Source organism: Neoarius graeffei, chromosome 1, assembly GCF_027579695.1.
Source record: "Neoarius graeffei isolate fNeoGra1 chromosome 1, fNeoGra1.pri, whole genome shotgun sequence".
Taxonomy (NCBI): domain Eukaryota; kingdom Metazoa; phylum Chordata; class Actinopteri; order Siluriformes; family Ariidae; genus Neoarius; species Neoarius graeffei.
The window spans coordinates 4,340,973-4,485,151 of NC_083569.1; the positions used below are offsets into that span (position 1 = coordinate 4,340,973).

Here is a 144,179-nt window from a genome sequence, read left to right on the forward strand (position 1 = left end):
TCTTCCCAGTAACTGCGCCCTATTTAAGGAGGCAGAGGGAGAGCAGAGGAGAGCTCTTCCCGGGACGAGAACACAGCGTGTGTGTGTGTGTGTGTGTGTGTGTCGCTGAAATATTGTTAAACTGAAAAGTCTGGCAATAAAGCCTGTTATGTACCTTAAGCTTTGTCCTGCCATCCTCTGTGCTCCACCTACACATAAGGGACATTCTACAATCCCATCTCAGATTTAGTACCTCTTTGCTGTTAAAAGCTCCACTCTTCTGGGAAGGTGGAGATTTATGTTCATTCACCCACATTAGTGAGGTCAGACCTGGGGTGGTGCAGTCGGCGTTCCAGTTCATCCCAAAGGTGTTCAGTGGGGTTGATTTCAGTTAGGGCTCTTTGCAGGACACTCAAGTTCTTCCATTCCAACCTTAACAAACCACTGAGCTTGCTTTGTGCACAGGAGCACTGTCGGCTGGAACAATTTTGGGCCTCTTAGTTTCAGTGAAGGGAAATGATAACACTACAGCAAACAGAGACATGCGATACAATTGTGTGCTTCTGGCTTTGTGATAACTGTTTGGGGAAGAATTACATAGGAGTGTGATGGTCAGGTGTCCACATATTGTACGGTGGTGGGTGGCACAGCAGTGTAGTGTTTAGCACTGTCATCTCACAGCAAGAATGTTCTGGGTTCAAGCCCAGCGGCCGACGGGGGCCTTTCTGCTTGGAGTTTGCATGTTGTCTATGTGGGTTCCCTCCGGGTGTTCCAGGTTCCCCCACAGGCCAAAGACATGCAGGTTAGATTAACATGGGGCAGCCATGGCCTGAAGTGCCCTTGAGCGCTGTAGCATAGCTGCCCACTGCTCTGGGTATGTGTGTGTGTTCACTGCTTCAGATGGGTTAAATACAGAGGACGAATTTCACTGTGCTTAAGTCTTTCCTTGAGTGTATGTGTGATAAATAAAGTAAGGTGACCAGATTTCTAAGAAGAAAACGGGGGACGTTTTCAGTTCAGCGGTGAAAATATCATTAAAACATCTAATGTTTTCATCTTTGTAATGAAAAGGGGGGACATTTCTGGTTTTCATGTATTTTGATCATGCATTGCATAAAAAGTGGGATTTTCCCTACTGCGTGCACTGTAGGCCGATTCTGCATCTGCTTTAGGTTCACAATAATTAAAGACAATGTGAAAATCTCTGGCATGGGTCCATAGTTTAGATTTATAGACTCTTAAATTGTAGGCTAGCTGAAAGAGCTGTTTTAGACCCATGAAAGTAAATATATTAAAATAATTACCATCTATGCCACTAGTAATGGACAATGTATTTAAAAATATACAAAACACACAACAAAATTTAAATAGTTTACAACCCCGATTCCAAAAAAGTTGGGACAAAGTACAAATTGTAAATAAAAATGGAATGCAATGATGTGGAAGTTTCAAAATTCCATATTTTATTCAGAATAGAACATAGATGACATATCAAATGTTTAAACTGAGAAAATGTATCATTTAAAGAGAACAATTAGGTGATTTTAAATTTCATGACAACAACACATCTCAAAAAAGTTGGGACAAGGCCATGTTTACCACTGTGAGACATCCCCTTTTCTCTTTACAACAGTCTGTAAACGTCTGGGGACTGAGGAGACAAGTTGCTCAAGTTTAGGGATAGGAATGTTAACCCATTCTTGTCTAATGTAGGATTCTAGTTGCTCAACTGTCTTAGGTCTTTTTTGTCGTATCTTCCATTTTATGATACACCAAATGTTTTCTGTGGGTGAAAGATCTGGACTGCAGGCTGGCCAGTTCAGTACCCGGACCCTTCTTCTACACAGCCATGATGCTGTAATTGATGCAGTATGTGGTTTGGCATTGTCATGTTGGAAAATGCAAGGTCTTCCCTGAAAGAGACGTTGTCTGGATGGGAGCATATGTTGCTCTAGAACCTGGATATACCTTTCAGCATTGACGGTGTCTTTCCAGATGTGTAAGCTGCCCATGCCACACGCACTAATGCAACCCCATACCATCAGAGATGCAGGCTTCTGAACTGAGCACTGATAACAACTTGGGTCGTCCTTCTCCTCTTTAGTCCCAATGACACGGCGTCCCTGATTTCCATAAAGAACTTCAAATTTTGATTCGTCGGACCACAGAACAGTTTTCCACTTTGCCACAGTCCATTTTAAATGAGCCTTGGCCCAGAGATGATGTCTGTGCTTCTGGATCATGTTTAGATACAGCTTCTTCTTTGAACTACAGTGGGGCAAAAAAGTATTTAGTCAGTCACCAATTGTGCAAGTTCTCCCACTTAAAAAGATGAGAGAGGCCTGTAATTTTCATCATAGGTACACTTCAACTATGAGAGACAGAATGGGGGGAAAGAATCCAGGAAATCACATTGTAGGATTTTTAATGAATTAATTGGTAAATTCCTCGGTAAAATAAGTATTTGGTCACCTACAAACAAGCAAGATTTCTGGCTCTCACAGACCTGTAACTTCTTCTTTAAGAGGCTCCTCTGTCCTCCACTCGTTACCTGTATTAATGGCACCTGTTTGAACTCATTATCAGTATAAAACACACCTGTCCACAACCTCAAACAGTCACACTCCAAACTCCACTATGGCCAAGACCAAAGAGCTGTCAAAGGACACCAGAAACAAAATTGTAGACCTGCACCAGGCTGGGAAGACTGAATCTGCAATAGGTAAGCAGCTTGGTGTGAAGAAATCAACTGTGGGAGCAATTATTAGAAAATGGAAGACATACAAGACCACTGATAATCTCCCTCGATCTGGGGCTCCACGCATGATCTCACCCCATGGGGTCAAAATGAGCACAAGAATGGTGAGCAAAAATCCCAGAACCACGGGGGGGGGGGGACCTAGTGAATGACCTGCAGAGAGCTGGGACCAAAGTAACAAAGGCTACCATCAGTAACACACTACGCCGCCAGGGACTCAAATCCTGCAGTGCCAGACGTGTCCCCCTGCTTAAGCCAGTACATGTCCAGGCCCGTCTGAAGTTTGCTAGAGAGCATTTGGATGATCCAGAAGAGGATTGGGAGAATGTCATATGGTCAGATGAAACCAAAATAGAACTTTTTGGTAAAAACTCAACTTGTCGTGTTTGGAGGAGAAAGAATGCTGAGTTGCATCCAAAGAACACCATACCTACTGTGAAGCATGGGGGCGGAACCATCATGCTTTGGGGCTGTTTTTCTGCAAAGGGACCAGGACAACTGATCCGTGTAAAGGAAAGAATGAATGGGGCCATGTATCGTGAGATTTTGAGTGAAAACCTCCTTCCATCAGCAAGGGCATTGAAGATGAAACGTGGCTGGGTCTTTCAGCATGACAATGATCCCAAACACACCACCCGGGCAACGAAGAAGTGGCTTCGTAAGAAGCATTTCAAGGTCCTGGAGTGGCCTAGCCAGTCTCCAGATCTCAACCCCATAGAAAATCTTTGGAGGGAGTTGAAAGTCCGTGTTGCCTAGTGACAGCCCCAAAACATCACTGCTCTAGAGGAGATCTGCATGGAGGAATGGGCCAAAATACCAGCAACAGTGTGTGAAAACCTTGTGAAGACTTACAGAAAGCGTTTGACCTCTGTCATTACCAACAAAGGGTATATAACAAAGTATTGAGATGAACTTTTGTTATTGACCAAATACTTATTTTCCACCATAATTTGCAAATAAATTATTTAAAAATCAGACAATGTGATTTTCTGGATTTTTTTTCTCATTTTGTCTCTCATAGTTGAGGTATATTTTTATGATGAAAATTACAGGCCTCTCTCATCTTTTTAAGTGGGAGAACTTGCACAATTGGTGACTGACTAAATACTTTTTTGCCCCACTGTATAGAGTTTTAGCTGGCAACGGCGGATGGCACGGTGAATTGTGTTCACAGATAATGTTCTCTGGAAATATTCCTGAGCCCATTTTGTGATTTCCAATACAGAAGCATGCCTATATGTGATGCAGTGCCGTCTAAGGGCCTGAAGATCACGGGCACCCAGTATGGTTTTCCGGCCTTGACCCTTACGCACAGAGATTCTTCCAGATTCTCTGAATCTTTTGATGATATTATGCACTGTAGATGATGATATGTTCAAACTCTTTGCAATTTTACACTGTCAAACTCCTTTCTGATATTGCTCCACTATTTGTCGGCACAGAATTAGGGGGATTGGTGATCCTCTTCCCATCTTTACTTCTGAGAGCCGCTGCCACTCCAAGATGCTCTTTTTATACCCAGTCATGTTAATGATCTATTGCCAATTGACCTAATGAGTTGCAATTTGGTCCTCCAGCTGTTCCTTTTTTGTACCTTTAACTTTTCCAGCCTCTTATTGCGCCTGTCCCAACTTTTTTGAGATGTGTTGCTGTCATGAAATTTCAAATGAGCCAATATTTGGCATGAAATTTCAAAATGTCTCACTTTCGACATTTGATATGTTGTCTATGTTCTATTGTGAATACAATATCAGTTTTTGAGATTTGTAAATTATTGCATTCCATTTTTATTTACAATTTGTACTTTGTCCCAACTTTTTTGGAATTGGGGTTGTACTTCAATCTAAGCAATTTTAAGGTATGGTAACTTTCTTCTTATTATTATTATTATTGAGCATACAAATGATTCCCAACCTCCCATAGCCTAAATTGTAGCCATAACTGAATTGATGATCGCGCCTAAATGAGTAGCCTTAATCAAAATGTGTAGTCTGCTACACATCACAACATATTATACAAATTACTGACACTTTGGTAATATTACCATAAGCCTACAGCTTTACATAGCCAGGTACTCTGTGGAATAATACACCAATTTGTGTGTAAGTTAGCTTATGCATTTGAACTGTTACAATTTTACCTCAGCTGGATTTCTGTTACAGCAACACTACATCTAGCAACAACTTCAGCTGACTGATTGGTGCTGCACTGAGCCTTTTCTCCTGCTAGCATCGGCTGCAGTAGGCTACGGTTTGTACGGTCAACTGCTACATCTCAATACAGTGTGACAAGCAACGTTATGTCATATACAGCATCGCAAAATGTAGTTGACACACTTAAAGGCTAAATAACATAGATGACAAGCAATGTCACTTACAGTGGTGCTTGAAAGTTTGTGAACCCGTTAGAATTTTCTATATTTCTGCATAAATATGACCTAAAACATCATCAGATTTTCACACAAGTCCTCAAAGTAGATAAAGAGAACCCGGTTAAACAAATGAGACAAAAATATTATACTTGGTCATTTATTTATTGAGGAAAATGATCCAATATTACATATCTGTGAGTGGCAAAAGTATGTGACCCTTTGCTTTCAGTATCTGGTGTGACCCCCTTGTGCAGCAATAACGGCAACTAAATGTTTCCGGTAACTGTTGATCAGTCCTGCACACCAGCTTGGAGGAATTTTAACCCATTCCTCCATACAGAACAGCTTTAACTCTGGGATGTTGGTGGGTTTCCTCACATGAACTTCTCGCTTCAGGTCCTTCCACAACATTTCGATTGGATTAAGGTCAGGACTTTGACTTGGTCATTCCAAAAGATTAACTTTATTCTTCTTTAACCATTCTTTGGTAGAATGACTTGTGTGCTTAGGGTCGTTGTCTTGCTGCATGACCCACCTTCTCTTGAGATTCAGTTCATGGACAGATGTCCTGACATTTTCCTTTAGAATTCGCTGGTATAATTCAGAATTCATTGTTCCATCAATGATGGCAAGCCGTCCTGGCCCAGATGCAGCAAAACAGGCCCAAACCATGATACTACCACCACCATGTTTCACAGATGGGATAAGGTTCTTTTGTTGGAATACAGTGTTTTCCTTTCTCCAAACATAATGCTTCTCATTTAAACCAAAAAGTTTGATTTTGGTCTCATCCGTCCACAAAACATTTTTCAATATCCTTCTGGCTTGTCCATGTGATCTTTAGCAAACTGCAGATGAGCAGCAATGTTCTTTTTGGAGAGCAGTAACTTTCTCCTTGCAACCCTGCCATGCACACTATTGTTGTTCAGTGTTCTCCTGATGGTGGACTCATGAACATTAGCCAATGTGAGAGAGGCCTTCAGTTGCTTAGAAGTTACCCTGGGGTCCTTTGTGACCTTGCCGACTATTACATGCCTTGCTCTTGGAGTGATCTTTGTTGGTTGACCACTCCTGGGGAGGGTAACAATGGTCTTGAATTTCCTCCATTTGTACACAATCTGTCTGACTGTGGATTGGTGGAGTCCAAACTCTTTAGAGATGGTTTTGTAACCTTTTTCAGCCTGATGAGCATCAACAACGCTTTTTCTGAGGTCCTCAGAAATCTCCTTTGTTCATGCCATGATTCACTTCCACAAACGTGTGTTGTGAAGATCAGACTTTGATAGATCCCTGTTCTTTAAATAAAACAGGGTGCCCACTCACACCTGATTGTCATCCCATTGATTGAAAGCACCTGACTCTAATTTCACCTTCAAATTAACTGCTAATCCTCGAGGTTCACATACTTTTGCCACTCACAGATATGTAATATTGGATCATTTTCCTCAATAAATAAATGACCCAGTATAATATTTTGTCTTATTTGTTTAACTGGGTTCTCTTTACCTATTTTTAGGACTTGTGTGAAAATCTGATGATGTTTTAGGTCCTATTTATGCAGAAATATAGAAAATTCTAAAGGGTTCACAAACTTTCAAGCACCACTGTAGGCCGACAAGAAAAGACAATGGTTCACCTGTCCAGGAGCGGATGAAGCGATCTGGCAAAGCTGAACGCATGACTTTAGTTTAGGCAAAGTTGTTCCTCAGCTCCACCAATCAAAAATACTGGAAAGGCTTTTGGCCTAGCAGAGATTCACAAAACAATATGTAACGCGAGGTGTCTGCTGAAATCTGGTAGATGTTTCAATCAATTTTTTCCCCCCTTGGGTCATGGCTAGAAACAGGGATATTTCCAGGGACAGCTCCAGGCCACCAAACACAGGGGCTGTCCCCGGAAAACGGGGATGTCTGGTCACCCTAAAATAAAGGCTTCTTGTTGTTATCTTGTCTTATAATCTATAGGGCCAAATTACTCAATTCTGATTGGTCAATCAAGGAGGGCTTTTTTCCTTAACACGGGGCCGTATTTCTGAAATGCTATTGGCTAGTTCGTTGGAATGGGTAAAAAGCCAAACAAGTCCAAAAGCCTGACGAAACAAGAAGATATTCTGTGGAAATGCGGTCCTCGTGTCGTGTCATGATGAAAGACGCTTTAGAAACTGATTCAAACGTGCAAGATAGTCTTGCGCCCTGATTGGTTCAGAAAACGTGACTGACAAATGTGAACTTGAATGGCTTCTGAAGTATGAATTTGGCCCTATATATTATAAACAAGTAATCGTATGGTTCCTCGTAAAATTAAGGATCGATTTCACTCGTGAAATCGATCCTTAATTTTACTCGGCCCCATACCAGTACGATTACCTACACAAATAGTCACTGGCCTCCTTTAAAATTGGTGTTCAAAATGTACACCATAACCAAAGGAAGGAATTCATGACATTTAAGGAATTAAGTGTAGAATTTTGTTCAGCAATGTATATGAGGTTATGCTCACAGGAAGTATACCAAAACGGTTTCTTTTTTTTTTTTGTAAAGATTTGTTTTTATTAAAAGAAGCTCTTACAGGATGTTTATGGTGCAGAGCAACCTTCTCCAGTTTGTTACAGTGAAAGTCGTATTTTACAAAAAGAACATACATAAATGTATAACATTACAGACACACCATACAAGTATGATTTTTGAACATCAGAGGAGAAAACAAGAAAAAACAAAATAAAAATATTAGACGAACTTTTCCCATCCCATCCTCCTATGGCTCTCCATTTCCTTTCATTTATATACAGTACCTACACAGTCTGGATACCCAGTCTATACATACATCTGTACACATTCATATGTATATAAATCAACACACTACTCACAACAGATACATTAATGAGGAAGTTATACAAGAAGAACCTACAGAGGGCTAGTTTGAAGCTGGTCCATAAAGGTTAACACCACCAAGGTCAACCAAGTCCAGAGAAGGCAGAATGTCTATGAAGGGGCCCCAGATTTTTCCAAAGGCTGCATGCTTCCCTCTCACATTATATAATATCTTTTCGGGTGTGCAGTAAGACACAAGCTCATTAATCCAGTGTCTTACTGATGGTGAATTTTCAGATTTCCAGTTAATCAGAATAAATTTTTTCACTGCAGTGCTCGCAAGTAAAATAAAGTATTTCTGATAGTAGCTCACATTAATAGAGCTTGTGTCCACCAGAATCCATAGTTTTGGATTCTTGCACTCAGTGCAATATGTATACTGTTCCTACTTATTCAGGTGACATTGGGCATACCTAACAACCTGTGTTTTCTCTCCCCCCCCCCAAATCTGTCCCTCTGAGTTACATGTTGGTCCTGGGATCGAGATGCTGACCTCTTCTGCTCCTCGGACCTGCCTGATCCATCCTGGTGCCCTGTGTCTGGTTGGAGTCTCATCGCATCGCTCCTGTGGAGGGCAGCCCCATGTGGACAGTTGGGGGTTGCACCTGGAGGACGCTCTGGACTCTTGCAGTGGTGCTTTTGTGGCTGGGGACTGCAGTTGACTTGCTGACTTTGGGACTATGGTTGTCGTGAACGGTTTTGCGCTCGGGTTTCCGTCGCTGGGGGGGGTTTATAGCATCAATGAAGCTGACTTTATGTTAGGACTGTTAATGTTATAGTCATGTTGTCTGTTGTTGCCCGGATGAGGATGGGTTCCCTTTTGAGTCTGGTTCCTCTCGAGGTTTCTTCATGTCGTCTGAGGGAGTTTTTCCTTGCCACCGTCGCCACAGGTATGCTCATTGGGGATAGATGAGGGATAAAATTAGCTCATATTTTAAGTCGTTCAAATTCTGTAAAGCTGCTTTGCGACAATGTTTATCAGACCCTCCAGGATTTTGCGATGTTGTGATTTGCAACTTCAACGCAAATTCAATCAATCCCTGCGAATTCAGGGCGGTGTTGCAATTATATCCAATCACCGCAACTTTCCCGCAAATTTGACCAATTGTTGGCGTCGTCTTGAGGTGACGTCAACAAACTACCTTCTGCCTTACTTCCATGTATACGTTCAAGAGAAGCAGCATGTGCAAGTCAGTGTTTATATAGGCTTAAATTCTGTTACTGAAAGTGTGTTATGTTTACAGTGAAGCACTGTGTGCACTTTACATTATTTTTTACTTAATACAAGAAATTAATGGATGCCAACATTTTTGCCAAAATGGTATTTTATTTTCCATTGTTTAGGCAGCTTCAGCATCATACTGTGAGATTCTGTTCAAATTGTTTTTTTTCTTCTATGAAGCCTGAGCCATTTATTTTATTAGTTTATAATTATTGTTTAATTTAGTCTTCAGGAGAGACTGCCTGCACACAGTACTAGTATTAATAGTTTTTTTCTTACATGAAAGCTGAGGCATTTATATTATATTTTAAGGTAACTTCATGTTGTGCTGTGAGGTTCTCTGCACTTTAACTTTTGAACCAACAGGTGCATTTGGATAAGTAAAGCCTATTTTTCTGCATTTTTGTAGTCCTGGTAATCTTTTATATTGGTACAGTTGTTTATAGGACCATTTCTCAATGTCTTTGTTTTTTTAATCAATAGTTTTTCAGTAATAACTTAATATTTAACATATCGCTCAATTTTAATCACAAAAAGAGAAAATCGCAACAATTTCTCGCAACTTTCACTTCCTCCCGCAATGTAATCGCAACAAAAACCTAAAAAACACCGCAACTTTCATCACAATTTTTTGGAAAAAACCCCGCAACATCAGATATTTTAGCCCGCAACAATCACAAAAAAGGCCTGCGAAATCCTGGGGGGACTGGTTTATTGTTAAAAGCGCTATACAAATAAACTTGACTTGACTTCTGTTCAATTTGAATTCCTATTACCCTTGAGGTTAATTCAATGGCACGTTTCCAAAATTCTTCCATCATTGGAAACATGCCATTGGTCACTACATCTTTGATGTCTGGGGGAAATGTTGCTGTCAATTTTATGTAACCTGTAAGGGGTGTAGTATGTCTTATGGAATATCTCATCTCTTTATCTCTAGCCGCTTTATCCTGTTCTACAGGGTCGCAGGCAAGCTGGAGCCTATCCCAACTGACTACGGGCGAAAGGCGGGGTACACCCTGGACAAGTCGCCAGGTCATCACAGGGCTGACACATAGACAACCAAACCCACGCGGACACCATGCAAACTCCGCACAGAAAGGCCCTCGCCGGCCACGGGGCTCGAACCCGGACCTTCTTGCTGTGAGGCGACAGCACTAACCACTACACCACTGTTTTGTGGAGGTTAACACAGTAGGTTACACCAATCCGCCTCCTCATAAACACAGCCTAGGTCTGTTTCCCATTTTCCTTTTGTAGATGTTTTATCATAAACAGGTATAGAGGTTTTCGACCCACGTGACCGTTGCCATGTCGACAAGTAGATGGCGCCATTTTGGCGGTCACAACAATGGCAACTCCCGCTAGCCCAACATGTGGGTTATCGAGCGACATTACACTGTCAATATGCTACTAAACCTAAATTGAATAACTTTAAGAAGTAGGCTACTACTTTTAATATTTAAATAGAAAAACCTACTTTAAAGATTTGTCAAAAAATATGTATTTTCCCTTTTCACAGCATGCATTGTTTGAATGGTTGCCATGACAACATATGCAAAGATTTCCAACAACATTTTGTGGCAAAAAAATTCCATAACAGTCTACTTCAACGTGATACCAAATAAAAGTAAATTCATTGCAGTTAGAAAAATAGTGTCCAGGTTGAGAGAGTTACATTAATCATATAGAAAAACGCATAATAATTAATATGTCTAGTATCGAATTCTAGTTTTGTCCATTGCATATTCACATCTAAAAAGTACATCCCACCCAACAACATGGCTCTGCCTCGCCTGAGGGCACCGTGTATGTTAAACCTAGACTACACGTAAGCCACCCAAACACTAGTAATTAGCCCGGTGCCAGGTAGCCTGAACACCACCTAACAGGGTTTACGTGTAGGCTAGGTGCTAGGCTACATGTATAATTTGTCATTTATCTCGCATACGATATCTTTAAACTTTTGGAAAAGTTACCTGAGACAAAATGTTCGCCACACAAACGCGTGTGTTCGGTGGGCTGCCAATTCTCTTGCCTGATTGCCGCGATCCACTTTTCGCGACGCTGTTGATCAGCCGGGAACCTATGGAACGTTAATCCAGGTTTATCCCCTCTTCTGTTGTGGCAGCTAACTGCACAACACATATCAGGCATTCTACGATAAAAGTAAGCGATGAAGATGGATATTACAAGTGTTGTTTGCTGATAAGCGTGGCTTTGTTTGACCTCCAAAATGGCGGCGTAAACAGTATCACGTGACCCTATGACGTCAGGTCGAAAACCTCTATAGATGTTATTCCTTTTGTTGATCTGCATAGCTTGTTACAAGAGGAGTTTCTTTAGATTTCTCCTTAACCCAGTCTGTAATTTGTAGGAATTTGAAGAGACTATAATTAGTTATTGGAAGTTAGCAAAAGTATCATTAATGTGTAAATCAGCAACTGTTTGGCTCTTTCTATCTTTCCACCCCTGCAATACTGAGTCAGCAAAACGGTTTCTTTGACCAGAATCCATTTGGTATGTTTCGTAACATTTTCACTGAGTGTTGTTTTATACTCGGTATCGATATCGAAATCACAATTATAGTATCGTGGCATATCGTGCACTAAATAGTGCACAGACGCCATTATTATATCGTCTTATTTAACATTTGGCAAGTGGAAACAACCAATGAGCACTCAACTTATTGCGACGTCAGGACTATTGAACAGGAGGAGGCGCAGCGCCTGTCTGTTTTGTTGTTCGCTCACTGTTTACTGATGGAAAACACATTCCAGTTTGTTTTTCTAGCGGCATAAATATCACAGGAAGCTGTTTAATAAAGGTAGGAACCACAGAGAGCTACATTAAGCTTTACTACAGCCTTCCGAGGGACACTGTAGTGTCGTTAGTCGGCGTTCTCCCTCTAAAGGGGGACCTTTATCTGTTCCGGTGTGGGGCCGTTTCCTACATTTGCAGGACCCCTTTTTTGGTTGCGTTGCTGTGTGCCTGATTTAAAATAATACAATATCGATTCGCATAATAATCACCGGTACATTGAATAAGCTATACAACAGCCGAAAATATAGACTTAATAATAAATACATACGTAACAAAATGCAGTATTTTAGTCTTTTGCATCTTGAGGACCCTTTGGTACCTGCCGTATCCGCCTGATTTAAAATCACACCACTCGCTAGCATAGCTCAAGCTATGCTAATGTTTAGCTTTCTGTACGATATGGAGAGAAAACAAAACCCATTTTATTTCACCTTTGGATTGAATCATGATAAATAACACTTGGAACGTTACTACTCTTATTATAGAATAGTAAATATTATTATTATTATAATAAAAACAATAAATAATAATAATAATAGTTTTACATCTGACTGTGACAAAGCACTGACACTGGAGACTCCTTCCATAAACGTCTCCTTACATTAAACATTGTTGAAATAAAATTTCTGGGTGTGATTGTTGATCATAAAGTCTGCTGGAAACCGCATATTAATCATGTTAAAGCAAAAATAGCAAAGATTACTGCAATTTTGGGGAAAGCAAGACACATTGTGGACTATAAATCACTACATACTCTGTATAATGCACTCATACTTCCATATCTGAGCTAATGTGTGGAGATATGGGGTAATACCTACAAATCTAACCTGCAGCCGTTATGCACATTACAAAAAAGAGCAATAAGAATTGTCAATAATACGGGATATCTTGAGCATACAAACGCATTATTCGTAAAAGCGCACAGTCTGAAATTCACGGATCTGGTTAAACACAAGACTGCACAAATTATGTATAAAGCAAGACATAACCTTCTTCCGGGTGAGGTACAAAATACGTTTATGGAAAGGCAGGGTGGGTATAACCTGAGAGGGGAAATGAATTTTAAGAGAGTAAATGTTAGAACAACTATGAAAAGTATGTGCATAACAGTCTGTGGGGTGAAATTGTGGAATGGTCTGGAAAATGAACTCAAAAATAGCACCAATATAAAACTGTTTAAAAAATTATATAAAAACATGTTAATAAAAATATATGAGAATGAGGACAGGCAGACTATATAGGTGATGATGAAATTGAGAGTAAGTCTGTGACTGGTCTTCTTGTATTTAGTGTATAGTTATAGGTATGTGTATATGTATGTACTGTATATATGTATTGTATGTGTGTCTATATGCATAACATAAGTATCTGTATATATGATTTGATTTGGTCGATATTATACCATGTCGGTATGTTTTGGTATGTTGGTATATTTTCTTTTTTGTTTATTGCTTTTGTTTTCTTTTGTATATATAGTTTATTATGGTGGAAAGTGACATTTGATTAGCGGTGGTATAGAGGGTTAGGATTGGATAAGTTATTACTTCTTCCTAATCCTTTCTGAACATTGTTATGTTATTGCCTTGTGGCTACGCTATTCTGTTTGTTTATGACGATGTTTTGATTATTGCATTTTTTATTTAAATTTTTATTTTTATATCTTTCTTCTTTATTGTTCAAAATAAAGTAATCAATCAATCAAAAAAAAAAACACTGATAAACCTGTAAGGGTAGTATCTGACTGGGCTGCGACAGCCCACAACTAGTTGGAGACGCAACAAGTGCGATAAAACATGCGAATTTTCACTTGGAATCAGACTGAATTGATATTCGCATATTTTACCGCAATCGTCGTGTCTCCAACTAGTCACAGGCTGTCGCAGCCTGGCTTTCCGTCGGCAGGCAGGGAAGTAGAGGAAGCCTCACGGAAACTGACTTGAGAAGGGTTCGCGACGGCTTTGCGGCTATTTTGAGAGAAATTTTGTCGCACGAATTTTTTGAACATGTTCAAAATTTCAGCGACGAAGGAGCGACACTTTGCGAGGAAATTGAGAAGCCCCGCGAATGTTTCAAGACACTTTTGAAACTCTCGCAAATGACGTTCGCAAGCTGTCGCAGCCCAGTGAGATACTGGCTTCAGCTGTGATTTGTCAGAGCTGCTGTTGTAGAAAATTAATCAACCCCTTCTGACCAATCAGATTTGAGAATTCAGATACACTGTACAGTATTTGTTGTTCTTTTTTACACTGAAATGATTTCCTCCTCTTGTAGTATTCACATCTCCAATGTTGAACTCTTCTGTGAAATCCTAAAGATGAAGAAGAAAGTGAAGCACAACATGGCGAAGAAAAAGGTGGGCATAGAGGCAGAAGCTTCAGCACCTACAGTGGATAAGTGTGAGGTCTCAACCGGTGATGAGTCTGCACAGGGAAAACGGCGTCTACGAATTTCGCAAAGTGACAGCTGCTTCCTTGAGTTCTTAAACAAGGACCGGCGTGCACTGCCTTCGTTTTGCGACATAGCCATCACTGTTCATGGGGAAATGTACCCGGCACACAAGGTGGTGTTAGCGTTCGGGAGCAGCTACTTCCATGCAAAACTGAGTAAAAACCCTCAGCTGGACCATATGACTTTTGACAATGTAGATAGCTCCACATTTGAACACTTACTCAACTTTCTATACACGTCTGAAATGGAGGTACAGCAGAGTGAAATCCCGTCTTTATCCGAGGCTGCGTGCTTCTTTGACATGATGGAGGCAGTGAATCTTCTAGCAGGTGAAGCAACACCAAACACAACACCGGAAGAAACCGAGAAAGAGGAGGCACTGCCAGTGGAAGAACCTCAGAGTTCTTCTTCAGGAGAGCTTAAGAAGCCTCAAACTCCTGAAGAGACCCAGTGTTTGCTGTGCAGCCGGACATTTTGCTATAAAAAGTCATTGGAGAACCACATGGCCAAGATGCACAGCCAAGTTGAGGTCATTGAAACGGCGGCTTCTTCGAGCAGCAAACGCACATCAACCCGTCAGAGGACAACAATGAGAAAATTCGAAAGCCAGGAGAGCAAGAACTGCCTTGGAATGGAGAACCACAGGAAAAAGGATGCACATGTGGACGAAGGAACTAGCTCTGTCGAAGAGGAAGAAGAAGAGGAAGAAGAAGAAGAAGATGATGATGATGATGAAAAAAACCAGCATGAACAAAGCAAAGAAAGAGAACAAAAAGAAGCAGAAACAAGTGTGAGAACTGAGGAAGATCCAGATTGCAGAAAGGAGGTAGAGTCAAGCTCTAGTCATGTGACCAAGGACCATGATGCAGCCGTGGCTCAGAGCAGTGGCGGCCATGTTTACCCAGAGGGCCTTGCTCCAGTGATCATCCAAAGTGGCAACAAAAAGAATCTCAAATGCCCAAAGTGTGACAAGACATTTGACCGTATAGGTGAGAGTCTTAATAATGGAGTTTATCAGTCACTGAACAAGAAAGTATTTAAAAAAAAATAGAATTTTACTCAGCAGTGCTGTTCATAAAGATTGTTTGTAAAGTGTCTTATATCTGAAATAATTCTTTCAGTAAGAATAGACTTGGGGCGGCACAGTGGTGTAGTGGTTAGCACTGTCGCCTCACAGCAAGAAGGTCCGGGTTCGAGCCCCGTGGCCGGCGAGGGCCTTTCTGTGCGGAGTTTGCATGTTCTCCCCGTGTCCGTGTGGGTTTCCTCCGGGTGCTCCGGTTTCCCCCACAGTCCAAAGACATGCAGGTTAGGTTAACTGGTGACTCTAAATTGACCGTAGGTGTGAATGTGAGTGTGAATGGTTGTCTGTGTCTATGTGTCAGCCCTGTGATGACCTGGCGACTTGTCCAGGGTGTACCCCGCCTTTCGCCCGTAGTCAGCTGGGATAGGCTCCAGCTTGCCTGCGACCCTGTAGAACAGGATAAAGCGGCTACAGATAATGAGATGAGCTTTTCACAGTCATGATTACTGTAAAGAGCAGCCGTGGGATTGGTTGTGGGGTAAGGGTGCTGTGACAGACAGCAGAGGGCGGTGAACATTACAAATAGCTCCTCAGTGGACAAATCTATCTTGTTCACAGACGGTGTTTCTACAATCGTTTAGATATTAACATATGAGTGCTTCCACGCTTATGGGTACTGAAATGGGGACATGAACTTATTCACCTAAAACCATTTCTTTTTTTACCATCAGGTTACAAAACATGTAATCTTTAATGAATGATATGTTAAAAGATAACTTTAATTTTCTGAGATGTAATAAAAACATATTTATATGCCAAAGTCAAGCCTATGAGTTCCAAAATGATGTCTGTTACATTACTTCTGTTACGATTGTCCATCTCGCGTCTGTTACAAATTAATTACAATCTAGCTATATACCATGTTAATCTTATTGAAAGAATGTGTATGTTTATTCTACTACACATGTTTATTAATTATATTTGCTAAAACATCACCTTCCTATGTTTCAAAAAGTAATTCTACATTGTTAAAATTGAGAATATATATGTCCACAACACTTCTGTTACGTTCTGACTTTGGCATATAAATATGTTTTTATTACATCTCAGAAAATTAAAGTTATCTTTTAACATATCATTCATTAAAGATTACATGTTTTGTGACCTGATGGTAAAAAAAGAAATGGTTTTAGGTGAATTTTTAAAAATAAGTTCATGTCCCCATTTCAGTACCCATAAGCGTGGAATCACTCATATACATTACTTCCACTGTGTCAGTTCATATCGACTCCATTAGCTTATTTATCAAACACACAGTTTTAGACATTTTATGCTATTTGAGGAATAATTTGACTAAGTTTTCATAAATGAAGTGTGAAAGAGCAGCTGGTGAAGGGTATTATCTCTATTCGGATGGTATTAATTTCTGTTGGTGACACTTGCATTGCAGAATTTAAGTATTTGCGTGCCTCTGCCTCCTCTGTTATAAAACTTTCATGTGCTTGTCTTAAACTCCTTTATGAGAAAGCTTTACATATGTATGTCTCCACCTCTTCCGTGAGAAATCCTTTACATATTTGCATGTCTTTGCGTCCTCTGTGATAAAACTAGCATATTAAAATTATGCAAGTCTCTGCCTGCTCAGTGATCAAACTTTTCATGTTTGCATATCCCTGCCTCCTTTTTTTTTTACAGAACTTTTCCCACATTTGCATGTCTCCACCTCCTTTGTTCCATAACTTTGCATATATGTGCATGTCTCCGCCTCCCATGAAATATGAAATGTTCAGATATTGGCCTATTTCTGAATCCTATACTGTAAAGCTATTTGAATTTTTTTGCATGTTTTGGCCTCCTCTCCTTTCACATATTCGCATGTTCCCACCTCCTCTATTACAAAACATACATCTGGATGTGGGCAGCACGGTGGTGTAGTGGTTAGCGCTGTCGCCTCACAGCAAGAAGGTCCGGGTTCGAGCCCCGTGGCCAGCGAGGGCCTTTCTGTGCGGAGTTTGCATGTTCTCCCCGTGTCCGTGTGGGTTTCCTCCGGGTGCTCCGGTTTCCCCCACAGTCCAAAGACATGCAGGTTAGGTTAACTGGTGACTCTAAATTGACCGTAGGTGTGAGTGTGAATGGTTGTCTGTGTCTATGTGTCGGCCCTGTGATGACCTGGCGACTTGTCCAGGGTGAACCCCGCCTTTCACCCGTAGTCAGCTGGGATAGGCTCCAGCTTGCCTGCGACCCTGTAGAACAGGATAAAGCGGCTAGAGATAATGAGATGAGATGAGACATCTGGATGTATTCCTTACTTGTTAGCTGCACTAGCCTTGTAAGTCCAGTGAATCAAACTTCAGCCTCTGTAGATGTACAACCCCAATTCCAAAAAAATTTGGACACTGTGTAAAACATAAATAAAAGCAGAATGCAATGATTTGCAAATCATGGAAAGCCTATATTTCATTGAAAATAGTACAACGACAGCATATCAAATGTTGAAACTGAGACATTTGATTGTTTTTAAAAACAGGGGCAACAAAAGACTGAAAAAGTTGTGTCATGCGAAAAAAATTAAGTTAATTGGCAACAGGTCAGTAAGATGATTGGGTATAAAAAGAGCATCCCAGAGAGGCGGAGTCTCTCAGAAGTAAAGATGGGGCGTGGTTCACCGCTCTTTGAAAGACTGCGTGGGCAAACAGTGCAACAATTTAAGAATAACGTTCCTCGATGTAAAACTGCACAGAATTTGTGGATCGCATCATCTGCGGTCCATAATATCATTAAAAGATTCAGAGAATCTGGAGAAATCTCTGTATGCAAGAGACAAGGCTGAAAACTGACATTGGATGCCTGTGATCTTCAGGCCCTCAGGAAACACTGCATTAAAAGCAGACACGTGTCTGTAGTGGAAATATCCAGAAACACGGCCACCTTCTTTGGGCCCGAGCTCTTTTATGATGGACTGAGGCAAAGTGGAAAATTGTCCCGAGGTCTGACGAATCAAAAGTAGAAATTCTTTTTAGAAATCATGGACACCACGTCCTCCAGGCTAAAAAGGAGAGGGACCATCCGGCTTGTTATCAGCGCACAGTTCAAAAGCATTCAGTGTCTGTGATGGTATGAGGGTGCGTTAGTGCACATGACATGGGTAGCTTGTACATCTGGGAAGGCATCATTAATGCTGAATGATATATACACGTTTCAGAGCAATATGCTGCCATCCAGACTAAATCTTTTTCAGGGAAGACCTTCCTTCTTTCAGCAAGACAACGCCAAACCGCTTTCTGCACGTATTAAAACTGCATAGCTCCATAGTAAAAGAGTCTGGATACAAAACTGGCCTGCTGAAGTCTAGACCTGTCTCCCATTTAAAACATTTGGCATATTATGAAACGCAACATATGACAAATGAGACCCTGAACTGTTGCGCAACTGAAATTGTATATCAGGCAAGAATGGAACAACATTTCTCTTTCAAAACTACAGCAATTGGTCGTCTCAGTTCCCAAACGTTTACAGAGTGGTGTTAAAAGTAGAAGTGATGGAACAAAGTGGTAAACACGCCCCGTCCCAACTTTTCTGAAACATGTTGCTGACATCAAATTCAAAATGAGCATATATTTTTCCAAAAAAAAAAAATTCTCAGTTTCAACATTTGATATGTTGTCTTTGTACCATTTTTATCGAAATACACCAGGGGCGATTTCTCAGAGACAACAAGGGAAGCCGAGCTTCCCCTAAAATTCTCTCCCCAAACTGCGGCATCTACGACATTGAATTCTCATTAAAACAATAACTTGCATAACATAATATATGCCCAAGATTGTATTTATGTTCATAACTATCCTGTAACTTATTTGAGTGATGTCTGACGAACTTGCAGTTCGCTACGAGAATCACCTTTGCTGCCAGGCTGTAACCTTTCTTATTTCAATGGGCTCTATGGACTGGCAGCAGCGTTGCCAGATTGGGCGGTTTTAAGTGCATTTTGGCGGGTTTTGAATATATTTTGGGATGGAAAACGTCAGCAGTATCTGGCAACACTGACTGGCAGCCGGGTATCCGTTGCAGTCTATGAGACGGCTCTGAACAGCCAATTTCGGCTAGTTGTTATTGGTTAAAATCAACAAAATCGTCACTTCCAGGGAAGCCGGGCTTCTCTGGGACTAAACAAGACAGTGGGAGGGACAAGAAGCCGGGCTGATGAAGGATTATTGGAGGTAGTGTTTGAAAGACATGAGGAGGGCGGTACTTCAGCGAGGAACACGGAAGTATGATCAGTCAGTCCCTAGCGGATGTCGAGAAAGTGTAGTCGTGTGCCAAAGTGCTGTCCGAATTTCTTTTCATATAAACGTTTCTTCTCATTGATGTCTCTGTACATTACTCTGTAAATAAATGTAAATATTACTCGTTGTGCTCTGTTAACTTTCATCCATTCTATCAGTTTGATCATTCGTGAATTCACTCGTTTATTTCATTTGTAGTTCAATCTGGTTGTAGGCTAGCTTGAGCCTTATTGGGATCTGCAGTGCTAGCTGCTAACAGAAATTGGTGAAGTCTCTGGAAAGCACAACCAGCTGGTATGACAGGGTCACAGACCATTTTCTGGAAAAGGAGCGGAGGGCAGAATTTGTGTATAAATAGTGTTCATGTTCATGAATCTGAAGTGTGTATATTGTTCAGTAATGTTAAGAGAATGGTGGGCTCTGTGTTATAGGTTATACCTGGGTATAATATTCAAGGTTCTGTGTGTTGCATAGCCTACCTGGTTATGAATTTCCAGACTGTGTTGCAGAAGATGTTCAAGGATGTGTTGCACAGCTGGGTGTTGTGTTAAAGACTCTGTGTTGCATATCAGGGTATGATGTTCAAGGCTCTTCGTCGAATAGCCAGTGATTTTTGGATGTTTGATATTTTTGATTAAGGATATGAGGCACTAGCCTGGCAAGCCAGACTATAACATGAAATGTACAACTAAAAATACTTTCTGCCACTAGGTAGGGTTGTCTAGTTCACTGTGCTAATGGGGCACACTTTTCTATGCTTTGATATCCGGCCTACAGGTTTTACGATGAATGCGTAAAATGGGCTTCCCCTGTTTTAAAAACCAGCAGCCGCCACTGAAATACACTATCGGGTTTCCATGATTTGCAAATGATCGCATTCTGTTTTTTATTTATAGTTTACACAGCGTCCCAACTTTTTTGGAATTGGGGTTGTAAATGTGTTCAGGTCTGATCAGTTGCTCTGTTATCTTCATATCACAGGAAAATATGAGAGTCACACACGAGTGCACACGAGAGAAAAGCCGTTTCAGTGTGATGTGTGTCTGCAGCGCTACTCCACCAAATCCAACCTCACCGTGCACAAGAAGAAACACACCGCTGATGCTCCGGTGCAGAGAAAAGATCACAAGTGTCCATTCTGCAACAAACTCCACGCCAGCAGAAAGACACTGGGCAAGCATGTTAAAAGGTGAGTGTGAGGTGTATTATATCACTTCGTGCTTTATGCTTCCATTAAAAAAAAAAAATCACGCATACTTTTTATTTCTCAAGACATAAAACTGAAAAGAGTTAAAGGAGGTATAAGAAAGGTTAGACTCTTCTCTCAAGAAGAAGAAGTTCTCCGTGAAAAATTAATCAACTCTGGAGGGAAATAAACATTGTAGAAACAATGCCACTGCGAATGCGAGCTGTAATCAAAGCTAAATATTCTTGTGTGGGACTTTATTTTTGTACACGTGACAAATAAATCCTTCTTCTTCAACATTATGTTCCCTTTGTGACCTTTCACACAAATTGAGCCAAACAAACAAGTACAGATTTACAAGTGCTTTGCAGAAGATGTGGAGCTTTTTAACTTTGATTCAGGTATAAATTGTGTGTGTGTGTGTGTGGGTGGGTGTGTGTGTGTGTCTGTGGGTGTCTGTGGGTGGGTGTAGGTTCCATCCTGACCACATGCAGGAGTTTGTGAGTATGAGGAAAAGGAAGAGCGAAGGCTGGAAATGTGACGTGAGTTTTTTCAGACTAAGAAACATTCATCCATCACCTCATTCCTGGTCGTTATATAATAATAATAATAATAATAAATGTCATTATTCGTGTTGTAGATCTGCCACAAGTCATTCACGCGGCGCCCCCACCTGGAGGAGCACATGATCTTACACTCTCAGCACCGGCCATTTAAATGCGCCTACTGCGACGACTACTTTAAGTCCCGCTTTGCTCGACTCAAACACCAAGAAAAGTACCACTTAGGTGCCAACACTTCCTGTTTTGGTTTCTCCTGTGGTTAAAAAAAAAGTTTCATGGTTTGGTTTGGTGTTTCACGTTACGTGTTTTTGCAGGACCTTTCCCGTGTGACATCTGTGGACGGCAGTTTAACGACACCGGCAACAGGAAGCGGCACATCGAGTGCACACACGGAGGGAAGAGGAAGTGGACGTGCTTCCTGTGCGGCAAGTCGGTCCGAGAGAGGTGAGCAAGAGTTACGGAGCCCATCACAGATAGTGTCACATCTTTGCACGTATCTTGAAAACTGGGTAAGGTTTCATCACATGTCACGACGTTGTTGTGTTATTGTGATCCACATCACAGTATCACATATTGATGCACTCGTTACGGTTTCTATCGCAACGTTTCTGGAAGGAGTCTCCAGTTTCAGAGGTGAAACTGCAACGTGGAGTTTTGTGATATTTTCAGGACAGAGGAGTTTGCAGTTTCTCACGAACACCATTTTTATCTTAATAATATTGAGAGGATAAAGAGAAGCTGGTGAGGGAACGACTGTTTATAGCTGCTGTAATGTACGTGAGAACGGGAACTAACTTTCAATGTTGGCTGTTAGCATGCTAGCTGTTAGCATGTTAGCATTAGCATGTTAACAGTTAACATGCTAACCATAGTATGTTAGCGTGCTAACCATAGCATGTTAACTGTTAGCATGTTAGCCATAGTAAGTTAGCCTGTTAGCCTTAGCTTTAATATGCTAGCATGCGAACGCTTAGCATGTTAGCCATAGCATGTTAATGTGTTTGCCTTAGCATGTTAACATGCTTACGACTAACGTTATCATTAGCATGTTAGCATGCTAACAGTTAGTATGTTAGCCATAGTATGTATGCTAACTGTTAGCATATTAGCCTTAGCATGTTAACGCTTAGCCATAATGTGTTAATGTTTGCCTTAGCATGTTAGCTGTTAGCATGTTAGCATTACCATGTTAGCATGTTAACCACTGTATGTTAGCATGTTAGCCTTAGCATGTTAGCATGCTAACAGTTAACCTTAGTCATTAGCATGCTAGCTGTTAGTATGTTAGCATTAGCATGTTAGAATGCTAACAGTTAGCATCTTAGCCATAGTATGTTAGCGTATTAGCCATAAGCATTTTAGCATGCTAGCTGTTAGCATGTTAGCATTAATATGTTAGCATGTTAGCCATCATATGTTAGCATGTTAGCATTAGCGTGTTAGTATGCTCACAGTTAACATGTTAGTCATTAGCATGCTAGCTGTTAGCATGCTAGCTGTTAGCATGCTAGCTGTTAGCATGTTAGCATTAGCATGTTAGAATGCTAACAGTTAGCATCTTAGCCATAGTATGTTAGCGTATTATCCGTAAGCATTTTCGCATACTAGTTCTTAGCATGTTAGCATTTAGATTAGATTAGATAGAACTTTACTGATCCCTTTGGGAGGATTCCCTCAGGGAAATTAAAAAATTTGCATGTTAGCATGGTAGCTGTGAGCATGCTCTCTGTTCACCTGTTAGCAGTTAGGATGTTAGCATGCTTGATGTTAGTGGTTTGCTGTGTCGCCCCAATCCCGCTGTGAGCTCAGCCATTTAAAACAGGTTTTAGAGCGGGACGTCTCATGTCTGATTCAGTTACTGTTGGTGACCCTCTGCTGCAGCTCAGCAAGCACGCTGTGCATTTTCTCTGCGGAAATGCAGTTTAGTTTATAAATAAAAACGGTAAGCATTGGCAAATCGCTGTGGTATAAGAGGAATAAAACACGTCAGGAAGGGAACAGTAACTCTGCTTTTATGATTGTTTTTCTGTACCAGTACGTAAAAATGTAATTGATGGACCTGTGTCTCGAGTATATATATCTTTTTCAAAAAAGTAATTCACACCTGATGACCTATCCAACCTGAGGGGGGTTAAAGGGCTTAGATTTGAGCATCACAGTCTTGTGATCACCCGCCACTTTTCCTTTCGTAGGACGACATTACGGGAGCACCTAAGGATCCACAGTGGGGAGAAACCACACCTGTGCAGCATCTGCGGACAAAGTTTCCGCCATGGCAGCTCCTACAGGTGCGGAGAAGGTTCCGGAGATGTGTGCTGTACATTACTGCCCTCCTGAGGGCGAATGTTGTAACTGCACTGACTTTAAAGCTGCCATTTCTATGAAATCATGACCAATAAATACAGTGCCTTGAAAAAGTATTCATACCCCTTGAACTTTTTCACATTTTTCCACCTTACAACCACGAACTTAAAAGTTTTTTACTGAGATTTTATGTGATAGACCAACACAGAGTAGCCCATAATTGTGAAGTGAAACGAAAATGATAAATGGTCTTCAAATTTTTAAACAAATAAAAATCTGAAAAATGTGATGTGTATTAGTATTCAGCCCCCCTGCATCAATACTTTGTAGAGCCACCTTTTGCTGCAATTACAGCTGCAAGTCTTTTGTGGTATGTCTCTACCAGCTTTGCACATCTAGACACTGAAATTTTTGCCCATTTTTCTTTGCAAAATAGCTCAAGCTCAGCCAGGTTGGATGGAGAGCGTCTGTGAACAGCAATTTTCAAGTCTTGCCACAGATGCTCAATGGGATTTAGGTCTGGACTTTGACTGGGCCATTCTAACACATGAATATTCTTTGATCTAAACCATTCCATTGTAGCTCTGGCTGTATGTTTAGGGTCATTGTCTTGCTGGAAGGTGAATCTCCTTCCCAGTCTCAAGTCTTTTGCAGCCTCCAACAGGTTTTCTTCCAGGATTGCCCTGTATTTAGCTCCATCCATCTTCCCATCAACTCTGACCAGCTTCCCTGTCCCTGCTGAAGAAAAGCATCCCCATCGCATGATGCTGCCACCACCATGTTTCACAGTGGGGATGGTGTGTGCAGGGTGATGAGCAGTGTTAGTTTTCCGCCACACATAGCGCTTTGCATTTAGGCCAAAAAGTTCAACTTTGGTCTCATCTGACCAAAGCACCTTCTTCCACATGTTTGCTGTGTCCCCTACATGGCTTCTGGCAAACTGCAAATGGGACTTCTTATGCCTGTCTTTCAACAATGGCTTTCTTCTTGCCACTCTTCCAAAAAGGCCAGATTTGTGGAGTGTACGACTTATAGTTGTCCTGTGCACAGATTCTCCCACCTGAGCTGTGGATTTCTGCAGCTCCTCCAGAGTGATCATGGGCCTCTTGGCTGCTTCTCTGACCAGTGCTCTCCTCGCTCGCTCTGTCAGTTTAGGTGGACGGCCATGTCTTGGTAGGTTTGCAGTTGTGCCATACTTTTTCCATTTTTGAATGATGGATTGAACAGTGCTTCTTGAGATGTTCAGAGCTTGGGATATTTTTTTATAACCTAACCCTGCTTTAAACTTCTCCAGAACTTTATCCCTGACCTGTCTGGTGAGTTCTTTGGTCTTCATGATGCTGTTTGTTCTTCAGTGTTCTCTAACAAACCACTGAGGCCTTCACAGAACAAGTGTATTTATGCTGAGAGTAAATTACACACATTAGGACTCTATTAACTAATTAGATGACTTCTGACGGCAATTGATTGCACTGGATTGGATTTAGAGGAATCAGAGTACAGGGGGCTGAATACTAACGCACACCACGTTTTTCAGCTTTTTATTTGTTTAAAATTTTGAAGACCATTTATCATTTTCGTTTCACTTCACAATTATGTGCTACTCTGTGTTGGTCTATCACATAAAATCTCAATAAAAAACTTTTAAGTTCGTGGTTGTAAGGTGGAAAAATGTGAAAAAGTTCAAGGGGTATGAATACTTTTTCAAGGCACTGTAATACAGCACAGTTAATAGTTCGAATTAGACATCTGTCGTTTGCAAGAATCTATTTAATTAGATTTTATAAAATGTCTGGCAGAGTAATGTTATTTTGTTAATTAAGAGGAAAAATAATAAAACCATGAAACAGTTTCACTCTTACTTATGCAAATAAGAACAGTCAGTGGTCAAAATGTCGCAAACTGTCGAGAGAAATTCAATGAACCATTTGGGAGTTAGAAAAAGTTGACTCTGCATCAAACAGTCTAGTTATCAAAGGAGCTCGTTAAGCATTTTTAATGACTTTTTAATGTAATAAAGATAAACAGACACAGAGAGCAGATCTGAATTTGCATGTGACAGCACGGAGTCATTCTTTGTACATCACCTGCAACACACACTATCCCACAATCACATGCTAGTTGCATTGCGTTATCTGGGAGATGAGTAAATCAGAGCCTTTTGTTTGTGAGATTTAAGTCATCTTCTGTCCCTTCAGGCTTCATCTTCGCGTCCACCATGACGATAAACGCTACGAGTGCGAAGAATGTGGAAAAGCTTTCATTCGGCACGATCATCTCAAGAAGCACAAGAAAATACACACCGGTAACGTAAAGCTTTTTAACATTTTCGTTTTAAGGTTGTGTGGGTGTGGGCGTGATTCTTTTTTTTCTAGGAATTAAAACACTTTATAGTTTATATTAAAATGTATGACAATGTGTCGATTTTTCATGTTACATGAAAATAAACCTGGACTTTATTGCCTGTTCTTAACAATGATCGCGAGGTGGTAGCTTTATAAAGTAGCTGTAGAAAAAAGGTAGTGTTTTTATGGTCAGGACGATTTTGGAATTTCGCCCTCTCTGGTGGAAAATGGAACTGCAAGCTACTTGGGAAAGAAAGGAGTTTGAGTAATAAGGGTTGTGCTACTGCGTCCTTCTGCGAGTCGGAGCGTTGAAACCTACACCAGAGGAAAAAAGACTGATCAGGCGAGCAGAGGGGCGGAGTCTCTCTCTATCTCTCTGAATTTAAAATAGAAACATTTTGAGAAACTTACTAACACCCCCACCAACTCGCTCAGCAAGTACACAACTGACTGAAGATACAAAACCCGCACAGGATGCATCCTCTGACTGTTATCTATCATCCGCAAACATCCCACAAAACTAAAAAACAAACCTGGGGTTTCTTTCGTCCATCCGTCCTGAATCAGTTTTCTTCTCACCCTCTTGCACTCTCCTTACAATCTCCTGATTGGCTACAGGTCCTGCCAGTCACTCTATAACAACTCTTCTTTCATACCTCTAGTTGTCACCTGATGATTTTTAACAGATATGAGCTGGCGTATAATGGATGATGGATGATGGAGGAGTACACATTTTCCTGCCAGTTTTTATTTATGTATTTAAACAAATAAATCCTACGATCCTGACATGGGCGCGCTATAAACTGCAGTGTAACACACAGTTTGTCCCCCCACAGGCGAAAGAGCGCATCAGTGTGAAGAGTGCGGGAAGTGTTTCAGACGCGCCGATCACCTGAACGTCCACTACAAAAGTATTCACCTGGGAGAGAAAGTGTGGAGAAAGTAAAAACAAACAACAACAACAAAAAAAACCTCACACCTCTACACTTAAATGAAATCAGTATATCGTTTTTGACCGATTATTGGTCTTTGTGCAGAATACAGTTTAAGCACTGCTTAGTTTATCTTACAATGTCTTCTCTGAACGTGCAGGTACAAGGCCGTAGTGCACCAGTGTGAAGTGTGCAAGAAAGAGTTCAGAGGAAAAACCAATCTGATGACACACTTCAGGACACATTCTGGTAACGTTCTCGTTTACACATGTGTGTATCTCACCTCCTGGGGCCAGGAGCTGATGTATAAAAGATAAATCCAGAGCAGCTCATGGTTCACTTCAGTGTTTTTTGTACTGGGTGGAAGAAATAAAGTTTAGGAACTTCTCTCAACCTGTGTTTTCACATTCTGGTCCGTAGTGTAATTTTCTGCCGCAGAGGCAGAGAGGCCACACCTCCTTTTCTAAAACTGACAGTCACAGAAGCCATACCTCCACCCCTAGAATTGTCAAGCACAGAGGCCACGCCTCCATTTTTAAAGACTGAAAGGCAGAGAGACCACATCTTTTTAAGAAAGAAAGCAAAGAGGCCACACCTCCTTTTCTAAAACTGACAGTCACAGAAGCCACACCTCCACCCCTAGAATTGTCAAGCACAGAGGCCACGCCTCCATTTTTAAAGACTGAAAGGCAGAGAGACCACATCTTTTTAAGAAAGAAAGCAAAGAGGCCACACCTCCTTTTCTAAAACTGACAGTCACAGAAGCCACACCTCCACCCCTAGAATAGTCAAGCACAGAGGCCACGCCTCCGTTTTTAAAGACTGAAAGGCAGAGAGACCACATCTTTTTAAGAAAGAAAGCAAAGAGGCCACACCTCCTTTTCTAAAACTGACAGTCACAGAAGCCACGCCTTCTTTTTTGAAGACTGAAAGGCAGACACCCCACCTTTATTAAGATAGAAAGCAAAGAGGCCACACCTCCTTTTCTAAAACTGACAGTCACAGAAGCCACGCCTTCTTTTTTGAAGACTGAAAGGCAGACACCCCACCTTTATTAAGATAGAAAGCAAAGAGGCCACACCTCCTTTTCTAAAACTGACAGTCACAGAAGCCACACCTCCACCCCGGAATTGTCAAGCACAGAGGCCACGCCTCCTTTTTTTAAAGACTGAAAGGCAGAGACCACACCTTTTTTAAGATAGAAAGCAAAGAGGCCACACCTCCTACATTAAGACTGCGCAGCATAAAAGCTCGTATTTACTAAAACTGAGAAGCGCAGAAGCCGTGCCTCATTTTCTAAGATTGACAGACATAGAAGCCACTCCTCCTTCACTGGAACTGACAGGCACAGATGACACGCCTCTTTTAGAGGCCACTCCTCCTTTAAGACTGACAGACATACAGCCACACCCTTTATCCTGCATGTGGTGTAATTTCATGATGAATTTCATTTCATTCCTATCAAACATATGTTTCTTTGTCACCAGGAGAGAAGCCTCACCGCTGTGTGATCTGCAACCAGACTTTCCGCATCAAGAAAACTCTGACTAAGCACATGGTCATCCACTCTGAGGTGCGCCCTTTCAGCTGCCCTCACTGCAGCACCGCCTTCAAACGCAAGGATAAGCTCAAATACCACGTGGACCACGTCCACAGCGCTCGCCCTCTCAACCCGGCCTCGTCCCAAACACCCGAAACGTCCCAAACTTCCAAACCTGCTGACGTGTGTGTCCCTGTCACTTTGGTGCCTGTCCAAATTCCAGAGGAAGCTGGAGCTGAACTGCAGCAGCAGCAGCAGCCAGGTGGATATCAGCCGTCCACTGATCTGGTCTTCCTGGAAAAATACACGCTCACTCCTCAGCCGGCCAACATCGTGCACCCGGTGCGATCGGATCAGATCCTGGACCCGAGGGAGCCCTCGTACCTCAGCACGCTGCTCGGCCTCGACTCCGCCTCCTCCGAGCATACTCAGTAGCGTTTTAAAAGCTCAACTAATAATATCACGGACTTTATTATCATGGACGTTTCCGCTTTTGTCCACATTAAATTCTCTAGGAAGAGTACTCTTAAGTGCAAAAGTTTGCATCCCTTTAAGGTGTAACTAGTAACTAATCAAGCATTTAATATATTTTACAGATAAGTGTGTAGCAGTCAAGAGTGTAATTACAGTTACATCAGATCAGGTATACCACCATGTTGATTAATTTTCAGCTCTAACACATTCGAATAAGTTATCGCTTCTATAGTAGCAGCTCATTCACAGGAAATTGCACCGCAGATGTTCTACATAATCTGTAATAGGCTAATAGTTATAATAATTATAATAAACATGTTTAAAATGTTATTTAGAGAAAACGACAAAACATTTTCATTTTATTTATGTAAATTGTACGCCTGCTTTTTTATTTATTTATTATGTTTTTTTTTTTTTTTGCCATTCCTCCACACATTTCCATAATAATATGCCCTTTGCTACAGAATGCATTTTCCTCAGATCAGGTCTGGAGAGTGAAAGTTTTTCTTTTTTTCCCTTTTGTCACACAATACACACATTGTATTTTTTTGGAATGAAATCTTATTTTTTTGAAGTACATTTTCACTTTTTTTTTTTGCATTCCGAAAGCATTTGGGATGGGGCGGGGCAGGGCAGGGGGAGGGGGTGCATGCAAACTTTTGCTTTCCCATTGTTGTGGTTACCGAGCATGCTCACTTACAGTGGGGCAAAAAAGTATTTAGTCAGCCACCAGTTGTGCAAGTTCTCCCACTTAAAAAGATGAGAGAGGCCTGTAATTTTCATCATAGGTACACTTCAACTATGAGAGACAGAATGGGGGGAAAGAATCCAGGAAATCACATTGTAGGATTTTTAATGAATTAATTGGTAAATTCCTCGGTAAAATAAGTATTTGGTCACCTACAAAGAAGCAAGATTTCTGGCTCTCACAGACCTGTAACTTCTTCTTTAAGAGGCTCCTCTGTCCTCCACTCGTTACCTGTATTAATGGCACCTGTTTGAACTCGTTATCAGTATAAAAGACACCTGTCCACAACCTCAAACAGTCACACTCCAAACTCCACTATGGCCAAGACCAAAGAGCTGTCAAAGGACACCAGAAACAAAATTGTAGACCTGCACCAGGCTGGGAAGACTGAATCTGCAATAGGTAAGCAGCTTGGTGTGAAGAAATCAACTGTGGGAGCAATTATTAGAAAATGGAAGACATACAAGACCACTGATAATCTCCCTCGATCTGGGGCTCCACGCAAGATCTCACCCCGTGGAGTCAAAATGATCACAAGAACGGTGAGCAAAAATCCCAGAACCACACGGGGGGACCTAGTGAATGACCTGCAGAGAGCTGGGACCAAAGTAACAAAGGCTACCATCAGTAACACACTACACCGCCAGGGACTCAAATCCTGCAGTGCCAGACGTGTCCCCCTGCTTAAGCCAGTACATGTCCAGGCCCGTCTGAAGTTTGCTAGAGAGCATTTGGATGATCCAGAAGAGGATTGGGAGAATGTCATATGGTCAGATGAAACCAAAATAGAACTTTTTGGTAAAAACTCAACTTGTCGTGTTTGGAGGAGAAAGAATGCTGAGTTGCATCCAAAGAACACCATACCTACTGTGAAGCATGGGGGTGGAAACATCATGCTTTGGGGCTAGCCAGTCTCCAGATCTCAACCCCATAGAAAATCTTTGGAGGGAGTTGAAAGTCCGTGTTGCCCAGCGACAGCCCCAAAACATCACTGCTCTAGAGGAGATCTGCATGGAGGAATGGGCCAAAATACCAGCAACAGTGTGTGAAAACCTTGTGAAGACTTACAGAAAACGTTTGACCTCTGTCATTGCCAACAAAGGGTATATAACAAAGTATTGAGATGAACTTTTGTTATTGACCAAATACTTATTTTCCACCATAATTTGCAAATAAATTCTTTAAAAATCAGACAATGTGATTTTCTGGATTTTTTTTTCTCATTTTGTCTCTCATAGTTGAGGTATATTTATGATGAAAATTACAGGCCTCTCTCATCTTTTTAAGTGGGAGAACTTGCACAATTGGTGACTGACTAAATACTTTTTTGCCCCACTCTATATATCCGTCAAACGTGGAGGTTATTCCAGCGAATAGACACAAGAACATTCCGCACGCAATACATATGCAACAAACATAGTGTGACTGTGTGCGAGCGGTGAATAATCAGGATCGGGCCGGGTCTGTTCTGTAATAAGCAAATTGCACATACATCCTGTAATGGATACTATAGATGTTTAGTGTGTCGTTACTGCTGATATAGTGAGAAAACATTCTAACGAAATGTCATTATATCAATGTTTTATCTTTTGCTCTTTATATCCTGTCATCCTCAACAGTACAATTTGAGTTTTATGCTATGGCACTTAGTATTTTGTTGGCTCCAATGAAATGGTGGAAAGGCTGATGTATAAAATTGTGCTGATGAAGGAATAATATGGAATATAGTATTAAAATGTGACAGCATTTGAAGTCAAACCAGTTTTTTCTAAAAACTCAATGCTGAGATGGTCACCTTGAGCTCAGGATCAAACCGGGCACCCTGGAACTACAAAATGACCAGGGCAATTGAAAATGATTCTATCCACATTCACTGGATATGAGCAGTCACGCACTCTGATTGGCTACTCTACTATGAGGATATCAGCTCATATACTGTGAGTCGAGAAAAACAAAATGGCGGAGCGTGTTGCTGAACCAACCGAGGATGAAATAAAAACTACTCGTAAACAAAACCCCCAAAAATATACTACCGTTCAAAAGTTTGGGGTCACTTTGAAATGTCCTTATTTATTTTTGAAAGAAAAGCACTGTTCTTTTCAATGAAGATCACTTTAAACTAATCAGAAATCCACTCTATACATTGCTAATGTGGTAAATGACTATTCTAGCTGCAAATGTCTGGTTTTTGGTGCAATATCTCCATAGGTGTATAGAGGCCCATTTCCAGCAACTATCACTCCAGTGTTCTAATGGTACAATGTGTTTGCTCATTGCCTCAGAAGGCTAATGGATGATTAGAAAACCCTTGTACAATCATGTTAGCACAGCTGAAAACAGTTTAGCTCTTTAGAGAAGCTATAAAACTGACCTTCCTTTGAGCAGATTGAGTTTCTGGAGCATCACATTTGTGGGGTCGATTAAATGCTCAAAATGGCCAGAAAAATGTCTTGACTATATTTTCTATTCATTTTACAACTTATAGTGGTAAATAAAAGTGTGACTTTTCATGGAAAACACAAAATTGTCTGGGTGACCCCAAACTTTTGAACAGTAGTGTATAAAAAAAAAAGCAACAAAATATGGAATGAAAGTATTTGATGGTAAGAACATCTTTTTTTATTTTCAAGAATTATTATAGCATTTTTCACAAATTGCTCCTGTCATTTCAATGGTTTGTTTACAGTCTTCATCTTTAAGCATTCAAATTTGTTGAATTTTTTAAAACCGGTTCAAAAGCTCAAAGAAGTTTGAAAATTACACAACTGAAATGTCCAAGGAAGAATTAAATAAATGTCTAAAGCTATTCTATACCTTGGCATGACAGCAAGACGGCACTTTCTACAACTCCCCCCCCCCCCCCCCCCCAAAAAAAAAAAAAAAAAAGTCAATTCGTGCAGCCATCGATAGGTTTTTTAAGAAGTTCGCATAATAACAAAGTCTTTACAATAGTTGCTGACCCAGCATCCGTTTCTCAAAATCCAGTGAATGTGGATAGAATAAAACAGTTATTCCACTCAATCTCATTGTACATGGCTTATAGCCAACTCGGTGCTATGCGTCTCGTCAGCTATCATCTCATGTACGACTCGATTTCGTGAAATAACTGTTAAATATTCACAAATGTAAAAGTTGTGATGGCATAAGCATTTCTCCACATTGCTGTGAATCTTCTATGTTAGTTCTGGTTGCTATCAGAAGTGACATAATTAGTATCAAACTCCGTTGTGTCAATCTAAATACTGTAGTACATCTGTTCTTGGAACAATCCAGAGGTTTTTTTTTTTTAAAGAAGACAAAGGAGTTCCCAAAACAGCAGCGTTCTGGATGGGTTTGATCGTGCCATGGAGTGAAATTTAAAAAAATAAAATAAAATTCTGTTGCTAAAACGTGGAAAGAAGAGGCCAGTGGAGCAACCAAGAGGCCAACATGATGAACTGTTAACATGATGCTACCACCACCATGCTTCACCATGGGCATGAGTTTCTCACAGTGATGCTCAGAGAAAAGCGCTGTTAAGTTCTCGAATCTGGTGAGAAGGTGTTTGTTCACTTTTCTATAATAGCTGCTCTGACCAATCAGATCTGAGAATTGAACAGCACTGTGGTATTATGTTAATTCAGGGAAAGCTCCTTTCATCATTAAGTGGCAATATTAGCAGCCACAGTCTGGGATTGTTCATTGTCTACAGTGTCATGAATACGTCATTAATAGTACATCCATCACTCACAGTACATCCTTTATCACTCGTTTGTCACCCCTGAAATAAAACAGTGACTGGAACTATACTTAAACAGTTTCAAAAATCCTGCAGCATGATCCAGAGACTGCTTTCTGTTAAAGTCGCAGGCCCTAAAGGATGAGATCTGGTCACTCATCACTCCTCTTACATTAGATGTTATCGAAGTTGGCTTTATATCAGAGAAACAAAGAGGAGACCGGCTGATGGGTTTGTCAAGCTTCTTTATAAGATCAAAGTTCTCTTTCCACTGGCGGGACACTTCAACATGAATGGCATCTCTTTGTTATGGGAGAAAAGAGTCTGTCTATCCATCTATCGAGTGATAAAGAAACACAAAACCACAAGTGATATGCTTTATTTTGGTTGAAAAGCAAACTTTGATTCTGACAAGGAAGATTTCTGATCAATAGCAGGAGCTCTGCAGACGTCAGGTTTTCAGATTGAGGCTTTGATACAGATCGCTGTCAAAACAAACGCACATAGATGAATTAATCCATCTGAATTAAGGTTCATCAGTATTAGCACTGGAACACAGATAATGTTACTCTCCTGATAGTTATTATTATATTATACAGTATAGGAATTGGATTCATTTTTTTGGTCATGTTATATGTGTTATATGTATAGGTGTTTATGTCCTTACCTTATAATCTACCTGTAAACATAAATAAACAGCCTCAATTAGAACCCACAAAATGCTGAGTGCACATCATCATTCTACATTTTCTTAAAAACTTATCAATAAACCCTGTGAGCCTTGTTATCTTGTTACTGACCATAATGATGACCACAGGGCCTAATATTACAGCACCTTCACACTACAGTGCTGTTGAATTCTGGATCCTGATCCATCAGAAGGCATTGAATAATGATAATTATAATATCTGCAGTCAGTACACTTACATGCACACTAATAGCACTAAAGACAGCTGTTTAACTGACCAAATGTGAGATTATGAACAAGCCCAGAAAAAAGATAAGACTTCAAACCAAAAAGAAGGCGTTTAATGTTGCCTCCCTACAAAACCCTGCTGTTCAACAAAAGCTTCTGGACTATGTTGGCTGACGGCTTCTCTCAATTCACAGAAGAGAAACCTGTGGTGGAGTCATGGGATGATATGAAGAATGTGATTCTCAACTCATGTATGAAGGCACTTAGCTCACAAAGGAAGACTAATCGTGATTGGTTTGATGAGAACGCTGCTGAAATCAAAACACTTGTTGAACATAGAAGAAATGCATTCATTAAATGGCAGAGAAACCCAAGAACGAGATCATCTATAAATGAGTTACTGAAAGCAAGAAATGAACTGCAATGACGTACTCGTGAATTAAAAAATCAGTGGTGGAAGAATAAAGCTTCAGAACTCCAGGTGCTAGCCGATGTACAGAACTCAAAGGCCTTCTTCTCTGCAATGAAGTCTGTCTATGGCCCTAGCACACATGGACCTACCCCACTGAGAACGGAAGATGGAACCCTTGTCAAGGATCGTGCTTCTGTACAGGCACGCTGGAGGGAGCATTTTTATAACTTGCTAAATTGTGAAGCTGAATTTGACCCAACCGTATTAGATGATCTGAAACGGTTCCCAATCAAACACGAACTTGTTGATCCTCATGCACCCTGTGAAGTTCAACGAGCATTAAAAGACACTAAAAAGCGGCAAAGCAACTGGTCCGGATGGAATTCCATCTGAAGTTCTCAATTATAGTGGGCCAGAATTGACTCGATGCTTGTGGGTACTCGTACAAGGCATTTGGACCGAGGAGCAAGCACCATATGATCTCAAAGATGCACTGATAGTTACCATCCACAAGAAAGGTGATAAGGCTGTCTGCGGCAACTACCGAGGTATCTCGATACTGTCAACCGTTGGTAAGCTGTTTGCAAAGATTCTGCTAAACAGATTAACAAAAATTGCAGAGGGTGTCCTGTCTGATACACAGTGTGGCTTTCGCCCTGGGAGAGGCACCATCAACATGATTTTTGCCTTCTGGAAAATTCAAGAAAAGTGCAGGGAACAACAGACTTCTCTATACAGCCTGTTTTGATCTATCGAAGGCTTTCAACTCAGTAAACAGAGATGCTCTATGGAAAATTTTGGGTAAATATGGGTGCCCAGACAAACTGATCACCATGATATGCCTACTCCATGATAAAATGACTGCTTCAGTTCTCTGTGAACGCGAACAAGTGGAACCATTTCCTGTGAAAATTGGTGTCAAACAAGGCTGTGTAATAGCTCCAATGCTGTTTGGTCTCTTCATGGATGCTGTTCTGCAAGTGGCCAGGCCAAATCTGGAAAATCACAGAATACAGATAGTTTACCGATTCAAGGGTAGCCTATTCAACCCTCGTCGACTACAAGCTAAATCTAAGGTGTCTGTGGCTTCAGTTGTAGAACTTCAGTATGCAGATGATGCTGTGATCCGCTCATACACAGAAGATGGGATAATCACAGATGCTTTTGCAGTAGCCTACAAACAACTTGGGCTATCATTAAAATCCACAAAAACAGAAGTCACGTGTCGACCCACCATTTCAACCACCACCCAACATGAAATCTCTGTGGATGGTAGTGTACTTGGTTGGTTCTGCACTTTAAGTACCTTGGCAGCTATGTCTCTAGTGATGTTTCCCTTGATCATGAAATAACAGGATCAGTGCTGCAGCAACAGCTTTTGGCAAACTACGCAAATGTGTCTTTAACAATCATGACCTTGAGCTAGAAACCAAAATATGAGTCTACCAAGCCATCATCATACCAACCGTCTTGGATGGAGCAGAAACATGGACTGTGTACCGTTATCAAATAAAGCAACTCGAGAAATTCCACCAGAGATATTTGCGCTTGATCATGAATGTTAAATGGTATGATCGTGTTACGAACACTGCAATTCTTGCATAGAGACTATGCTGCACCAAAATAGGTTGAGACCGTATGGACACTTGGTTAGAATGGACAATAAATGCCTCCTTAAACAGCTTCTCTTCAGTCAGCTCTCCACAGGAACAAGTAGTACTGGTGCCCCTAAGAAAAGGTACAAGGATGCCCTTAAAAAACCTTTCAAAATGTGCGAGATTGATGATTGGGGCATAGCTCCAAATGACAGACTTCTGTGGAGGAATATGGTTCGTAATGGAATCAAGACCTTTGAAGCCAATAGACGGAAAGCCGAGGATGAGAGATGCAAAAAGCAAAAAGCAACTCTAGCCCTAAATTCGGGTCAACCTCCTGGCCAGATTGTCTGAAAAATGTTCATAGACCGCCATGCTCATGCTGAGCGGCACTGATGATGAATACTCCACCCAGAACACCCAAAACACACTGGAGAGATTACATCTCTCGTCTGGCCTGGGAGTACCTTGGGGTCCCCTAGGAGGAACTGGAAAGCATTGCTGGGGAGAGGGACGCCTGGAATACCCTGCTTAGCCTGCAGCCACCATGACCCGACTTTGGATAAACAGAAGAAGATGAATGGATAGATGGATAATACGCCACTATTATTTTGAATATGACTATTCGGAATTTGATACATCATATTCAGAGCTGATAAACATCAGCATCTACACCAAGTCTGTCCTGGACCACATTAACAAGTGTGTGGACAGAGTGACAATCTATGAGGAAATAAAAACTTTCCCCAATCAGAAGCCCTGGATGAACAGAGAGGTTCGACTCCTGCACAAAGCAAGAGACGCAGCCATCAGGTCTGGAGACCAGGAAGCTTACAGCTCAACTTGGGCCAACCTGAGACATGGAATCTCCCAGGCTAAATACAACTACAAACAGGGTGTTGAAGAACACTTCAATTCCTCTGATCCCCGATGCATGTGGCAAAGGATACAGGCCATCACTGGCATCAAACCATCCAGCACTGTACCACCAACCAGCTTGGCATCCCTCCCTGATGAGCTCAATTACTTTTACACTCGCTTTGATAGGGGAAACAAGGAGGTCATCGTCAAGGCAGAACTTCTATCCAATGATCAGCCTCTCACAATCTAGGGTCAGGGTAAACAGCTTAGTAGGAATATTGTCTTTCGGAATAAGGTCAAAAACCCAAGGAATATTTTGTGCATGTAAATATAGTGAGTAGATCAGCGACAAATTCTAATATGTTATTGTATAGTAAAAATGTACTGTAACATATGTAGTCATTGATATGGTGAAGTTTTCTGGAAGAAGATTTATGGAAGAAGTCTCCAGTGTCACTGTAACGCTGTAACTTTAAGGTTTCCAGAAGCGTTGGAGCTTTGAGGTGTTGGGTCACATGACTATGGAGGACCAGAGATGTCATGGAAAAGTAATAAAGCATTTCATTCATTTTAAAGGACCTTGTCAGGGTGGGTGCTGAAGTTAAAAATGAGATGATACGGCTCTCTAACCAACCAGATATATGTACATCCATACATGGATATACGTATGGTACATGACTAATTATCTCTGCCAACTTTGTTGAAGGAGGTTATGTTTTCACCTCCATTTGTTTTTTGTTTGTTTTTTCCAACATAACTCACAAAGTAGTGAACGGATTTTGATAAAGTTTGGAGGAAAGGTGGGCCATGGGCCAAGGAACTATTGGTTAGATCTTGATGCAAATCTGAATATGTGGCTTGGTGGAGGTCTGCACTCGAACGCGTGCCCTTCTAGTTTGTATTGTTTTACCTCGTTTTACTAGCTCAAGGACCAAAGTGTCATGTAAAGGCTAAATGTAGAGGCTACAAGGAGAAGCTAAATGATTAAGCAAATTGAGTAGCCAATAGGAAAAGGAAAAGCAGATGGAAAATGGAATTGCCCTTTTAATAAATGGGGAAGCCATGGCTTGAAGGTTAGAGAAGCTGTTTTGGGGACAAAAGGTTGCTGGTTTGATTCTCTGGACCAGCAGGAATGGCTGAAGTGCTGTTGAGCAAGGCACCTAACCCCAAACTGCTCCTTAGACTGCTCTAGGTATGTTGTCTATCACTCTGGATAAGAGCTTCTGCTAAATGCCTGTAATGTATCTTTCCATCATCGGCTTATCCTGTACAGGGTTGCAGGCAAGCTGGAGCCTATCCCAGCTGACTATGGGCGAAAGGCGGGGTACACCCTGGACAAGTCCCTAGGTCATCACAGGGCTGACACATATAGACAAACAACCATTCACACTCACATTCACACCTACGGTCAATTTAGAGCCCTCAATTAGCCTAACCTGCATGTCTTTGGACTGTGGGGGAAACCGGAGCACCCGGAGGAAACCCACGCAGACACAGGGAGAACATGCAAACTCCACACAGAAAGGCCCTCGCCGGCTGCTGGGCTCAAACCCAGGACTTTCTTGCTGTGAGGTGACAGTGCTAACCACTACACCACCGTGCTGCCTCCTGTAATGTAACATAGTGTAAACGCCAGATTGAAATCTGTATTTCTCATTCAATTTGTGAAGCCAGTTATTTATTTCTCTTTTTAAACTGCATTTCACATTTCCATTATTAATTTATGAATTCATGAATGTATTTTTAAATGAAATGCTTTTTGAGACCTGGCGACTTGTCCAGGGTGTACCCCGCCTTTCGCCCGTAGTCAGCTGGGATAGGCTCCAGCTTGCCTGCGACCTTGTAGAAGGATAAAGCGGCTAGAGATAATGAGATGAGATGAGATGCTTTTTGAGTGTTTTAGATTGTTTTTGTAAATCCCTGTTTAAGTTGAACAATTCATTGATGGATTATTAATTCACTTATAAATTCATTTTTAAAATAATTCCTCATTTTATTGCAATTAGTTATTAATTAATGAAATGCTTTATTACTATTTTTATGACACCTACATACATGATCTTTTTTTGGTCTTTAATTTATTTAGCATTTAAAAGAGAGAGAGAGAGAGAGAGAGAGAGAAAGGTCATTTATTGCTGCTATAATGTAGGTGAGAACAGGAACTAATTTGTTTCATGAAAGGTATAAACAGATAAAAATATAAATAAATCTCTGTGGTATAAGAGGTGGTATAATTAGCTTTGGGGTGGTCATCATTGTTGATTATTTTCCCATAATCACATGACCCTGAGTGTTTTAATTCTTTAGTTTATAACTATGCTGGACAAATGAAAGGACAAATGAATCTGTTACTAGAGAAACTTACAGATTCACAGTACTGTGCAAAAGCCTTAAGCACCTTAATTATAGTCTTATTCTGCATTATTGAATCTCCAATTTTTTTGTTTTACAGCAAAAATTTTAAATGTTACAGGAAAATGTTTGTATGGCAGTAAAGAAAGCAACATATTACATAATACTCTGCTTTTCACACTAAAAAGTAAAGAAATCTGTCCAGTTTTACTGCAGAAAAAGAAACAGGTATCGCATTCAGACTGTCCAGAAGAACCGTGGCGGATTCTCCAAGATTCTTCAGAAAAACCTAACAGCTAATTTCCTTTTAAAGCTGCACAAAACGTACCTGAGATAGATGGCAGATGCATTTCTAAACAGTAAAGGGTTCTTACACCAAATATTGACTTTGGTGAGTTTATCACCGTTCACTATTTTTTATAATGGATATGTTTCAAACTAGAAATTTTTATTTTCATTATTTTTGAAGGCACCTTTGCTTTATAGCATTTCTTTGTATGTGCCTTATACTTTTGCACAGTACTGTACTTACAATTCAGTTCCACTTACATTGACCGTAGCTTGCTTTTCCTTCAGAGCAACTGATATATCTGTATCTGACCCATGCGTTAGGACAGTAAAAGTACTTCCGTTCACCCTCCTTCAGATATTCATCAGTATAATAAGAATGAATAAGTGTCCGATCCAGTTTACACGGAGCTGAGAAGACAGAAAACATTATTAACCCACTTATAAATGTTAAAAAGATCATTTTTTAAAATTAATTTGTTCTCTAAGCATTGTGAATTTGTTTTGTCATTAAGACTCACGTTTACACACTGGGAGCTTCGTCCATTTTCCATCCACACATTTCACTTTTTCATATCCTTGTAGTTTATAATATCTCTTACACAGAACTTTTAATTCCTTTCCATTTGATTGTTCTATAACATCTCCATTTTCAATAAGGGGGTGAAGTCCACACTGACTGACTAAAATCAGAGGCAGTTTATGTGACAAGAGGAAGATGAAAGAAATAAAATATTAATTATAAATTTTCAGGCTAAAGCACCTGAGTGGGAGTGAAATTAAGCTTGATATGAAAGACTTCATTTTTAATTGCAGTGGAATCTGCGAGTGAATTTGTGGTGATGATTACCAGGCAATGTTACACGTGTATTCCGATCTGGAGATGGATCACGCCCTGTGGTTTGTGCACCTGAAAGAGTTATTCAGTCTTTTATAAGAGTCATACAACAAAGTTGACTTTCAGTTCAGCCTCTGAATGTGGATGAGCATTGTTCTCCTGGAAGCACTTTTTATTTTTCCTTGAATGTCTTTTATAAATTCCTGCATAGTTTTGTATCAACCTCTGACTGCATCCACTAGCATAATACATGACATATATTATACACTTTGGAAGAGTTCTTCGGTTGGGGGAATCCGCAGAGCCACCACTGTAAATGGCTTAATAATCCAATGAACCTGCAGAACGCTATCACAGCCTGTAGTCCTTTTGTTGAGTCCGAATCAGAGCAAAATTTGATACTTTTACTTTGTTTGCTATTTGATTTGCTCTTACATTCTCAAATGAGCTGTAGATTATTTATATTTGTCTCACATGAAATTATATTTAAAGCAAGACAGCCTTTCGATTTCATAAAATCTGTGAAATTTAGTTCCCTCTGAGCTTTGGTCATTGTGATATCCAGTATGTTTATTTCTGTAATATCTCATAAAATATCAGGCCATTCTGTGGCTGGGAAGTTATTTAATTTGAGGGGATTCCCGAGCAAATAGTAGGCATCCTTCAGTCTCGGGAGACTATGGGTCTGCACTCTGGTTGTCAATCGGGATCGGGAACAGCGTCGAGTGTGACTAATGAGTCCAATGTGGGAATCATGGCCGTAGTCAGCTATGAGGCCATCGAGGTCCGGACCTCGGTCATTTTTAAGAGCTGAAAATACATTTGTACGCTAAATATTCAACTGGATAAAAAAAAAATAAAGAATAACATTAAAATGTCTCTGTAAAAAGTGCATTGTTAATTATGTTAAATGTTGATTCTGTCTTCTGTGTCTGTTTCGTGCGTGCGGCTCTGAGACTATGAGTGCGCGACTCGGGGGAGGAACGCAATGCAGTAGACACGTTTTTTTCATGGTAACCATCAGTGCACTTTCATCTCATCTCATTATCTCTAGCCGCTTTATCCTGTTCTACAGGGTTGCAGGCAAGCTGGAGCCTATCCCAGCTGACTACGGGCGAAAGGCAGGGTACACCCTGGACAAGTCGCCAGGTCATCACAGGGCTGACACATAGACACAGACAACCATTCACACTCACATTCACACCTACGGTCAATTTAGAGTCACCACTTAACCTAACCTGCATGTCTTTGGACTGTGGGGAAAACCGGAGCACCCGGAGGAAACCCACGCGGACACGGGGAGAACATGCAAACTTTGCACAGAAAGGCCCTCGCCGGCCACAGGGCTCAAACCCGGACCTTCTTGCTGTGAGGTGACAGCGCCAACCACTACACCACCGTGCCGCCCCACACTTTCATGAAGCTGTTAAATTTACATTTTCGAAGCAGCGCAGTTGTAGCCTACCTTGTTTGTCTCATTCATTCTCATCTCATTATCTCTAGCCACTTTATCCTTCTACAGGGTCGCAGGCAAGCTGGAGCCTATCCCAGCTGACTATGGGCAAAATGTGGGGTACACCCTGGACAAGTCCCTAGGTCATCACAGGGCTGACACAAAGAGACAAACAACCATTCACACTCAATTTAGAGTCACCAGTTAACCTAACCTGCATGTCTTTGGACTGTGGGGGAAACCGGAGCACCCCCATGCGGACAACATGCAAACTCCACACAGAAAGGCCCTCGCCAGCCATGGGGCTCGAACCCGGACCTTCTTGCTGTGAGGCGACAGCGCTAACCACTACACCACCATGCCACCCCTACCTTGTTTGTGATTTTAAAAATAAATAATTCAATAAGCCAAAGCAATAGAGTCTAAAGTTTCAACTTATGTTTGCCTTGGATAACTTTGCCTTGTGATATTAGAGAGGGTAAGAGGATCTTGGTGGGATTGGGTCCTCTGCGTCTGTATCTTGCATGCATGGGACAGCAAGAACAGAAAAAAACCAAGAAGATAGGGCAGGCTATGAGAGTGTACGACCCCCAAAAGAACGCAGTTCTAGACATTGCGAGTGCTCATTCTAGAGCGTGTGCATGGTAACCATCAGCGCACTTCCATAAAGCTGCTAAAATTTAGCCTACAGGTTTTCAAAGCAGTACAGCTTTGTTTGTGAAATTTAATAAATCATTCGGTGAGTCAAAGCAATATTTGTAAGAAGGGTTCTGACTTGATTTTGCTGTGGTGTAAAGATAAAAGGCTGACAGTGACACATGTAGAAATGATCTGGACAGGGCTCTCGCCTTGTAGTAAAGGTTGAGGTTTTTATTTAAATAGGCTATAGGCTTCAATTTGGATAACTAGTGTTTTACAAAGCTAGCCTACACAATGTCAGACAGCACTGACTGAATTAAAGATTATTATATGGTCATTAAAAATAGTGTCCAAACATTTCAAAAGAGAATTTAGATTGGTTATTAATAAAGATATAGCCAAGTGTCTTTGCTTGTTATATCAAACATATCTCGTATGTTTGTATTTGTTTATTTGCATTGGGTTAAAAACCTAAAATACATGCTTCATACTCATTTTTATGCTCTGTTTATTTGGCAACATTTCAGCTCATTAATAATAATTCTAATGTAATATTACCTATTCCCCAGAAAACAAGCTGCAGAGGTTGTTGTTGAGATTTGTAAACCAATTTTCTGTGGTGCCATTTGGACTAATAATCACTTATTTCTGCCTAAATATTCTTTTTATTTTGTCATTTCAGTATGCTGAGCTGAAGAAACCAGGAATCTGGGAATCTCACACACACGTACACAGTTGATAAGGCAAACTGTTCAACAAGTTTAAAGTTACCCCTACTCTTTATTCAAACATGGTGGTGTATACTGAATTTTTTCCCAATTTTTTTTTTGTGTAGGTATAACGAATGCCATATTATTAATGTATCTTAGTTACATAGGCTACATGGTCGGGTATCTTTTGTCCTCATTGCTTGGGCCAGGTCAAACCATTAAACAAGCTTAAATTATTCTTACTCTTGCCACGTACATGTAGCCTAGTAAACTAAACCCACCCGCCTAGCGGCCAAAAATATTTTTGCCTACGAGTGGGTCTAGCCTCGCACCATATCAACAACACACCCCGGGCATCAAATCGTGCCCGCCAATCACAACGCAAGGTTTTTGTTTGGATTCTTTGGGCGGGCTTTTGCAGGAGTGACGACAAAGCTGCGTGACGCTGGAGAAAGCACAACAGGAAAGATGGCTACGGCTAGAGAACAGCGCACATTTGACTCCGCTTTGGAATCAGTTTTAGAAGAATTAGACTTGGAGTTTTCGTTGAAACATGAGCAGGAAGAGGCTCTCCGCTCATTCCTTTTCAAGAAGGACGTTTTCGCTGTTTTGCCAACCGGCTATGGCAAAAGTCTGATCTACCAGCTGGCTCCGCTCGTAGCCAAAAGGATGGGGCTAGTTTGTGCAGTATGAAGAATTAATAAACAACTTTGAAACATTACTTTTTGATTGTTTCTTATTTTCCCGTTATTTTAAATTTAAGGGAAATTATTTCACCAAACACTACTAAATAAAAATAAAAACTCTCAAAAACAGTTTAAGCAAACCCTTGAAAACACTTGGAAAAAAAATGAGTGTATGTTAAGTATGTGGTACAGACTCCAAACTTGTGGTCATTATCTCCAAACTTCTTAATATCTAGAACCTGTTTATTAATTAATACGCATTTTGAAAAATTATTTATTTCAAGGCCTCCCCCATTGCTTTCTGTCGCTCTGACTACTTCACAGTCACTGTTGCGCTGATTGGTCAGAGCATTGGCCTATATGCACAGAGACAGTTTGAAAGACAGCGGGTTGTTCCTCCCACCCCCTTCAGAAATGTCTACGAGCAAGGCCAGACTAAATATTCACATTTAGTCTGGCTTGCCAGGCTAACGTACATGATTTTTTTTTTTTCAAAACTGATGAGATTCAGTTCAAACACCATTAAAAGTAATTTCAGGAATATATCTCTTGTGTAACGTGTAATTCACCCCTCTCATTTAAATATGTCAAAATTTTTTCTGCGCGTGCTTTGCGCATCCTGGACCTCAGTGATTTTAAAATGTTGGCTATGGCCCTGGCAGGAATGGCAGTCCTTCTGGCACAGTTGACAGATGAAGACTGAGAATGGTTTGTCAGTCTGGTTGGAGGCTTTCTGTCTCTGTCTCCTGGCTTCGGACTGCTGGGCAAGTGTCTTTTCAAAGCTGGAGAGTCCTTTGTGTACTTCTTGTCTCCAGGTTGTTTGCTCTGAAGCCAAGGTTTCCCAGATGTTTGTGTCGATGTTCAAGACCTTCAAGTCTCTTTTGCAAATGTCTTTGTATTGCAGCTGGGGTCTGCCTATGGGCCATTTTCCCTGTGACAGTTCGCCATACAGGAAGTCTTTTGGGATCTGGCCATCGCCCATACGCACAACATGTCCGAGCCAGTGCATGCGTCTCTGTTTCAGCAGGCTATAGATGCTAGGAATTCTGGCTCTTTCCAGGATGGTGGTGTTGGGAACTTTGTCCTGCCACTTGATGTCAAGGATGTGTCAAAGACAGTGCATGTGGCAGGCATTGAGCTTGTGTTCCTGTCGGGCTTGTATGGTCCAAGACTCACTGCCATACAGGAGGGTGCTCACAACACAAGCACTGTAGATGTGAACCTTGGCGTGCTCTATCAGCTTGCTGTTCGTCCACACTCTCTTTGTCAGTCTGGCCATGGTGGTGGAGGCTTTGCCAATCCGCTTATTGAATTCAGTGTCAAGAGAGGGAGTCAGAGATGGTAGATGGTACATGAAGTCGTTGACAATGTCGAGTTCATTGTTTGAGATGCAGATGTGCAGTAATAATTCTGCGTCTTGTGCCATGACCTGCATCTCCTTCAGGCTGATTGTAAACCTGAAGTCTTGGCAGGCCTGGCTGACCCAGGTCATGAGTTGCTGAAGGTCGTTGGCTGAGTGGACAGTGACGGCAGCATCGTCAGCAAAGAGGAAGTCTCGAAGGCATTTCAGCTGGACTTTGGACTTGGCTCTTAGTCTGGAGAGGTTAAAGAGTTTCCTGTCCGATCTGGTGCAAAGATAGATACCTTCTGTGGTGTTTCTGAAGGCGTGCTTCAGCATGACTGCAAAGAATATCCCAAACAATGTCGGCGCGAGGACACAGCCCTGTTTTACCCCTCTCTGGATACTGAAGGAGTCGGATGTTGAGCTGTGGAAGACAATGGTGCCCTTCATGTTGTCATGGAAGGATTTGATGATGCTGAGCAATCTGAGTGGGCATCCTATCTTGGGGAGGATTTTGAAGAGGCCATCCCTGCTGACCAGATCGAAGGCCTTTGTCAGGTCAATGAAGGTGATGAAGAGTGGTTGCCTCTGCTTTCTACATTTCTCTTGCAGCTGTTTTAGGGAGAAGACCATATCGATGGTGGACCTGTTTACGTGGAAGCCACACTGAGATTCGGGGTAGACTATCTCTGCCAGGGCTTGGAGTCTTTTCAGTGCGACTCGGGTGAACAGCTTCCCCACGATGCTTAGGAGAGAGATGCCTCAGTATTTATTGCAGTCACTTCTGTCACCTTTGTTTTCATAGAGGGTGACAATGTTAGCGTCTCTCATGTCTTGGGGTACTTCACCTTCTCCCCAGCAGAGGCACAGGATCTCATGCAGTTCGGTAATGAGAGTCTCTCTACAGCACTTGAGGACTTGGGCAGGGATGCTGTCTTTTCCAGGTGCTTTGCTGGGGTGAGAGAGTCCAAGGCTTTGTTCAGCTCTTTGACTGTTTGTTTGCTGTCCAGCTCATCCTGGACAGGCAGGCACTTGATGGCATTCAGAGTGTCTTCAGAGACCACGTTCTCCCTGGCATAGAGCTAGGAGTAGTGCACTACCCAGTGATCCATCTGTTTGGTCTGGTCCTGGATGATCTTGCCTCTGGTGGACTTGAAGGGGGTGGTCTTCTTTTGAGTTGGGCCCAGGGCCAGCTTGATGCTGTCGTACATCCCTGATGTTACCGGTGTATGCTGCGACCTGGATATTGGAGCAGAGCTGTAGCCAATAGTCATTGGCACAATGCTTGGCAGTCTGCTGGACTTTGCTGTGGGCAACCTGAAGGACTTGCAGATTCCTCTCACTAGGGCTGGCTTTGTACATGGCCAGGGTGTTCCTCTTCTCCTCAATGACAGGTCTCAGGTCTTCAGCGTGGGCTTCAAACCAGTCAGCTGATTTGCCGGTCTTTCTGCCAAAGGTGTCCATAGCGGCGTTATACACTGCGTCTCTGAGATATTCCCATCTGTCACATGCATTTGCTGATGGTGGGCCTGGCAAGGATTTCTCCAGAGCAGCGGCAAATTCCTCGACCTTTCCTTGGTTGACAGTCTTGCTGGTGTCGATGCGAGGCCTGCCCTCCTTTTTAGTCCAGCACAGTCTCTTCGTGGGCAGCTTGATCTTGCTACAGACCAAGGAGTGGTCAGAATCACAATCAATGCTCTGTTAGGTGAGGGTGAGCCTGATGTTTGGTAGGCTGGGGAGTCTGGTGAGGATCAGGTCAAGTTGGTGCCAGTGCTTGGACCGGGGGTGTCTCCAGGAGACTCTGTGCTGAGGTTTGGTGTTGAAGAAGGTTGTGGCAGTGGGGGCGTGGCAGAGCATCAGTTTGTGAATGGAGGGTGGGGTCAGGTCATTACACCTGGTGTCAATTGATGTGTGTGTGTGTGTGTGTGTGTGTGTGTGTGTGTGTGTGTGTGTGTGTGTGTGTGTTTCTTGCAGTGCTGGAGCATAAGAGGAGTGGGAGAGCAGAGGAGGGCTGGTTGGGACGAGAACATGACGCCACCACAGCAGACCCTCCCCACCTCACCCTAATGAAGATGGGTCCACACGACGATCTGGAAGCCTTCCTTGTGCTCTTCGAGCAAGCAGCCAAAGCATGGATGTGGCTGGATCGAGCAGCATGCAGCTTGCCTACTTCTGCTGCTGACTGGCAAGGTGCAGCTCGCTGTGCTGCAGCTCCCCGCCAACAGCCGACTCATCTATGCTGACTTGAAGTGAGCCATTCTACAGTGTGTCGGACGCTCCCCAGAACAACAGTGTCAATGCTTCTGGGTGCTGAAGTTGGAGGAGGTCAGCTGGCTGTTCGTTTTTGGCCAACAGCTCTAGGACGCCTGCCAGCAGTGGCTGGGGGCAGATGACTGTGACACCGAGGGAATTATTGACCTGGTGACACTAGAGCAATTAATCGCATGACTTCTGGAAGGAACGGTGGAGTGGGTCCAGTGTCATCGCCTGGCATCGCTGGAACAAGCCATCAAGCTGGCAGAGAACCACATGGTGGTGGTTCCGATGGCAGGAAAATGTGTTTCCTCTTCTCCTCTTTTCTCTCTCTCCCCCTCTCCCTCTGCTTTCCATCCTTGCCCTGTTGCCCTACCGCAGAGGCGGGGGCCAGCTCCACCCCAGCTGGCACAACACACCTGTGGTGTCCTCCCATTTTCCCCTTCCATGTCTGTGTCTCCCCCTTAGGTGAATGACTTCCATACCACCGGTGCAGAGGGAGAGCCTGGGCCAGTTTGCTGGCACTGCAGGGAACCGGGACATCTTCAAAGTCAGTGCTCCGCGATGGAGGTGGGAGCAGTGGTCCAGATCCCTGACATGCCAGAAACCACCCTTGATAGGGCCAGAGCATATCGCATACATATAAGTGTACAAGGGGATACGTATCACGCCTTGGTGGATTCCGGCTGTAATCCACCAAAGCCTGGTGCAAGGTGAGGCACTGGGGAGAGCACAAGTGGTGAAGGTATTGTGCATGCATGGGGATGTTCACAACTACCCTTTAGTGCCTGTCCACATTCTATTTCGGGGAGAAAAGCATAGAGTAAAGGCGGCGGTTAATCCTCGTCTCACCCACTCGCTGATTTTGGAGACTGATTGGCCTGAGTTTAAAGAACTAATGGAACACATAATAAGTGGTGGGTCCTGCATTAATATGCCATGGGAAGATCCTGGTCTGGCATTGGCTGGAGAAGCTGTCACAGAGCCGTCTACGTCGGCTCTGCATCAAGGCGACATGAGGCATGAGGAGCAGGCTGCCCCCTATCTCTTGGGGATTCCCTTGAGGATTTCCTGTTAGAGCAGTTGTGAGATGAGACTCTGTGTCATGCATTTGATCAAGTGAGAGTAATCGATGTCCAAATTCTCCAGCCGAGCACGACACTGGCCTTCCTCTATTTTGCTATTTTTAAAGCAGATATGCAAAACCATGGGTTCATTTCGTTTATAGATGCCTTGAGACCTCAAGAATAGCACAGGAATAGTTTTTAGCATGAACAATAACTCTAATATTGTAATTTTTATGATTAAAGTGATTCATATAGATAGCGGTCTGAGTGAATGATATTGACGTCCGTAATGTCACAGCAGGAAGGTATCCATCTCATCACCATTTCTGCTATACTAAAACACAGAGCTGATTGCAACTCCAATCCTCCATTTTGAGCTAATTTATCACCATGCCACGTAGATGTGTTGCTGGCTGGTGCAGCAACACGACAGAAGGTGGATTTACATTGCATTCATGGCCCAAGAATGTTCAAACTGCAAAGATTTGGATGCATTTTGTGAGAAGTTCATGGGCACATTGGGCAGCTACAAAGTGGTCTCTCCTCTGCTCTGCACATTTTACTGAACACTCATATGAGATCTCTGATCTGTTGAGGAGCGTTGGCTATAAGCCCGTATTGAAAGAGGGTGCAGTACCAACAATTAAATAAAACTACAAGAAAAGGAAAGTATTTATTTTATTAATTTATTTTTTTTAAAAAAGGAAAGTAAGTTCAGTTGCACCAGTTCTCCTGGAGTGTGAGACGAGGGTTGTTGGTAAAACCCGGGACGGAACGGGACGTGACATATTATCGCTCGGGCAGTGACCTCCCCGTGGTTGTTGCTAAAACCAGTGACATTCCGTCCCGTCCCGGGTTTTAGTAATTGTCTGAGCCGAGCAGTAATGGCGGAGTACTCAGAATGGAGAAAATGGAGAATGAGTGGAGCAGCCATCTGATTTCTCTGCTAGATATTGCTGCTATCTCGCCCTTATGTGGAAGAAGTGAATGAATGGGGAACTGACCGAACAACTGAAAGTCAGATTGTTTCAAAACAATCGGACACAAGATTGGCCTTCAAGAAGTGAGAACACAGATACGTAAGCTGCGACTCTCATTTGGATACAAAACAACAAAAACAACAACACTCGTTGTTTACCTGCATTTAGATTCACACATGTAACTTGTATTGTGTGTTTAAGTTACTGGTATAAGATTATTTAATTTGCTTCAGAATGTGATTGTCTCAGTTCATCTGATTATTTAATTAGCCTTTTATGTTTTATCAGTGAAAATGCATGCATGTACATGTATGTTGCATAAGTTATAATACCTATCCTGTTTTAATGAGAGTCAACCTACAATCAGTGAAGTCAAATCAGTCTTAGTTGAGCAAGTCGGTAACAGTATTTCTTATGTTCACCATAAATTTTTATTTATATGACTTTGGTCTATAGCTGTCAAAGACCTCGGCCTTAAAACTGGTTCCCGCTGTGACATCACGCACTCAGGGCTGGCTGGCTCAGCGGGGCAGCTCGAATGCCAACTTTGCGGTCGATTTTAACTCTCAAGAAAATACATTTTTATTCCCGTTTATGCAGCATACAAGAGTCAAGGATGGAGATACTATCCACTCAGAAATTTATTTAAAAATAAAGCTTCTGCGTACAGTGGTGCTTGAAAGTTTGTGAACCCTTTAGAATTTTCTATATTTCTGCATAAATATGACCTAAAACATCATCAGATTTTCACACAAGTCCTAAAAGTAGATAAAGAGAACCCAGTTAAACAAATGAGACAAAAATATTATACTTGGTCATTTATTTATTGAGGAAAATTATCCAATATTACATATCTGTGAGTGGCAAAAGTATGTGAACCTTTGCTTTCAGTATCTGGTGTGACCCCCTTGTGCACCAATAACTGCAACTAAACGTTTCCGGTAACTGTTGATCAGTCCTGCACACCGGCTTGGAGGAATTTTAGCCCGTTCCTCCATACAGAACAGCTTCAACTCTGGGATGTTGGTGGGTTTCCTCACATGAACTGCTCGCTTCAGGTCCTTCCACAACATTTCCATTGGATTAAGGTCAGGACTTTGACTTGGCCATTCCAAAACATTAACTTTATTCTTCTTTAACCATTCTTTGGTAGAACGACTTGTGTGCTTAGGGTCGTTGTCTTGCTGCATGACCCACCTTCTCTTGAGATTCAGCTCATGGACAGATGTCCTGACATTTTCCTTTAGAATTCACTGGTATAATTCAGAATTCATTGTTCCATCGATGATGGCAAGCCATCCTGGCCCAGATGCAGCAAAACAGGCCCAAACCATGATACTATCACCACCATGTTTCACAGATGGGATAAGGTTCTTATACTGGAATGCAGTCTTTTCTATTCTCCAAACATAACACTTCTCATTTAAACCAGAAAGTTCTATTTTGGTCTCATCCGTCCACAAAACATTTTTCCAATAGCCTTCTGGCTTGTCCACATGATCTTTAGCAAACTGCAGACGAGCAGCAATGTTCTTTTTGGAGAGCAGTGGCTTTCTCCTTGCAGCCCTGCCATGCACACCATTGTTGTTCAGTGTTCTCCTGATGGTGGACTCATGAACATTAACATTAGCTAATGTGAGAGAGGCCTTCAGTTGCTTAGAAGTTACCCTGGGGTCCTTTGTGACCTCGCTGACTATTATACGCCTTGCTCTTGGAGTGATCTTTGTTGGTCGATCACTCCTGGGGAGGGTAACAATGGTCTTGAATTTCATCCATTTGTACACAATCTGTCTGACTGTGGATTGGTGGAGTCCAAACTCTTTAGAGATGGTTTTGTAACCTTTTCCAGCCTGATGAGTATCCACAATGCTTTTTCTGAGGTCCTCAGAAATCTCCTTTGTTTGTGCCATGATACACTTCTACAAACATGTGTTGTGAAGATCAGACTTTGATAGATCCCTGTTCTTTAAATAAAACAGGGTGCCCACTCACACCTGATTGTCATCCCATTGATTGAAAACACCTGACTCTAATTTCACCTTCAAATGAACTGCTAATCCTAGAGGTTCACATACTTTTGCCACTCACAGATATGTAATATTGGATAATTTTCCTCAATAAATAAATGACCAAGTATAATATTTTTGTCTCATTTGTTTAAATGGGTTCTTTTTATCTACTTTTAGGACTTGTGTGAAAATCTGATGATGTTTTAGGTCATATTTATGCAGAAATATAGAAAATTCTAAAGGGTTCACAAACTTTCAAGCACCACTGTATCTGCTTTAAGGATAGGTTTTACCAAGTGACACAGGACACTCAAATTGGCGAACAAATAACTTTGTTATTAATCCCAAAGAGCCTTAGGGAACTCGTATTCCATGTGACTCACTTTAATCCCATGGCCAGACAGGGTAGGATAAAACACAAGCCTGAATAATGGCTCAGGTGTATTGGCCGGGGATTTGCGGGGATGTCCGTCAGTAGTGTGTGCCATGCTGTGAATGCCAATTACTAAATCCCGTGGCCACTCCAAAAGCACCTTTGCTCCTTATCCTTCTAATCGAGACCCCTTTTAAAAGAATTGGGATGGATCTTGTCGGGCCATTAGATTGGTCAGCACAGGGATATCGCTTTATTTTAGTCCTGGTGGACTATGCAATGTGATATCTGGACATGGTGCCTCTCCACAGTATCTCAGCATGCAGTATTGCAGAAGCACTCTTCCGTATTATCTCCCAGGTTGGGATTCTGAAAGAAATTCTGACAGACCAAGGCACTGCGTTTATGTCACACACACTGTGCGAACTTTATGGGTTATTGGGAATTCAGCCTATCCGCACCAGTGTCTATCACCCACAAATGGATGGCTTAGTAGAACAGCTCAATCAGATGCTCAAGAACTTAATTCGGAAATTTGTAAGTGAGGATGCGCGTAGTTGGGATAAATGGTTCGAGCCCCTGTTATTTGCAGTTCAAGAGATGCCGCAAGCCTCCATGGGGTTTTCACCGTTCGAATTATTATATGGGCATAAGCCACATGGCATTTTGGACATGCTGCATGAAAATTGGGAGGAAGGACCTTTGCCTAGCAAGAATGAAATTCAATATGTTGAATGTTTTGCGATCTGCGCGCAAAACTCCACACACTCACTTAACCCAGGAGAATTTGTTTCAGGCACAAGAATGTCAAGTCCAACTGTATGACAGGGGCACGCACCTTAGAGAATTCACACCGGGAGACAAAGTGCTCATATTATTGCCCATGCATACTGTATGGACAGGGGTGGGGCATTGCAAATTTACCACCTCAACCTGTTAAAACATTGGAATGAGGAGGTCCCCATGGCGTTGGTGTTGATAGTCCCAGAGAAGGCAGAGCTTGGGCCGGAGGTACAAAAAAAAAAATTATTAACGTCTCAAGCCACTCTGGTCCCTTGTGAAGACCAGCTCTCACTGGCCCAACTCACGGAGGTGGCCAAGTTGCAGACGGAGTTCTCTGATGTGTTCTCGCCCCTGCCCAGTCACACCCACCTCATAGAACGCCACATTGAGATGCCCCTGGTGGTGGTGCGGAACTGCCCTTACCACTTGCCTGAGCATAAAAAACAGGTGGTCCGGGATGAACTCAAGGCCATGCTCGAAATGGGTGTAATCAATGAGTCCCACAGTGAAAATGGCCTTTTCCACACTGTTTGGGTTACACCAATTCATCACGCTTCCTTTTGGGTTATTTGGGGCTCCTGCAATAGATCAGTCCAGCTCTGTGTGGACTACAGAAAAGTCAATGTGGTGTCTAAATTTGATGCATACCCAATGCCTCACATTGATGAGTTGCTCAATTGGTTAGGCACTGCTCGCTTTTATTCGACACTGGATCTAACAAAGGGATATTGGCAGATCCCCTTGACTCCTCTATCCTGAGAGAAAATGGCCTTTTCCACACCGTTTGGGTTACACCAATTTGTCACGCTTCCTTTTGGGTTATTTGGGGCTCCCGCGACATTCCAGCGGCTCATGGACAGGATTCTCCACCCTCAAGCCACCTACATGGCAGTGTACCTTGATGACATCATTATCTATAGCCATGATTGGCCATGGCACCTCGAACACCTTAGGGTCATCTTAAAGTCTCTGAGATGTGCGGGTCTCACTGCTAACCCAAAAAAGTGTGCAATTGGGCAGGTGGAAGTATGGTATCTGGGTTTCCACTTGGGTCATGGACAGGTGTGTCCCCAAATTAGCAAGACTGCAGCAATTGCAGCCTGCCTGAGGTCCAAGATCAAAAAGGGGGTGAGACAGTTCCTGCGGCTGGCTGGCTACTATCGTAGGTTCATACCTAATTATTTGGGCATCACCAACCCACTGACTGATCTCATTAAAAAGGGAGCACCAGCTCCGGTCCAGTGGACAGAGCAATGCCAACAGACTTTCTCTAAAGTAAAAGCTGCACTGTGTGGGGGTCCACTTTTACACTCCCCTGACTTTTCTCTCCCCTTTATTTTACAGATGGACACATCAGACAGGGGGCTGTTCTGTCCCAGAAGGTGGAGGGTGAGGAACGACCCATGCTGTATATCAGCTGCAGGCTTTCGATGCATGAAATCAAATACAGCACCATTGAGAAGGAGTGTCTGGCCATCAAGTGGGTGGTCCTTGCCCTCCAATACTACCTGCTGGGATGCCCTTTCACCCTCTGTTTGGACCACGCACCCGTCCAGTGGCTCCACTGCATAAAGGATGCCAACGCGTGGATCACCCTTTGGTATCTCGCCCTCCAGCCATTCAAATTCGAGGTGGTCCACAGGCTGGGGATGCAGATGGTGGTGGCAGACTTCCTATCCTGTTGGGGGGAGTCTGCTGCTGGCTGGACAGCTCCCTGGCCTGAGTAGGGCAGTGGGGGTATGTGGCAGCGGGGGCGTGGCTGAGCGTCAGTTTGTGAAAGGAGGGTAGGGTCAGGGAAGGTAAGTGGCCAAGTCATTACACCTGGTGTCAATTAATGTGTGTGTTTGTGTGTGTTTCTTGCAGTAATGGAGCATAAGAGGAGTGGGAGCGCAGAGGAGGGCTGGTTGGGACCAGAACACGATGGTGTATACTTGTGTGTGTGTGTGTGTGTGTGTGTGTGTGTGTGTTCATGTCCTAGTTGAGCAAGTAAGCTGAAAAGGTATAACAATCAATGATTGTTGAACACTAGCCCCCACCTTCTGTACTTCTGTACTCCACCCACATCAGGGAATTATCACAAAGGTGTTGGTGACACACAAGTTGTGCTTGTAGCAGAGTTCCAGTAGGCATTGTCTAGTCTCGTTCATCCTCCCGGTGCTGAACATACTGAGACACATAGGCCAGGAGTTGTAGTTGGTGCCCACTCTGGCATTGAATTTGCCAAGGATGAACAGGAACTCTTTCTCAGGGATCTGGTTTATTACTGTGTTGAGTTTTTCATAGAATTTGTCTTTGGCATCAGCAGGTGAAATCAGCATTGGGGCTTAAGTGCTAATGAGGTTGGTGGGTCCAGCTGGGGTATTGAGCTGGAGAAACAAGAGTCGCTTGGTTCCTTCTAAGGGTGGGATGATAGAACCCAATAGGCCATTTTTGACAGCGAACCCCACTCCATGCTCTCTGGTCTCGTCAGTTGGTTTCCCTTGTCAGAAGAAGGTGAAGTCTTTCTCTCTCACAGATCCAGAGTCCGGGAGTCTGGTTTCTTGGAGGGCAACAATGTCCATCTGCAGTCTGCTCAGCTCTTGGTCAATGACTGTGGTCTTGCAAGCATCGCTGATATCTTGAAGGTTGTCGGAGAAACCTGGCGTCATGGTTCTCATGTTCCAGGTGCCCAGCTTGAGGGCCGAGATTTTCTTCTTTGTAGACTTGTTGCACAGTTGTAGATCTGCTTGTCAGTTTTCACCCTAAGCCTCATGCACCCAGTGAGGCTAACAGAACGTGGCGAGGCAGCACCTTACTGGCTGGGGGCTGCCCAGCTTGAGGTGGGCAGTAGCTGCCCAATGAGGCTTGATGACCCCTCCCACCATCGGAAGCAGCCCCTGGCATCTAGCTCTAGGCCAATCAAGCAGAAGACTTATAACCGGTTTCTGCTGCTTCCTGTGTTTTGTCGATGCTGTGTAGCGAAGCTGAAGTGACCTCTCCAGTATGCTGGGCCTGGGTAGATGAGTATGGACACAGACTGTTACCCATGCAGCGGGTCTCTCCTCTCCACGTCACTGAAAGGGTCCATAGGAAAGGCAGAAGCCAGTACGCATGGTTTCAGTGACATCGCAGGAGTTGCCAGGACGAAGCTGCGTACAACGACGGGCTGCCTTAGGGACTCCGGCTCCGGATTTTCTTCCAGGGTTTACGCCCTTGGTCTTTCCCTCTCTTGAGGGGTCCACAAGACAGTGGAACTATTTTACCCATAGCTGGAGGTATAGTTTCTAGGCACCAGGGCATATCCACACACCAGTGGGCCTGCGTGCCACGGATCTGGGAGCCAAACCGCCTCTGAGTCCCTTGTAGTTCAGCCTGAGCCCACAAGGCAATCAGTTTCCGTGTGTCCTGAGCCAATATTGTGCATGAAATCAGGGGCGATTCTAGCATCTGATCTTTGGGGGTGCTTAGCCCCCAGAGCTGACAGAGGCACCTGGCTTGAACGACAGTGTTTCCACGTTTATTCCGCATTTAGACCAGACTTAACTAGACAAGAAGACTAGACAAGACTAGACTTATGCAATGTTTTAACAGAAGCTGACCCAATAAACTATGATATCTACACATTTACAACCACTGACACAAATATTTACGTTATATTTTAAATTAAACAAGACCTACTACTGTATTTGTAATGTTGGAGCTATTCCGTACCTTCACATCTCGCTATGCCAGTAATACTCAGGTGCTACTTCGAGTTCCTCATCGGCGTGGAATCCAGTTAAAAAAAACCCACCATGTCGTAGCAAGCACTCACGCGGACAGGCAACCCAATCAGAGGGGACGCAAGGAGGAGAGGGATTTTACTGCTCATAGAACTATCACGTAACAGGTGAATTCAAGAACACACACACGCCCGCGCACACATTCATTGCGCAGTGTGCAAGGGCACTTATTTCTGAAAATTACGTCCAAAAGCAGTGTTTTTGAGGGTGCTGAGCTAGGGGGTGCTGAGCTCGTTTTTGGGGGTGCTTGAGCACCCCCAAAAATAGGCTAAACACGCCCCTGCATGAAATCATGTAGTCAAGCAGACAGAGGAAGTCCGTGTGCGCATGCGCAGGTTTACCTTTGACTGTGCACTGACAGTTTCATTATTCTGTCACTAAACAAAGAGCTGATCACACCAAGGTGCTCGCTGACCACGGATATTTATTAGTTTGGTCCTGCGTTTCCTTTCCATAGTATATAACATAACGTCTTTTCTTCTCACTTTACGTTACTGTAGTCGGTCTTTCATGTTTCATTCGCACACTCGAGTCTTCCATTTTTCTCTCCTGTTTCAAATTTGTATCCCACAATGCCTTGCACAAACGGGGAAAGCCCACCACATGATGCATGACGTAGTATCTTGAATTGGGTCATGGTGAAGCAGAAAAAAAATAGCGGAGAATTTGGGGCCACATGATTTTAAATTAATTAATTGTTCTATTAAAAAAATGAATTTGGAAGTCTGTGATTTGAATTCAATAGCTTTCAGTCCACTAAACAAAAATAATTGGGTGTCAGGGAAAATTTTTTTTATGACTTGCACTTGAAAAATCTGAAAGGCAGTCTACCTTTAACTGATGTGCTTTTAATTTTCACTGCTTGATTTTCACTGCTTGTAGTAAGCAGGAGAGAGATACATGATGACTTTGCAGTGTACTTTATTTTGTTTGTTTTGTTTTATTTTTCTTAGGTTCATCAAGGGCGGCACGGTGGTGTAGTGGTTAGCGCTGTCGCCTCACAGCAAGAAGGTCCTGGGTTCGAGCCCTGGGGCCGGCGAGGGCCTTTCTGTGTGGAGTTTGCATGTTCTCCCCGTGTCCGCGTGGGTTTCCTCCGGGTGCTCCGGTTTCCCCCACAGTCCAAAGACATGCAGGTTAGGTTAACAGGTGACTCTAAATTGACCGTAGGTGTGAATGTGAGTGTGAATGTGAGTGTGAATGGTTGTCTGTGTCTATGTGTCAGCCCTGTGATGACCTGGCGACTTGTCCAGGGTGTACCCCGCCTTTCACCCATAGTCAGCTGGGATAGGCTCCAGCTTGCCTGCGACCCTGTAGAACAGGATAAAGCGGCTAGAGATAATGAGATGAGGTTCATCAAGCCATTCTATCGCCAACCAGCTACCGATGTGTGTAGTGCAGCAGGTGGTTGGATTCAGAAATATTACCATGTGCTACTTGTCTCCCAGGCAACTAAAAGAATAGGCTGGACATGAAATCTCCTTGTCTCACATGTTCAGGCTACCAATTTGTTCAGTGCTGCATTAAGCAGTCAGTATAACTGTCATGTAGCCGGGAGGCTGATGGATGTAAGTGCAGGAAGATTTATTTGAAAACACACTGGCAAACAGTTCCAAAACAACATGCAAAATCATGGTCAAATAAGAAGCAAATGTCAGGCAAGGCACAAAGATAGTATAAGTGGCATTTTTCTGTCCCCATTCACTGGATATGAGCAATCATATGCTCTGATTGGTGACTCTACTTCTAGGCTATCAGCTCATATCCTGTGAGTAGAGAAAAACAAAATGGCGGCGTATGTTGTTGAACCAACGGTGGACAAAATAAAAACTCTACTCGAATACAAATCCCCAAAAATTGTAAAAGTATTTAAAAGAAACAGAAATAGCTAAAAGGGTATAGTTCCCTCCAATATCTCCTGTTCCACACTCCAGGCCAGTTAGTGGCAGTAATGCACCTTTAAATTGATTTGCCAACTGCCAAAAATCTCTGAAGAAGAAGAAAGCCCCAAAAAATACAAAAAAAGCAAACAAATATGGAACTGAAAGTATTTTTTTTTTTTTTCAAGAATTATTATTATCATATTTTTTCACAAATTGCTACTGTCATTTCACTGGTTTGTTTAGATTCTAAGTGGACATGATTTTGTCAGACATTTTGTATAACGTTATTTATCAAATTTACAAAAAATAAAAATGCTGTGTTTCTCAAAATCCAGTGAACGTTGATAGAATAAAACAGTTATTCCACTCAATCTCATCGTTCATCGCTTATAGCCAACTCAGCTATCAGCTCATGTATGACTCAATTTCATGGAATAACTTAAATATGAAAGGCAAAATCCAAAACACAAACATGGGTCAAAGCCAAGAGGGCAATGCACTAAACAAAAACACTGTAACATGAGACACAAGGTACAGCGCATATACTTCGCAAAGTCTATGTTGAGAGAGTCCTTATCAGCATGCGCTGTGATTGCACTCTAATGAGGAACAGGTGCATGGCAATTAGCACAAACAGCTTGAGCAGTTTGTGGTGTGCACTGCACGTGCTGAGCACCTATGTACATAAATGTGACAATTACCATGAGAGAATTCTGGTCTTGCTTTTTTTTTTTTGCCTTTTCTGCTATTACAGGCGAGCAGAATCACATGTGTAAGGTTTTCCTGTGAAATAAAATTCTCATCCTTATTTTATAATCACAGTGTTGTTCAGGAATATTAGTCATGTCTGCAGTGAGGACACTTACGTATACACACTGGAAGCTTCCAAATTCCATCTTCACACCGTGCATAATCTACTCCTTCAAACTCATAGCCACGGTCACATTCAAATTGAACAGTTTCTTCAAGACTATAGGATGTTTTTAAGTCATCTACAAGTTCGGCGTTTGGCACATATGGGACAGGGCACACTATTTTCACTAGAACCAAAAACAGAACATTTATACATGGCTTTAATTTTGAATTTATTTATTTATGTGCATACAAATATGGTTTAATTCACTTCTGATCATCTCCATCTGTCTGATTGGTGGAGTCCAAACTCTTTAGAGATGGTTTTGTGAGCTTTTCCACCCTGATGAGCATCAACAACTCTTTTTCTGAGGTATTTTGTTCGTGCAATGATATACTTCCACAAACATGTGCTGGGAAGATCAGACTTTGATAGAACCCTGATCTTTAAATAGAAACAAAATGGCAGGAACACTCACCTGATTGTCACCTGATTGAGTGAAAACATCTGACTCTAATTTCACCTTCAAATTAACTGCTAAGCCTAGAGGTGCACATACTTTTGCCACTCACTAATATTTAATACTGAATAATTTTCCTCAACACATAAAGAAATAAATAAATGACCAAGTATAATATTTTTTGTCTCATTTGTTTCAGGAGGTTCTCTTTATCTACTTTTTGGACTTGCGGAGAAACCTGATGGTGTTTTGAGTCATATTTACGCAGAAATATAGAAAATTCTAAAGGATTCACAAACTTTCAAGCACCACTTAAAAATATGGCCTATTTATCAAGCAATTATGGTTGATACAAATTGCATAAATGATTGCATGCTACCTTTTTTTTTAAAGGTCACAGAATTCTTGTTAAACCATGGTAACTGTATCAACACCAATCCTGATTTTTTTTTACATTTTCAAAAACGTATCACGTCAACTTGCGAATGAACAATTGTTTCATTTTAAGATTGATTTTTCACGAGTAAATCCACAAGGTGATTGTGGAGTAGTGTTACAGTGTGAGCCACACTCATGTGCTCCAGATGTGATGCTTTCCCAGCACAGCTATAACATGGGACAACTTTTGGTTTTAGTGAAATTGTACAGTACTCGTTGACAATATGGGAAAAAATTTGTACGTGATAGAAAGGACAAAGTGTGCTTTTTAAATCGTTTTTATACAATTTCTCTTTTTGTCTTTCCTTTTATCCATAAAATTTCCGTTTAACGTTTGGACTTCTGAGCAAATCAAAACAATCAAATAGATTAATCATGTGTAAAACATGATAATCCCAAAACAAAAAAGTACAGTAGCAGTATGTGAGAATCTTACCACACTTAATTTCTCTGGACCACCTGCCATCGTTACACGTGTTATATCTGTCTCCAACTAGCTTATAACCTTCTGCACAAACATACTCAAGCCACTCGCCATGATAGAAAGCACTCCGGTAAGCTTTTTTGATGATTCCGTTGTAAACCCGAGGAGGAGGACCACAAGTGTTGGGACTTCCTGCAGAATAAAAACCTTTGTTTTATAATAACACAATATTGTTCAGAAATATGAGGCACGTTTGCTATGAGGACACTTACGTTTACACACTGGCAGCCTCCAAGTTCCAGATACACACTGGGCTTCTGAGCTTCTTCCTTCAAACTCATAGCCGTCTTCACATTCAAATCTAATAGTGTCATCATGATTATAGAATGGTTTTAAGTTGTGTGAAGGCTTGGCGTTTGGCACATGCAACAGTGAGGAAATACATGATGTATTATCTAGAACAACAAAACACAAGCACCTTTCTATATTATTTTATAACTTTACATACATTATACCAGTGTTGTAGTCGAGTCACTAAACCTCGAGTCTGAGTCCAGTTTCGAGTCCCCAGTGTTCAAGTCCAAGTCATTAAAAAAATTTCAAGTCAAGTCCACTATTGATCCAAGTCGAGTCCGAGAACAAGACTCCAACCGCACCATTTGATGGTGTCTGTTTCAGCACCATTAACATTAGTTTTTTCCTGAACATGACGTATGAACAGGTGAATGTGCTTCTCTTTGTCAGCGGGTGCGAAGTATTAGTTAGTTTAGTTTATTAGTTTATTTAACAGGGGCCATGTACAGAACAAGTCCCATACCAGAGTTAGCTATACAGCTAATTTTCATCTGCGGTCCCTGGGCAGGGGGCTTAAAACAAATAAACAAACAATAAAACAATATAGACAATACATACACTACTATTGCCATTATGACTATATACACTAAAAACAGCAACATCATACTAGGACAACACAACATCACAACATGTAACGATGGCACAAGGACAACACACCTACACAGGACACTACCATCAATACAGGCAGTATAATACAGGCAATATAGGCAGCACACATCACAAAATAATAAATTAATAATCACATCTTTGATAAGCCTTCAGCCATATCTTCAAGGATTTTTTAAATTGGCTGAAACTTGTACAGTCTCTAATATGAGCTGGAATTGAGTTCCATTTTTCTACTGCACTGATAGAGAAAGCTGATCAGCCAAATGAAGTCTTCCTGAAACTCCCATAACAATCACCTCTCACTGAAGACCTAGAGACCCTTAGGCCCTGTCCACACGGCAACGGATTCAGGTGAATCTGATAAAATTGTTTATCGTGTTGGCCTGGCGTCCACACGGCACCGACGTTTTGGGTGCCCCAAAACGAAATCTTTTGAGAACGGGTTCCAGAGTGGAAAAATCTGGCAATGGCACCGTTGCGAAGTCGTCTGGATGAGTAGAACGGATTTGTTGACGATGACATCACAACCACATGTGCTTCACGCCAGGTAGAAGTGTAACGAACTCGATGCGAGTTGTCAACAAATTCTATAACTTGGTTCATGAAACGCGCTTACAAAATATTTTCACTGTGAATATTTATTGTGTAATGGTGCAAAGTGAGAGAGAGAGAGAGAGAGAGAGAGAGAATAGCCCTTAGGGCAGAGTCTTTAGTCCAAACACTGCGGAAGCAGTATAACCAAAACCGTGCACTGCTTGTGCGCGTTCCAAAAATAAAAGCAATCCCGCCAGCAAAAATAGGAAAAAAAAGGAGCGATCTCACCTCTTCAGATGTTGGTTAAAGTCCGACAGTACATTCCTCAAAAAGGGCGTAGAAGAACAAAGTAATCCATCAACGTGTAGCATTCAATTTATTCCGGACCATTAAAGAATTCTGGAGGATCTCAGAATGTTGGCATACCGGCTTCCATCTACCCCCGTTCATTCCTCTTTCCGCGTCTCCATTCAAAAAACGAGCATGTGATTTAAAGGGACTATATCCATAGGATAGGGAGTGAGAAGGTGTGTGCATGTGACAGTGACAGGGAAGAACCTAGGCTCATGCTCGCCCTGAATTTCTCTTAAAGTGAAGGCAGAAGAACGTTCAGCGCCTGGCCAGGCTTTCTATGTATTAATTTACATAGACGTTTTAATATGAAATATAAATAAGTGTCTTAGACAATAGATACTATTTTACGATACTGATTAATAAGCAAAATTTTATGTGGCTGATGCTACAGAAGAAGGGGTTTATGCGCATGCATCTACTTCTTCTATTGTTCTGGTGTCTCCAATGGGACCGTCTTACAGCACACATAGAGGTGTGGCATGTGTATTGCATCGTTTTCAGCAAGCGTTGTGTTGCCATATGTACCTGATATTTTACTGATCCGTTGCCCATGTGGACGCGATATTAAAAAAAAAATCTCGTTGCCATTGTCGTGTGGATGTAGCCTTAATCAGGGGCAGTCTTAACATAGAGGCATAGGTAGGCGGCTGCTTGGGGCCCCCCACCAGCGGTCGTAGTAGGGGGGCCCCAACCAACCTCAAAAAAAGAAAAAGCCCCTTATCATGATTCATGAAGACTTCAAAAGTACTTTTGAAAAAAGTACATTTTACTAATATTCCTAAGAAATACGTTGAAGTAGTAGTTAAAATGTCCAGTTCATGGTTATCTGTCCCTACACATACACCCCATACTTTCACAATGTAATGGACTAGTCCATAACGCTGCACAGCGCAGTGCGAAAGGTAAACACATAGTGACCGGAGTCTGAACAACGCGAAAATGAAAAGGAGTTACCCAAGCGGATCAAAAAAAAAAAGAAAAAAGTGAAAAGACACTGAGAAATATGTGACAATGCTGCCTAAGTTGGGAAACTTTTTTTACAACTACTGTTAGCAATAGAGACCGCGACAACAACGTCAACGTCATTCAAAATGTTGAACATGATGCCGGTACAGCAGCTAGCTGCTGTGAAGTGGCACTAGCTGAGGAGGATAACGTCAAGCAAGACACGTTGTTGCCACCTTCCATCACCGACAGTGTCAACGTTGACACAAATGAGGTGGAAGAGTTATCCAGTGATGGTCATTTTGACACCGATGATGATGACCATATTGTTAGTTGGTGACAATTTTTTTATTATTATTTTACATTTTCCTACATCTGGCTGTGCACCATGTACGTGTGAAGACCTGTGAGAAGACATCAACAAGTAGGACTCTGTGATGTGGAGAACAATCTCTCTTTTCTCTCTCATAGACTCTCTCATTCATTCACTCACCCTCTCTGTCTCACACACACAGAACACTCTCTCTCTCACACTGTCTCATTCTCTCTCACTCACTCACTGACACATACATTCACATGGATATGGAGTTGCTTAGAGCCAAATGCCACCTCATCTCTCCTCAGTCCACACTTCTTACCTCCCCTCACTCACTCACTCACTCACTCACTCTCTCTCTCTCTCTCTCTCTCTCTCTCTCTCTCTCACACACACACACACACACACACACACACACACACACACACACACACACACACACTCATTCACTCACTCACTCACTCACACACACACACACACACACACACACACACACACACACACACACACACACTCATTCACTCACTCACTCACTCACACACACACACACACACACACACACACACACACACACACACACACACACACACTAACTCACTCACACACACACACACACACACAAACACTCACTCACTCACACACACACACACACACACACACACACACACACACACACACACACACAAAATCATGTACATAGTTTTATTTATAGAATGTTTGAAATGTTCTGATCTTTAAAAAAATAAACAGTGCTGGTTTTCCTGGCATTTTGGCAAAGACAGATGTTCTCTGAAATCTTATTCTCTGTTGGGTTCCATCATGACTATTAGTTTGTGCAGTGCTACACTTTGTGTGTTCTCTGCTTTCCATCTTCATTTTGGAGTAAAGAAGTGTATGCAGGGTTTAAAGGGGAATGTTTTTTTTTCTCCTCTCCAACCTTTACTTCCCTATAGATTAGCTTTACCTGCCTATCCACCATGCAGTCAGTACAGTTTTTTTTTGTTGTTTCAGATTGGATGAGGGGGGCCCCATACATACCTTCGCCTGGGGCCCCCAATTTGCTAAATCCGCCACTGGCCTTAATTTATCTCTGCAAAGTGATGTGTATTGCTTGAGAGGTGGTGGTGCAAGATCATGGATAAGTTTATACATCAAGCACATATCAGCAAAACAGATAAAACTCTCAAAGGTTAGTAAGTTGTGTTTTGTTATGATGGCACAATGATGGTAATTTCTTGGTTTTTTATCAATAACTTTTAAAGCCTGTTTGTAGAGGGTGGCTAAAGGTTGTAAGATGGTCACCCCTACCTGGGACCAACTTGTAGAGCAATAAGGTAGATGAGAAAAAATCATAGAATGTAAAAACAGTTTAGCAGCAGGTAAGGGCAATTGGTGCCTGATATGCCTAAAATTAGCTAGACTAGCTCTGACACTTTTGGATGTCTTTTTTATGTGCTTTTTAAAAGTTAAGTTAGAATCAACGATAACACCCAGATACTTAAAATTATCAACAGTATTTATCACCTCTCCCTTAAGGATATTGGGTTGTTGTTTTGGGTCATGCCTCTTGATGGAAAAATACATGGCTACTGTTTTGCTCACATTAAGAGTAAGACAGTTAACTGTCAGCCAATCAGACACTTTATTTAACGCTGCTGTGAGTTGTGTTGCAGCTTGTTCACTCGTTTTGGCATGTGTGTAAATAACTGTGTCATCTGCATACATCTGAATGTAAACTTCTGGGCATATCAAAGGTAAGTCATTAATATATAGACTAAATAAAATCGGCCCTAAAATCGACCCCTGGGGGACTCCAATGGTGCTATTAGATAGGGGAGAGCATGTGTCCATAATTCTTGTACACTGCTTTCTTGAATCAAAGTAAGAGTCCATCCATGTCAGAGCGTTAGAAGAAAGATTGAACTTTGAGAGTTGTTTAATAGAACATTGTGATTAACTGTGTCAAACACCTTTTTAAAATCAAGGAAGACAGCACCAACAACACCTCCCCTGTCAAGTCTGGATTTAATTTGCTCAAAAAAATAACAAAGTGCTGTTTCTGTTGAATGATTCTTCCTAAATCCAAACTGCATGGGGTGTAGTGGAAAATTACCATCTAAATAGGCTATCAACTGGTCACAGACCACTCTTTCAGATACCTTAGAGATGGCTGGAAGAATGCTAATGGGTCTATAATTTGTAACATCAGTTACATCACCTGATTTAAAGATAGGGGTTATTACTGCTGTCTTCCAGGCATTAGGAAAATAACTTTGTTTAATGGACAGATTGACCAAGTGAGTAACTGGAGAAGAGAAAATGTTTGCGTACTTCCTAACAAATGCACAATCACAGTCAAAAATATCTTTTGCCTAGAGTTCTTAAACTGGTTTAAGATTTTAGTTACAGATGATTCTGGTACTTCTAAGATGTTAAACAATGATAGATCATTATTTGGTAATATAATGACCTTCTCTCTTGGACCAAAGCCTAGTGCTAGATTTTGAACTGAATCAATAAAGTAACTATTAAACACAGAAGAAATTTGGACTTTACCTTGAATTATAGTACCCTGCACTTGTAATTCATACCCTTTATCTCTTTTATTATTGTCTTTCTTTAAAACTCTATTAATATTTTGCCAAATTTTCTTGTAATTACCCTTTGATTCATTTATAATGTTAATAAAAAAAAGTGCTTTAGCCTTTCTCAAGTCATGTACCACTTCATTGTGCAACTGCTGAAAAATTCTCCTATCGTTGGGTAATCCAGACTTAAGTGCAGTTTTCAATGCATGATCCCTTTGCCTCATTAAGTTCCAAACTTGTTCACTAAGCCAAAGTAAGTTTTGTTTTTTTCTGGAGTATGTAATATTTTTAATAAATTCACTTTTAATTTTATCAATAATGGTCATTAATCTCTCAGAAGCATCATCTAGGTCCCTAATGGAACCAATCTCGTTCCAATTCAGTTGCTTAAGCTGGCGTTCAAATTCACCAATGAGCCTCTTTGGTACAATTTTTAAGATCCTTCTACTTTCCTGCCGGTACATAAACCTTTGTTTTGTTAATTTCCTTGATATCAATGTCAAATTATGATCTGATAATCCGGTCAAGAAATTGAATGTTTTTATTATTCTTTCTGGTTTGTTACTAAATATTAAATCAATCTGTGTTTGTGTTGATGGTGTAATTCTGGTAGGACCTTGAATTAATTGTGTGAGGTTAAATTGATTTGTTAAGTCTTTAAGTTTCTTTCTTTTCGACTTATCAGTCCAATTTATGTTAAAGTCTTCAAGTAAAATTAATTCTTTATTTGTGTTCACTTCTTTCAAAATATGTCTTCGGTGTTCATAGAACATAGTATTTGATGCAGGTGGTCTATAGTATATGCAAATGACAGTGAATGACATATTTGAAGATAAGATCATTCTTACTGCCATGCATTCCATGTCCATACAGTTCGATTCAATTTCACTGCAGTTTATGGAGTCTTTGACATACATCAATAGTCCACCTCCTCTGCCAGACTTTCGATCTTTTCTGAAAAGATTAAAACCAGGCACTAAATATGCCGTGTCAGATGATGAGTCTGTCAGCCATGATTCTGTCAGGCAGAGGAAATCAAGATTCGAATCCATTAGTAATTTTTCAAGTTGATCGATTTTTGGAGCGACACTTCTAATGTTTAAATGTCCTCCCAATAACCCTTTGGGCTTTATGTGCAGGTCCCACAAGACTTTCTGATGATTGGTTGTTTGAAGAAGCAGAAAATTGCATTGTTTATGAATGGACGATTTACTAACATTACGTACTTTGCTAGTCACTGGAATCATTCCACTCACACTTGGCAATGTAACACTCAAGGGAGGAGATGGTAGATTATTGCCATTGATTGATGGTAGATTATTCTGTCAGAGATGGTTGGGAGATGGATGTAAGTGCACAAGGTGTGTTTATTAATCCAAGTGAAGACGGGAAAACAATCCAGAAAAGCAGGCAAAATCGTAAAACGGTGAAACAGGCAATAGGTCGAGCGAGGTACAAACAGGCTATCGTAGACTTGGCAGAATCAAAGACGAGAAACGTGAAATCAGGGATCAGGAACCCAAACAAGGAAATAAGGCTCGGTAACGTGTCAGCAACACAACTCAATACTTCACAAAGTAAGTGCGTTTTCACAGTTTTTATATAGGTGCGCTGATTGTGCCTTAATCCTGTACAGGTGTGAGTCGTTTATGGCGCGCATACAAGAGTCTGCTTGGCACACGTGCTGTCCGGAGCACGCCTGAGTGTCTATCTGATGCACGCGCCAAGGTGCGCAGGTGTGACACTCTTACACAAAATTAGTACAAAAAATTAATGTAGATATAAATATCTTATGCCAAATTATTATGGCATGTTACAAAAAATAAAGAAAAAATCCGAGTCCTCGTCTCCAATTTATGAGTCCTGATGCAGTTAATGCACGAGTCTGAGTCCAAGTCATCAGTGCTCAAGTCCAAGTCAAGTCACGAGTCCTTGAAATTAGGGCATGAGTCAGACTCGAGTCAGAGTCCTGGACTCAAGTACTACAAGCCTGCATTATACATGAATCAGCTATAACATTAAACCCACTGATGGGTGAAGTGAACAACGTTGATTATCTCATTACAGTGGCACCTATCAGGGGGTGGGATATACCTGTATTAGGCAGCAAGAGAAGAGAACAGTCAGTTCTTGACGAAGTTGATGTGTTGGAAGCAGGAAAAACGGGCAAGTGGAAGGATCTGAGCGAATTTGACAAATTGTGATGGCTAGATGACTGGGTCTGACTGAGCATCTCCAAAATGGCACATCTTGTGGGGTGTTCCTGGCATGCAGTGGTTAGTACAAAACAAAAGTGGTCCAAGGATCCAAAGGATGACCAGTGAACCAGCGACAGGGTCATGGTTGTCGAAGGCTCATTGATTCGCATGGGGCACAAAGGAGAGCCCATATAGTCCAATCCCATAAAAGAGCTTCTGGAGCACAAAGTACTGAAAAAGTTAAAGCTGGCTAAAACAGAAAGGTGTCAGCATTAACTTTTTCAACAGATTGTGCTACAGTAGCTCTTCTATGGGATTGGATCATATGGACGAGCCTTCAGTGAGCCTTTGACACCCATGACCCTGTCGCCGGTTCTCCTTCCTTGGTCCACTTTTGTTTGATACTAACCACTGCATACCAGGAACACCCCACAAGATGTGCCATTTTGAAGATGCTTCGTCAGACCCAGTCATCTCGCCATCACAATTTGTCAAAGTCGCTCAGATCCTTACACTTGCCCATTTTTCCTGCTTCCAACACATCAACTTCTTCAAGAACTGTCTTTTCTGTTCTCTTGCTGCCAAATACAGGTATATCCCACCCTTTGACAGGAATGTAATGAGATAATTAAATAATATTGGCTGGCTTTTTTCTGTGGTATGTCAGATATATTCCATTCAAATAGCATGATACTGAACGAGTCGAAGATGAGCAGCTGAATGGAATATATCTGATAGCCCACAAAGAAAAGCCAGACAATATTATGATTATTGTCCATACACATTACTTTTGGGTGTTCAACGTGTCTTTCTCTTTCAAAATTCTCTCAAATCTTCTGCATTTAACTAAGTAAACCTGGTGGCCATGCTTGTTTACAAATCGTCACAGTCACTCGCTCACTAGTGCAGAAGTTTTACGTCTCCGACGTGTGATGTCATGTTGTCTCAACAACCATGCAATATTGTAAACCATATTCAATGCTCATTCTCCATTGGGTAGAGTGATGTAATACACGTAGGATAAGCAATATGCTAATAATATTTCTTGAAATGAAAAGAAACAACGTTTCTTGAAATGACTGGTCCTCTAAAACTGAAAATGTACTTTTCCTGTCCTGGTCAGACTATATTCTTAAAATCCAGTGTTCTAATGGCAACCTAACTTGTGTCTGCACATGCCCTGAATAACAGTATAAATATTACATGATTAGTAAAACAAACTAACCAGCAGAATATCAAAAACACCTTAATCATTTTGAAGCATTGTACTGGTGTTGTTATTCATTGGTAAATTACTCACCGATACACTCAGGTTGGTGTGACCATACGCCATTGTTGCATGTTATCTCTCCCCACCAGGTTTCCAGAGCAGGTTTCAGGCCCTTGTTGCAGCCATAGGGAACCGTAACACCGTGTTCATAACTTTCCAAGTGTGGGACTAAAAAGCCTTGTTCGAGTAGTGGACATGGACAGTTTTCTGGAAATTCTTCTGCACAGTTAGTTATCAATTATTAAAATGGATGAAATGCATGGTGTAGAAAAACTTTTGGCACCCTTCCCCTCACCAATCCACTATACAGTACGGTGCAAAAAGTCTTAGGCACATGCAAAGTAATGCTGTGAAGTGAAGATGCCTTTAGAAATAATGGAATCAGATCAAAAAGTCAATATCTGGTGGATTTAAAAACACATCAGAACACTTCAGACAGTAACATGAGACTAGTCATCGGGATGTTGTTCGAAGCATCTTGGAGAACCTGAAACAATTCCTCTAGAGAATTTGTCTTGCATCTGGAGCTAATCTCTGACAGCCAGCATTCTTTCTTTTTTTTGTCTGTTATAGAATGCATTACATACAAATGTTTGCTTATTTTCCAAATATGAGGGTACTTCAAAAAGTCCTCAGCCTCACCCAGAAAATGTCACAGGAGAAAGATTGTTCTTGTGTTATTTTTCAACATAATCTCCTTTAACTTCAATGCACTTGGTCCACCGATGTTCAAGCTTCTCTCTCCCTTCATGGAAGAGGGACACACACATCCTGAGCCTCTAGATCCTCCTCAACAGCATGAACGACTTCATCATCACTCTGAAAATGGCGACCACGCAATTGAGTGGGATTTCAGTTTGGGAAATGTTGCCAGGTTGGGTGAGTAAGGTGCATGGGGAACCAGTTCAAAGTCCAGTGTTGGGCACGTTACTTTCAAAAAGTAATTAGTTATAGTTACTAGTTACTTTTCCCAAAAAGTAACTGAGTTAGTAACGGAGTTACTTTGTCATTAAAGTAACTAATTACCAGGGAAAGTAATTATTCCGTTACATTTTGTTACCCCCCCCAAAAAAATCAAATTAAATTCAATTGGTGTAATCATAATAAAAGTGAATGTTAAATGTGTTTAATGACTGAAATGGACACTTAACAGAACCAATCAGTAACATTATCTACACTATATTAATATTTTTGTGGGACAATGTGAGAAGACATCTATCAAATTTAATATATTTTTGTAGTTCTTAAAATTGTTACTAATTACTGGCCACTGACGAGGACAAACGCTTTGTTCCTCGACATAATGTGCATTGCACGTACACATTTTTGTGTTTTATTTCAAGTAATGAAAAGCAATGGCTGTATTTCGAATTTGAAAGCGCAGTGCTGGGCTGACCGCTCGCCATCGCTGTGTCTTCTGATTGAAAGAGTGCACAGTAGTGCAGTAGGCATGGCCTACCTATGTATGTTGTCCAAATCTACTCTGATTGGCTTACTGTGCCGTTGTCTCGCGTCTCCCCGCCCCACACTAAAGCAGAGTAAAGAAAGGCTGAACGAGCAGCGTGCCAGATGAAAACAGCTTTAATAAAGTAATGCATAGTATTTTATTGTAAGTAACGGGAATGGCGTTATAACGATGTAAAAAGTAATTAGTTAGATTACTCGTTACTAAAAAAAGTAACGCCGTTAGTAACGCCGTTTATTTCTAACGCTGTTATTCCCATCGCTGTCAAAGTCACATTGGGCTGCTTCTGCCCCTGCCACCTGCATTGTGAGGACAGGAGTATTGTCTTGGAGCAATAGCGCGCCAGCTCGAAGCTTTCTTTCCTCTCCTTTTTTCTGTGATAGCCTCTTTCATTTGAATTTTTGTGGACAGTGATATAAGGCTTTATAGTATACAGTTACACTCCAAAATGGGAGTGATGACCCGTGTTTCCAGGTGAGACTGAGAAGTTTTTGAAGTACCCTCATAAACTTGTGAATAAAGTTGATAAAGTCTGCTATCACATGCTAGTCACATTATTATAATCACATTATTACTGTAGAACTATTAACAATAGGCAGCACGGTGGTGTAGTGGTTAGCGCTGTCGCCTCACAGCAAGAAGGGCCAGGTTCGAGCCCCGTGGCTGGCAAGGGCCTTTCTGTGCGGAGTTTGCATGTTGTCCGCTTGAGTTTCCTCCGGGTGCTCCGGTTTCCCCCACAGTCCAAAGACATGCAGGTTAGGTTAACTGGTGACTCTAAATTGACCGTAAGTGTGAATGGTTGTCTGTGTCTATGTGTCAGCCCTGTGATGACCTGACGACTTGTCCAGGGTGTACCTCGCCTTTCGCCCATAGTCAGCTGGGATAGGCTGCAGCTCGCCTGCGACCCTGTAGAACAGGATAAAGCGGCTAGAGATAATGAGAAGTATTAACAATGTTAAATATTGTGCACTGTATTTCTCTCTCTCTCTGCTTCTTTAGGGGTGTTCACACGGCACATATTTGCATCGATGCTGCACCGATGTATTTTGTTGTGATATATCTTACACTGGTGTAAATTTTGTGGAGCGTTCACACGTCACAAACCTCCTTACTAGAGAGAGCACCGGTACAGCCCCACATGAGGTCACATGGCAGTTTTTGCGACCGTGCTATACGATAGTAATAATGTGGAAATGAAATATGCACATGCATAAAAATGTACTTCCTTTTCCCGGTTGTCATGGCATCACCAAGCGCCGGGAAAACAACGTGGATGAAGACACCAGTGTTGCCAGATACTGCTGACGTTTAACAGCCCAAAATATGTTCAAATCCGCCAAAATGCACTTAAAACCGTCCAATCTGGCAACACTGGAAGACACGCAGTTCTGTTGTTGTTGATATTCGCCATTTTGGAAGCGCAAAATACCAGGATGCAAATTATGCAATGCCCGTATGTAATCAACTCTCCTCATGCGTAGCGAGTCTACCCCTGTAGCGTTCAGACGTCCCATTTTATATCGGTGCTGCCCCGCAAACTAGCATTTACTCCGGAGTAAATTTCTTAAACCACCTCCCGAGCAGGGTTAGATTTGCACCAGTTTAAGCAGCTTTCAGGGGCTACACCGGTATAACTTTGTACCGTGTGAACGCTGTACCGGGGCAGCCCCGGTGCTACACCGGAGTAAAAGTTGCCGTGTGAACACCCCTTTTGTCTCTGTCAGTCTCAGTGAAAGAGGTGTGGCCTCGATCTGTCAGTCTCAGTGGAGGAGGTGTGGCCACCCAGTCGTCATATCTAGATTATACAGTGTTTTATTTTTCATCCACACTGTTTTCTACTAAGTTTGTATTTTTTTTTTGAAGCACAATTGCAAAGCTGTAAATTGAGGGCAAAACCTAAATCACTGACATATGGCTTAGTTGGAAAAGATAAATTAATAAAAAAGAGATTTATAAATTAGCACTGGAAATAAACTTTTTGCGAATTAATGATGTAAAGCTTTACATCGCGTCTCTGCTGCTTCTAAATATTTCTGATCTCTCTTCTTTAAATACAGCTGTGAATCAGGTTTTTTTCTTTGTCATATGTATTTTTTTTTGGGGGGTGGGGTGGGGGGGGGTGCAATATTGCCTTTCCCAACATCATGTGCAATATTTACTTTCACCATCAGGTTAGTGTCTCACACAACTTACCTTATTTTCTATTGTTAGAAAGTTAAATATGTAGGCACCCCCCATCTTATATTGTATTGTATTGCTGTTTAATTAGGCACTGGTTTTTTTAGGCATTTATTTCTTGTACAGTTTTATTTTGCAAACAGTTTATTGTCAGCTTGTATTGTATTTTAACATATGGTATAGTTATGGAATGATTTCTGGCACAAGAATTTCTTTCAGGATTAATATTTTTTTAAAATTCCTTATCATGTTACATGATCTCTGTTCTTGTGTAACAGTCACTGATGGACAGATGTTTGGCATGTTTTTGTAAATGCACTTAATATTTAGTTTGAATCTTAGTTATTAAAATGTTGTGAATGAGGCTGGGACAGTGCATATGTGAGGTCCACTCTGAGACTCTTACTCTCTTACTTCCAGCTATTTTCAGATGACAAAAATCACTTTGCGACATATCTACTGTAGAAAGTTCTAAATTGTGCAATCTTAAATTATCTTTCATACGTCAGAGCTTCAGTAAATTGTTTTTTGTTTCAGAAAGATATTCTGACTATGAACATTCTAACCTCTCATAGTGGCATGCCAAAACTTTTGCATACAAAAGAATTTTACACACACCAGTCAAAAGTTTGGACACACCTTCTAATTCAGTGTTATTTCTTGTTTTTATTAATTAAAAAAGTCACTTCATGTCTTAACGTAATGATGGATGTTGTTTACTTACTCAAGTAGTTCTTGATATGATACTCTATGGATTACTACAATTGTGGTGTTGAAGAGGGCTATTTGCTGTATTTTTACTGTTTGATCTCAAACTCATTAAGAGGGCAAGAAACTTGTCCACTAATTAACTTTTGATGAGGCACACCTGCTAACTGAAGTCAGCATTTCAGGAGACTACCTCATGAAGCTGGTTAAGATAATGGCAATATTGTGTAAAGTGTCATCAAGGAAAATGCTGGAGACTCTGAAGAATCTAAAATAAAGATTTTGTTTCATACTTTATTGTTTACCACATAATTCCAAATATGATTTAATAGTGTTGATGTCTTCAGTGTTGTTCTACAATGTAGAAAATACAAAATACAGAAACACCTATGAATGAGTAGAGTAGGGGTGTACAAACTTTTGACTGGTACTGTGTGTGTACACACACACACACACAAAATCGAAAACATCTCTATGTATATGAACATGATAAACAAGAGACATCTTACCCCTCACAGCCTGGCATAACCAAACAGAAAAAGCCAGGATAATAATTCTCATCTTCTCTGTTGCTCTTCTTCCTCAGGTCACAGCACAAAACCTTCAGATTAAAGAAAGATGTAAATGACTGAAAAACAAGTTGCTGTGTTTATAAGCAGTGTTAATGATTGATCTTTCTGCCTCCCTTTTACCAGAAACCATGAATCTAGTGCAAGATTTCGACATTGCAGGTTTCGTAACTCCAAATGTTAATGTGCCAAATGAAAGAAAACTAGAACATATTAAAATGTACTAAAATTCTGAGCTTTATGTTTTATTTTCCTGCAGGGTTTTAAAGTTGTATGTTTTAAAGACAAAAATCCATTGTCGTATTTAAATTCATACTTACTTGCAAATTGTCTCACTGCTTGCATAAGAGAGAGAGAGAGAGAGAGAGAGAGAGTGCATGTGTATATGGTCAAGTGAGCTTTCAGAGACAACGTATATGAGTTTATTAGCATTATGGATGTAACATGGACAGAGAGGTCACACAATTATATATAGTTCTTCACATGCTATAGAGAAAGACCATGGTTTGAGAATTAAAAATAAACTCTGAAATAAATTTAAAAATACCCCCCGAGTGGGTTTAAGATGTCTCAGAGGAATTCCTGGGTAAGTAGTGGGTCTAAGATGTCTCGGGAATTTACCCAGCTGCGTTCCTTCAGGCCATACCCTTCCCAGTCCACTAAGTATTCTAGTTGCCCCTGTCTGTGCTGAGAATTGAGGATTTTGTGTACCTGGTATATCGGGTCTCCTTCTTGTTCAAGGGAGGGGGGAGGTTCTCGGATGAGTGTGTTAGTGGCTAAGGGGCCTTGGATGGCAGGTTTCAGGCATGACCAGTGTTGGGAGTAACGTGTTACAAAAGTAACGAATTACTGTAATGCATTGCTTTTTGCAGTAACGCGGTAATGAAAGGCATTACAGAAAAAAATTTGGTAATATTTTACTCGGTACAAATGTCAGTAACGCGCGTTACAATGCATTTTTAACCTGGAATGAAGTGGTGTTTTTTTTTCCCTTCATGCAAATTCGCTAAAATCACCGCGAGATCAGCAGAGGTGAAATGTCCGCACAAAATGTTTCACTTCCTTTTCCTTTAGGCTAATCAGACAGAAGAGAGCGATGAGTGAACCTGCAGCTGATCTAACGGCGGATAGCACATTCTCCAGATGGGCACACGCCCATTACTTTAAGTTAGTGAAAAATAAGGATGTGAAGAACATCATAGTCAAATGCACTTTGTGTGCTAAACCTAAAGAACGGTCCACTTCCCGAAATAGCACCAGTAATTTAACTAAGCATTTACAGAGGTGCCATAGTAACATGAAGTTAGCAAGGAAGCAAGCAGAGGATGAGAATGGGGTTAAAATCACGAAGCAGCCAAAATTAACGTTCTGCCGCTCTGAGATGCTCCTTCAGCCTCAGGAGGTTAGGAGACTTGTGGTGGAGTATGTTGTTGAAGATATGCTGACAGTTTGTTTACATTTTTGTCCTGTATAACTGAGTTTTTTTTCTGGTCGGAAGTCAGACTAAAGTGATTGAGCTGCCTTCCCTTCGAGGGCTAATATGCCTAAGTACTGCAATATCATTAAAAGCACTTTGATTTTGTTATTTCTAATTCTGTTTTTCAAAATGTGACTGGGTAGCCTCATATAGCTAATAGTCATTGTCTAGCTGTGATTTAAAAGGCTTGTGGGGTTTTTTCAGGCCAGTTTTATTGTGGGCTACGATTTGCCATAATATGTTCATTTTTGTTAAATTTCTGAAATGGAGTCATATCCCTTAGGGCTAATCTTTTTTTAATGAAGCATAAACTATGCTTAATGCTGTAAACTTGAAAACAATAAAGGCATAGAAATGCTAATTTTGTATCCTGTCATATCTTTAGACATTACAATACAATACAGTTCAATTAATGTTAATATGAATAGGCCTAAAGTTACAGGATTTCTATCACAATTTGCCAGACTTTCACCTTTTGTCTGTTCTTGTGATGATTGTTCCTTGTATTGTGCCATGAGCCATCACTGTGGCTATTATATTCTAGTGTTTTTAACCATAAGCCTAGCTCAGTCAGATATCACATCACCTTCCACTGGATGTGTGAAGAGCTAATTGAGCGTCTTGAGCTACATTTAGATTGCCAAATCCATACTTCCAGTTATTTTGGTGAGAGTAACTTAAAAGTAATGCAATAGTAGTGTAATGCCTTACATTTTAAATACAGTAATATTGTAATGTACCTAATTACTTTAAAATGACAGTAACAAGTAATAAATAATGCAAAACAGTTTTGAAGTATCTTGCCCAACACTGGGCATGACACATGGAATGTGGGAGCCATTCTGCAGTGAGGTGTGAGTTCCAACATATAGGAGACTTCATTAACTTTGCAGATTGCTTTATATGGACCAGTTTATCAAGGTTGGAGCTTCCAGCATGTGTTTAGCTCTCAGAGATCCTTAGTGAACACCCATACTCGGTTGCTTGGGGCATACTCAGGAGTCTCCCCTCAATGTTTGTCTGCATATTGTTTGTTCTTACCATTGACCTGTTCCAGCCTTTGGTGAACCTCCTCTAACACCTGCTCGCTCCTCTTGAACCAGGAGTCCACTGCCAGGATTTGTGTTGGGGAATTGTCCCCAGGGGAAGAGTGATGGTTGATACCCAAGGATGCACTGAAACCATGTCAGCTGTGTGGCAGAGTGTTTCAAAGAGTTCTGGGTGTACTCGGCCTAAGCAAGGAACTGCACCCAATCCTTCTGGTTCCTCATGCAGAATATCCTGAGGAAGCAACCTACCTCCTGGTTGGCATGCTCCACCTGGCTGTTGGATTGTGGGTTGTACCCTGAAGTTAAGCTCAGGATACTCCTAATCTGTCCATGAACTTGGTCCATAACCTGGAGATGAAGTAGGGACCCCAGTCGCTGACGATATTTTTCGGGGATACCATAAAATTGGAAAATGTGATTGAACAGGAGTTCTGCAGTTTTGAATGCCATGGGTAGGACGGACAGAGGAATGAGTTTGAGGGCTTTGGAAAAGCAATCTATGACCACTAGGATGACTGTGTTACCTTGGGATCAATGTAGGTCGATGATAAAGTCAATGGCTGTATGTAACCAGGGTTGTTGAGGCACCAGGAGTGGACAGTCAAGTCAAGTCAAGTCAAGTCAAGTTTATTTGTATAGCACTTTTAACAATAAACATTGTTTATTGAGCTTTACAGAATTTGAACGACTTAAAACATGAGCTAATTTTATCCCTAATCTATCCCCAGTGAGCAAGCCTGTGGCAATGGTGGCAAGGAAAAACTCCCTCAGATGACATGAGGAAGAAACCTCAAGAGGAACCAGACTCAAAAGGGAACCCATCCTCATTTGGGCAACAACAGACAACATGACTATAACATTAACAGTTTTAACATGAAGTCAGTTTCGTTGATGTTATAAACTCTTCATTGATGGAAACTTGAGTGCAAAACTGTTCATGACACCTGCAGTCCTAAAGTTAGCAAGTCAACTGTAGTCCTCAGCCATAAAAGCATTACTGTAAGTGTCCAGAGCGTCCTCCAGGTGTGACTTTCAACTGTCCACATGGGGCCATCCTCCACAGGAGCAATGCAATGAGACTCCAACCAGACACAGGGCACCAGGATGGATCAGGCAGGTCCGAGGAGCAGAAGAGGTCAGCATCTTGATCCCAGGACCAACATGTAACTCAGAGGGACAGATTTTGGGGTGAGAGAGAGAGAGAGAGAGAGAGAGAGAGAGAGAGAGAGAGAGAAAACACAGGTTGTTAGGTATGCCCAATGTCACCTGAATAAGTAGGAACAGTATACATATTGCACTGAGTACAAGCAGGGACTCCAGCAACTAACTATGACAGCATAACTAAAAGGGGAGAGTCAGAAGGTAACACAGGCATGAGGGAGCCCCAGGACATAAAGCAGCCAGCCACTACACCATCAACAAACTCAAGTGAGCAAGCAAGTGGGGGACTGACAGCATCCATACATCCCAGTTTACCAAAACACTATGTCTGAGGACAGAGCTTCCTGGCAGGCGGGGCCCATGGCACCTTCACTTGGGCACAGATGGAGCAGGATTAAAAAAGTGTTTAATCTTGGAAGCCATGTTCTCCCACCAATACTTATTTCTGAGGAGTTGATAGGTTCTGTGACTGCTGGGGTGGTGCCCCGAAGGCCGGAGAAGAGTGGGCCCAGGTGATAAGTTGACCTTGAAATCGGGGTAGCACATACACGAGTCCAGGAGGACAGTTCTCGGGCAGATTTGGAGGTTGCAAATGTTCCATTTCTTTATCTACATCCCATGAAATGGCATGCAAGAAATATTCAGGGGATAGGATAGGTGTGGGTTCTGAAACATGGTTGGATGTGGTGTGGATTCTGGAGAGGGTGTCTGCTTTAGTGTTTCTGGGACCTGGGTGGTAGGAGATCATGAATCAAAACCGGGTGAAGAAAAGTGCCCATCTGGCTTGGCATGGGTTTTGGCATTTAGCTATCTTCAGATATTTGATATTCTTATGATCGGTGAGGATGGTGAACGGATGTGTGGCGCTCTCTATCCAGTGTCTCCATTCTTCTAGAGCTAGTTTAATTGCTAGGAGTTCTCGATTGCCAATGTCATAATTCTGCTTGGCTGGGGTGAGTGTCTAAGAATAAAAGCTGAAGAGATGTAGCTTAATTTATTCCTTAAATGCTGACATAGTACCCTTCCCACTCCTTTCTCTGAGGCATCTACTTCGACTGGTTTAGTAGGATTTAGGTGCTGAAGAATGGGAGCTGTCATGAAGGCAGTCTTGAGCTGGTTGAAGGCTTCTTTGGCATCTGAGTTCCTCTGGAGACATTGCGGGCCCTTCTTTAGTAGGGTGGTGAGAGGATCAGTGATCATGCTGAACCCTCAGATGAAGCGAAGATAAAAATCTGCAAACCCCACGAAGCGTTGCAGTTCCTTCATGGTAGTGGGCATGGGCCAGGAGGTGACCGCCTAGACTTTGCTATGGTCCATGCTTACTCCTCCTGTGGTGATAAATATACTCAAGAAAGGAGATCTGGTGACTGTGAAACTCACACTTTTCAGCTTTTACATCGAAGTGATTCTCCAATAATCAGGTGACTACTGACCTTACATGTTTGTGATGTGAACCTTTGTTGGAGGAGTAGATTAGAATGTCATCGATGAAAGCAATGATGAATCATCCCAGCATATCTCTGAGTACATCATTGATCAAACACTGGACGATGCTGGGAGCACAAGAAAGTCCATAAGGCATGACCAAATATTCGAAATGCCCGGATGTTGTACTAAAGGCGGTCTTCCATTCATCGTCTTCCCAAACTCTGACCAGGTTGTAAGTGCATTGATGGTCCAGCTTGGTGAATATTCTCACTGAACTGAGCTGTTCCAAGGCCAACAGCACCAGGGGAAGCAGTTAGGGGTATTTGACTGTGATCTGGTTTAAACCTCTGTGGTTGATGCAGAGTCAAAGACCTCCTCCTTTTTTCCACAAAGAAGACGCTAGCTAAAGCTGGAGATGTGGATGGCCTTATGTACCCCTGTCGTAGTGCCCCCTGTACATACTCCTCCATGGCAACTTGTTCAGTGATGGACAGAGGGTATATGCAATTGCAAGGTGGAGTCGTACCTGGGAGGAGGTCTATGGCACAGTCAAAGGTTCAGTGAGGAGGCAGGCCACTAGCCTTACTCTTGATGAAAACTTCCTTGAGGTCATTATAACAGGAAGGAACATTGTCCAAGGTACCTGGCAGTGGGCTCTCCACAGAGGTGGACGAAAGAGAGACTTATGTAAGTTTCAGGTAATTCTGGAAGCAGGATGGGGACCATTATAGAATTTCTCTGTGTTGCCAGGATATTATCGGATCGAAGGCATGGGAACCCCAAGACAAGACCATGCTGAGCTGTGTGAGTAACCAACAAGGTAATGTGTTCTACATTAAGTGCCCGAACCTGAATTTCAAGAGGTGATGTGTGTGTTGTAACAAGCCCATCACCGATGGGGCCCCCATCAATGGCATCAAGGTTCACTGGCCATTGAAGTTCTTCCATGGGCAGGTTGTACTTCTGGACAATCTCGATACTGATGAAGTTCCCCTCTGCCCCTAAGTCTATGAAGGCAGAGAGAACATGGGTCGAGTGTGGTAGCTTTAACAGCTCTGGCATCTTGAGAGAATGTGGTGTTTGAACAAATTCATGACTCACCAGGTTGGACGGACAGGTTTCCTGATGGGTGAGACCCTCCCTTTTAGGGTTTGGTGGGCAAACAGGACATTTGGCTATCAGATGGCTGGACTCACCACAGTAGAAACACAGCCCTTCATGATGCCTCCTACCCCTCTTTGAGCATTGCAAGTGAGCATGGGAGATCTCCATTGGAGTTGGGGATGCCAGAGTAGGAGGAAGGGCTGGAGGTGACTGTAATGAGGGTTGGTTTCTAAGAAGGTGGTCTAGGTGGATGGTCAGGTCAATGAGGGAGTCGAGAGTGAGTTGTTTGTAGCAGCATGCCAATTCAGTGAGCAGTTCGGGGCGCAGACCCTGGTGAAAGGTGGCCTTGAGAGCAGGCTTGTTCCAGCCACTTTCAGCTGCTAACATGTGAAACTCTAGCACATAGTCAGCCACTCTCCTATCTCCTTGTCTGATGGTTAGCAGGTTCTTGACAACTTCGACACCTTCTGGCTGATGATCAAAAACTCACTTGAACAGTTCGATAAATTGATCATAGGAGGTGGTGTGTTCACCCTCACACTCCCAAACATCACTAGCCCACTGCAAAGCCTTGCCTGTGAGGAGATTGAGGAATTGGCTGCCCTGTAGCTCCTGTGAGGGTTATGAAATACTGAGCATTGAAGAAGAAATCCTTGACAGTCTGAAACTTCCCCAGAATACTTCTTGGGTCGCTGAACCATCAGGGCTGCACCGGTGGAGGATGAGGGACATGTCAGGATGGCCTGCGAAATAACAGCTGTTAATTGCAACATTCTGGTGTTACATTCACTTATCATTTGCTGATGTTCTCCTAACAGTCACCCCTGAACATTGAGAGCAGTCTGCTTTGCTTCCTCTGCTGCATCCATTGCTGGCGAAGTATCCTGTCAGGGTGCAGGCACTTATGGATGCAAGTGCAGGGGAGAGTAGGTGTGTCAGAAACTGGTAACCAAATCCAAAACAGCAATCTGAAGTCTTAGTTGGGGATGGGCAAGGGTCGGTCGAGTTGCAAACAGAATGTCAAAGGGCAGGTGAGTAAACGAAGTCGGAAATAAACGTAAACAAAGTCTAAACAAAGTCTTTATTTAACTGCCTTCAGACAGCGGAGAGTGGGCAGTTTTAAATATTCTGGTCAGTTTAATTTAACTGGTCTGCAGTTAGCCTTTTGCATGCTCTGTGATAAGGTTCTTGATGAGATTCTTCTGTCGTGCTTAAATACATGGTGCTACTCTTGGGCATACCTGTCAACCCTCCTGTTTTTCCTGGGAAATCCCTTATTTTGACTTATTTCCCGCTGTCTTTCCATTTTTTTATTTTCCCGAAAATATCCCGTATTTTCACAATATAAAAAAGTCGGTAGGTCCAGAATTCATGACGCGCCTCTGACAGGAATTTACAGCAGGAAGTTGGGCCATGAATTCACGTCCCCGCCCTCTCCAGTACAGCAGGTGGCAGTCTAGTAATTACACATTGATTTTAATTGCATGTCTGTGAAGAATACTGTCAGAACCATAGCGCTAGTCTGATCAAGGTCACTGCTCGGAACTTCTCACAAAACTAAAAGATAGTCGTAATTCTTTCCTCAGGCAGGGCTTGAAGTGGGCCGGAACGCACCGGAACTGCGTTCCTGCACTTCTTTATTTTCACTGGAGTGGCAGCGCAGTTGTGTGCGAAGTTTCCCCATTTGTTTGTCTGGCACTGCCTCAACCACAGGCTTGAATTAGCAGTTGGGGATGTTTTAAAGCAGATCAATGGCATGAACAACTTTAAGATCTTCTTCGACAAGCTGTACAGCCTTTATCACGCTTCGCCAAAAAATCAGCGCGAGCTGAGCAGCTGTGCGCAGCGCGTTGAGCAGCGCCTTCTTGTTATTGGCTGCGTCCTTTCCGTGCGCTGGGTCGCATCCAGTGAGCGCACCGTGAGAGCGGTTTGGTGATTAGTGAACTTAGTTAAACTTAAAGGTGTTTGTATGTGATTAGTACACTTAAAGGTGTTAAACCTTCTTTTGCTTTTCTTTTAGTGCAATACGTGCACTAATTACTCTTTTTTTTTTTTGAAACTTAAAGTAATGTTGTGATGACTTGTTTTTATTAGTTTAAAGGAACAGTCCACCGTACTTCCATAATGAAATATGCTCTTATCTGAATTGAGACGAGCTGCTCCATACCTGTCCAAGCTTTGCGCGACCTCCCAGTCAGTCAGACGCAGTCAGATGCGCTGTCACTCCTGTTAGCAATGTAGCTAGGCTCAGTATGGCCAATGGTATTTTTTGGGGCTGTAGTTAGATGCAACCAAACTCTTTTTCCTGTTTACATAGGTTTATATGACCAGTGATATGAAACAAGTTCAGTTAAAAAAATTGAAACATAGCGATTTTCTATGCTATGGAAAGTCCGCACTATAATGACAGGCGTACTAACACCTTCTGCGCGCTTCGGCAGCGCATTGATACGGAGCTCAGATATCAATGCGCTGCCGAAGCGCGCAGAAGGTGTTAGTACGCCTGTCATTATAGTGCGGACTTTCCATAGCATAGAAAATAACTATGTTTCAATTTGTGTAACTGAACTTGTTTCATATCACTGGTCATATAAACCTATGTAAACAGGAAAAACGTGGAAGAGTTTGGTTGCATCTAACTACAGCCCCCAAAAATACCATTGGCCATGCTGAGCCTAGCTACATTGCTAACAGGAGTGACAGCGCGTCTGACTGCGTCTGACTGACTGGGAGGTCGCGCAAAGCTCAGACAGGTATGGAGCAGCTCGTCTCAATTCAGATAAGAGCATATTTCATTATGGAAGTATGGTGGACTGTTCCTTTAAACTTAATATGATGCAATGTTTTTCTGTTGTTCTTAAGGTTATCAACCTAATCAAGCCCTAATCAACCCCTTCATCACCTTTGAACTTCAATAAAAAACAAAAAAGGGGAAAAACTGAGTGTTCCTTGTGTGATCAAAGCTCTTTTGAAGTTGGGGCACAAAACTGGGGAAAATCATACACAACTTGACAATATGGTTGTGGTTCTTAGTTCTGATTTGTTTTTACTCCAGCTGTCTACAAACTAAGACACTTCGTTCAAAAATAATATCTCAGAGAGTCATTGTGAAAACACATCTGTTCAAGCAACAAATACTGTAGCACAACAACAGATGAAAAGAGTAGAGCATTGTCCTTATGAGCCAAGTTTTGCAAAATGCGTGAAGGCAATACAAAAACTGAAGTTTTCAATTAAAAAAATTGAACTTATTTGAATGACCGGAATGTCATTGTCAGAAAATCAGAGTTCCTGCACTTCTTTTTTTCCACTTCAAGCACTGTCCTCAGGGAGCGAGTTTCAGTAGATGGCGAGACTAGAGACATGAATAAAGAAAGGAGCGAGGCAAAACCAAAAAAGGTGTATTGCCGCTACTTGCCCAAATGGCAGGACAAATTTAATTTTGTGAAGAAAAGTCAGTTCGATTACCAACTTTCCGAAATTTTCAGAAAGTTCGACTTTCCGAAATTTTCCCTTATTTTGAGTTAAAAATCTGGGAAATATCCCTTTTTTTCAAACCTCAAAGTTGACAGGTATGCTCTTGGGTGCATTATAATACGATTGTATCTTGCCTTTTACATCCATGTGTAACAAGAGTTCTAGATGGGTGGAGCACAGAAGAATGGCAGGTCAGAACTGAGTTCTCAGAAACTCTTTTATTTTAGCTTTTCAGCTTTTATATTCACTCTCTCACACAAGCGTCCAGGTTGGGGAAGAGCTCTCTTCCTCTACTCTCCCTCTCCTCTTTATAGGGCATGGTCACTGGGGAAGACACACAAACACAGGTTAATTCCCATCAGGTGTAATGATTCTGCCACTTACCTTCCCTAACTCCGCCCTCCGTTCACAGACTGACGCTTGACCATGCCCCTGCTGCCAAATACCCCCACTGCCTGACTCAGGCCGGGGAGCCATCCGGCCTGAAGCCAACTCCCCCCCCCCCCCCCGATGGGAGAGGAAGTCCGCCACAACCATCTGCGCCCCCAGCCTGTGGACCACCTTGAACTTAAATGGCTAGAGTGCCAGATACCAATGGGTGATCCACGCGTTGGCATCCTTCATGCAGTGGAGCCACTGCAGGGGTGCGTGGTCTGAACAGATGGTGAAAGGGCGCCCCAGCAGGTAGTAGCGGAGGGCGAGGACTGCCCACTTGATGGCGAGGCACTCCTTTTCTATTGTGCTGTAGCGGTCCTCGCGCACCGACAGCTTCTGGCTGATGTACAGCACTGGACGGTCCTCCCCCTCCACCTCCTGGGACAGAACAGCCCCCAGCCCCCTGTCCGATGCATCCGTCTGCAAAACAAAGGGGAGAGAGAAGTTAGGGGAGTGTAATAGTGGCCCCCCCACACAGTGCAGCCTTTACCTCCGAGAAAGCCCGCTGGCATTGCTCCGTCCACTGGACCGGATCTGGTGCCCACTTTTTAGTGAGATCAGTCAGCGGGCTGGTGACGTCTGAATAATTAGGTATAAACCTACGATAGTAGCCAGCCAGCCCCAGGAACTGTCTCACCCCCTTTTTGGTCTTGGGCCTTGGGCAGGCCGCAATCGCTGCTGTCTTGTTGATTTGAGGACGCACCTGCCCATTGCCCAAGTGGAAGCCCAGATACTGTACTTCCACCTGCCCAATTGCACACTTCTTCGGGTTGGCTGTGAGACCCACTCGCCTCAGCAACCCAAGGATGGCCCTCAGGTGTTTTAGGTGCTGCAGCCAGTTATTACTGTAAATAATGATGCCATCTAGGTATGCGGCCTCATAGGTGGCATGGGGGTGGAGGACCCTATCCATAAGCCGCTGGAATGTAGCGGGCGCCCCAAACAGCCCAAAAGGAAGTGTGACAAACTGGTGTAAGCCAAACGGTGTGGAAAAGGCCGTTTTCTCTCGGGATAGCAGAGTCAAGGGGATCTGCCAATATCCCTTTGTCAAAAACAGTGTCGAATAAAAATGAGCTGTGCCTAGTCGATCGAGCAACTCATCAATACGAGGCATTAGGTATGCATCGAATTTAGACACCGCGTTGACTTTTCTATAGTCCACACAGAACTGGACCAACCCATCGGCCTTGGGCACCAAGACCACCGGGCTGCTCCAGTCACTGTGGGACTCCTCAATGATGCCCATTTCGAGCATGGCCTCGAGTTCTTCCCGAACCACCTTTTTTTTGTGTTCAGGCAGTCTGTAAGGGCGGCTGCGCACTACTACCCCCAGGGGCGTCTCAATGTGGTGTTCTCTGAGGTGGGTGCGGCCGGGCAGGGGCGAGAACATGCAAGAAAATTCTGTTTGCAACTGGGCAACCTCCGTGAGTTGGGTCGGGGAGAGGTGGTCTCCACAGGGGACCGGAGCAGTGGACGATGTCAATTTTCCTTTTTGAACCTCTGGCCCCAGCTCCGCCTTCTCTGGAACCACCGACACCAATGCCACAGGGACCTCCTCGCTCCAAAGTTTTAACAGATTAAGGTGGTAAATCTGTAACACCCCGCCCCTGTCCGTTCGCCTCACCTCATAGTCGACATCCTCGACTCGCCGTGTGACCTCAAAGGGTCCTTGCCACCTGCCGATTAATTTGGAGCTCAACGTGGGCAACAACACGAGTACTTTATCTCCCGGTGTGAACTCCCTAAGGCGCGTGCCCCTGTCATACAGACGGACTTGACGTTCTTGGGCCTGCCGCAAATTCTCCTGGGTTAAGTACATGAGGGTGTGGAGTTTGGCACGCAGGTCGATAACATACTGAATTTCATTTTTACTTGTTGAAGGTCCCTCCTCCCAATTTTCATGCATCACATCTAGAATGCCACGCGGCTTACGCCCGTATAATAATTCGAATGGGGAGAACCCCGTGGAGGCTTGTGGGACCTCTCGCACTGCGAATAACAGGGGCTCGAGCTATTTATCCCAGTTGTGTGCGTCCTCGCTTACAAAATTTTTAATTATGTTTGAGGGTGCGATTGAACCGTTCAACTAAGCCATCCATTTGTGGGTGATAAATGCTGGTGTGGATAGGCTTAATTCCCAGTAACCCATACAGTTCGCGCAGTGTGCGTGATATAAACGTAGTGCCTTGATCAATCAGAATATCTTTGGGGATTCCGACTCGGGAGATGATGTGGAAGAGTGCTTCTGCAATGTTACGTGCTGAGATATTGCGAAGAGGCACTGCTTCCGGATATCGCATTGCATTGTCCACCAGAACTAAAATAAAGCGATATTCTCGTGCTGACCGATCTAATGGCCCGACGAGATCCATCCCAATTCTTTTGAGCGGGGTCTCGATTAATGGCAGAGGGCGCAAAGGCGCTTTTGGAATGGCCGCGGGATTTACTAACTGGCATTCGTGGCACGCTGTACACCACCTACGGACATCGCCACGAATCCCTGGCCAATAGAACCAGGCCATTATTCGGGCTAGTGTCTTATTACGCCCTAAGTGTCCGGCCATGGGATTAAAGTGAGCCACCTGGAATATTAGTTCCCAGCGGCTCTTTGGGATTAAAAGTTGCATTATAGGTTCTTTAGTCTGAGTTTCCTGCATCACTCGGTATAAACTATCCTTCATAATGGAGAAATAGGGGAAGGACGGTGTGGCGTTTGGCTGGAGCATTTGACCATCGATTACTCTCACTTGGTCAAACGCATGCCGCAGAGTCCCATCCCGTGACTGCTCTAACAGGAAATCCGCAAGGGATTCCCTGAGAGAGGGAGGTGGAGCAGGCTGCTCCTCACTCTGATGCGGTGATGACGTAGACGGCTCTGTAACCGCTGCTCCCACCAATGCCACACGGGGACCTCCCCCCCCAAACTATGGCAGGCCCCACTCTTCACTAAATGAGTCATTAATTCCCCAAATCCCGGCCAATCAGTCCCCAAAAGTATCGAGTGGGTAAGGTGAGGATTAACCGCCGCCTTTACTCTAAATTTCTCCCCTCGAAATAGAATGTGGACAGACACTAGAGGGTAGTTGTGAACATCCCCGTGCACACACAACACCTTCACCAATTGTACTCTTCCCAATGCCTCATCTTGCACCAGGCTTTGGTGCATTGAGGTCTGATTACAGTCAGAGCCCACCAAAGCCTGATATATATCCCCTTGGATACTCACCGGTATGCGATACGCTCTGGCCCGATTGAGGGCCGTCCCTGGCACGTCGGGGATCCGGACCACCGCGCCCACTTCCATTGCCGAGCACTGATGCTGGAGGTGCCCCGGCTCCCCACAGCTCTAGCATACCGGCCCGGGCTCTCCCTCTGCACTGGTGTTCCGGAGTTCACTCACCTGAGGGGGGGAAGACACAGAAACGGAAGTAGGAAACAGTAGGGCACCACGGATGCGGCGGGCCAGCTGGGGTGGAGCCGGCCCCTGCCTCCACGGTAGGGGAATGGGGCGAGGAACAGAGGAAGAGGGAGAGAGAGAAGAGAAGAGGGGACAAGCCATCCTGCCATCGGAACAGCCGCCATATGGTCCTCCGCTAGCTCGATGGCCCGATCCAGCAACGCCGGGCGATGGCACTGGACCCACTCCACGGTTCCTTCCAGAAGTCGAGCGACGAATTGTTCCAGCGCCACCAGGTCGATGATTCCCTCGGCATCGTGGTTGTTGGCCCTCAGCCACCGCCGGCAGGCATCCCGGAGCTGCTGGCCAAACGTGAAAGGCCAGCCAACCTCCTCCAAGCGCAGTGCGCGGAAGTGCTGCCGCTGCTGCTCCGGTGTGCACCCCACATGTTGGAGGACGGCCCTGCGGAGGTCGACGTAGACCAGCCAGCTGTCGGCAGGGAGCTGTAGTGCGGCCAGCTGCGCCTCACCCGTTAGCAGGGGGAGGAGGCGTGCCATGCACTGCTCCACCGGCCAACTCCACGCCTCTGCTGCCTGCTCAAAAAGAGCGAGGAAGGCTTTGGGGTCATCCTGTGGACCCATCTTTGTTAGGGTGAGGTGGGGAGGGTCTGCGCCGGTGGTGATGGCAGACCCCGCGGACGCGAGCAGGTGCCGGAATGCCTGGCGATCTTCCTGCTGCGCCAGCACCAGGGCTTTGAACCATTGTTCTTGCTCCTTCCGGAGGGTGACCAGCGCCTGGTGCTGGCTCTGTTGGGCCGTGGCGAGGGCATGGACCAGGTCCTTGAAGGGGGAGGACTCCATGGGGCTGTTCTCTTCCGTACTCCGAGTCCTGGGTTTCGGCACCACTGTAGCAAGAGTTCTTGGTGGGTGGAGCACAGAAGCACGGCAGGCCAGAACTGAGTTCTCAAAAACTCTTTTATTTTAGCTTTTCAGCTTTTATATTCACTCTCTCACATACACACGCGCACGCACACAAGCATCCAGGTTGGGAGAGAGCTCTCTTCCTCTGCTCTCCCTCTCCTCTTTATAGGGCACGGTCACTGGGGAAGACACACAAACACAGGTTAATTCCCATCGGGTGTAGTGATTCTGCCACTTACCTTCCCTAACTCCGCCCTCCATTCACAGACTGACCCTTGACCACACCCCCGCTGCCACACCATGTTTAACTAGCAATTTAGGATTTTATTTGGTGTTGTTAAAGTTTATTTTTATTCTACTTCGTACCATTTGTACAAATGTAGTATTGATAATACTAAACTTAATTCCATTATTAAACAGTCAACATATTGCCATCCTGAAACTTTTCTTCAGACCACAATGGAAATAAGTGTTTTACTCTTTGTTGTACTATCCTTGGTTTTAGTTTCATGTATTTAGTTCAATTGTACATTAGCATATTGTCCTACTTGCATGTAATTTTTACCTTAATAAAGCTATCCATCTCTCTAAAGTCAAAAGCACTGGTAGTCAGGCAGAAAGTCAGAAGGCTTGGTATGATCAGGTATGGGAGGTGCACTTCCTAGTATTCCAGAGATGAGGTGTGCTGTGGTGCTTGGGAGTTGCAGTCCAGAGTGGCCATGTTTGGAGACTGCTTCAAACTCAGGTTTTCAGTGCTATTACTGACTGACACTGAGTGACAGGAGTAGAAAAAAAGCAATTTATTTTTCTTTTATTTAATTTCAGAGATTTTTTTTGTCCTTTCTGTTGGTCAGGATACAATATCCCCAACCAACACAAGAGATGCCCCTCTCCCTCTACAGTACCTTTTACTGAGAGTGTGTGTGAATGAGAGTGTATGAGAGTGAGAGAGAGAGAGAGAGAGAGAGAGAGAGAGAGAGAGAGTGTGTGTGTGTGTGAGATTGAGAGTGTATGAGAGAGTGAGAGAGTATGAGAGAGAGAATCAGAGTGTATGAGAGAGTGTGTGTGTGTGTGTGTGTGTGTGAGAGAGAGAGAGAGAGAGAGAGAGAGTGTATGAGAGTGTATGAGAGAGAGAGAGAATATGACAGTGTATGAGAGAGAGAGAGAGAGAGAGAGTGTATGAGAGCGCTTCATCACACCACCTGGTCACTGATTACTTTCCTATGACACAGAGTGTTTTATGCCTTCTACAGTATCAGGAACGTTTTGCAAACACACTTTGTTGTTTTCTCAGCCTTCTCTGTGAGATCTTTATTCTCGTCAACCATGCTGACTGACTGATGCATGATCAAATATAGGATGAAAAGACAAACGTCAATTCCAGAAGAAGGAACCAGCTCTGAGATCAGATCGTGTCAGCTGGAGGTTTCCTAATACACTTTCAATGGGGGTGGGGGTGGACAGTTTGTGTATTTTTATTTTTTGTAAACAACAGTCCCCTCTCCAAAAATGGTCTAATCAAGGTTCAATCTTTTAATCATTCACTAAAAATCAATTGAACACACAGACCAGGTCGTACTGAAATTCGTATGTTATGTTAGTGTTTACAACCCCGATTCCAAAAAAGTTGGGACAAAGTACAAATTGTAAATAAAAACGGAATGCAATGATGTGGAAGTTTCAAAATTCCATATTTTATTCAGAATAGAACATAGATGACATATCAAATGTTTAAACTGAGAAAATATATCATTTAAAGAGAAAAATTAGGTGATTTTAAATTTCATGACAACAACACATCTCAAAAAAGTTGGGACAAGGCCATGTTTACCACTGTGAGACATCCCCTTTTCTCTTTACAACAGTCTGTAAACGTCTGGGGACTGAGGAGACAAGTTGCTCAAGTTTAGGGATAGGAATGTTAACCCATTCTTGTCTAATGTAGGATTCTAGTTGCTCGACTGTCTTAGGTCTTTTTTGTCGTATCTTCCGTTTTATGATGCGCCAAATGTTTTCTATGGGTGAAAGATCTGGACTGCAGGCTGGCCAGTTCAGTACCCGGACCCTTCTTCTACGCAGCCATGATGCTGTAATTGATGCAGTATGTGGTTTGGCATTGTCATGTTGGAAAACGCAAGGTCTTCCCTGAAAGAGACGTCGTCTGGATGGGAGCATATGTTGCTCTAGAACCTGGATATACCTTTCAGCATTGATGGTGTCTTTCCAGATGTGTAAGCTGCCCATGCCACATGCACTAATGCAACCCCATACCATCAGAGATGCAGGCTTCTGAACTGAGCGCTGATAACAACTTGGGTCGTCCTTCTCCTCTTTAGTCCGAATGACACGGCGTCCCTGATTTCCATAAAGAACTTCAAATTTTGATTCGTCTGACCACAGAACAGTTTTCCACTTTGCCACAGTCCATTTTAAATGAGCCTTGGCCCAGAGAAGACGTCTGCGCTTCTGGATCACATTTAGATACGGCTTCTTCTTTGAACTATAGAGTTTTAGCTGGCAATGGCGGATGGCACGGTGAATTGTGTTCACAGATAATGTTCTCTGGAAATATTCCTGAGCCCATTTTGTGATTTCCAATACAGAAGCATGCCTGTATGTGATGCAGTGCCATCTAAGGGCCCAAAGATCACGGGCACCCAGTATGGTTTTCCGGCCTTGACCCTTACGCACAGAGATTCTTCCAGATTCTCTGAATCTTTTGATGATATTATGCACTGTAGATGATGATATGTTCAAACCCTTTGCAATTTTACACTGTCAAACTCCTTTCTGATATTGCTCCACTATTTGTCGGCGCAGAATTAGGGGGATTGGTGATCCTCTTCCCATCTTTACTTTTGAGAGCCGCTGCCACTCCAAGATGCTCTTTTTATACCCAGTCATGTTAATGACCTATTGCCAATTGACCTACATCTCATCTCATTATCTCTAGCTGCTTTATCCTGTTCTACAGGGTCGCAGGCAAGCTGGAGCCTATCCCAGCTGACTACGGGCGAAAGGCGAGGTACACCCTGGACAAGTCGCCAGGTCATCACAGGGCTGACACATAGACACAGGCAACCATTCACACTCACATTCACACCTACGGTCAATTTAGAGTCACCAGTTAACCTAACCTGCATGTCTTTGGACTGTGGGGGAAACCGGAGCACCCAGAGGAAACCCATGCGGACACAGGGAGAACATGCAAACTCCGCACAGAAAGGCCCTCGCCGGCCACGGGGCTTGAACTCGGACCTTCTTGCTGTGAGGCGACAATGCTAACCACTACACCACCGTGCCGCCCCCCAGTTGACCTAATGAGTTGCAATTTGGTCCTCCAGCTGTTCCTTTTTTGTACCTTTAACTGTTCCAGCCTCTTATTGCCCCTGTCCCAACTTTTTTGAGATGTTTTGCTGTCATGAAATTTCAAATGAGCCAATATTTGGCACGAAATTTCAAAATGTCTCACTTTTGACATTTGATATGTTGTCTATGTTCTATTGTGAATACAATATCAGTTTTTGAGATTTGTAAATTATTGCATTCCGTTTTTATTTACAATTTGTTCTTTGTCCCAACTTTTTTGGAATCGGGGTTGTGCATTTTTTTAACTGTTCCGACAAAGGAAATGACAAGGCAGAAATATCATACATCATAAACTTTAATGGTTCAGATCTTTGTTTATGGAACAATCCACCATCATTACAACACAATAAACACTAACAGCTGGATAATAATTCAGGAATTAAGTGAGTTAAGACTCTAACACCCAATGGCTTTTTCTTCTGAGCAGATTTTCCAAATATACTTTGGTTAAAAAGTGAACTTTGATTCTGACAAGGAAGATTTCTGATCAATAGTAGGAGCTCTGCAGATGTCAGGTTTACAGATTCAGCCATCGATACAGATCACTGTCAAAACAAACACACATCGATATGAATGAATCTATCAGAATTAAGATTTATCATCAGTATTAGCACTGGAACACAGATAGTGTTACTCTACAGATACAGTTTTTATTATTTGATACAGCATAGGAATTGTATTAATTTTTTGGTCATATGATATGTGATATATGTACAGGTGTTTATGTACTTACCTTAAACTGTACATCGGTACCTGTAAACAAAATAACCAGCCTCAATTAAATCAAACAAAAACAATAATAACATTATAATATTTTGCTACCTTCATAATAACTACATTGAAATACAGGATAAACGAATCAGTGGCAAGAGAAGTGTAATGCTATTATGTTTCTTCTTCTTCATCATCATCATCCCATATAATCCCCTCAAGGGGGGTCGGGTTTCCGTATAGCCACTCTCCATTTTTGTCTATCACTCACCCGGGTCAGGTCAATCTCCTGAGCATCCTCTTTAATGAGATCCCCCCCCATCTTTTCTTTGGTCTTTTCCCTATCTCTGTTCTTTGCATGACCCATCTAATTATTTCTGATGGAGCTTTCCTCTGGGCAGCACGGTAGTATAGTCATTAGCACTGTCACAGCAAGAAGGTTCTGGATTTGAGCCCAGTGCCTGATGGGGGCCCTCTGTGTGGAGTTTGCACGTTCTCCCCGTGCCTGCATGGGTTTCCTCCAGGTGCTCCGGTTTCCCCCACAGTCCAAAGACATGCAGGTTAGGTTAATTGGTGGCTGTAAACCAGGGCTTAATTTGAGCCGGAACATGACGGAACAAGATCCAGGTCCTCCGTCGTCGGATCCGGCAGCTATTTTCATTTCATTCGGTGTTCCGGCAGCTATTTAAATGGATCAGATCACCTCCGTGACCATCACAAAGGGAAAAAAATCAAACAACAAATTAAATAAATAAGTAAATAAAAATGTGTTTAGTGTTTGGTTTTGATTTTGATATCTGTTGTTGATTTCTCTCCTATGACATCCACAAAATCTATGCGAAAGGGGAAGGGGGGGGACATGGGGTGTATACTTCCGCTCAATAGAACACTGGGTTTTTTGTAGCCGTTAGCTTGTGCTGTGGAAAAAATGGCAAAAAAACAAGAAAGCTTACTAAAATTTTTCAAAGTCCCAGGACAGCCAGATCCTAAACGATCTAAAATGGATGATGTTGGACACAGTGACACTGCACCAGCACCTGCTGCAAGTGTACCAGCCTGGCACTGCTTTTAAACTTGAAATATGCTTGAAATCCTAGGCTATGCTTTTAAATCCCCTACTTAAATCCTTAAAATGAGTCATTTAACTCATGTCTTGTGTGATCTGATCTCCAATGGTGAAATAAACCGGTTGTGATATGAGTACAGTCTGTTATTTTAGAAGATAAATTTGATATATAATTTAATATATATCCTAATAAAAAATCTCATCTCATTATCTGTAGCTGCTTTATCCTTCTACAGGGTCGCAGGCAAGCTGGAGCCTATCCCAGCTGACTACGGGCGAAAGGCGGGGTACACCCTGGACAAGTCGCCAGGTCATCACAGGGCTGACACATAGACACAGACAACCATTCACACTCACATTCACACCTACGCTCAATTTAGAGTCACCAGTTAACCTAACCTGCATGTCTTTGGACTGTGGGGGAAACCGGCGCACCCGGAGGAAACCCACGCGGACACGGGGAGAACATGCAAACTCCGCACAGAAAGGCCCTTGCCGGCCACGGGGCCCGAACCCGGACCTTCTTGCTGTGAGGCAACAGCGCTAACCACTACACCACCGTGCCGCCCCCTAATAAAAAATAATATTTTATAACATATCACGACATATTACTGTCTGTAACTGTTCGTCACTAAAGCGTTTTCTAAGATCATAATGTCTGATATTATTTTATTTATTTATTTATTTTGCCAAGCGGGGCCACTGCCGGGTCGGTCGACATGTGGTAGGTCTATTGTTCAAATGCGTTCTACGGTCTCTGGGGCTGCGTTGTGGGTGCAAGTGCCAGGACCGTTTTGTTTATTTACTTTCTTTATAATCTCAGTCAGATACACAAGCAAGATTAAGTCTTTACTCTACTGTGTTTTATTATGGCCATCAATATATTGTAACCTGTGTTTGATTTGTTAATTGTTGATCCAGTTGTTGCCTTAACGCAGGGGTCTGCAATGGCTCGGGAGCCAGATGTGGCTCTTTTGGTGACTGCATCTGGCTCGCAGATTAATCAGCTCACATTGAGATCAAGAAGTACACCTCCATTTAATGAAAAAGTCAGTTAGCTGTCCGCAAAGCAAAGCCTTTTGACAAAGAACATGGCGAAAAGGGAAAAAAGGTGACTGGTCGACTACCGTACATTTCAACAGGAATGGACAGAGGAATTCGCCTTTGTGGGGTGAGAGGGTTCTGCTTTGTGTCCAATAGGCCTATACAATGACAAGATTGCATCGATGAAACAATGAAATAAAGCGGCACTTCGAAACACGCCAAGCTACGTTTGCGTCAAAATATTCAGCAGGGGACAGGAGGAAGACGGCATGTCAAGAGCCTCTTCATTATGAAAAAGAATATATTACACTCAAATTGTTGGTCATACGTAAAAATGCATTTTAGTTGTATTCAGTGTCACTTTTTATATATGGCTCTGACGAAAATGTATTTGAAAATATTTGGCATTCCGGGACCTCCCACTTCACAAATTAAGCACTGCTCTAAACTGACCATAGGTGTGAATGTGAGTGTGAATGGTTGTTTGTCTCTGTGTCAGCCCTGTGATGACCTGGTGACTTGTCCAGGGTGTACCCTGCCTCTTGCCCATAGTCAGCTGGGATAGGCTCCAGCTTGTCTGCGACCCTGCACAGGATAAGCGGTTATGGATAATGGATGGGATGGATCTTTCCTCTTTATGTGTCCATACCACCTCTTGTATCTTCTCTCTCAACTATCTAACTTTTGTTCTTTCTTGTTCTGATGGTCTCATTACTTAGTTTATCTTTCCCCCCTCTATAGCTCTGAGGCACCTCATCTCCACCACCTCTAGTCTGTCGAGTTGGTTCTTCTTCACTGGCCATACTTCTGCTGTATAGAGTAGGGTTGGTCTCATGACTGTTTTGTACACTCTGTTTTTCAGTCTCTTGGGCATCCTTTTGTCATAAACCACTTCCCCAACTTTCCTCCATGCATTTCCTGTGTTTTGAATCTGTGCTTGGTTTTCATGTTCCAACTCTCCATTCTTCTAGATCCAACCACTGAGATACTTAAAGGCAGTGGTTTCAGCAAATTGGTGCTCTCCTACCCTGATGGTGCACTGGAGCTGGGGTTGAGGGTTGTTTTGTACTTTTATTACTTCCATTTTGGCTTTGCTCATCTTCATCCCATGTGCTGTCAGTTTGTCATACCAAATGGAGACCATTTCTTGGATTTCTTTGCTGTTGGCTCTCAGGGCCATATTGTCTGCGTATATGCTTTTAGCTGCTCTCTCAGTTGGGATGCTATGGCTGATGTAATTCATAATTATGAGAAATAAGAGAGGACATAGTGCCAATCCTTGATGTAGGCCCACCTTCACTTCGAAAGTGTTTGTCAAGCCAAAGCAGGTTCTTATTTTGGTCTCTGGGGTTCTGTAGAGAGCTAAAACCATCTGAACCAGCTTTTCTGGGACACTTTAGTGCCTCAGGACTGGGGCTATCATCTCTCTGTTGATCTTGTCATTGGCTTTCTCCAGGTCCAAGAAAGCCCAGAAGCTACCTCTACCATATTCTAGTGTTCTTTCTATGATTTGCCTGGCCGCAAACAGAGCATCAACTGTACCTCAACCTTTAAACATAAAGTTATGTTAAAGGTAAAATGCAAAAGATATACTTACATTCCCCATAGATTGCTTTTCCATCAATGCATTTAATAATTCTCTCCTGCTGAGATCCAGGACAAAAAAATCTCAACTTTTCACCCTCCTGCAGGTAGTCATCAAGATTACGAGGATCAATAAGGCTCCTATCCAGTTTACATGGAGCTGGAAAAAAAAAAACCAACAACAACAAAAAAAAAATTTAGAAACTTTGCTGGATTATGACTTCATAACTTTTGTTCTCTCAGTGTTGTGTGTTTAAAGAAAATGTCTCGCAAATGAACAAATTAAGCTACAAGTTGGTCATTATGCCTGTCCTTTATAAAAAAGCTGCATTTTGAATTTGCTCTTAACGATATAACCACTAAAGTGATGAAAATAGACGGGACTATTTTTTGTCAGGGAGGCCACCATAATTCCATCATGTGTGGGTGTGATGTCATTTTCCGCGAGCACAGCAGAGGTGAACAAGTGCATGCTGTAGTAGTGTCAGCAGGGCGAAGTGTTCTGTCAGGGATGGCTGGAGACAGATGTAAGTGCAAAAGAACTTTATTATAAAGAAAAGCGCAAACAGGCAAATGGTCCAAATTGGCAGGCAGATATTGTGAACGGTAAAACAGGCAAAAGGTCGAGCGAGGCACAAACAGAATATCGCAGGGTCAAAAACAAGGAACAGGAAACAGAAACCCTGAAATCAGTCAGGAAAGAAGGCTCAGTAATGTGTCACAATAACGCAGTACTTCGCAAAGTAAGTCTGTGTTCTAAGTCCTTATATAGGCATGCTGATTGCACCTTAATCCCATGCAGGTGTGTGTGATTTGCAGCACGTGCGTGAGTCAGTTCGGAGCACACGCTGTCCAGAGAGTCCTTCTGTTGTGACAACTAGACTATGGCAATGCAGTATTAGACAAGGAATCAAAAAGTAGTGGCTAGTTTATCTCATCTCATCTCATCTCATCTCATCTCATCTCATTATCTCTAGCCGCTTTATCCTGTTCTACAGGGTCGCAGGCAAGCTGGATCCTATCCCAGCTGACTACGGGCGAAAGGCGGGGTACACCCTGGACAAGTCGCCAGGTCATCACAGGGCTGACACATAGACACAGACAACCATTCACACTCACATTCACACCTACGGTCAATTTAGAGTCACCAGTTAACTTAACCTGCATGTCTTTGGACTGTGGGGGAAACCGGAGCACCCGGAGGAAACCCACGTGGACACGGGGAGAACATGCAAACTCCGCACAGAAAGGCCCTCGCCGGCCACAGGGCTCGAACCCGGACCTTCTTGCTGTGAGGCGACAGTGCTAACCACGACACCACCGTGCTGCCCGGCTAGTTTATTGCCTGTTTATTTAAAAATATATTTACCTGCTTATCTTCCATCCGTTTGATGTGTGACATGGTTTGCTGTCATGCAGAATCCTACATCACGCAGCGCCATCCTCTTTTTCGTCTCCTAATACATCCATGTATCTGGCTAATCCAGTACAGTCACGCCCGGGGAAATGGCCCAACGGACTGATGTTACAACTTTAACATGCTTTTTTTAAGCTAAATTCTGCTTAATTTTTTTCATCTAGAACATCTTGTATTGATGTACAGTATAATGATGACATTTCATAGCCCTGTAATTTCACAATTTCCTGGATAATCGCTTTAAGGCATAATTAACACTCACGTTTACACACCGGGAGCTCTGTCCACTTCCCATGAACACATCTTATTTTTTGCGGTCCTTCGAGTTTGTAAAATGGCAAACATTCAGCTGCTAAACTCATTCCACCTTTCAGCTGAGCAATGATTCCATTTTCTAGATGAGGCTCAGTTTGACATTCTCCATCTGAAATTAGATACATTTTGTGTGATAATGTGAAGATTTAAAGGACTTTAACATTAAATATATAGATATATACATATATAGAGAGATTATCCTTCTATAATGGTGACTACAGTGCAGCATGTGATTACAAAATACGCTTGTGCTTAGATGTTTATTTAAATAAAATATACAGTACTGTGCAAATGTCTTAGGCACATGTAAAGAAATGCTGTCAACCAAAAATGGCTTAAAAATAATGAAATTAAATGTTTCAACATTTCAAAAAAAATACTATAAACAGTAATCAGTAAGCCATAATAAATGAAACAAAGTCAATATTTGGTGTGAGACGACCCTTTGCTTTAAAAAAAAAAATAGTAGTCTCAGGTCCAGTGAGTGCAGTTTTATAAGGAAATGAGCTGTAGGTTTTACTGAGCATCTTGCAGAACCAGCCACAGTTCTTCTGGACACTTTGACCGTCACACTCGCTTCTTCATTTCGTACAAGTAGCCTTCATTATGTTTTCTTTTTTAATCTGAAAAGTGCTCTCTTATGGAATATGCTGCTCAAACTTTTTTTTCTGTTATGTTTAATTTTGTGCTGGAAAAAAACAAACGTTTGGAACTCTAAAATGTTTTTGTAATGTTGTGACTCAATAATGTAGAAGTCATAAAATAGAAATCTATAACAAAGTTTGTATGAAAAAAATAGGGGTCTAAGACTTTTGCACAGTACTGTATGTACACAGATAGATTTAATTTCACATGAATGAACTCAGAACATTCCCCATTTGCGATGAAAGAAAGCAAGAGAGCCACTTGAGTCCAGAATTCATGAGATTGGGGGAAGGGGCGGGGCTAGAACTGGGACACTCCTACGCAAAATGAATAAAGTTTAGCAGGCCTGGGAGTGTAATATTATTTGAGTAAATGTCACTAGATATCATGGTGGTGTAAATTCATGTGTGGATAAAATTAGTATTATTATTATCTCTTCTCATTATCTCTAGCCGCGTTATCCTGTTCTACAGGGTCGCAGGCGAGCTGGAGCCTATCCCAGCTGACTACGGGCGAAAGGCGGGGTACACCCTGGACAAGTCGCCAGGTCATCACAGGGCTGACACATAGACACAGACAACCATTCACACTCACATTCACACCTACGCTCAATTTAGAGTCACCAGTTAACCTAACCTGCATGTCTTTGGACTGTGGGGGAAACCGGAGCAACCGGAGGAAACCCACGCAGACACGGGGAGAACATGCAAACTCCACACAGAAAGGCCCTCGCCGGCCACGGGGCTCGAACCCGGACCTTCTTGCTGTGAGGAGACAGCGCTAACCACTACACCACCGTGCAGCCCCATTATTATTATTATTATCTCATCTCATTATCTCTAGCCGCTTTATCCTGCTCTACAGGGTCGCAGGCAAGCTGGAGCCTATCCCAGCTGACTACGGGTGAAAGGCGGGGTACACCCTGGACAAGTCGCCAGGTCATCACAGGGCTGACACATAGACACAGACAACCATTCACACTCACATTCACACCTACGGTCAATTTAGAGTCACCAGTTAACCTAACCTGCATGTCTTTGGACTGTGGGGGAAACCGGAGCACCCGGAGGAAACCCACGCGGACACGGGGAGAACATGCAAACTCTGCACAGAAAGGCCCTCGCCGGCCACAGGGCTCGAACCCTGACCTTCTTGCTGTGAGGCGACAGCACTAACCACTACACCACCGTGCAGCCCCATTTCATCTCATCTCATCATCTCTAGCCGCTTTATCCTGTTCTACAGGGTCGCAGGCAAGCTGGAGCCTATCCCAGCTGACTATGGGCGAGAGGCAGGGTACACCCTGGACAAGTCACCAGGTCATCACAGGTATTATTGTTATTATTATTATTAAATTATTATTATTATTATCGATAATGGGCGGCACGGTGGTGTAGTGGTTAGCGCTGCCGCCTCACAGCAAGAAGGTCCTGGGTTCGAGCCCCGTGGCCGGCGAGGGCCTTTCTGTGTGGAGTTTGCATGTTCTCCCCGTGTCCGCGTGGGTTTCCTCCAGGTGCTCCGGTTTCCCCCACAGTCCAAAGACATGCAGGTTAGGTTAACTGGTGACTCTAAATTGACCGTAGGTGTGAATGTGAGTGTGAATGGTTGTCTGTGTCTATGTGTCAGCCCTGTGATGACCTGGCGACTTGTCCAGGGTGTACCCCGCCTTTCGCCCATAGTCAGCTGGGATAGGCTCCAGCTCGCCTGCGACCCTGTAGAAGGATAAAGCGGCTAGAGATAATGAGATGAGATGAGATTATCGATAATTGGGGTCCAAGCAGAATTGGGTGTTTAAGAACTCCGAGTAGCCTCGATGTAGTGCCATGAGCTATAAATAATCAAACTGCTGATTACATTTAGAACATTTGGAAGATGCCCTGATCCAGCTCGACTTACATTTATATAATTTACACAACTGAGAGTTGGGGATAGTTTATAATATTTCCTATTAAAAACCTAAAACTAAAATCCATAATGATATATTGTGGTGACATCAAGCGGTTAAACATTGTAGAGATTCTCTCTCTCTCTCTCTCTCTCTCTCTCACACACACACACACACACACACACACACACACACACACACACACACACACACACACTATCTCTCTCTATCTCTGTCATACACTCTCATACACTTGCACACTGTCTCTGTCTCTCTCTCTTACACACACACCCACACACACACACACTCTCTCTCTCTCTCTCTCTCTCTCTCTCTCTCACACACACTCTCTCTCTCTTTCACACACACACACACACACACACACACACACACACACACACACACACACTCGACTGGACTCCTACTCCTCGCTCAGGCTGAGATCTGAAAAATTTACGCTCAGGACTGAGACACACATCTGTTTTACTCAAACTCCATTCCACATACGTCAAGTGTAGCTCTTGATTCCTGAGTTATGTTTGAGATTTGATTATCAGAATCAGCAAATTCCGTATTAAATCTTCATTACATGTGTTTATAATTTTAAAATAGGGCCCAAGAGAGAGAAAAATCCAAATGAAAACTAATAATAATAATAATAATAATAATTTTATAACTTGTGAGCATTATTATAGGGTTACGTTCCACACCTGGATCAGGAGATCCGTCACTCACAGGACTTCCTGCACCTGAAACAGTTCATAAGTATAAAATTCATACAATAAGTTTAGAGATCATCTTCAGTGACACCCGTTTATTTAAAAAAAAAATAGCTGTCATGATTACCAAGGGAAACTTGTAAAACTTGATGACCATTTTCTCCTGTAAGAGAGGATTTATGTTTTTTTAGATAACATTTGCACTTTATTCCTCACAGTGCTTATGGAACAACTGGAATGCTACATTAATATGCAAAAATATGCTTGACAAAGAACTCAACGACAATAATGCAAAAATATACCTATAATGGTGAGAACCTCATCACATGTCGGTGCAGGGACCCATACACCATTCAAACAAGCCATATATTTAATCGTAGCCTGGCTATTTACTTCTGCACAAACATATTTAAGGACGATGCTGTGTTCAAAAACGTCCTGGTTAGCTTGTGTGGTGGTTGTTTTGAAAACATGAGCAGGGGAATCACATGTGGAAGGTTTTCCTGAAACAAACAAACAAACACCTCATCTTTATTTTACAGCCGAGTGAGACAGTATTGATCTGAAATATTAGTCATGTTTGCATTGAGGACACTTACTTTTACACACCGGCAGCTTCCAAGTTGCATTGAGACAAAATGCAGAATCTGTTCCATCAAACTCATAACCTCTTTTACAGACAAAAGTAAGGACGCTTGCAGTAGGATAGAACGCTGCGAGGGGATGAGCAGGTATGGCGTTTGACACATATGGGGGTAGACAGGATGTTGCATCTAGGACAAGAAAAACAAGTTCATTTTTTTATGTACATGTTCATTTTTGAATGTGTTTAGTTCATTAATTTGTCATGATCAGACTTGGACAAAGTCCCCAACTTCATTACATCAGTCAAAGTACAGATCCCACTGGTCAAATGTTACTCTGATACAAGTGAAAGTTGTACAGTCAAATTTTTACTTAAGTTAAAGTACTGAAGTACTTGCTTTTAAAAATACTTACAGTTGTGGTCAGAAGTTTACATACAGTGACATGAATATCATCTTGGATATGAATGTCATGGCAATATTTGGGCTTTCAATGATTTCTCAGAACTGTTTATTTTCTGTGGTGAAATGATTGTACAACATATTTTTTTAATAGAAAAACCCCATGAATTTGGTGCAGAAGTTTTAATTTATTTTGGGTTTTTTGAAATCAACACAGGGTCAAAATTATACATACATGGTCAAACATTTACATATGCTCACTTAGATTATTAATTCAGAGGTGCTGAGACTTCCAAAATGTCTCTTTCTTGCCAAGGCCGAGGTCTCTTAACTTCCTGTTAGTGATTATGATTGACTACAGCTGGTAGCTTCTCTGTGCCTTCATAAAAAGGGCTTGCTTACAGCACTCATTGGATTGACCAACACACAGCAAAATGGGAAAGTCCAAGGAGCTCAGTGCAGATCTGAGAAAGAGGATTGCAGATGTACACAAGTCAGGAATATCTCTTAGAGCCATTTCTAAACAACTGCAGATCACAAGATCAGTTCAAACAATTGTATGCAATTTATTGTGATGTGTAGTCACTTTGTCAAGCCACTTTGCTTTAAGAAAACCTAAACTGTCACCGTCAGCTGAAAGGAAATTGGTTCAGATGGTCAGGAACAACCCAGGAACCACCATGGCACAGCCCTGCCATGAACTGGAAGCTGATGGATCACTGTCTACAGTTCAGTGAGATTTACATCACCATGGACTAAGAGGCTACTATCCAAGAAATAAACCCCTGCTCCAAAATCGACACCTTCAAGCTTAACGAAAGTTTGCAACTGACCACATGGACAAAGAAAAAGCCTCCTGGAGGAAAGCTGTATGGTCACATGAGACAAAACTTGAGTTGTTTGGCCACAATGACCACCATGTACAGAGGGACACTGTACCAGCTGGTGGTGGTGGTAGAATCATCATGCTCTGGGGCTGTTTTACTGCCAGTGGAACTGGTTCATTGCACAAAATGGACGGAATAATGAAGAAGGAGGACTACCTCAGAATTCTTCAGCATAACCTCAAACCATTGGAAACTAGAACATGATTGGGAGTCACAACAGGACAATGAATCCAAACATGCATCAGAGCTGGTTGTGGAGGATAAAGCAGGCTAACATTAAGCTTAAAACAAGCCTTGACTTCAAACCTATTGAAACGTGCTTATAAGTCGAGTCCATGCCAAGAAAAAAAAAGTTTTAATTGAACTCTACCAATTCTACCATGAGTCATAAAATATCCAACCAGAATTCTGCCAGAAGCTTGTTCATGGTAAACAAAAAATGTTTGGTCAAGGTGAACCTTGCGAAGAGACATTTTACCCAAATATTATGTGTGCTGTATGTATATTTTTGACCCTGTATGTATAATTTTGACCCTGTGTTGATTTCAGAAAACCCAAAGAAAATTGTGCACCAGACTCTAGTTTTTTAAAAAGATGTATGCTGTACAAACATTCTGCCACAGAAAAAGAACAGTTCAGAGAAATTGCTGAAAGCCCAAATATTGCCATGACATTCATATCCCAGATGACATTCATGTCACTGTATGTAAACTTCTGACCAAAACTGTACGTATTAAAACTAAATTTTGTGTCAACACATTGTTGTATTATTGCCACAATGCTTACAATACCTAATGCCTCTGAAGCAACCTACTAGATTTACTGACTAGCTTGTAGAACCTGTAGTGCGGAAGCTCCACCTGACATGCTAGCAAACTCTTTTCAAACTCGAAATCATGTTGGGTAGCTAATGTTATGAGAAAAGAAAGATTTCTACATTCTGTTTATTTGGCAAGATTATGCTAAAATATATTTCTGAATATGAGGACTTCAGATAAGTTAACATTATTCATTTTAGCATAACTCCTTTTTTACATGCTAACTAACAGTGTCCAAGGGAACTAGCTATGTGTTAACGTTAGCCATGGACAAGGCGATGGCAACTTGGTGAGCAAATCCATAGAAAATCATTTGACTAACCAGACTGCATAGCTATTGCAACGTTATCGCTAGCTCTAAAAGCACAGACAGCTTCACTGCAAGCTTTCTCTTGGAATAAAATGGTTACAGACCTCAATATGCTTCCGCAGGTTGGACAGTGAGTTTTTGTAGGCTGTAATATGGTTCGTTTTCGGCAAACAAAGCAAACATTTAAAACAAAACAAATCTTTAATCCTTTCAGAAAACTGAAATATGGGTTCATGGGCCATGAGTGTGTGCATTCCCCAGAAGAGCTGCCTCCTTCCATTCTGCCATCAACTGATCATGTTCAAATAACGTTGCTGAGAAATCATTGAACTTGATTTTATACAGTCTATGGACGTGATATGACCCTAGTGATTACTGATTAGCTGTCTCAATGTCAGCTGCGAAAATAACAATCATCTCATCTCATTATCTCTAGCCGCTTTATCCTGTTCTACAGGGTCGCAGGCAAGCTGGAGCCTATCCCAGCTGACTACAGGCGAAAGGCGGGGTACACCCTGGACAAGTCACCAGGTCATCACAGGGCTGACACATAGACACCGACAACCATTCACACTCACATTCACACCTACGGTCAATTTAGAGTCACCAGTTAACCTAACCTGCATGTCTTTGGACTGTGGGGGAAACCGGAGCACCCGGAGGAAACCCACGCAGACACGGGGAGAACATGCAAACTCCGCACAGAAAGGCCCTCACTGGCCACGGGGCTCGAACCCGGACCTTCTTGCTGTGAGGCGACAGCGCTAACCACTACACCACCATGCCGCCCCAAAACCAATCGTGTTTTAGAAAAGAAAAGAAAAAGCATCCACTGTCAAAGCTGATTCATAGTAACGCGTAATGAGGACCTTGACAGAAATGTGGAGTGAAAAGTACAATATTTGTCTTTCAAATGTAATGAAGTTAAAGTCATCAGTTAACAACAAAAAAAACCCTTAAGTAAAGTACAGACACTCAGAAAGTGTACAGTACTCAAGTAAATGTACTTCGTTACTGTCCACCTCTAGTCATGATGAATTACCATATGGAGACTGATGAGCAAAAAATATTGAACTCAATCTAACGTGCAAAAACTGAAGAGGTGTGAATACTTTTGGAACCCACACTGTATGTAGTGACTCATGAGTATTCAGCTTGACTGATAAATGCACCAATTAAGATTTTGGAAAAAGACAGACAGACAGATAAAAAAATTTCAATTGTTTTGTGTGCTAATAATATAATTATCGTGCTCATGGCAGTAAACCATGCTGAGGGAAAAACGTGGAGATTTGATTCGCCTTAAAAAAAATTTTTTTTGGCATTTCTTCCCCGATTTCTCCCATCCATCACTCGCTCAGGTTCATCAGATTCCTGTTCTCGGAACCTGATGTGGTCTTCTACTGTCGTAGGCCATCCAGCTCAAGCTAATACCACGGTTTTAAAGAATGGTTGCTTTGTGTTATCACTTCCTTCGAACCAGTCTGGCTATTCTCCTCTGACTCCTTTCATCAGGAGTATACACCTGCAGAACTGCCACTCACTGGATGATTTTTTGCACCATGCTCTCTTGATACTTGCCTGCATCTGTGTGATCTTATGCATTAAACAACTGCCACACGAGTGGCTGATTTGATAACTGCATGAATGAGGCAGGTGAACATACAGGTGTACAAGTAGCTAGTGAGTGTTTGCTTGCAGCATGGTGTGGGTAGCACATTTGAAAATATTTGTGATAATTAAATTACTTTGGTTGGCTTTTTTTTCATGGTATATCAGATACATTCCATTTAGCGAGCATGATATTGAACAAGCCGAAAACGAGTAGCTGAATGGAATATATCTGATAGACCACAAAAAAGTCTGCCATTATTATTATTATTATTATTATTATTATTATTATTATACACTCTCTTTTCCAGTTTTTTGATGTCTGTTTATATGTTTTTCTCTTGTAAACAGAAGAGAACCATCAGGGCCTTCTAGGCCTTCAGAGAAGGCCCAAACATATCAGCGTTTCAAATATTATATTTAATTTCTTTCATTGTTTCATAATTTTATTATAATTATTCTCTTCTAATTCTAATTTGCCCTCATTTTCTATCAAATTTGCTTCAGAAATGAAAAGGTTACTGTCCTGAAAACATTAAAATAGAGTTATCCAATGAGATTGTTTTGTTTGTTGTCTCTAGACTGAGAAGAGTTTAGTGCTGACTCACTCATTGGCTAGGACTTATTTGCCAGGACAGAAGGCCATGGCAGTATATATTTATGTAGGAAACGACAGATGAATTAACCCATCAGATTTTGAGTTATAGTGGGAGGGACCAAAAATTTATCACCCTCGGCCTTCTCGAAGGCCAACATGAGCTTAACCACAAGTTGGCGCCATCAGCGCAGCAGTGAAGTCGCCTTCCAGCCGGTGAAGTGTTCATCAGTAGTGTTAGCAAATGCTAATAAAGTGGTCAAGCCAGTGCTATTGAGAGCAAGTAGCACAGGCTAACAACCAAGAAACTAAGATTTCTGTCTCCAGACTCTTCTTCCATGCACGCTCGCCAGAGTATTTTTCACTCAGACTTAAGTATTCATTTCCCTGTGTAATTTACTGAGTTACTTTTAAAAACATCAACAACTACTCACAATAGAGCGACCTGGCAGCCAAAATTCTCTCAAAATCTTCCATATTTAACAAAGCAAACCTAGCGGCCATGTTTGTTTACAAATTGTCACAGTCGCTTGCTAGTGCAGAAGTTTTACATCTCCGACATGTCTCTTTTCCAGTTTTAATCTTGTAAATATCTCATCTCATCTCATTATCTCTAGCCGCTTTATCCTGTTCTACAGGGTCGCAGGCGAGCTGGAGCCTATCCCAGCTGACTACGGGCGAAAGGCGGGGTACACCCTGGACAAGTCGCCAGGTCATCACAGGGCTGACACATAGACACAGACAACCATTCACGCTCACATTCACACCTACGGTCAATTTTAGAGTCACCAGTTAACCTAACCTGCATGTCTTTGGACTGTGGGGGAAACCGGAGCACCTGGAGGAAACCCACGCGGACACGGGGAGAACATGCAAACTCCACACAGAAAGGCCCTCACCGGCCACGGGGCTCGAACCCGGACCTTCTTGCTGTGAGGCGACAGCGCTAACCACTACACCACCGTGCCGCCTCTTGTAAATATGTGTGAAGAATATCAAATTAAGTTTTGGTAGCCTTTCAGGTGTTCAGCACGTCTTTCTCTTTCCCAGCGAACACAGAAATGATTGTGCACACGTGCAGCCGAAAACTTTCTCATTGGATATTTGCATGAGCTCTGATGTGTGACATCGTGTTGTCTTGACAATGTGCAATATCATAACAATATTGCACGCTCGTTCTCCATTAGGTCAAGTGACATAATACGCATAGGATAAGCGATATGATAACAATATTGCATGCTATTCAACCAAATGAATAAAACCCATGAAGAAGGGAATAGAATACACGTTCATGCAAAGTGGATGAGTTCTCATATTGTCCAATTACAACGGAACACATGTATCCTGAAAACACTAAGACATTAATATTGGATTAATATTATTAAAGTATATCATGTCGCAGGTAGGGCGGCATGGTGGTGTAGTGGTTAGCACTGTCGCCTCACAGCAAGAAGGTCTGGGTTCGAGCCCCGTGGCTGACGAGGGCCTTTTTGTGCGGAGTTTGCATGTTCTCCCCGTGTCCACGTGGGTTTCCTCCGGGTGCTCCGGTTTCCCCCACAGTCCAAAGACATGCAGGTTAGGTTAACTGGTGACTCTAAATTGACTGTAGGTGTGAATGTGAGTGTGAATGGTTGTCTGTGTCTATGTGTCAGCCCTGTGATGACCTGGCGACTTGTCCAGGGTGTACCCCGCCTTTCGCCCGTAGTCAGCTGGGATAGGCTCCAGCTTGCCTGCGACCCTGTAGAAGGATAAAGCGGCTAGAGATAATGAGATAATGAGATGAAAATGCAAAATTACTCACCGATACACTGAGGTTGGTGTGACCATGTGCCGTTTCTGCACGTTATCTCTCCCGACCATGTTTCCAGAGCAGGTTTCAGGCCCGCGTTACAGCCATAGGAAACATTAACACCGTGTTCATAAACATCCAAGTGTGGGACGAAAAAGCCTTGTTCGAGTGGAGGACATGGACAATTTCCTGCAAATTCTTATTTGCACAGTTATTTATATATTTATCAGTTGTTAAAATGAAATGATAGACAAAATGCATGGTGTGCAAAAAAAAAAATCTTGGCCCTCACAAAACCTTTTGGTTGTCTGAGGCACCAAAATCTTTGCACACAGCTGTGTTTTACATATACACAACATAAGAGCTTAAAATATATTCCAAAATATAGCAGTGTCTTGTGTCAATTTCTAAAAAAATTTTAAAAGCAATTAATTTATATAGAAATATATTTACAACAAAACTATTCACTGTCTATGAACATTTAGATTTTCCAATATTACTGAATGCTAACAGGTCTTACCCTTGACAGCCTGACATGACCAAACCGAAAATGCCAGGATAATAATCCTCATCTTTTCTGTTTATCACGGTGCAAAATGTTTAGATTAACCACAGATGAACATTGCTTAAAACCAAATTGCTTTGCTGATAAGCAGCGTTAATGATTGGCCTTTCTGTCTCTGTTTACCAGAAACCATGAACCTAGTGGTTTGCAGGTTTAGTAACTTCAAATGCTGATGTGCCAAATTAAAGAAAAAGTAGAACATGGACTGAAATTCTGAGCAGTACATTTTATTGCTACTAATTTCCCAATAGTGTTTTTGAGTTTTGACAGTGAGCGTGCATGCAAATTTCTGACATAATTGTACTCACTGGCCACTTTAATAGGAACTTGTTCTTGATTCTTGGCTGCAGGAGTGGAACCCAATGTGCTCTTCTCTCTCTGTTGCATGCTGAGATGCTTTTTTGCTCACCATGGTTGTAAAGAGTGATTATATGAGTTACTATATCCTTCCTGGCAAAAAAAGTTCGAACCATCTCAAATCTGTCCATTTTCCTCTGACCTCTCTTATCAACAAGGCGTTTGTTTCTACCCACAGATTGTTGCTCACTCAATTGATGTCTCCCCCCGTACCATTCTGTGTGAGACTGTTGTGTGTGAAAACCCCAGGAGATCAGGAGCAGTTTCTGAAATACTCAAACCGGTCCATCTGGCTCAAACCAACCCCCATACCACGGTGAAAGAAAATCACACAAAAATTGAGATCAAAATTTTTCCCATTCTGATGTTTAAACATTGTGAACATTAACTGAAGCTCTTGATTTGTATCTGCATGATTTGATGCTGATCAGAGAACTGCCTCAAACAGCAGGTGTACTACCTCATGGGTGTTCCTAATAAAGAGGCCTGTGAGTGTGTACAGTACATCATTCTGGAAACAAGTTGATGCTGAAATAAACCTTTCTTTGAGTTAGCACAAAAATGCACCATGTTCAGTCTGTCTCTTAAAGTGGTATTTTTGCACTGCAGCAGTGTGAATACGAGCAGTAGCAACACGATGTGTTCATATCATGTAAAGAATGGAAGGTAAAAATGGTGATGTTTGATTAAGCAAAGGAAATGACGAGATGGAAATATCTTTTATGAAATAAATTTAATGTTTTAGAGCTTTATTGATGTAACAATCCAGCATCTTCAACTCGTCTTCACACAGGAATTATTTCATTTAAATTTAAACTCTTACATGCTCCAGATTTACATTCTTCACTCTTTAGCGTGTAAATCCTTCTTTTTAGATCCACTGTAGTTACTAAACACTAACAGCTGGATAACAAGTCAGGAATTTAAATGTGCTGAGCCTCTAACACCCAGTGGACCTGAATGGCTTTTTCTTCTGAGCTGATTTTCAAAATATATTCTGGTTGAAATGCATACTTTTATTCTGACAAGGAAGATTTCTGATCAATAGCAGGGGCTCTGCGGATGTCAGGTTTTCAGATTCAGCCATCGATACAGATCACTGTCAAAACAAACACACATAGATATGAATTAATCTATCAGAATTAAGGTTTATCATCACTATTACAGTAGCACTGGAACACAGATTGTGGTTTTTAGCCATGATAAAAAAAAAAATTGGTGATGTACTTACCCTGCCAAGTAAGTGACCTATAAACAAAATAAACAGACATCAGAGACCATCTCCGAAAAATCCCCAAAACATTCACTGCACATCTTTATTCTACACTTTGATCAAATAAACCTTACTGTGTTCATAATAACTGTGCTAAGATAAAATAACAAATGTCCAGAGAAGTGTAAAGTTATTATTTTTAAGAAATAAAATTGTGGCAGTGGGGGCATGGCCTAGCGTCAGTTTGTGAATGGAGGGCAGGACCAGGGAAGGTGAGTGGCAGAGTCAATGCACCTGTGCCTAATTAATGTTGTGTGTTTGTGTTACAGTGACAGAGGATAGAAAAGGAGGGAGAGAGCAGAGAGAGAGGCGCTCTCCCGACCACAACATGTGGTCCATTTTTCCAAGATGGCGGCGCGCACACGCAGCGGCTCCTCTCTGTCCCGACAGAACGGTGTTTTTGTGTTTTTTGTGTTTTAAAACAGTGTGTATCTGTTTGTCTTTGTCACGTCCATTAGTCTCAAGGCGCACATACTCCCGTGAGTTTCTGCTCGACATCCGCAGAACTATATTCATGGATATAAATCCAGTGGACGTGGAAGTGCTATGCGGCTACGGTTTGCTCCGGAGGCCTGCTCAATCACCGACCCCCACTCCTGCATCCAGCACGCAGTGGAAGCACCACAGGCGGAACATGCGGAAGCAGAAGAGAGGCAAGTGCGGAGGTATCCAAGCTAGGCTAGCGGCTAGCCCTCACCGGCTGGCTATCCCTACCATCACTCTGGCCAACGTACACTCGCTGGACAACAAGCTGGATTATGTCTGCCTGCTCCTCTCATCTTTTAAGTCTGTGAGTGAGTGCTGTGTCCTTGTGTTTGTGGAAACATGGCTTAACGACAGCGTCCTGGACTGTGCCATTCAGCTAGCCCAGCTAACATGCTACCGGTCAGACAGAGCGCTAGTCGAGGGGGGGGAAGACTCACGGCGGAGGACTCTGTGTTTACATCAGTGATGCCTGGTGCCGTGATGCTGTTGTGGTCTGCAAACACTGCTCACCTCTGTTGGAGTTTATGATTATTAAGTGCCGGCCATTCTACCTGCCGAGGGAATTTACAGCCATATTGCTGGTAGCATTATACATCCCTCCTGGCTCCAATAACAACAGGAATGAAGCACTGAATGAACTCTATCAGCACATCAGTGAGCAGCAGACAGCCCACCCAGATGCTTTCCTCATCCTGGCTGGGGATTTCAATCATGCAAACCCCAAAAGCGTGTTTCCAAAACTCTATGAACATATCAACTTTCCCACACGTGGAAACAATACTCTGGACAATGTTTACACCATGCATAAAGACGCCTACAAAGCCCTACTCCCCCCCCACCTTGGGGCCTCAGATCACTCCACTGTTATGCTAATGCCAGCATACAGGCCGCTGGTTAAAGTCACCAAACCAGCTACAAAATAGATATGTGTGTGGCCAGAGGGGTCCTCAGAGGCACTCCAGGACTGTTTTTCCACCACTGACTGGAGCATGTTCAGACAGGTGGCCACCTACAGCAACATCACAGATCTCCAGGAGTACACGGAGACCATCACTGCCTACATGAGGAAGTGCATGGATGACGTTACGGTCACCAGAACCATCTCCATTCGGGCCAATCAGAAGCCATGGCTGACAGGGGAAGTCCATAGGCTCCTGTGGGCTCGGAACGCTGCCTTCAGAGCTGGGGACGAGGTGGGCCTGAGGACAGCTAGGGCCAATCTGTCACGAGGCATCAGGATGGCCAAGAGACAGTATTCCAGGCACATTGCTGACCATTTCAACAACAGCAGAGACACCAGGAACCTGTAGCGGGGGATTCAGACCATCACAGACTACAAGCCCTCGCCGCGGACCTGTGACAACTCCACGTCTCTGCTGAATCAGTTGAACGACTTCTTTGCTCGCTTTGAGGCAGACAACAGCACCACGGCACAGAAGACCCCACCACCTCCCGGCAACCAGGTGTTGACGCTGTCCCCAGACAGCGTGAAGAGAGCTCTCAGGACGACAAATGCACGAAAAGCCCCGGGTCCTGATAACATTCCTGGTCGTATCCTGAGAGACTGTGCCGAGGAGCTCACAGATGTCTTTACAGACATCTTCAACATCTCGTTGAGCCAGGCTATTGTCCCCATGTGCCTCAAAACCACCACCATCATCCCGGTCCCGAAGAAGCCGTCTCCCTCCTGCTTCAATGACTACCACCCTGTCGCACTCACTCCCATCCTCATGAAGTGCTTCGAGCGGCTAGTCATGAGGCATATCAAGTCTGCCCTCCCCCCTGCCCTGGACCCTTTCCAGTTTGCATATCAGTCCAACTGTTCGACCGATGACGCCATCTCCACTGCCCTTCACTCAGCCCTCACCCACCTGGAGACAAAAGACTCGTATGTCAGAATGCTCTTCATAGACTTTAGCTCAGCATTCAACACAATCATTCCTCAGCAGCTCATTCATAAAGTGGACCAGCTGGGACTCAACACCTCCCTGTGCAACTGGCTGCTGGACTTCCTGACGGGGGGACCACAGACTGTACTGGTCGGCAGCAACTCCTCCAGCACCATCACACTGAACACGAGGGCCCCCCAAAGATGTGGGCTAAGCCCCCTCCTCTTCACTCTGCTGACCCACGACTGCACACCAACATCCAGCTCAAATATCTTCATTAAGTTTGCGGATGACATGACTGTGGTGGGTCTCATCAACAATGGCGATGAGATAATCTACAGGAGTGAGGTGAGCCGCTTGGCCATGTGGTGCAAGGACAACAATCTCCGTCTGAACATGGAGAAGATGAAGGAGATTGTTGTGGACTTCAGGAGAGAGCACACCAGCATGCTCCACTATCTATCGACGGTGCTGCAGTGGAGAGGGTGAGCAGCACCAAGTTTCTGGGTGTGCACATCTCTGAAGACCTGTCCTGGAGCAACAACACCGCATCACTGGCCAAAAAAGCCCAACAGCGTCTGTACTTCCTCCGCAAACTGAGGAGAGCAAGAGCCCCGGCCCCCATCATGCACACTTTCTACAGAGGCACCATCGAGAACATTCTGACCAGCTGCATCACCGTGTGGTACGGTGCCTGCACCGTGTCCTGCTGCAAGTCTCTGCAGCGCATCGTGAGAGCAGCTGAGAGGATCATTGGTGTCTCTCTCCCTTCTCTAATGGATATTTATAACTCCCGCCTCACCCGCAAAGCCATCAGGATTGCAGGTGACCCCACCCACCCATCTCACAGCCTCTTCAGTCTGCTGCCATCGGGGAGGAGACTGCGGAGTCTACAGGCCAAAACCAGCAGGCTCAAGAACAGTTTCTTTCACCAGGCAGTCAGGAGGCTCAACTCCCTCCCTGTTCTGCCCCTCCTCCCTCCTCTGCCCCCTGCCACAGATTCTGCTCGCACACCCCCCTGCCCCCCTTCAGCATCTGACATGTCATCCTCACAGTTCCCCCCCCAACACACACACACACACACACACACACACACACACACACGCATACATACATCTCATCGTTCATTAACGCACTGAACTCAGGGACCGCACATCTCACTTTACCTCGCTCATTTGCACTATTCTGCACTACCTCATCTTAACAGCTGCTAGTTTGTTTATACTGCTTATTTCATGTTTACCTGCTATACCTCAAGTGCCCTTGACTGTTTATTGAGCCAATTTGTGTGTGTGTGTGTGTGTGTGTGTGTGTGTGTGTGTGTGTGTGTGTTTAGTCTACGTCTAGTTCATATCTAGAGTGTTTATACTGTTTATATTGTCTGAGTGTCTAGTCTTTGTCTAATTCTTATCTAGTGTTTACACTGTTTATATTGTCTGAGTATTTAGTTTATACTGTTTATATTGTTTATATTGTTTGTCTGAGTGTTTAGTCTATGTCTAGTTCCTATCTAGAGTGTTTATACTGTTTATATTGTTAGTTTTTTTTCAATTATTCTATTTTTATTTTTATTTATTGTATTGCCTGTTTGCACCGTGGGTCAGAGAGGACTGAAATTTCATCTGTGCTGTATGTCGAGCATGTATAGCATATTTGACAATAAAGTTGACTTGACTTGACGTGTGTGTGTGTTGCGTGTGTGACTGGGAGAGTGTGAGTGTGTGAAGCTGAAAAGCTACGGAACCAAAGAAAATAAAGTATGTGAGCGAACATCAACTCCTGCCTGCCGTGCTTCTGTACTCCACCCACGTCAGGGAACTGTTACAGTGGTGCTGAAACCCAGGATGTACAGAAGAGAATCACCACATGGAGTCCTCCCCATTCAAAGAGCTCATCCATGCCCAGCAGAACCAGCATTAAGCACTGACCGCCCTCCGGAAGAAGCAAGAGCAACGCTTTGAAGCCTTGATGCTGGCCCAGCAGGAAGATCGCCAGGTGTTCCAGCATCTGCTCGCGTCGGCAGGGGCTTCGACCATCACCACGGCAGACCCTCCTTACACCACCCTCACAAAGATGGGCCCACAGGATGATCTGGCAGAGGACCATCTGGAGGCAGTTCTGGTGGCAGGCCGACGAGGCGCCTCTCCTCATATTCTTTCTCTCTCTCCTTCCCCCCTCTTTCCCACCCCGTTCCCCCACAACGGAGGCAGCTGACTCCTCCCCAGATGGCCTGTCGCACCCGCAGTGTCCTCCCATCTCCCTCTTCTGTGACTGTCTTCTCCCCTTCAGGTGAGTGACGCCCATAATGCCAGTGCAGAGGAAAAGCCTGGGCCGGTGTGTTGGTGCAGTAGGGAGCCGGCGCATCTCCAAAGCCAGGGCTCTGCCACGGAGGTGGGAGCTGTGATCCACATCCCCAACACACCAGAGACCGCCCCCAATCGGGCTGGAACATATCGCATACCAGTTAGTGTTCAAGGGGATACATATCACGCGTTGGTGGATTCTGGTTGTAATCAGACCTCAATCCACCAAAGCCTGGTGCAAGGTGAGGCATTGGGGAGAGCATAAGTGGTGAAGGTGTTGTGTGTGCACGGGGATGTTCACAATTATCCTCTAGTGTCTGTCCATATTCTATTTCAGGGCCAAAAGCATAGAGTTAAGGCAGCGGTTAATCCTCGTCTCACCCACTCACTGATTTTGGGAACTGATTGGCCAGGGTTTTGAACTTTATTGGAATATGTAGTAGGAAGTGGGTCCTGCTATAAAATGTCATGGGGGGGGGGAATCCCGATATGGCATTGACTGGAAAAGCTGTCACAGAGCTGTCCACGTCATCACCGCGTCAGGACGATATGAGGAGTGAGGAGCAGCCCTCCCCTCCTCCCACTCTCGGGACTTCCCTCAAAGATTTCCCTTTACAGCAGTCATGAGCAGTGCTGGGAATAATGGCGTTAGAGTATAACGGCGTTACTAACGGAGCCACATTTTGGGTAACGGAATAATTACTTAGTTACTTAATCCATATTTGTATCGCCGTTACCGTTACTCGGGAAGTAACGTGATGCGTTACAATTTGATATGGGCGCCTTGACAACATGAGCATTGGCAAAACGGTACCGCAATATATAATAATAATTATGTACCAATATGGCTTTTACATTCTCCCATTCACCCTTTGAATGCAAGAGAACAAATCGTGATTTGCTAAGATGTTCTAGGTGGGTGGAGTCGATTGTGTTTTCCCGCTACACACACACACGCGCAAACAGAGATGGGGAAGAGACAATGGCAGCACCAAGCCGCAAAGTCGCATTTTCGAACTGGAAACACCGGCATAATTTCAAAAATCACAGGCAAAATAACATAACAGATAAACAGGGTATTCATCCTTGATCTGTTATGTTATTTTGCCTGTGATTTTTGTTTAGGATGCTTCCTTAAAAACACTATCAAAGATCTTCCTGACCTATTGTAAATGGTGAAAGCTAAGCTAACTGTAATAAACCAGGTTATCATAATGCTGTAAACTGTGAGGACTTAATTGCTCACTGACTCTGTACTCTGTACTCCAAAAAAGTAATTGCGTTAGTAACTGCGTTACTTCACTAGAAAAGAACAGTTATCCTCGTTTATCTGTAAGCAAAAAAAAAAAGTAACGCAATAAATACTTTTCCTGGTAACTAGTTACTTTTCTAGTGAAGTAACGCAGTTACTAACGCAATTACTTTTTTGGAGAAGTAACTAGTACTTGTAACTAATTACTTTTTCAAAGTAATGTGCCCAGCACTGGTCATGAGACGAGACTCTGCAGCATGTGTTCGACCAAGTGAAAATAATTGATGGTCAAACTCTCCAGCCAAATGCGGCACCCGTCTTCCCGTACTTTGTGATTATTAAAGATAGACTATATCGTGTGACGCGGGACACTCAAACTCGTGAACAAATAACCCAGTTGTTAATCCCTAAGAGCCATAGGGAACTCGTATTCCATATGGCTCATTTTAATCCTATGGCCGGACACTTAGGGCAGGATAAAACAATAGCCTGAATAATGGCCTGGTTCTATTGGCCAGGGATTCGCAGGGACGTTTGTCGGTGGTGTGCGGCATGTCGCAAATGCCAATTAGTAAATCCCACAGCCACTCCAAAAGTGCCTTTGCACCCTCTCCCTCTAATCGAGATCCCTTTCGAAAGAATTGGTATGGATCTCGTTGGGCCATTAGATGGGCCAGCATGAGGATATCACTTTATTTTAGTTCTGGTGGACTATGCAATGCGATATCCGGAAGCGGTGCCTCTCCGCAATATCTCAGTATTGCGGAAGCGCTCTTCCGTATTATCTCCCGGGTCAGGATTACAAAAGAAATCCTGACAGACCAAGACACTTCGTTTGTGTCATGCACACTGCGCGAGCTGTATGGGTTGTTGGGAATTAAATCTATCCGCACCAGCGTTTATCACCCACAAACGGATGGTTTCGTAGAAAGGTTCAATCAAACACTTAAAATCTAATTCAGAAGTTTGTAAGTGAAGACGTGCGTAATTGGGACAGATGGCTCAAGCCCCTGTTATTTGCAGTACGAGAGGTCCCACAAGCCTCCACAGGATTTTCCCTGTTTGAATGGGTGAAAGCCGCATGGCGTCTTGGACATGCTGTGGGAAATTTGGGAGGAGGGACCTTCACCTAGTAAAAATGAAATTCAATACGTTCTCGAACTGCACGCAAAGCTCCACACCCTCACGCACTTAACCCAGGAGAATTTGCGGCAGGCACAAGAACATCAAGCCCGGCTGTACGACAGGGGCACATGCCTTAGAGAGTTCACTCTGGGAGACAAAGTACTCGTATTATTGCCCACGTCAAGTTCCAAATTAGTCGCCAAGTGGCAAGGGCCCTTCGAGGTCACACGGCGAGTCAGGGACGTTGACTACGAGGTGAGGCAAACAGATAGGGGCTCTACAAATATACCACCTCCACCTATTAAAGCATTGGAATGATGGGGTCCCTGTGGTGTTTGTGTCAGTAGCTCCGGAGAAGGTGGAGCTGGGGCTGGAGGTAAAAACAACCAAAACCACAACCCGAACCACTCTGGTCCCTTGTGGAGACCACCTCTCACTGGCCCAACTCACAGAGGTAGCCAAGTTGCAGGAGGAATTTTCTGATGTGTTGTCACCCCTTCCCGGCTGCACCCACCTCATAGAACACCACATTGAAATGCCCTTGGGGGTGGTGGTGCGTAGCCGCCCGTGTCACTTACCCGAACACAAAAAAAGGTGGTTCAAGACAAACTCAAGGCCATGCTCAATATGGACATAATCGAGGAGTCACACAGACTCCTGTAAACTCATCCGCAAGCTCAGCATTTGGCACAAATGGGAAAGTACATGATGTGACAACTAGAACAATACAGGAAACAGAAATACATCAACACGTGGTTTTAAATTAAAAATGTTTTTAGTTATATGAGTGCACAGATGGTGTAATTTATCTCTGATAATATAGAAGTTTAAATTTAACCACCTTGCTATTATTCATCTCAAATTTGTAACACACATTCACTCAGTCTTTTTCCAACTTAAATTCCTACTATATAACTTCCTGTATTGTGTTTACCTTAATATAATTGTATTATATATTTTTATAATTATTAAAGAGGAAAACCAAAACAGAACAGCATTAAAAAACCCAATCAAGACCATGACAACATTCATTTTATGCAATAAGGACACATACGTTTACAAACTGGCAGATTCCAAGTTCCATCTTCACACAGTGCATAATGTGTGTCTACAAACTCATAGCCGCTGTTACATTCATATTTAATAAAGCTTCCAGTGGGATAGGATGCTGCAAGCTCATTTTCAGCTTTAGCATTTGGCACAAATGGTGTAGAACATGATGTTTGACCTAGAACAAAAAACAGAACATTTATACATTTTGACTCTGAAATTTAAAAACCTCTCCCTTTAGTCTTTAAACCTGCCGAAAGCTTTGTGTGCCAGTCTTCTGGATTTTCTAGATTAGTAAATACTTTTGAATACAAGGTCTGAGTAATCAATTTAAGACAGCTGCATGGGAGGTGGAGGAATGGGCTCTGTGACTCTTCTCTTTGCTCTTGGAGGAAGGCCAGCTTGCTGCCCAGCAGTTGTCACCATGGACTCCAGGTCTGATACCACAGTATCCTGAAAATGTGGAGAGAGGCTGTTCCTGTTGCTCTGGTGATGGTGGTTCCTGACAGGAAGGAGCTGGGACCGTCTGTAATTCTAAAACGTGCAACCAAATTCACCCGGTCCTTTCTGAAGTCCACCTCTCACCATCCCAGACAGTACAAGTTGCCAGGTTGCAAGGCAAGGCATTTTCACATGGACCTCATAAAGCACCACATTGAGACTCCTCCAGGTGTGGTTGTATGCAGCTGCCCGTACCATTTACCTGAACACAAAAAAGTAGTTCTGGATGAACTTAGGGCTATGCTCAACATTGGTGTGACCAACGATTCCCACGGTTATTGGTGCCCAAGTTCAACAGGTCAGTCCATTTTTGTGCAGACTTTAGGAAGGGTAATGCGGTGTCTAAATTTCAACATTTCATGGGCAGAGTATTCAATCCACACAATGTATATGCCACTGATTTATTTAGATGACATTCACATATGAAGGCTGAGGTTCTTGATATGAGCGGGACTCACAGGAAACCTAAAGAAGTGTGCACTTGGATGGGTGGAAGTATGGTATGCAGGCTTTCACTTGTGCCGTGGGCACATGCATCTCCAAATGGATAAATCAGCAGTGATTGCAGTCTGCCTGAGACCCAATACCAAAAAGTGGGTGAAGCAGTTCCTGGGACTGGCTGGCTATTATTGGAGGCTTGTACCTAATTTTTTTTTTATGTCACCAGCCTTCACTAAAAAGGGACTGTCAGATCCAGTCCAGTCAATGGAGCCTTGCAACCGGGCTTTCTGCCAGGTAAAAGCAGTCTTGCGTGGGGGGCCCACTGTTGCATTCTCCTGACCTCTCTCTCTCTTTTTGTGCAGAGGAAGCAGGTTGAACTGGTAGGTAGCATGGGATGATTCTCACCTGTGTCTTATGACCACCAGTCTACTTATTTGTGTCTCTTTGTGCTTTTTGGTGACTCCTGTAATGAAAGACAGAGACTGGCATACTTGGTGTTGCTCTTGTATTAAAGCATTTCCATTTAGCTTGCGTTTAAATCCTGCAATGGTACATTTCTGAGTGGATAGTATCTCCATCCTTGACTCTTGTATGCTGCATAAATGAGAATAAAGAATATATATTTTTGAGAGTTAAAATCGACCGCAAAGTTGGCATTTGAGCTGCCCCAGTGAGCCATCCAGCCCTGGCTGGCTCAGTAGGGCAGCTCGAATGCCAACTTTGCGGTCGATTTTAACTCTCAAAAGCATATATTTTTTTATTCTCAATTATGCAGCATACAAGAGCCAAGGATGGAGATACTGTCCACTCAGAAATGTATTTCAAAATAAAGGTTCTGTGTATCTCCTTTAAGGATTTTGAAAGGTGAGCCCATATGTTTTTTTCCCAAGCTGGTTATCTGGTCAGTCAGGGTTTGTAGTGCATCATTTACTCTGGCCTGAGGTTGGATATAAACACCTGATGTTAAGCAGTCTCTAGTGAAATTAATCAGGCTTGAATAACCAAACACACAGAGAATAAACAAAAACAAAGAAAGTACTAGAAAGCGCTGTGTAGAGGCTGCCATCCATGGTGCCATCTTCTTTTAAGTGGAAAAACAACAGCATTTAAAACCTCAACTAAGACCATGACAGTACGGTTGTTAAACCTACATGTCTGCCTGGCAACCAGGAATATTAACACAGGATTGCTCAGAAATATTAGTCATGTTTGCAGTGAGGACACTTACCTTTGCACACTGGCAGCACCCAAGTTCCATCATAACAAAATGCATAATGTGTTCCTTCAAACTCATAGCCACTGTCACATTCAAATCTAAGAGTTTCTCCAGGACTATAGAATGGTTTTATCTCATTTGCAGGCTGGGCATTTGGCACACTTGGGGCAACACATGATTTTATTTCTAGAACAGCAAACAGAAAAACATATACATGTGTGGCTTTATTTATTTCTTTGGGCAGACATGGTGTAATTTATCTCTGATAACAGTGGATGATTATAAATCTTTCTGTGTTCATCTCACATTAAAAAAAAAACTTAAAATATTCACTCAGTCTTTCTCTCGTTGTCGGTGGTGGAGGTTGTCCATCGCAAGTGAATGACTGCATCATTAGGATGCACAGAAATGCAGATGGGCTGTGAGGACCCCAACAGACCGACAGAGTCACCCGCAACAGCAGCACAAATGGCCTGGTCGAGCTGCCATGGAATGTCTGGCCTTGTGAGCTCTTACATAGTATTCTCCTCTCCTAACGAAGCACCTTGCACAGTAAGGTAAGACAAACAATTTTGTGCCCCCATCATGTTGTCTCTCTGGACCTCCAGATCTGATGCCAAGTGGTGCATAAAAGTGCCACAGACCTGACGGGTATGGAAGTTGCCCTGCAGTGACACCTGGCCTGCTGAGTGATGCCATCCACTGGCTGTCAGGATGCAGGCACTTACGGATGTCTGTGCAGGGGAGAGTGGGGAACGCAGACTGGCAAACAAATCCAAAATAGTAGATAAAATCGAAGTTGAGGGACAGGCAGGGGTTGATCGATCGGCAGACAGAGTAATAAGGGCTAGACTAAAGAGTAACGAGAACAAGACAATAATGAGGGTTGAGAACATGATAAGGCAGGCAGAATAATAAGGCTTGGTATGACACTGAATGATACTTCACAGGGAGTGTGCGTGGGAGAGGTGTTTATATAGCGTGGGCTGATTAACCAGGAAATGAGTGACAGGTGTAATTAATAGACAGGCGGTAGAGGGCCCTGCGGTTCTTGGGTGTTGTAGTTCAGATCAGCCATGTTTGTAGTCTGACTGGAAGTGGCGCTCTCTATCGTGTTACTGACAGAACACACACTCCAGGAGCAATATTCTTCTTAGAACACCCCCTCCTTCTGGGTGTGGGCTTGTTGGGGTGTTGGTTGTGAAATTCTTGAGTAAGGAGAGGGTGGAGGATGTCCTTAGCTCCCACTCAGCTTCATTTATCTGGTCCATATCCCTTCCAATCTACCAGGTACTCTAGCTGACCTCTTCTACATCTAGAGTCTAGGATCCAATTTACCTGGTAGATGGGTTCTCCTTCAGGGCCAGGAAATGGGTGATCGGGGGTGGGCATGTTCTCAGACAGGGGACCCTGGATGGAGGGTTTGAGGCAGGAGACATGGAAGGTGGGTGACAGATGACTGTGAGGTGGGAACTCAAGTCAAAGGAAACCACGTTGATGAGCCAGAGCACCTTGTACAGTCCAATGTAGCATGCCTGTAATTTTCGGCATTTGTTGGGTTCCCTAAGATCCCTGGTGGACATCCATCCCCAATCACCAGGAGAGTACTCGGGGTTGTTGTTCTGGTGCTTATCGGCATATGCCTTGTACTTGGTATTAACTGATGTGATGCATTGGTGAACTTCCTCCCAAATTGACTGACTATGAATGAACCACTCTTCCATGGCCTGTACCCCTGCTGGAGAGTCATCCCAAGGAAACAGGGGAGGTTGGTAGCCGAGCATACACTGGAAGGGTGTAAGTTGTGTGGCTGAGTTCTTGAGAGAGTTTTGCATGTATTCAGCCCATGGGATGAATTGGGCCCAGTCCCCTTGATTTTGCATGCAGAAGATTCTGAGGAAACATCCTATTTCTTGGTTGGCTCTCTCTACCTGGCCATTTGACTGGGGATGATATCCCGAAGTGAGGCTCACCAAGACCCCTAGCCACTCCATGAAGCTGGCCCACAGACAAGAGATAAATTGAGGGCCACAGCCACCATGTCTTCTGGGATGCTGAAGTATTTGAACACGCGCTGGAACAATAATTCAGTGGTCTGAAATGCTGTGGGTAGGCCGGATAATGGGATGAGTCTCAGTGCCATGAAGAAATGGTCAATGATGACCAAAACTGTGGAGTTGCCTTGGGATGGCCGCAGGTCAGTGATAAAGTCAATTGCTGGGTGGGACCATGGTCTCTGAGGCACAGGAAGAGGGCATAGTTTGCCAGCCAGAGGAGTTTGAGGGACCTTGGCTTGAGTGGACTCAGTGCATGAAGAGATGAAATGAATGATCTCAGTCAGCATGTTCTCCCACCAGTACTTGTTTCACAGCAGTTGGTGGGTGTGATGGCTGCTGGGATGACCAGTGGCAGGAGAAGTGTGTGCCCATGTGATGAGTCTGCTCCTGAAATGATTAGGGACATACAGGTGGCCCGGTGGGCAGTTGACTGGAGGATTCTGTGGTTGTGAGTCCCTTATCTCCTTGTCGAGATCCCAAGTGATTGCCTGGACGAAGCATTCAGGTGTCAGGATGGGATGAGGTCCGTGGTCATGAAGAGACAGACAGAAGATGCATGACAGGGCATCAGCCTTGGTGGTTTTGGTGCCAGGATGATAGGATATCATGAAGTTGAAACAGGTGAAGAACAGTGCCCATCAGGCTTGGCATGGGTTCAGTCTCTTTGCCTTCTTGAGATACTCGAGGATTTTATGATCAGTGAAAATGATAAAGGGGTGTGTAGGCCCCCTCCAACCAGTGCCTCCATTTTTTTAAGGCAAGCTTGATAGCCAGTAGCTCTTGGTTCCCGACATCATAGTTTCTCTCTCTGCTGGAGTGAGCTTTTTGGAGAAGAACGCTACCGGGTGGCGCTTGGGCCTTTCGCTGAAGTGCTGTGACAGAACCTCTCCTACACCAATCTCAGAGGCATCGACTTCAACCATGAAAGGTCGGGCCAGGTCCAGATGCTGAAGGATAGGGGCTGTGGCAAAAGCTGTTTTGAGCCTGTCGAAGGCCTCTTTGGCTATGAGGTTCCAGTGGAGGCATTTGGGTCCCTTCTACAGGAGGGAGGTCAGGGATGCCACAAGGGTGCTGAACCCTCTAATGAAATGATGATAAAAGTTTGCAAAGCCTAGGAAACATTGGCGCTCCTTCACTGAGGTGGGTATGGGCCAGGATGTGACTGCAGTTACCTTGGAGGGGTCCATGCTGACCTCCCCAGCACTGATGTACCCCAGGAAGGAGATCTTATGCATGCGAAATTCACACTTCTTAGCCTTGACATAGAGATGGTTCTTAGACAGATGCTTGAATACTGATCGAACATGGTTATGATGACTCTTCATCAGGGGAGTAGATCAGGATGTCATCAATGTAAGCTATGATATACCTCACCAACATGTCTCACAGCACATCATTAATGAGGCACTGGAACACGCTTGGTGCAAACGAGAGGCCATAAGGTATGACCTGGTACTCAAAATGGCCGGTGCTGGTACTGAAGGAGTCTTCCACTCGTCACCTTTGCGGATGCGGACCAAGTTGTAGACACTACATAGGTCAAGCTTAGAGAAGATCGTGGTGCTGCGGAGCTGTTCCAATGTGGAGGGCACGAGTGGAAGTGGATACAGGTATTTCACTGATATCTGAGTCCTCGAAAGTCTATACACGGACGAAGTCCACCCCCTTTCTTCTCCACAAAGAAGAATCCCACTGATGTTGGTGAAGTGGACGGGTGTATGTACCCCTGCTTGAGGGCCTCCTGTATGTACTCTTCCATAGCAGCTTGTTCGTTCTGGGACAGAGGGTAAATATGGCTGTGTGGGGGAGAAGTACCAGGCAGGAGGTCGATGGCACAATCGTATGGATGATGTGGGGGTAGGCTGCATGTTTTGTCCTTGCTGAAGGCTTACCCTAGGTCCAGGTAGCACTCAGGGATCCCTTCCAGGGAGTCAGGGTGAGGAGACTCTACGGAGGTGGAGAAAAGATTTAACTGAGAACATCTGAGGCAGTTCTGGAAACATGTCGGGGACCACTGAAGAATCTTATGGAGCTGTAGCCATGGATAGTCCAGGATGTTGTCGTAATGTTTGGTAGCTGTGACGAAGAGTGGGATTTGTTCAGAGTGAAGAGCTCCCACCTGAATATGCACAGGAGCAGTCCAGGAAGTGACGAGGCCCTCCCCTATGGGGCCTCCATCGATGGACTGAATGCTGAGTGGGCTCTGCAGCAAGTCTGTGGGCAAATTGAACCTCTGGATAACTGAGCTGGTGATGAAGTTTCCCTCTGCCCCTGAGTCGATAAATGCAGACAGCATGTGAGTAGAGGAAGACAGTTTCATTAATACTGGAAACTTGAAAGGTCAAGCTCTTAGTGATCTCATGGGACTCACCGAATCAGCCTTGGTCTCTTCAGAGCTGGTGCGTGGCGGGCGGACTGGACACTGGATGACAGGGTGACTGGCACTTTGACAATAGAAGCACAAGCCCTCCTTCTTTCTCCGATCTCATTCAGAGCATTTCAGGTGACCACGAGAAACTTCCATGGGAGAGGGAGAATCAGAGGTCATGGCAGGCTTGGCTTCCTCCTGGAGGGATGAGCAGCTGGATAGCAGATGGTCTAGCCAAATGGTGAGATCAATGACAGCATCCAGGGTGAGATGTTCATTGCGGCATGCTAGTTCATGCAATACTGAGGGGTGAAGTCCTTGGTGAAACACCACCTTTAATGCTGGCTCATTCCATCTGCTGGTGGCTGCAATAATCCAGAAATCTAGGGCATAATTGGTGACTCTCCTTGAACCTTGGGTGATGGTGAGTAGGCTCTTTCCGACTTCAGTTCCCTCCGGTTTGTGATCAAACACACGTTTGAATAACTCCAGAAAGCTGTCATAGGAGGTGGTGTGTTTGCCTCCACTCTTCCACACTGCGCTGGCCTATTGTAGCACTTTGCTGGTTAAAAGTGAAAGAAATCCGGCAATTTTGCATTCATCCGAGACGTGTGGGAGTGAGGAGAAGTACATGGAGCACTGAAGCAGAAACCCCTTGCAGATGAGTGCATCCCCAGTGTACTTCTTGGGGCATGGAAGTGGGAGTGCGGGACTCAGAGGAGCTTTGGGGCGCGTTAGGAGGGCCTGCGGCATCATAGCAGTGAGCTGAGTCATCTTGGGGTTGAGCTCGGCGAGCATCTGCTGATGTTCTCCTAAGAGGCACCCTTGAGTGATCAAAGCAGCCTGCTGTGCCTCCTCTGCTGCATCCATATGCAGCAAAGTATCCTGTCGGGATGCAGGCACTTATGGATGTATGTGCAGGAGAGAGCGGGGAACGCAGACTGGCAAACAAATCCAAAATGCTCAATGAAATCGAAGTCGAGGGACAGGCAGGGGTTGATCGATCGGCAGACAGAGTAATAAGGGCTAGACTGAAGAGTAACGAGAATGAGACAATAACGAGGGTTGAGAACCTGATAAGGCAGGCAGGATAATAAGGCTTGGTATGATAGGTAAGACATTGAACAATACTTCACATTGTGTGAGTGTGGGAGAGGTGTTTATATAGTGTGGGCTGATTAACCAGGAAATGAGTGACAGGTGTAATTAATAGACAGGCGAAAGAGGGCACTGTGGTTCTTGGGTGTTGTAGTTCAGATTGGCCATGTTTGTAGTCTGACTGGAAGTGGCACTCTTTATTGCATTACTGACACTGGCCATTTAAGTGGCTCTTCTGCATGCTGTCTGCCATTGATGTGTGTGTCAGTGTGCCATTCGAGACCCCAAGCTGGGAGGCAAAGGGCTTTGGGGATAGTGGAGCTACCCCTTAATTGCCATCACTCCCAGGTCCACCCTGACCCGGGGTGGTAGTACCTGCTAAGGGTGCCAACTATGGTTCAAATAGTGAAACTGCCCACTGCCTTGTGGGTGGCTAGGAACAGCCAAAGGCTAAGGGAGCATACCCTGACAGAAAAGCACCGGGGAATGCCTACCCCTTGCATGCGAAGTCTGGGCATACCTGCACATTGCTGTTTGACCACATGGCGGAGATCCTTTCAATGAGTGTTACAGCATCACCAGCAAGTGTCGTGGAGCGTGTAGGGCTGGTTAAAGCACTGAAGACCTCCAGGCCATCCACTGCACCCTACTCAATGTCCTGCCATCTCGATATTATCCTGCTGTGGGAAGCAATGGATCCTGGGCGAGAGAGTGAGGTTGATGCAGCAAAACCCACCCTAACTGAAATCCAACTGCAAGCGCAAGTCATGCCTTCATTGGTGTCATCCATCATCAAATCCATCCATCACCCCCCCCCCCCCCCCAAGTCCTCTGGTGATGGGTGAGTGACAAAGTGGCAGGTGTTGGACTGCACTGGCAGCCATAGCCACAGAGGTGGCCCAGGCCATAGGGTCATTGTCTGATGAATGAGGCAGCACTGGACCTCGGCAGCCACCCCAGCATCTGAGCAGTCCTCTTCAGGAATGCACTGCTCACCTCCATGGCATAAGGAAGGGACTAGAAAAGGTGTCCCAAACATTGCCTGCTTCACAACCCTCCCCTGGCCAGCTTACCATGGCTGGCAGGAGTTCCCACCTTCTGCGGTAGAAACAAACAGAAAGTAATGAAAAACAAGGTGACTTCACTCACCTTGGGAGCCTGGAATGTGCACACTCTCCTTGACAGAGCTTGTGCCTCTAGACCAGAGAGACGAACTGCTCTGGTTGCACATGAGCTGGCAAGATACTGGATCCAGATAGCAGCCCTGAGCGAGACCCGCCTTGCTGGTGAGGGTCAACTGACGGAGGTTGGAGCTGGTTTCACCTTCTTTTGGAGTGGAAAAAGTGAAGAACAAAGTTGTGAATCTGGTGTAGGCTTTGAAGTACAGACCACCCTTGTGAAGAAACTGACATCCTCTCCGAAAGGCATTAATGACAGGCTCATGACACTCCATCTCCCACTTCCTGGCAAACGCTTTGCTACCATCATAAGTGTCTACGCACCAACTTTGACTAATCCTGATGACATGAAAGAGAAGTTATATGAAGAACTGAATGATACCATTGCTGCAGTGCCCAAGAGAGACAAATTTATTGTCTTAGAGGACTTCAACGCACGACTTGGATCTGACCATGAAACCTGGCCTGGCATTATCAGCAAATATAGCATAGGAAAGTGCAACAGTAATGGTGAACTTCTGCTGGAGACATGCTCACCGCACCAACTCGTGATTACCAACTCGCTTTTCTGGCTCCCTCGTAACAACAGAATATCTTGGAAACATCCACGATCGAAGCATTGGCACCTGCTGGTTTATATCCTCATGAGACAGAGACCAAAGAGCCATCAGGATCACAAAAGCTATGTGTGGTGCCGAATGCTGGACAGACCACCACCTGCTGGTCTCCAAGCTCAAGCTACATGTCCAACCACCAAGATGACCCCATGGGAAGAAAATTATGACACGGCCAAACATCACATCACTCACCAACCCCAACAACAGACAAGCTCTCTCAGATCAGCTCTCAGAAGTGCTATCCACACTGCGACTGATCAACAATGTGGAAGAAGACTGGGCCAAGTTCACGGATGTCATTCATGGAGCTGCTCTTACAGTTCTTGGGCCGGTACGTCGAAAGCACCAGGACTGGTTTGACAAGTGTGACAGTCAAATCAACGCACTGCTCCAAGAGAAGCACCAGCTACACCAAGCCGTTCTTTCAGACCCAAACTCTCCTCAGAAGAGAGCCGCACTAACCGCCATCAAGAGCAAGCTTCAACGAAAACTTCAGCGCATGCAAGACTCCTGGCTCAGTACCAAAGCAGAAGAAATCCAGGGCTATGCAGACCACAAAGATTGGAAGAATTTCTATAATGCCATAAAAGCCATCTATGGACCACCTACATCTGGAGCATCACCCATACTGACTGCAGATGGCAGCAAACTGCTCACAGAGAAAGAAGATATCCTCCATCGCTGGGCAGAGCATTTTGAAAGCATGTTGAACCGTCCTTCCAGCATTAACTTCACTGCCATTGAGCACCTCCCTCAAGTGCCAGAGGACCATCGCCTGGATGATCTGCCAAGCCCCTGGATGCGATGCCATCCCTGCTGAAGTATATGCTTGTGGAGGACCAACACTCATCCACAGCCTGACTGAACTGTTCAGAAGTATGTGGCAGCAGTGCCAGATCCCACAGGATTTCAAGGACGCATCTATCATTCATTGCTACAAATGCAAAGGTCACCGCCATGACTGCAACAACCATCAGGGCATCTCTCTGTTGTCAATCACTAGAAAGGTTTTGGCTTGTGTTATGTTGAACCGTCTGACAGTGCACCTCAAAAAGGGTCTACTACCTGAAAGCCAGTGTGGGTTCTGCAGTGGTCACAGTACTGTCAGCCTGTATTCCACTTATGTGGACTTGGCCAAGGCATTTGACACTGTGTGTCGAGAAAGACTCTGGAAGATCATGTCCAAATTTGGCTGTCCAGGCCACTTCATCTCAATGGTCCGGGAGTTTCATGATGGTATGCAGGCATGGGTTCAAGATAATGGAGCCCACAGTGAACCGTTTGCTGTGACCAATGCCAGAAAGCAAGGTTGTGTCCTGGCACCCATACTTTTCAGCATCATGTTCTCAGCCATGCTCACATGCATTTTGTGAAAGAGACATTGGAATCAGCATCCGCTACTGGACTGACGGAGGTCTTTTCAACCTTCGAAGACTTCAGGCTAAGACGAAAGTCCACATCACCTCTATCCAGAAATTTCTCTTTGCGGATGACTGTGCACTCAATGCACTGACTGAGGAAGAGATGCAAGAGACCATGGACCACTTTGCAGCTGCATGCACAGACTTCAGACTGACCATAAACACCAAGAAGACAGAGGTGTTGCACCAACCTGCACCAGGTCAGCCATACATCGAGCCTCAGATCACCGTTAGAGGTGAGCTGCTCACTACATGTGAGAAGTTTGTGTACCTTGGCAGCACCCTGTTGCACAGTGTCCACATTGACCAAGAAGTCAGCTATTGCATCTCCAAGGCAAGTGCAGCATTTGGCAGACTGCAGTCCTTTGTGTGGGATCGCCATGGAATATCAAGCAATAGTCATCACTTCACTCCTTTATGGCTGCGAGACATGGACAGTCTACAGCCATCACGCAAAGCAACTGAATAGGTTCCACATGCGCTGCCTGCGAAAAATCATGCATGTCATATGGCAGGAGAAAATTCCAGACACAGAGATCCCAGGCAGAGCAAACCTCCCAAGCGTCTTTGCCATGCTGAAGCACTCACAACTCCAATGGTCTGGTCATGTTCACCGCATGGCTGATGACCGACTTCCCAAACGTTTACTATATGGAAAGCTGTGTGTGGGGCATCACTCGCAAGGTGGTCAGAGGAAAAGGTACAAAGATGCCCTCAAGGCCAATCTGAAGTGTTATAACATCTGCCCAGAGACCTGGGAAAGTGTGGCCGCCAACTGAAGCCACTGGCACGCTGCCATCACCAATGGGTCAAGCACTTTGAGCAACAGTGCATCCTAGAAGCACAAGCCAAGCGCCATCAGAGAAAGAGCCACACACGAAGCCCCACTTCATCTTCACCAAGTCATCCTCCACCCCTCACCTCATTAACATGCCCTCACTGTCATCGCACATTCCATGCAAAGATTGGCCTCATAAGCCACCTTCGCACACACCAACGATGAAGAATCATGATCATCTTTGAAACTGAAGGACAAACATCATCAGTGTGCCACTGACCTTGTTGGGTTCATCTGCCACAATGCACTGACAAGCCCTCCTGCTGCCAGCGCCTTATTGGTGATGTACTATTTAACCCATAACTGGAACCCAGGCAGGTGCTACCACTCTGAGTCAGAGTAGACCTGGGAGCAATGGTGATTAAGGGGTAACTCCACTTTCCCCAATACTCAAGTCCTCCTGGACCTGAGACTCATCACCAGTTGCAGTTTAAAGTCATACCCAGGACTAAAGACAGACAGTCTTTTTCTAACCCAATTAACAACAAAAAATTGCTCAGTTTATCAGCTTATTCACTGGCTCAGTGTTAAACTGGGCCACTGCTGTCTGGTTTCAGGGAGGGGATCAGCTGCTTTTCTATAACTGCTTTGTGGAACTGTTTCAACATGTCTTTGATCACTCCACTGATGGAAATGAAATCAAGAAGTAGTTACTCACCATGTTCCAAGGTTCCACAAGAGTAGGAGAATATACACTAGAGCTCCACACCCTTGCTGCTGGTAGTGGGTGGAAAAAACCTGCTCTCAAGGCTGCTTTACGTCAGGATCTGAACCTGGAAGTTCTCATGGAGATGGCCTGCCATGATGACAAGTTGACCCTTGATTCACGAATCAATCTTGCAATAAGTCTTGATCATTTGCTGTGTAACCGGCAAAACCCCAGAGGAAATGAGACCTCACAACCCATGAACAGTAATTCCAAACCCATGCAACTGGGGTGCACTAAACTGAGTGAAAGGGAGAAATGCCATAGTGAGAGGCTATGGTATTATTTTGGCAAACCAGACCACTTTGTACAACAATGCCCTCTTTGAACCAGGACTCCAAGCAAACGAGACCCTGATGAGAGCACCAACACCTCCACCTGCTTTTCAATGGTGAGTCTGTTTCATTCACTATCTCACCAGTCATCCACCCTGCCCATACAAATCCCATACTCAGATGTTGTCTCTGTCCTTGCAGCACTGACTAAGGTTCCACTGGAAACTTCATTGACCAAGAAACTGTGAGCAAACTGAACATTCCCATTCAACCCCTGCCACATACTCTGCACATCCATGTTATTGACTGGAGACCCATAGGAAGTGGCACTATCACACACTGCACTCTGGCCCTCCTTTCCAAAATCTTTGATTTGTATCAGAACACATCTCAATCCTTGTCACTGTCACTGTGAAACTCCTGATTATTCTGGGGTTTCCATAGATGCACATACACGACCCAAAAATCTCCTGGGCTGACAAAGGAATCACTCACTGGTCATCTCATTGCTTCAACCACTGTCTCCAAGTAATGTGTCTCATCCTGGCATCAACCAGAGTAGACAGTCCAGACAATAACACTCTGCTAAAAATCCCCATTGAATATCAGAACCTAAGAGGAAAAGAAAGGGCATGGACTTAGACCTTGTACTGATTACAGAGGACTCAACCAAGTCACTGCTAAGTATGATTACCCACTGCCACTTGTCCCTGGAGCTCTGTTTGCAGCAAAAGTCTTCACCAAGCTCAATTTATGCAGTGCATATAATCTGGTTTGCATCAGAGAAGTTGATGGATGTAAAATCAGTGATGAATTTAAAATCTTACATCAATGACATCCTTTTTTCATTTAATTTTTAAAGTGCATTTACTTTTGCCATAGTGAGATATATATGTACATACATTATGGCTGGGAAACCACTACAACTTGTGTCGATTACAGTGGCCCCATTGTACCTAATCTGCATGTCTTTGGACTGTAGGGGAAACTGGAGAACCCAAAGGAAACCCACGCAGACATGGGGAGAACATGCAAACTCCACACAGAAAGGCCTCCATCGGCTGTGATGTTCAAATCCGGAACCTTTTTGCTGTGAGGTGACAGTGCTGACCACTGCACCACCATGCCACCCAATCCTAATTTACTCCCCCTCCTTAGATACCCAGGTTCAGCATGTCTGGCAAGTTCTAGAGAGACTTGCAGAATCAACTGTTTGTTAAATGGGAGATGTGTGAAATCCATGTGTAAAAAATCTCCTTTTGGGATACATCATCAGTGCAGAGAGAATTTTGGCTGTGATTGACTGGCCCACACCCAGAACAATGAAAGACTTGAGATATTTCTTGGTTTTGGCAATTTTTACAGGTGGATCATTTGAGGCTTTAGCTCAATCACTTAACCATTGATGTCCCTCTTCAAAAAGGGGCCAAAACACCTAGCCTGTAACAACACAGCCAAGGAAGGCCTCAACAAGCTCAAAAATGCTTTCACCTCTGCTGTAATTATTAAACACCCAGACCCTGTGAAGCCCTTCATAGTTGAGGTCAATGCATCTGAAATAAGCGTGAGGGCTACCCTCCAAATAAAAGGTTTGTGCCCCTTGCCCTGCAAGACAGACTCATCACTTGGATAGATACCATTCCAGCCACAAGTCACCACAGAAAGATGTACCACTTGTTGTGAGCCAAGTACTGGTGGCCCAACATTATCTCAGATGTACGTCTCTTCATGCTCATCATACACACAAGCCAAAGTGCCCAGACCCTTCGCAACTGGAAAACTAATGCCTCTACCCACACCACAGTGTCCCTGGTCTCACAATGCAGTTGACTGCATCACAGATCTTCTTTCATCTGACAGTAAGCAATTTCAGCTATGCAAGGCTAAGTTTTGCTGAAACCTATTCCTACATTCATCCCTATAGATATTGATACATCACAGATGTGCCAGCCAATTGAATTATTTGTCTTCTGTTCTCTGAAGAGCAGTGGTGATTGAATGTACTCTGCCCAGTCTTAATGCTGCAGTTTTGTGTACAGGACAGAGAGGATTATGAAATCCGGTTAGCTATTAGTTTCATGGGATATGTGTGACCTGGATAAACTGATGAAAAAACAATGCCTTTCACATTAGATTGTGGAAGTCATGTCTTAGCTTATTCCTACAAGGAGCTACAACATCCCACAGGCTCAAGTACCCATTGCATGCAGGGGATGGCCATGTCCCTGCTGTTGTTTGGAATATCGGTTTCAGGAGAATTGCACTGCAGCACACCTTACCTTTACACACTGGCAGTCTCCAAACTCCATCTCCACACTGTGCACCATCTGTTCCTTCAAACTCATAGCCACTTTCACATACATATGTAATATGGTCTCCAGTAGAATAGGATTTTCCTAACGCATCTGCAGGTCGGGCATTTGGCACATGTGGGGCAGCACACGTTGCTTGATCGAGAACTAAAAAAGAACATTTATACATTTGTGGCTTCAATGTTTTTAATTTATTTTTTATAATTTACCTCTGATCATATTAGATTTGACACTTAAAGCTATACGGCCTTTCAATTTCAGAAAATCGCTGAAATTTAGTTCCCTCTGAAATTTGGTAATTGTGAAATATGTTTATTTCTGTAATATCTCACCAAATATCAGGCCATTATGTGGCTGGGAAGTTATTTCATTTGAGGGGATTCCCCAGCAAAAAATGTGCATGAAGTCACTCGCTTCGCACAGTCAAGCAGACAGAGGAAGTCCATGTGTGCACACGCAGGTTTATCTTCTTCTTCTGGGTTTTATAGCAGCTGGCATCCACTGCCATCTACAGGTTTACCTTGACTGTGCACTGACAGTCACATCATTTTGTCGCTAAACGAACAGCTGATCACACCGAGGTGCTCGCTGACCGCCAATATTTATTAATTTGGTCCTGAATTTCCTTTCCTCCACAACATCTTTCTTTTCACTTTCTGTTACTGTAGTTGGTCTTTCACATTTCATTTGTGTCCTCTGTTTTCCTCTCCTGTTTCAAGTTTGTATCCCACAATGCCTTGCAGGAATGGGGAAAGCCTACCACGTGATGCATGACATAGTATCTTGAATTGGGTCATGGTGAAGCAGGAAAAAATAGCAGAGAATTTAGGGCCATGTGGCCCTAAATTCATCTCATCTCATCTCATCTCATCTCATCTCATCTCATCTCATCTCATCTCATCTCATCTCATCTCATCTCATCTCATCTCATCTCATCTCATCTCATCTCATCTCATCATCTCTAGCCACTTTATCCTGTTCTACAGGGCCACTTTATCCTGTTCTACAGGGTCGCAGGCAAGCTGGAGCCTATCCCAGCTGACTACGGGCGAAAGGCGGGGTACACCCTGGACAAGTCGCCAGGCCCTAAATTCATTAATTGTTCTATTTAAAAAAAAAAAACTAACAAAATTGGAAGTCTGTGATTCGAATTCAGTAGCTTTCAGTCCACTAAACAAAAATAATTGGGTGTCGGGGAAAATTATTTTTATGACCTACACTTGAAAAATATTAAGGCAGTCTACCTCTAACACCCCTATGATTCATTTATAATTTCTTAAAAATTAAACTCCACTCAGTCTTTCTCAAACATGGGAATATTCCTATATCTACATGCCAAATAAAAACATAATTTTTATTCCATTTTATAATAATAATGCAGAGCTGATACAGAAACATTAGTCATGTTTGAAATAAGGACACTTACCTTTACACACTGGCAGCCTCCAAACTCCGTATTTACACTGTGCAGAATCTGTTGCTTCAAACTTGTAACCACTGTCACACATAAACCTGACAGTGTCTCCAGTAGAATAGGATTTTGCTAACACATCTGCAGGTCGGGCGTTTGGCACATGTGGGGCTGCACACTTTGCTTGATCTAGAACTAACAACAGAACATTTATACATTTTGGGCCTTCAAATATTTATTTTTATAAATTACCTCTGATCATTGTGGATTTTAAAAAACCTTAACATTCATTCAGTCTTTCTCTAATGAAGTTATGTTCCTATAGCTATGTACCAAATGAAAATCTTATCTTTATTTTATAACAAGGCAGAAGCATTTGTCATGTTTGCAATGAGAATATGTACCTTTACACACTGGCAGCCTCCATGTTCCATTTACACATTGTGCATATTTTGTTCCTTCAAACTCATAGTCTCTATCACACACAAATCTAACAGAGCTTCCAGTGGGATAGAGCACTGCTGTAAACTCATCCGCGAGCTCAGCATTTGGAACAAATGGGAAAGTACATGATGTGAGAACTAGAATAATATAGAAAATAGAAATACATCAATATGTGTGGCTTTAAATTAAAAATGTCTTTAGTTATGTGAGTGCACAGATGGTGCAATTAATCCTCTGATCATATGAGTTTAAATTTAACCCCCCTGTTATTGTTCATCTCAAATTTATAACAAACATATGTTCACTCAGTCTTTTTCCAAATTAAATTCCTACTATATAACTTCCTTACTAACACTATATAACTTGCAACACCAATCACTTGTACAGGAAGGGACAGAGCAGGCGATACTTCCTTAGGAGGCTGCGGTCCTTTAACATCTGCAGGAAACTCCTGTGGATGTTCTATCAGTCTGTGGTCGCCAGTGTCCTGTTTTACACCGTGGTGTGCTGGGGGTGCAGCGCATCCAAGAAGGACACATCTAGGCTGGACAAACTGATCAGGCGGGCCGGCTCTGTGGTCGGCATGAAGCTAGACTCACTGGTGACGGTGGCAGAGAAGAGGTCTATGAACAAACTATTGAACATCATGGACGATGCCAGTCACCCTCTGCACACCGTCATCAGCAACCAGAGGAGCCTGTTCAGTGACAGAATGCTCCTTCCCAAGTGCAGAACGAACAGACTCAAAAACTCCTTTGTCCCTCATGCCATCAGACTGTACAACTCCTCTTGGGGGGGTAACAGGAGGACTGAGGACAGGAAGGAGCAGTAGCCTAGCCTAACAATAAGCAATACCGGGCAATGTGCAATATAATGTGCAATATAAAGTGCAATATCTTTCCTGCTGTGCCTCCCCCCCTTTCCCCCCTTCCCCTTCCTCTCTTCCCTATATCTTATTCTTTTATATTTGTATATGTAAATACTTAATTTATTTTAATTTATCTAGAAGTTTTCTCTATTTCTTTTCTCTGTTAATCTGTAATGATGCTGCTGGAATCTTAATTTCCTGAGGGAACCCTCCCAAAGGGATCAATAAAGTTGGATCTAATCTAATCTAATCTAATCTAATCTAATCTAATCTAATCTAATCTAATCTAATCTAATCTAATCTAATCTAATCCTGTATTATGTTTACTTTAATATAAATTTATTATATATTTTTATAATTGCTAAAGAAGAAAACCAAAACAGAACAGGATTAAAAAGCTCAATCAAGACCATGACAACATTCATTTTATGCAATAAGGACACGTACGTTTACAAACTGGCAGACTCCAAGTTCCATTTTCACACAGTGCATAATGTGTGTCTACAAAATCATAGCCGCTGTCACATACATATTTGATAAAGCCTCCAGTGGGATAGGATGCTGCTAGCTTATTTTCAGGTTTAGCATTTGGCACAAATGGTGTAGAACATGATGTTTGACCTAGAACAAAAAAAACCAGAACATTTATACATTTGTGATCTAGAGCTAACCTAGGCATACTCAAGTTAACATTCATCTAGTCTGTAAGTTGGTGTAACATGGGCAGAACTGTGGTCTAGATCATAAAGATTTTAACAGGTTGCATGGTCTGGCACTACTCATAACAGTCTACTGGTACATATACAAGCATGTCAGACTTAGCAGCTCTACTGCATTGCAAAAACATATCAAATGGCAAATGTATGAATGTTAAAATGTAAATCTGGATTTGGACATTGGCTACGATATATTTTATTAGACCTCATGCTTGCAGAGGTGGACAGTAACGAAATACATTTACTTGAGTACTGTACTTAAGTACAGGGGGCATAAGGATCTCTGGAGGAGTAGTACCTTTCTGGTTGGCCTACAGTACAGCACCTGGCGTCCCAGACTGGTCTCCCTATATCCAGCGTTATGTGATGCGCAACATAGGGCTAACTCATTACCAGTTAAGTGGCTATCCAACTAGCCTCTCATATAACGAAGACTGTTCACAGTGGCTCTATGCGCCGCCCCTAGTCTTACAGAACACGACGGATCTAGGGGAGACAACCCCGAAAAAATCAACATGCTGTTGGAATGCCCCCCATCTCATCTCCAGTCTTCTTGATGCTGTCTTGCCACTGGATCAAGATATGATAGGACGAGAGAGTGAGGCTGACGACTGGCGCAATCTCTTCCTCACTTAAATCCAATTCATGCATCCACGTAGCAAGTGCTGACACCTGACTGACTACGTCATTGTCAGGAGATGAGACAGGCAAGACCAAGGCTATGTGTGATGCAGAATGCTGGACCAACCACAGGCTCATCCTCTCAAAACTTAACATCCGTATTCAATCCAATAGGCGCCCGCAGGGGATCAAGTCACGCAGACGTCTCAACATCAGGAAATTGGAACAGCACTCCGTGCGTCAAAACCTTCGTGCAGAGCTTGACAACAAAATAAGTCACTTAGATGTCAGTGCACACGGGATAGAAGAACAGTGGGTGGTGCTCAGAGACACAGTATATGAAGCTGCACTAACTCATTTGGGACTGAGTGAGCGTAAACACCAGGACTGGTTCAACAAGAATGATGAGGAAATCCAAAAGTTACTTGAGGAGAAGTGTGCAAGGTACAAAGCGCATCAGCAGGACATCAACTCAGCCTCGAAGAAAGCAGCTTACAACTCTATCAATCACAAGGTGCAGGCTAAACTTAGAGAGATGCAAGACTCTTGGCTGAGCAAAAAGGCAGATGAAACACAGTGGTTTGCCAAAAACAACAATGTCAAGTGCTTCTATGATGCCTTGAAGACCATTTATGGGCCTCAGTCCCATGGAACATCACCTCTGCTAAGTGCAGACAGATCGAAACTACTGACAGATAAGAGTGACATCTTGGAAAGATGGCCAGAACACTTTAGTAGTGTTCTGAATAAGCCATCATCTGTCAACACTGAGGCAATTGCTCACTTGCCCCAAGTACAAATCAACCACTCTCTGGCAGAACTTCCAACAGAACCAGAGGTCCGGAAAGCGATCCAATTCCTTTCAAATGGCAAGGCGCCAGGTTCAGACTCTATATCTGCTGAAATCTTCAAGGAAGGCGGACTTGTTCTGATTCAGAAGCTAACTGAGCTTTTCCAGACCATGTGGCAAGAGGAAGTTATTCCCCAAGAATTCAAAGATGCCTCAATTGTCCATCTCTACAAGAGAAAGGGTGACAGACGTTCCTGTGACAACCACCGCAGAATCTCACTACTTGTCATTGCTGGCAAGATCTTAGGAAGAGTACTTCTGAATCGCGTTATTCAGCATTTGGAAGATGGCCACCTACCCGAGACCCAGTGTGGTTTCAGAGAAGGTCATGGTACCACAGACATGGGGTTTGCTGCACGCCAAATGCAGAAGAAATGCCAGGAACAACACAAAGACCTCTATGTGATGTTTGTAGATCTGACTAAGGCATTTGACACCGTCAGTCATGATGGTTTGTGGCAGATTATGGCCAAGTTTGGCTGTCCAGACAAGTTCACTACCATGATGCGCCAATTCCACGATGGCATGCTTGCTCATGTCATCGACAACGGAGACACATCAGCAGCCTTCCCAGTCAACAATGGGGTTAAGCAAGGCTACGTTCTAGTTCTGACACTGTTCAGTATGATGTTCACAGCCATGCTTTCTGATGCTTTCAGCAATGATGGAAATGGTGTCAGAATCAGGTATAGAACCAATGGCAATCTTTTCAACCTGCGCCGGCTCCAGGCAAAGACCAAGGTAGATGAGGATACAATGCGCGAGCTTCTGTTCGCAGATGACTACGCCCTCAGTGTTGAATCAGAAGCCCAAATGCAAGAAAGCATAAACTGCTTTTTGGCTGCCTGTGACAACTTTGGGCTCTCAATCAGTACCAAGAAGACTGAAGTCCTGTATCAACCTGCTCCTCAGACGGTGTATGTTGTACCAGCTATCACCGTTCAAGGAGAAACTCTCAAGGTAGTGGACAAGTTCACATACCTTGGGAGTACTCTCTCTAGATCTGCCAACATCGATGATGAAGTAAACTTACGCATCGCCAAGGCCAGCTATGCCTTTGGTCGACTCTGTGAATCAGTCTGGGCAAGACGAGGCATCCGGCTAGCCACCAAGCTGAAGGTGTACAAGGTAGTTGTACTGCCTTCACAACTCTACGCCAGTGAGACCTGGACTGTTTACAAGCGTCATGCCAAAGTGCTCTATCGTTTCCATCTGAACTGTCTAAGAAAGTTGTTCAAGATCACCTGGCATGATAAGGTTCCTGATACTGAGGTTCTCTCTCGTTCTGGCATTCCAAGCATCCACACCCTGCTCAGGAGGGCCCAGATCAGGTGGACAGGTCATCTTGTCAGAATGCCCACCTCCTGTCTACCCAAACGCCTGTTCTATGGAGAACTTGCGCAAGGCATGCGCTCACAAGGAGGACAAAAGAAGCGCTATAAGGACACCCTCAAAACATCACTGAAAGGCTTTGGTATTGATGTGTCATCTTGGGAGACTCTGGCCTTAGACCACCCTGCCAGGAGAACACTCAACAACAAAGGCTCTATGACCTTCGAGCAGATGATAATAGCAGAAGCCCAGAGGAAGCATCACTTGCAGAAGTCCAAAAACATCCTCTCTCCATCAAGCAATGACTTCATTTGTCATGTCTGCGGCAAAAAGTTCCACACCTGCATTGGCCTGATTGGCCACCGCTGTTCCCACCGCACTTAGCCCCCACCCCCTTGATGTACTTGGTCTTCATCGTGTACGATGGACGAACGATATATACAGTGGGGCAAAAAAGTATTTAGTCAGCCACCAATTGTGCAAGTTCTCCCACTTAAAAAGATGAGAGAGGCCTGTAATTTTCATCATAGGTACACTTCAACTATGAGAGACAGAATGGGGGGAAAGAATCCAGGAAATCACATTGTAGGATTTTTAATGAATTAATTGGTAAATTCCTCGGTAAAATAAGTATTTGGTCACCTACAAACAAGCAAGATTTCTAGCTCTCACAGACCTGTAACTTCTTCCTTAAGCGGCTCCTCTGTCCTCCACTCATTACCTGTATTAATGGCACCTGTTTGAACTCATTATCAGTATAAAAGACACCTGTCCACAACCTCAAACAGTCACACTCCAAACTCCACTATGGCCAAGACCAAAGAGCTGTCAAAGGACACCAGAAACAAAATTGTAGACCTGCACCAGGCTGGGAAGACTGAATCTGCAATAGGTAAGCAGCTTGGTGTGAAGAAATCAACTGTGGGAGCAATTATTAAAAAATGGAAGACATACAAGACCACTGATAATCTCCCTCGATCTGGGGCTCCACACAAGATCTCACCCCGTGGGGTCAAAATGATCACAAGAACGGTGAGCAAAAATCCCAGAACCACACGGGGGGACCTAGTGAATGACCTGCAGAGAGCTGGGACCAAAGTAACAAAGGCTACCATCAGTAACACACTACGCCACCAGGGACTCAAATCCTGCAGTGCCAGACGTGTCCCCCTGCTTAAGCCAGTACATGTCCAGGCCCGTCTGAAGTTTGCTAGAGAGCATTTGGATGATCCAGAAGAGGATTGGGAGAATGTCATATGGTCAGATGAAACCAAAATAGAACTTTTTGGTAAAAACTCAACTTGTCGTGTTTGGAGGAGAAAGAATGCTGAGTTGCATCCAAAGAACACCATACCTACTGTGAAGCATGGGGGTGGAAACATCATGCTTTGGAGCTGTTTTTCTGCAAAGGGACCAGGACAACTGATCCGTGTAAAGGAAAGAATGAATGGGGCCATGTATCATGAGATTTTGAGTGAAAACCTCCTTCCATCAGCAAGGGCATTGAAGATGAAACGTGGCTGGGTCTTTCAGCATGACAATGATCCCAAACACACTGCCCGGGCAACGAAGGAGTGGCTTCGTAAGAAGCATTTCAAGGTCCTGGAGTGGCCTAGTCAGTCTCCAGATCTCAACCCCATAGAAAATATTTGGAGGGAGTTGAAAGTCCGTGTTGCCCAGCGACAGCCCCAAAACATCACTGCTCTAGAGGAGATCTGCATGTAGGAATGGGCCAAAATACCACCAACAGTGTGTGAAAACCTTGTGAAGACTTACAGAAAATGTTTGACCTCTGTCATTGCCAACAAAGGGTATATAACAAAGTATTGAGATGAACTTTTGTTATTGACCAAATACTTATTTTCCACCATAATTTGCAAATAAATTCTTTAAAAATCAGACAATGTGATTTTCTGGACTTCTTTTCTCATTTTGTTTCTCATAGTTGAGGTATACCTATGATGAAAATTACAGGCCTCTCTCATCTTTTTAAGTGGGAGAACTTGCGCAATTGGTGACTGACTAAATACTTTTTGCCCCACTCTACTTAAGTACACATCTTGAGTATCTGTACTTTACTGGAGTATTTTTTTTGTAACTTATGACTTTAACTTCACTACATTTGAAAGACAAATATTATACTTTTTACTCCACTACATTTCTATCAAGGTCCTTGTTACTATGAAGTGGCTTTGAAAGTGGATTTTTTTTTTCTAAAACATGATTGTTTTTTTCACAGGTGACACTGAGAGCCTATCAGTAATCACTAGGGTCACGTCATGTCCATAGACTGTATAAAATCAAGTTCAATGATTTCTCCGCAGAATTATTTAACATGATCAGTTGATGGCAGAATGGAAGGAGGTGGTTCTTCTGGGGAATGCACACACCCATAGCTATAGCTAGAACTCATGTTTCAGTTTTCTGAAAGGAATACAGTTTTAAATGTTTGCTTTGTTTGCCTAAAACGGAGCACATCACAGCCTACAAAAACTTGCCGTCTGACCTGCAGAAACATATTGAGGTATGTAAACATTTTATTCCAAGAGAAAGCTTGTAATGAAGTTGTATGTGCTTTTAGAGCTAGCGATCATGTTGCAATAGCTATGCAGTTTGGTTAGTCAAATGACTTTCTATGGATTTGCCCACCAAGTTGCCATAGCCTTGTCCACGGCTAATGTTAACACATAGCTAGTTAACTTGGACACCGTTAGTTAGCATGTAAAAACAGAGTTATGCTGGCATGAATAACATTAATTTATCTGAAGTCCTTTCAGAAATATCTTTTAGCATAAATAAACAAAATGTAGAAATCTTTCTTTTCTAGTAACATTAGCTACCCAATATGATTTTGAAAAGAGTTTGCTAGCATGTCAGGTGGAGCTTCACTGACTTGGTAGCTTAACGTTAAACCACCATGATTCCACAGGCAGATTCATATGTGCATGAATACATACACATGCACGCGCACACACACAAGACCTGTGAGATGGACAGTATTGTACTAGTCAGTCACAACAAATTGTTGGAATTTTTTGTTTTGATGTCAGTTGATAGTCTTTTTTTCTTGCTTAAAGCAGTGTTGTTGTTGGGCAGTTATGAAGCTCAAGATGTGGACCTGGGTTTGAAGCAGGTTGGATTGTCATTTTTATTTTCTGAGCAAGCTGCATTTACAGCTATTCCACTGTCTTCCTGATTAACATACACATACATGTATGCACACACTGCCAGAGCTGTGTCAAAACACTACCATGCTGGTTTGTGGGGGTAGGGAGGAGTGTTACAATTTAAAAAAAAAATGAAAATGACAATGGATTTTTCAGTTCAGTTGTGTTTCATTTTGTAACATTCTACCAGGTGTTTA

The 144,179-nt window shown here is 43.2% G+C and overlaps 2 protein-coding genes across 2 annotated transcripts; one reads left to right on the forward strand and one right to left on the reverse strand.

The window, feature by feature from the left end:
- Positions 1-11,887: 11,887 nt before the first annotated feature.
- Positions 11,888-29,703, forward strand: zbtb41 (zinc finger and BTB domain containing 41). Its single transcript, XM_060928473.1, has 11 exons — positions 11,888-12,027; positions 14,295-15,460; positions 20,757-20,964; positions 21,434-21,503; positions 21,602-21,749; positions 21,839-21,968; positions 23,717-23,812; positions 26,027-26,133; positions 27,010-27,115; positions 27,266-27,354; positions 28,593-29,703. The coding sequence occupies exons 2-11, from the start codon at positions 14,338-14,340 to the stop codon at positions 29,078-29,080; spliced, it is 2,565 nt and encodes an 854-aa protein (XP_060784456.1). The 5' UTR covers positions 11,888-12,027; positions 14,295-14,337; the 3' UTR covers positions 29,081-29,703.
- A 10,553-nt stretch (positions 29,704-40,256) lies between these two features.
- Positions 40,257-75,074, reverse strand: LOC132885888 (complement factor H-like). Its single transcript, XM_060920446.1, has 8 exons — positions 74,987-75,074; positions 70,157-70,345; positions 61,231-61,413; positions 60,971-61,150; positions 59,650-59,823; positions 40,860-40,919; positions 40,531-40,692; positions 40,257-40,420 (listed from the first exon to the last, which is right to left on the reverse strand). Exons 1-8 carry the CDS (start codon positions 75,036-75,038, stop codon positions 40,257-40,259), a joined length of 1,164 nt encoding a protein of 387 aa, XP_060776429.1. The 5' UTR covers positions 75,039-75,074.
- Positions 75,075-144,179: the final 69,105 nt, after the last annotated feature.

What these genes read in the sequence shown, in the direction of transcription:
- zbtb41 (XM_060928473.1), top strand. Translation starts at nt 14,338, where the DNA reads ATGAAGAAGAAAGTGAAGCACAACATGGCGAAGAAAAAGGTGGGCATA. An exon ending in GGCAAGTCGGTCCGAGAGAG is followed by an intron (nt 21,969 to 23,716) that starts GTGAGCAAGAGT and finishes TTCCTTTCGTAG; the next exon opens with GACGACATTACGGGAGCACC. An exon ending in GCACAAGAAAATACACACCG is followed by an intron (nt 26,134 to 27,009) that starts GTAACGTAAAGC and finishes GTCCCCCCACAG; the next exon opens with GCGAAAGAGCGCATCAGTGT.
- LOC132885888 (XM_060920446.1), bottom strand. Translation starts at nt 75,038, where the DNA reads ATGAGAATTATTATCCTGGCTTTTTCTGTTTGGTTATGCCAGGCTGTG. An exon ending in GTCCAGAGAAATTAAGTGTG is followed by an intron (nt 59,824 to 60,970) that starts GTAAGATTCTCA and finishes TTTTGGTTCTAG; the next exon opens with TGAAAATAGTGTGCCCTGTC. An exon ending in GAAGCTTCCAGTGTGTATAC is followed by an intron (nt 40,920 to 59,649) that starts GTAAGTGTCCTC and finishes TAACTCTTTCAG; the next exon opens with GTGCACAAACCACAGGGCGT.